This window comes from Erinaceus europaeus, chromosome 7 (assembly GCF_950295315.1).
Source record: "Erinaceus europaeus chromosome 7, mEriEur2.1, whole genome shotgun sequence".
NCBI classification, from domain to species: Eukaryota; Metazoa; Chordata; class Mammalia; order Eulipotyphla; family Erinaceidae; genus Erinaceus; species Erinaceus europaeus.
The window spans coordinates 12,147,155-12,288,812 of NC_080168.1; the positions used below are offsets into that span (position 1 = coordinate 12,147,155).

General features: G+C 42.8%; 3 protein-coding genes, 1 long non-coding RNA gene and 2 pseudogenes across 5 annotated transcripts; 4 read left to right on the forward strand and 2 right to left on the reverse strand.

Annotated features, from left to right (window-relative positions):
* The first annotated feature begins 12,528 nt into the window (after positions 1–12,528).
* C7H2orf72 (chromosome 7 C2orf72 homolog) lies at positions 12,529–24,813 on the forward strand. Its single transcript, XM_060193769.1, has 3 exons — positions 12,529–13,123; positions 16,284–16,394; positions 21,988–24,813. The coding sequence occupies exons 1-3, from the start codon at positions 12,541–12,543 to the stop codon at positions 22,119–22,121; spliced, it is 828 nt and encodes a 275-aa protein (XP_060049752.1). The 5' UTR covers positions 12,529–12,540; the 3' UTR covers positions 22,122–24,813.
* Positions 17,601–18,067, reverse strand: LOC103110857 (transmembrane protein 60-like; annotated as a pseudogene).
* Positions 24,814–27,958: 3,145 nt separating the features above from the next.
* Positions 27,959–29,808, forward strand: LOC103111020 (small ribosomal subunit protein eS8-like; annotated as a pseudogene).
* Positions 29,809–36,216: 6,408 nt separating this feature from the next.
* PSMD1 (proteasome 26S subunit, non-ATPase 1) lies at positions 36,217–121,501 on the forward strand. The gene is made up of 25 exons (XM_007519427.3): positions 36,217–36,605; positions 43,694–43,737; positions 44,501–44,574; positions 44,729–44,898; positions 46,697–46,902; positions 49,618–49,761; positions 53,598–53,836; positions 55,896–55,956; positions 57,152–57,280; positions 59,482–59,570; positions 59,972–60,050; positions 60,734–60,907; positions 63,298–63,409; positions 63,894–64,090; positions 66,774–66,869; positions 68,305–68,369; positions 94,195–94,309; positions 97,740–97,856; positions 105,641–105,743; positions 108,137–108,306; positions 112,117–112,209; positions 113,206–113,292; positions 114,057–114,203; positions 118,046–118,201; positions 121,283–121,501. Exons 1-24 carry the CDS (start codon positions 36,590–36,592, stop codon positions 118,190–118,192), a joined length of 2,874 nt encoding a protein of 957 aa, XP_007519489.1. The 5' UTR covers positions 36,217–36,589; the 3' UTR covers positions 118,193–118,201; positions 121,283–121,501.
* Positions 73,876–85,375, reverse strand: HTR2B (5-hydroxytryptamine receptor 2B). Of its 2 annotated transcripts, XM_060193770.1 has the most exons (4): positions 84,964–85,375; positions 83,599–84,192; positions 77,608–77,808; positions 73,876–75,287 (listed from the first exon to the last, which is right to left on the reverse strand). In XM_060193770.1, exons 2-4 carry the CDS (start codon positions 84,011–84,013, stop codon positions 74,395–74,397), a joined length of 1,509 nt encoding a protein of 502 aa, XP_060049753.1. In that variant the 5' UTR covers positions 84,014–84,192; positions 84,964–85,375; the 3' UTR covers positions 73,876–74,394. The 2 variants fall into 2 exon arrangements, with proteins under 2 accessions (XP_060049753.1, XP_007519478.1); XM_007519416.2 differs by lacking the exon at positions 84,964–85,375 and having other exon boundaries at positions 83,599–84,606.
* Positions 121,502–131,249: 9,748 nt separating the features above from the next.
* Positions 131,250–131,769, forward strand: LOC132539374 (uncharacterized). The gene is made up of 2 exons (XR_009550615.1): positions 131,250–131,388; positions 131,498–131,769. It is a non-coding gene; the product is annotated as an uncharacterized LOC132539374 (long non-coding RNA).
* Positions 131,770–141,658: the final 9,889 nt, after the last annotated feature.

A 141,658-nucleotide genomic window follows, 5' to 3' on the forward strand; every position in this document is an offset into this window, starting at 1 on the left:
CAACCATTATGCTATCTCTCCCTACATTAGCCTTTTTTTTCTACCACCCCCCTTTTTTTTAAACACAAGCCCAGCCACCCCTTGTGAACATCACCTTCCTGTGAACTTTCTGTCCCTACTCACAGTGTATCTCTGGCCTTGGTGTCTATTCGATTCCTACATTTATCTCTCATGGTCTCACTGGGAAGTGGGATGATGCACGCAGGGGGAGCATGTCCCAGTGAAAGCATGAACAGAGGGGAGTTTGTTCCTTCATCCCCGGGAAGGACCTGGCAGCGTGGGCATTAGCTATAAGGCCATGGTGACATACTGCTGTGACTATGGAAAGGATGAGAAGTGTCAAATACAGCCAGACACCCTCCCAGCCATGCCGCAACTAAGCCTGCCCAACAAGACCCAAAAGTGAGCTGAGCTTCCCACACAGAAAGATCGCCAGATACTGCTGAAATCACTGAGCCAGAAATGCCTGAGGTCAGGGACCATGTGGGGCCAGTTTCCCACCAGGGGGCATCTGAGGGTGCTTCCAAGAACATCTGGAGACATCAGGCCAGGGCATGGGTCTGTGTGCTCTGTTATGCACAAAAGCGCTCCTTATAATCACATGAAGTTCCCACCAGAAGGGCACTAATGAGAGTTAAAGCACAGTTAATCATATATACACATGTCAGCTAGCCCTCAACCACACACCAGCCAACAATGAAGCACTGTGCCAACAGGCAGTGCCAATAGGCTGTGCCATGGAGCCTAGCCTAGCAGGAGGCTATCCCATTCAGGCTGGTGTCATTCAACTCTGTGACATTTGCAAAAATAACAGAACTGCCTGACCACAGATTTCTCAGAACACAGTGCTATTGTCAAGAGATGCTTGACCGGGCTCCAGAAATGCTGATGTGCACCTGAAGGCACTGGCATGGGAAGGTCCTGATGGGAAAGGCGGGCGTTGGAGCACTGGGCAGTGGGTGATGCCACCTTTGGGATTGTGTCCGGGGCTGTGCCATCTGCAGCAGGCTGTGTAGCAGAGGGAGCCTCTGGCTGAACACGGCAGTGTCCCAGGAAGTAACATGGGATTTATATGCACTGGACTCTTAGTAAATAAGTGCTTACCATAACCAACACTTGGCTCAAAATCTGAAAGGTTAATCTTCTAGTTGCCAAGGTTGACAGTCTTTGTCTTTATTTTCGTCAAGAAAGGCTAAGAAGGTTGCAGCCACCACCTATAAAATCATACCAGAGTGAAGGGAAAGCACTTCTGCAAGCAGCCCCTGAGTTTCTCGCCCCATGGATAGAGACGGGCTGACGGATCCATGCCCAAAGAGGAAGTAATGCTTAAAATCTCACAATTCTTACAGCTGAAGAGATAGTTCACAGTGTAGGGTTCCTTCCTTCTCATGCAGGTGACTGATGTACGAACCCCTGAAGCCCTGGCACCACATAGGAGGTGCTACAGTTCCAGAGAAAACTCTGGTGCTATGGACTTTCCTTCTATCTCTCTCTCTCTCTCTCTCTCTCTCTCTCCTCTCTCCTCTCTCCCCTCTCTTCTCTCCCCTCTCCTCTCTCTCCCCTCTCCCCTCTCCCCCTCCCCTCTCTCACCTCTCTCTCTCTCTCTCTCTCTCTCTCTCTCTTTCTCTCCTCTCCTCTTGAAATAAAAAGTTTGACCCAAGATCAGTGAGACTGTGCATGCGTGAGATCCCCAGCTCTAAGGGAAAAAGATTTAAAAAAAAAAAAACAACTTAGAATGCTTCATAGGATTGTAAAACTGAGGGATCCAGGTGGTGGCGCACCTGGTTGAGAACACAGGTTACAATGCACAAGGACCTGGGTTCGAGCCTTTGGTTCCCCACCTGCAGAGGGAAAGCTTTGCAAGCAGTGAAATAGTGCTGCAGGTGTCTCCCTGTCTCTCTCCCTCTCTGGCAACTCCTTCTCTCACAATTTCTGGCTGTCTCTATCCAATAAATAAAGATAATTTTTAAAGAAATTAAAGAGGATTATGACAAGGATATGACTTTCTGAATTTGTCCACAGTCCAAGAATACTGTATCTTTATTTCTTTCAGGTGGAGAATTGGCACCAGACTTGGCATGTAGCTTTATATTCTGCTTTTTATTCACTTATTCTATGCATTATTTCACAACTCTATGGTAGATTTTTTCATTCTCTTTTAAGAGGAGGAGAGACAGAGAGATGGACAGGGACACCATGGTGCCCCTCTGCCATCAGTGCTGTCTGTGGTGCTCCCATGTAGTGCAGGACTGGAACCCAGGGCCTCATGCATGGTGAGCTTGAGTGCTACTAGATGCACTATCTCCTGCCCCACTTACTCTGTTCCTTACATTTAGTATGTCATGGAAGGTTTCTCTTAGCCTAGAAAGAAGTTCTTCAAGTAAATGTTACATATAGTAACGTGTGTGTGTTGCTTTTTTTTTTTTTTTTGAGGGGCGTAACAGCTGTAACTAATGTAATGTTAGCGTCAAATCTTTTTTAATAACTAACACGTGGTGGGAATGCAAACCAGTGTGGCCCCTTTGGAAGATTGTATGGACAATAAACAAATGGAATTACTTGTCCTTAAACAAATGGAATTGGGAGTCAGGCAGTAGCACAGTGGGTTAAGTGCAGGTGGTGCAAAGCGCAGGGACCAGAGTAAGGATCCTGATTCAAGTCCCCGGTCCCCCACCTGCAGGGGGGTCGCTTCACAAGCGGTGAAGCAGGTCTTCAGGTGTCTGTCTCTCTCTCCTCCTCTCTGTTTTCCCCTCCTCTCTCCATTTCTCTGTCCTATCCAACAATGACAACAATAATAACTACAACAATAAAAAAAGACAACAAAAGGAAATAAACAAAAAATGGAATTATCTTATGATACAGCAATACTGCTCTTGGGCAATTCTCCAAAGGACACTCAAACACTAATATGAAGAAACATATGCACCCCTATGTTCATAACTGCATTATTCATAATAGTCAAAGAGTGGAAGCAACCTAAACATCAACAGGTGACTGGCTTGAAGAAGCTATGGGATATATACTCTATGGAATACAACTCCCCAATGAAAAAAAAACTGATGTTATGTCCTTTGGGACAAAAATACAACTAGAGGTGATTATGCTAGTGAAATAAGAGATGAAAGACAACTACAAGATGGTTTCATTCATATGTGGAATCTAGACAAATGATACACATGAACTTGGAAAAAAAAACTGTTTCTAAGATTTGTGACAACTCTGGTGGTTATCTGGGAATTGGGAGAGTGGGGACACAGAATTTTGGTTGTGGGTGCAGTGTGGAACTATACCCTGTAACCTCACAATCTTGTAACCAACTATTAATCACAAATAAAAAAAATGTGCTGCATTGGGGGGAAGCTATCACGTAGGCCTCACAGACACTCTGAGATAATTAGTGTTTTCTTACAGAGTCTCATTTGTTTCTGCATTTCTGATGACAATTCTTTCAAACCCTTTACTCCTATGATTATTTCCTTAACTAGTGTTTGGATGTTGATTTCATTATTTTGTACTTCAACCTTTGGGGGGCTTTTAGCTGGACTCTTGTCCTGGTTCATTTCTCCAATATTTCTTCATGTTGGTTTAACCATTCTATATAGTATATTATGAGGTCCCTCTCTCAGTACTTTTCAAATTACTGATCACTCTTGGCTGGATTGATTTCTGTCTAAGTAAGGTAATTAAGGGTTCACATTTGTGGAAATTGACAGTTGTTTCAGTAGTATTTTAATCCCTGAGTTGGAGCTCAGTGGCTTAAAAGCCTCTTTTGTTCTTTTTTTTCCCCTGTAGGCTATGAGAGCCTGAGGGCTTTTAAACTCTAAGTAGGCTTCTTGGCTTAATCACTGACTCCTGACCAAGAGGAAGCAGGGTAGAGCAGAGATAATCCAGTGGTTATACAAAGAGACTCTCACAGCCCCACTGCTAGGCCACCAAGGTATAGATCTTCTCCTGAGTTTCCTGGTTAGTTCTCTGTCCCCTGGTGTCATCACGGGGCCTCCCCGCCGCTTCTCCAGATTCTGAGGGCAGTAACAATGGAGACAGTTGCATTTGGTGAGTCTTAGGGGAGTCCTCTTCTCCCTTCAGCCGTCTTTTTGTTGGGGAAACAGACTAGAGGTGGTGTCTCAACTGGTAAACTGCCAGACTGTTACCAGCCAGTTAACCTCTCCCTAGGCTCCTCTCTATCCATGAGCCACACGTATTTGCACTCACACTGATTTGGTGGGTTCCTGAAGTCATTCTAGTCCTGTCTTGTTGTGGTCCCAGGTGTTCTCCTTTGGTATTCCTGCTTTCTCAGCTTTAGAGACCACTTGAAGGAAGGGCATTCAGTCCCCACTGCTCCTGTATCTCCACAAAAAGCATGTTAGCCTCACAGACACTGAAAAATGCAACAAAAAACTTTTTAAAAATTAAAATTACTCTGATGTTAACTACCAGAGAACACTTATTTATGTGCAGTGTCTCCCAGTAGTTTTTTTTTTTTCTGTGCTTACCTAATCTTTAAATTTTATTGTATTTTAATGAGAGAGACACACAGAAAGAGACCAGAGCAGTACTCAGTTTTGGTTTATGGTGGTGGTGCTGGGATTGAACCTGTAAGACATGCAAGTCCTTTGCATAATCATCATGCTGTCTTTCTAGCCCCACTTTTTTGATTTAAATTTAGTTTGTTATATGTGAAAGAGAGAGATTTACAAAATACAGAGAAATGAGAGGGAGAGGCAGAGAGAGACCAGTCAGAGCACCACTCTGGTATGTGCTTTCTCTGACCCTCTGGGGAGGACAGGAGGAGAGCTGCTTCTTTTTTTTTTTAATTTCTTTACTGGGAAATTAATGTTTTACATTTTCAGTTTTCTATATAACAATATAACCCCCACTAGGTCCTCTGTCATCCTCCTTGGACCTGTATTCTCCCCACCCCTGAACCCACCCCAGAGTCTTTTACTTTGGTGTAATACTCCAATTCCAGTTCAGGTTCTACTTGTGTTTTCTCTTCTGATCTTGTTTTTCAACTTCTGCCTGAGAGTGAGATCATCCCATATTCATCCTTCTGTTTCTGACTTATTTCACTTAACAAAATTTTTCAAGGTCCATCCAAGATTGGCTGAAAACGGTGAAGTCACCATTTTTTATAGCTAAGTAGTATTTCATTGTGTATATATATATACCACAACTTGCTCAGCCACTCATCTGTTGTTGGACACCTGGGTTGCTTCCAGGTTTTGGCTATTACAAATTGTGTTGCCAAAAACATATCTGTACACAGATCTTTTTGGATGGGTGTGTTGGGTTCCTTAGGATATATCCCCAGGAGAGGAATTGCAGGGTCATAGGGTAGGTCCATTTCTAGCCTTCTGAGAGTTCTCCAGACTGCTCTCCACAGAGGTTGGACCCATTTACATTCCCACAAGCAGTACAGGAGGGTTCCTTTGACCCCACGCCCTCTCCAGCATTTGCTGCTGTTATCTTTTCTGATATATGACATTCTCACAGGAATGAAGTGGTATCTCATTGTTGTCTTGATTTGCATTTCTCTGATAATCAAAGACTTGGAGCACTTTTTCATGTGTTTCTCGGCCTTTTGGATCTCTTCTGTGATGAATATTCTGTCCATGTCTTCCCCCCGTTTTTGGATGGGGTTATCTGTTGTCTTGTTGTTGAGATTTGCAAGTTCTTTATACATTCTGGTTATTAGCCTCTTCTAAGAGCTGCTTCTTTGGTTTGTTGGCTGGCTTTGTTTTCATGGGATGCCTCTCTGATAAGCACCCTTTGATCCACTCACCTCCAGGGGCCCAATGGATAAGGCTGCTTGCTTCAGGGTGGGGTTGGCACCCCCATACCCAAAAAGTGTGCAGCCCCCCTCAGCTGTTAGACCCCGGGATGCTTCGGCCAAGTGTACAAGTAGGACTGAAACTCTGAGCTCTGTCCCCACTTGGCCACCCTGCTCTTCCTCACATTTCAGACCTGACTCCCCGCAAACCCATATAGTCTCCCCAGACCCTCTTTCCTCATAGCTCCCCAAAGAATTACCTTAAGGGAGGAAAGAATGTGGAGTGACAAGTGAGAGAGAAAAAAAGAGAATAAGGAGAAAGAAGGGTAAAGAGATCTTTAAGAAGAAGAAGGAGAGAGGGAGGAAAAGGCAGAAGGAAGAGAGAAGGGGGGCAGAAGGAACAAGGAGGCAGCAGCTGGTCCAGGATGTTCTGGCTTCAGGATCAGTGCACTGTCACTCTGCCAAACGTGCACCAAGAAGCAAAGGAACGTGGTTCTTGCCTGTCTCCACTGAAAGCCTGGGGCCTGAGAAAAGCCTTTTTGTTATTGCAGGGTGTGGCGTGGGCAGGGCAGAGAGGAGGAAGAAGGAGTCTTGGCATCTTGCCTCCTTTTTTATTTTAAAGGTCTTTGTTTTTTGGGTTTTTTTTTTTTCCGGTTAATGCCTGAACCTTTGCCATGTAAATAAAACAGGAAAGATAAACTTCACTGGCCCTGGACTCTGAGCTTTGTTTAGCGCCTTGGCCCCTCTCTGACCCCTCCTCCATGCCACCGCTGGATGGAGAAGGTTATCTAGAAACTCAGAGCCCAGAAAGAAACAGCTATGGAGGCAGAACCTAGGCAGAACCAAGCCTTTGTAGGAAAGTACTGGAATCTTGAGTCACTGGTTTCAAACTGTGATCCAGGGGCAGGGGGTGATTCCCTCTCTGATCACCTCGCTGGCCCCCCATGCCTCCACTACCCTCTCAGACCACATACACACACAGACACACGCAGGATGGAGAGGGTTCAATGGACTTACTGGAGGGATGTTGGTACTTTGGGAGCAGGGGTGGTGTGGTCATGTATATTGAAGAGGTGGTTGTCTTTGGGAGGGTAGGGCATGGGGATAGAGAACTTCAGTGGTGGATGTGGTGTGGAACTATACATTGTAATCTTATAAACTTGTAATAAACTATTAATAACAAATATAAATTATTTTTTAAAAATCTGCAGTCTTATAAACCAAAGTTACCGAAAAGAAATAAATTAAAATTTTAAATAAAAACCACACTAACTGCCACACCTAAAAAAATCCAAAACAAACACAACCCTTCTGATAATTCAGGTCAAAATCCAAATCTAGGTTCAAAGTTCTTTCTCTCTGATACTTTAAAAATAGTATTGAGGCGTGGGGGCTGGGAAGACAGCATAATAGTTGTGTAGAGACTGTCATGCCTGAGGCTCTAAGGCTCCATGTTCAACCCCAGCACCACCATAAGCCAGAGCTGAGCAGTGCTCTTGTCTGTCTCTCTTCCTCTGTATCTTTCTCTGTCTCTCATCAAAAATAAAATAATTTAGAAAAACAGTATTGAGGGTCAGGCAGTGCCACCTCCTATATAGCCCACATAAGGTCCTGGGTTCAAGCCCTCACTCCTCACCTGCACAGGAGAAGCTTCACAAGCAGTAAAGCAGTACTGTGGGTGTCTCTCCTTCCCTCTCCATTTCAAATTAAAAAAAAAAAAGCGGAAAAAGGGGAAGGGGAGAAAATGTGGCCACTGGGAGCCCTGGATTGGGGGTATGGGTATAGAGCCCCAAGAATAATCCTGGGAGCAGTAGAAATATACGTGCAAGACCCTGACTTTACAGAGAGAGAGAGAGAAACTAAAATAAATGAATAGATATTCCACTCTATCCTTTCATTCAGTATTGCTGATAAGAAATCTGAAGGCTGGGGGTTGGACGGTAGCGCAGCAGGTTAAGCGCACATGGCGCAAAGCTCAAGGACCGGGGTAAGGATCCCGGTTCGAGCCCCCAGCTCCCCTCCTGCAGGGGGTCACTTCACAGGCAGTGAAGCAGGTATGCAGGTGTATGTCTTTCTCTCCTCCTCTCTCTCTTCCCCTCTTCTCTCAATTTCTCTCTGTTCTATCCAACAACAGCAGCTATAACAGCAATAACAATAACAACCATAACAAGGACAACAAAATGGGCAAAATAACCCCCAGGAGCAGTGGATTCATACTGCTGGCACTGAGCCCTAGTGACAACCCTGGAGGAAAAAAAAAAGAAAAGAAAAGAAAGAAAGAAATCTGAAGGCTATTGAAAGCTACATGAGAAAAGAAAAATCTTTGATTAGCTTCACTTATGGTCAAAACTTTTTGTAACTCAGGGAATAACACTTTTGTTCTAAAAAAAAAAAGAAAAAAGAAAGAAATCTCATGTCTCTCTGGTTGTTATTGCTTCCTCAGCCCTCTGTCATCCAGCTGCCTGAGATACAGAGGCAATGGCTGGAGCTTTAGCTGCCAGCTTGGATCAAGAAGTTGAGATTGGGGAATAGTGGCCTGGCGTGAAACCCAAGTCTCCTAAGAGTTAGTGAAACACAGCAATTTTCATAAACCATGAGCGGTCCATCTCCATATTTCCACAGGAGAGAAAAAGAAACTTAAGATATGCTTATGCCACCGTCTCTTGGAGGCTGTTGTTAGCAGTGAGGCCTTAACCCATGCATTGATTGAATCTGCTTAGTCTCCTAGCTGTCAAAAGTGTCATTGATTTGTTTTTCCCGTTCCCCTGTGCAGCAGCTGCTCTGACTGGTTCTGGACATACCTAGGAGAGACTAAGTTTCTTTCCTGCCAGGCATCCCTGCTAGTGGGAATTACCTTGGGTCCTGCAGTATGGATTTGGTACTCCCCACCTGCCGCCACCCGTGCCAGGCAGCACTCTGGAGAAACTCCAGGTTCTGTCCTCTGGCCACTGCTCTTTATGAAGCTGGGTGGGGATCTGTGGAGGCCCAGGAGGGTAGAGAAAAGTGTCCAGGTGAAGGCTTCCAGACCTCTGCTTGTGTTGCTAAGTCCTCCGTGCACACCACCCAGGTCCCACCACCTGCTACCTCCAGGGACTGGTTTCCCTCCAACCTTCCTCTGACTTCTGTGGCATCTTTAGGGCTGTATTGGCACCAAAAGAGCCAGCAGTTTTTCACATCCCTTTCCATCTTGTCAACCTGCTCCCTTGCTTCCTCTTTTTTTTTCCCTCACATAGCCCTACTCACCACTTAAAATGTTACTTGTTGATTTGGTTTGCTGTCTGGCTCTCTCAGCCCCCACTATAATGTCAGCTCTGTGTGTATGTATGTGGGGGTCCTTTTCTGCTCCCCCTGTTCCTGGGCACAACACATAGCATAAATGTTAGATAAATGCAGGGTGAATGGCTATTGGGCAACAGCCTAAATGTGCCCTGGAACCAGCCCCGGGACATAAGAGGCAGAAAGAGGCAGGAGCACAAGGTCATACCAGACCCTGGGGCAGCCGGGGTGGGGGGGGGGAGTAACTCAAAGGTCAACCAGGGGGGGGGTGGCATGTTCTAGATCCCCAACAATGATGAGTCACTGAAGCTATGTTGGAACTCCAGTCAGATTCCAAGCCAGGGCTTCTTGCTCCAAATTTTGGACTTTTCCTGCAAAGGCAATGGCAGAGAAAAAGCAAACAACAACAAGCAACTAATAAAACAGTAGGCAAAATATCTGGATAGAGACTTGGCCAAAGAAGTCAAGCAGATGGCCCACAGATGTATGCAATAAAGAAATTAATTAATTAAAAAGTAAACATTTATTACTAGAGAAATGCAAATTAAAACCACAAAGATATAATTACTTCATAACTGGTAAGAATAGTTTATTTGGGGGAACTGGACAGTGGCACACCCAGTAGAGTGCACATGTTACAGTGTGCAAGGACCCAGGTCTGAGTCCTCGCTCCCCACCTGCAGGGGAAAAGCTTCACAAGCAATGAAGCAGGTCTGTAGGTTGTCTGTCTGTCTGTCTCTCTCTCCTCCTCCTCCCCTCTCAATTTTTCCCTGCCCTATCAAATATAAGAAAATTTTTAAAAAATAAAGCAAATTTTTAAAAATGGCTTATATCATGGCAAAGAATAGAGTAACCCCCTACCCTACCCATCCCCCACCCTGCAATTTTAACCAGAATAAGTTCTGGGTGATTATTCATTCTAGGCTGGCTGCTTGCAAACCTCTGAATGCCCTCTGCTTGGAGGCAAAGGGATTTCGTGAATAAACTCTCCAGGAGGTGCTGTGCCAGCATAATTACTGGGAGAGGGGGAGGAAATAGGGTAACTCTAAGAGCAAGACTGCAAAGGAGGACTGAATATTAGCATGTTCTTAGGGACCTTTGGTCTATCACATATAAGAGAGGGGAAGTTTAAAAAAAAAATTCACCATCTGGTTCAGTGCCAGAGCCACGTGGCTATGTGCATTTAATTAAAATTGGGTGAGGACTGGGGAGACAGCATAATGGATATATGAAAGATTTTCATGTCTGAGACTCTGAAGTTCCAGATTTAATCTCCAGTCCCACCATAAGCCATAACTAAATTCTGGTACAGTAAAATAAAATTGGGTGAAATAGAATCTTTGGTTCGTTCGTTGGTTGCACAAGTGAGATTCTAAGTGACCAAACAGCCCCATGTGGTTAGAGACCACTGCACTGGACAGTACAGATAAAGTGAAGCACAGTCCTCATGACGGAATGTTCTAAGAAACAAAGCTAACGTGTCCCTGAAAGTTAAAGGAAAGATGTCCAGGCCTCTTCCCTCATGCCCACCCTCCAACTGTAGAGCAGAGCACTATCAGGAGCCCACATCTGTCCCCCTCCTCTCTGCTCCCAAGGATTAGCTGTCTTCTTGGCTCCTACACCTCAAATGCTCACATGAGCCCCCCAATTCCTTTTCCTTAATTGCCAGAGGCCCAGAAGAAAAGTAAAAAGATGGGAGTTGAGCGGTAGCACAGCGGGTTAAACGCATGTAGTTCAAAGTGCAAGGACCAGAGTAAGGACCCCGGTTCGAGCCTCCGGCTCCCCACTTCAGGGGAATCGCTTCGTGGTGAAGCAGGTCTGCAGGTGTCTGTCTTTCTCTCCCCCTCTCTGTCTTCCCCTCCTCTCTCCATTTCTTTCTGTCCTATTCAACAACGACATCAGTAACAACAACAATAATAACTACAACAATAAAAAAAAAGGGCAACAAAAGGGAAAATAAATAAATCTTTAAAAAAGTAAAAAGACAAAAATAGCAGAAAGATCCAGGAAGATGGATCAGCTGGGCACAAGACTTGCATGCCTGAGGCTCCTGGCTTGATTCCCCAGCACTGCAGGTGCTAGAGTGGTGCTCGACCCCTTCCCTCTTCCTCGTATCTTTATTGAAATACATAACATGGTTTTTAAAATAAAGAAGTCGGGGCCAGGCAGTGGCACACCTGGTTAAGCACACACATTACAGTGAGCAAGGACCCAGGTTCAAGGCTCTGGTTCCCACCTGCAGGCAGCAAACTTCATGAGTGGTGAAGTAGGGCTGCAGGTGTCTCTCTGTCTCTTTATTTATCTCCCCCTATCAATTTCTGTCTCTATCCAACAATAAATAAATAAGAAGGAATAATAATAATAATAATAATAGAAGAAGAAGCTCCAGCCTCTACTATGCATACCCTCCTCTCACCTCCCAATGTCATTCCAAAACCACCAGGCTGGGGTCCCTGCCTCTAAGAGCCCCTGTACCCTTCTTCAGGTCTCAAAACTAACTTGGGGAGGTTTGTTCTCTTGTTTCTCTTCTCTCTCTCTCTCCCTCTCTCTTTTACACACACACACACACACACACACACACACACTGTGCCTAGGATCCAACCAAGGGCCTCACACATGAAGTATCTGAAGTATGCACTCTACTGCTGAGCTACAACCCCAAGTTTTGTCGGGGGGTTGTTTATTTGTTTTTGGTATGTGTGAAACCAAAATCGCATGAGCAATTTTGATGCTTTGGTCACTTTCTCATTTAAACAGAAGGGCAAGGGGTGTAGAAAGACATCAAAACACCACAGCACAAGAGTCATCATAGCACCTCCCAAGTGTAGCCAGGAACGACCTGGATGGAGTGACTCTGTTTCCATCCCATTTGAATTCTCTCTTCTTTCCACCTTTGGTTGCCCTTCACCTAGTAAGTTTCCAATTAAATGCTGGCTAGATGGCTGAATGGATGGATGAGAGGGTGGGTGGGTGGATGAATGGAAAGGTAAATGAGTGGATGGCTGGGTAGATGGATGAGTGAATGGGTGAATGGATGAAGATATGGGCGGGTGGGTGAGTGGATGGATAGATGGTTGAATGAGTGGGTGGATGGGTGGATAGTGTGGGTAGATGGGTGAATGGGTTAATAGAGAAAGGGGAGAGGGAGAGAGGGAGGGATGGGTGGGATGGATAAAAGGATGAATGGGTGGGTGGAGTGAGTGGATAGGTGGATGGAAGGGTAAGTGGGTGAATGAATGGATAGATGAATGAATGGGTGAGTGGGTGGGTGGATACAGGGAAGGACAGACCGACTGACTGATGGAATGGACAGATGAACCAGTGAACTCAGATGACCTCATTGCGGCAGACTGTAGCAGAGGTCCTTCCGGTCCCCTCCCGACTTGGGGGCGCTCGCGGGCAGCGGGGTCGAGCAGGCGGGGCAGGGGGCGTGTCCTGCGGGGAGGCGGGGAGGCGAGGAGGGCGCAGAGGCCGCAGAGGCGGGCGCTGCGGGCATGGAGAGCGAGCTGGAGGCGCTGGCTGCGGGGCAGCCGTTCCAGGCGCTCGTGGAGGCGGCGGGCGGCCGCGGACAGGTGCTGCTGGTGGGCGAGCTGTGGGAGCGCGAGCCGAGCCGGGCGCTGCTGCGGGACTTCGCGCGGGCGGTGTTCCCCGCCGAGCCGGGCGCGGGCAAGCCGGTTGGCGCGGCGGCCGAGGGCGCGGGCCCCGGGGCGCGGGGGGCTCCGGGCGTGCAGGGGGCCGCGCGCGCCATCCGCGCCCCGCTGGTCTTCGTGCTGTGCCGCGCCGCCTCGCTGGGCGCCCCGGGGCCGCGCCGCTGCCTGCGGGAGATGCTGCGGGACGTGCGCGGGCGGCGGCGGGCCGGCGCGGCGCTGGTTGGGGTGCTGGTGGCAGAGGCGGGCGCAGACGACGAGGTGACGGCCAGCTTGTGGTTGCTGGAGGCGCTGCTGCGCGCGGTGTTCGGCCGCCAGGCAGGTGGCCCGGTGCAGGCGGCCGCCTACCGCCCCGACCAGCCCGCCTCCAGCCTCGCGGTCCAGGCGGCCGCCTGCCGGGCCCTGCAAGCCGCGGAGCCTGCACGACCAGGTGAGAGCCGACGGGGCCGGAGGACAGGGCGGGGGGGGGGGGTGGTGACAAGTGACAGCTCTCGCGGTGGGTCCCCATCTTTGCATTCCGAGACCAACTGAGCCCCTGAGCGCGCAGGCGCCCAGAGCTAGGCTTCCCAGTTAGCAACACCACAAGGACCCTGGGTCAGGGGTCGAGGCTGACCCCGGAGAAGCCGTGGTGCTGGAGGCTTAGGGGAGACGAGGGAACTTGTAAAAGAAAAGGGACACGGGTGGAGAGAAGGTTCGCTTAACGGCGAAGATCTAGAAGCTGGGGCCGGTGGGGGGTGGAGGCCAGGAGCCCCTGGGGACAAATTAAGGACCTGTGAGTTTCTAGATGTGTCGGGCTCAGACCTGGCATTAGGGAGTTGGAGGTGCTTAAAGCTTCTAAGCCACTGCTCAGGTAGGGAGGGGTCCGGACACCCAGTAGAAAGCCCCAGAGGGCTAGTAGGAAGAAGCAATAAGTAGCTTGGGGGGCGGAGTGTGCGGGGGTGGGGAAGTGGTTTGCCCAGCCTGGGAGCCCTGCCAGCAGCAGCAGGTTCCCACCGTAGGCCACGGGGGTTTGCAGAAGTTTCCCGGGATTAAAACCAAAGGCATTCAGTCAAGCTGAGCCTGGCGAGACCGGGAGGTGGAGGCACGATCTTTGCATTGCCAGCTCCCCCTCTCCCCCCAAACCCTGCACACACAGTCACACACACACACACACACACACACACACACACACACACACACACTCACACACACACCTTCAGACTCCTTGTGAGTTAATGAATCTGCTCAGTGGTGTGATAACCAACCCCAGGAAGCCGGATTTGGTGTGGGGGGAGGGTCATCAAGGAAACCTAGAGTCTGTGGCATCACAAATGTCACAGACCCACCTGCCAGCATGGGCTGCAGCTCCCATTTCTGTTCAGTCTGTGAGGAGGCAGGCTGGAAGATTTGTGTGAGAGACTCACTTGGATTTTGTCTGAGAGCTGGTACCAGCTCCTGTGGTCTTACTTCCCCCCCCCCCCCCCCCCCCCCGTGGAACAACTACCTGAAATTCCGGAGCCCCTACCCCTACCCCCACCCCATCCCCAATCCCTAGGGAACAGCTTCCATGTCCTGAGCCAAATCTTGTCCTAGCTGGTTCAGAACTGGCTTTCCCTCCCCAGGAAGCCTGCCCTACCCAGACCTTCCCCACTCCCAAATGCAAGTTCAAAAATAAAACCCGGACCCCTATGTGCGTCTGCACCTCAAGCTCTGATCCGCCCCTGTATGACTGTGTCACTTTCCCTTGGGTGTCTGACCCCCCTAGCACCCTGTTTCCTGACAGCCTGGCTTGTAGCATGGGGAGTGAATCTTGTCTCCTTTTTTTGAACACAACCACTTAGGAAATGCTAAGGCTTTGCCAGGGAAACGTTCTTTGTTGTGTTAGCTCTTCTAGAAAAATACTGACCAGCACAAAACCTTGTGTTAATGAGGAAAGGTCCTGAAAGCAGTTATAAGTGAATTCTTTGCCCGCAGCTCTGGTTACCCAAGCACCAAGTGGAGTCATGTTCATGTTGCTAAGTGCTCCTAGAAGCTGCATCTGTTTGGTTAAAGTTTTCCTGTCTCCTTTCTCACCCCCTGATGACTGTTTATATATCGTTGGTTTTTTTTATGTTGTTTTGTTTTTGGTTCTTTTTTAATATTTATTTATGAATTAATGTGAGTGAGAACCAGAGCTCCACTTTGGCATGTGCAGTGCTAGGGTTTGAATCAGAGGTCTCACACTTGCAAATACTGCTCTGAACCACAGCACCACCTCCCTGGCCTCTGCTTAGACCTTTAAGCTTCCTGACCCTTGACAGTGCCCTCTTCCCCAACTTGTGCCTGATCTGGATTCTGTGGGTTTAAAAAAAAAAAAAAAACTAAGAACTAAGGTTCTAGTTTTGTAACAGTTGGGTGTAAAACGAGAGTAAACAGGGCCTAGGTAAAGATTTACTGTAGGGTTTTGTATTTGAGCTGCCTCAAGTCTTTCAGTTTTTAAATGTCATTCCTGTTAATCATAGTCTAGCTAGCTGGGGCTATCAGGTGAGTTTCAGATAACTTAGTGGCTCTAAGATTAGGAGACTAGAATCAACTGGCAGCAGCTCTGTGTGTGATTATCAAAAAAAAAAAAAAAACGATGACCTCTCTCTTTCTAGTTAAGAGTAGTTTAGGTGGCTGAGGTCCCAGGTTCAACTGCCAGCACCACCATATGCCAAAACTGAACAGTGCTTTGGAGGGTCTCTCTCTCTCTCTGTCTGTCTGTCTGTCTCACTCTCTTTCTCGAAAATAGGTACATATATCCTTTTTTTAAATTTAAAATAAAGCATTTGAGCTAAAAGTCAGGAGAAATTGCCACTTTTTGAATATTTTCTCTGGTGCTCTGTGATTGTAATTAATCCTTTTTAATATTTATTTACTGACTAGAGATAGGGGAAAAAACAGTTGGAAGGGTGAGACAGAGAAGAGAGACAAATCCCCACCTGCAGGAGGCAGACTCACAAGCAGTGAAGCAGTGCTGCAGGGGTCTCTCCCTTTCTGCCTCCCCTCCCCTTTCAACTTCTCTCTGTCTCAACCCAAAATTTCAAAAATAAATAAATAAATATTGAAAGAGAGAGAGAGAGATCTACAGCAGTAATTCACCACTTGTGAAGCTTCCCCTCTGCAGGTGGGGGTGGGGGGCTTGAGCCCATGTACTTGCATGTGGTAACTTGTGCGCTCCACCAGGTATGCACCACCCAGCTCCAATTACAACTAATCCTATGGCATGTTTGTTGCTTTTTCCCCCAGCATAGTACTTACTTTTTACTTTATGGGTTTTAACAGGGATAAAGATATAAAGTAATCACTTGGGGATTTTTTGTTTGTTTTCTTTTTTGGTATGCTGATTGAGCCCAGGATTCTGGGGAGGAAGAGTTGGGGTTTCGTTGTTGTTGTTTGTTTATTTGTTTTGTTGTTTGAACTGCAAACACTTCAGCCCATTTTGCAAATCAGATCCTTGTGTTCTGGTCAGATCATTGGAAGCAGAACAGGTGACAGTGGAAGCTCTTGGTTTGAGAAACAGGATGTCTGTCTCTCACCTGGCACCCCATGCCACCCCTGCCTGACCCTCTGCTTCTCTGTTCTTCCCACAGGAGGAGCCTGGGAAAGGCGGGGCTTGCCCACCCTGCTGGCCTGCTTCTCCTGGGGCTCATGGAGCCGGAGAAAGGATCAGGACACCACCTTGCCCCGTGGCCCAGCTCAGGGTGAGTGTGTCACCTCGCTGACCTCCCTAGGCCCTGAGTGCTGGGTGCTGGGGAATATGGGATGGTGATTCAGGAGCACACACCAATCTACACCCACCAGGCATGGGCCAGGTCTGGGCAGGGGCCACACGAGAGGCCTGCAGTCCCAGTCAGTTGGCACACAGGCAGGGCAGCCCCGAAAGGGGCACCTGGAGCCTGATGCATTCCTCTGTCCCAGTCCCCAGGGGTGTCACTTGAGCTGGGGATAGGAGGCTTAGTATGAGTGAGACCCAGCTGGGGGGAGAGGGGGATCTATGGATAGTGGAGCAGTACTGTAATGTCTGCATATGCAGAGTGATTTCTCTTTCTCCCTCCCACTCTCCACTCCATGTCTCTAAATTAAATGTACAAGGTCTACCTACAAAACCCTAAGTTCATTCCCTTAAGCCACATTAAAATAATAATAATAATAATAATAATAATAATAATAAAGCCTAGGAGGTGGCACATAAGGGTAGAGAACCATACTATCAAAGCCAAGAGGTTGTGCATCTAGTTAAGTGCACACACTACAGTGTGCAAGGACCCAGGTTTAAGCCCCTGGTCCCCGCCTTCAGGGGGAAAGTTTCACAAGTAGTGAAACAGGTCTGCAGGTGTCTCTCCATCTCTCTCCCTCTCTATCTCCCCCTCCCCTCTCAATTTCTCTCTGTCTCTATCCAATGATAAATTAATTAAATTTAAAATTTTTTCAAGATAGATTCAAAGTTATAAAATAGAGAATGAGAACCAGACTAGCAAGTGTGAGTCCCAAGTTCAGTTCCCAGAACTACATACACCAGAGCAATAGTTTGGTTGCATTTCTCTCTCTCTCTCTCCCTCTCTCCCTCTCTCTTTCTCGTTAATAAGTAAACAAAATTTTTAAAGACTGTCTGAGGCTACTGGGTGGTGGCATACCTAGCTGAGCGCACACATTACCTAATGTGCAAGGACCTGGATTCATGCCCCTGGTCCCCATCTGTAGTGATTTTTTTTTTACAGTCCAAAGCATGCTTTATTTACATAAGGATATTAAAGACAGTAATAACACAAACACTGAATAATTAAGCTTTGGATTGACTAAGTATCTGTGATTCACCAAGACTATATTTTATGGTAGCAAATAAAACTACACTTGGTATTTTTCTCAGTTCTCTGATATTCTTCAAGCTTGCAATGATTCAAAACATTTTAGTGATAGCTTGTTGAACAGCAATAAAATGAGATGATGTCCTGCAAAGCCAGTCTCTCACCAAAAAAGACGTTATATCCAAGCTCTATCAAAGCCCCAGCCAGTAAGGCCCATAACAGAATGAAGACATAGGACAGATTCATGGTAGTGAATTGTTCCAGCTTAGCACAGAGTGCAAGGCAGAAGGCTAATTTCAGTAACATTGCAATGAGGTACCAGGGCTTTTTTTTTTTTAATATTGTGGGATCCATGTTGAGGGTCAAAGCCAGACTTAGATCACCCAGCCATTTTCTAATCAGCATAACAAGAAGGATAGTATCAAATATCCAGACTGGAATAAATATGAGAAACCAGTTCCAAGGTGCCTTCTCGTCCAGTTTCAACACCAACATGATCAAAAATCGTAATGTGAAAAGCCAGGTGAGTAGCAGTCTCTGAGCCAAGGACATTCTCATTTAAACAGTTTAAAGAGGCTGTTGCGGAGTTGAAAAAGGGATATGTACCCTGGCAGCGCCGCAGGTCGGACAGCAAAGGGGCACAAAGAACCGGTAGCTCGTCAGTTAGGAACCTTGGCCTTTTCCACAGTTAAAATCAGACACTTAAAATCCACACATTAAAATCAGAATTCGTCAGATAGTCAAGAGCAAGATTTCAGTTCCACCTCTCCTGATGATCGCCGATTTTCTTTTCTTTTTTTTTTTTTTTTAATGTAAGGTGCCAAGGAGTGAAACCCAGGCAGCTCCTGACTCAGGCAATTCTGACCCAATTCTCCATTTCTCTTTGCTGCTTTTTTCCCCATTTTTTGAGAAAGAGAAGGGCAGGGTAGACAGCATAATGGTTCTGCAAAGAGACTCTTGTGCCTGAGGCTTCAGAGTCCCAGGTTTAGTCCCTCACACTTCCATGAACCAGAGCTGAGTAGTGCTCTGGTGGGGGCGGGGGGGAGAGATTGATGGAGAAAAGACATCACAGCTCCGCTCCATCTATCTTTCTCTTGGTGCTGTCATGTTCACGGTGCTCCTCTGAGGTTCCAGGGCTTGAGCCCAGGACTTCACACAGGGTAATGTGTACTCTCTGCTGTCACCCAGCTCCTGGGCCAAGATCTAAAATAAATTTTCTTTGTATCCTTCATTTAAAAAGGTATTTAGGGGGAGGGGTGGGGATGTTGCTGGTGTTGCTCTGTGGCAGAACATAGATTGTGTGAATAAGAATCTGCATTTGATCCCTGGCACTAGAAAAAAATATATTAAATTTAAGAAGTGTTAAAAACAAAGTTAAAGTATTCCTCTTCCATTGCCATATGCCATATTGAGCAAATTCTCACAGTGCCCTTACAGATTCCCATGTTCTTTGGGTCTGGAGTGTGGGTGCAGCTGAGCTGGGCCTGCTCCCCGGTTCCCAGGAAGGGGCATCACAGGGTCAGCGGGGCCGAATTCTGGGAGCACAAGGCCTGGACAGGCTCACATGCTTGTGGCAGGACCCATGGCATGGCTGCCTCAGGACTGAATGCCCCTCTTCTTTCTGGCTGTGGTCCAGAGCTACTCAGCTCCCAGTGGCCTTTGTCTCCCTCTGCTCTTGGCCAACTTGCCCCTTCAGTGGGTAGGAACTGCGTCCGTCCCTAGGTCCCCTAAAACTCAGTCCCTAATCCAGGAGTGAGCACTCAGTTGGCTGTAGGCCCCTAATGAAGGGGTCACTAACCTGTGTTGATAAGAAAGGGGCTTTACTGAGTGAATTCACCCAGGAGTGGGAATCTTCAGGGGACGGGGGTGAGTCCAGTTCAGAATTCTGCCTGTCACCGTTGAAAGCACAAGAAAGAGAAAACAGCATAGGGGTGGGGGAAGGCAGGGAGATAGTTAGTATAGCAGTTCTGCAGAGGGCTTTTGTGTCTGAAGTTCCAAGACCCCAGGTTTAAACCCTAGCACCACCATCAGACAGAACTGAGCAGTGCTCAGGAAGGAAAGAAGGAAGGGGCAGGGGAGGATACAAGGGATCATTCACTGAATTCCATCACTCCAATGGAACTACAATCTGTATTTTGAGGTTGGCCATTCTGTTTGTTTTGTTTCTATCCATCCATCCAGACAGCCATCTGTCTACCTAATTGTGTGCTATTGTAAGTTAAAGCAACTCAACTTTTAAATAATATGGAGAAAAGGGTCAGCAGAATAGTTCAAAGCAGTGCCCTGCTTTGCCTTGCATGAGACCCTGGTTCAAATCTAGCCCCCATCACACTGAAGGAAGCATTCATTGGTGCTGTGTTTTCTTTCTGTGTGTGTCTCTCTCTGCCTCTTTCTATCTGAAAAAAAAAAAAAAAAAAAAAGCCAGTCTGGAGTGGTGAATCCCTGAGGACAGCCAAAAAAGAATAAATAAATACATAATATGGAAACTACAAAATGCATCAGATTTTCAAAATAATTAATTGAAGAAATGTTCACTTCAGCCTGTCTATCATCTATTTGGATGTTTCTAGAAACTTGAAAAATTAAAGGGGCAGTGAGTGGAAGCAAAGGAATCACAAACAATTTTATTATGACAGCTTTGCTCTATAGTCTGTAACACTCTGTCTGCCATTAGGTACACATAAATACATGAAAATATAAGGCTGGGGAGACAGCATAATGGTTATTCAAAAGACTTTCATGCCTGATGCTCTGAAGTCCTAGGTTCAATTCCTAGCACTACCATAAGCCAGAAGTGAGTAGTGCTCTGGAGTCTGTCTCTCACTCTGTGTCTTTCTCTCAGTATCTCACTCATTAAAGTAAATAAGTTGAGTATTTCTTTAAATACATTAAAAATATAAACGGAGGATAAATAGGTAGCTCACCTGGTAGGGTGCCTGCACTGCCATGTAAATGACCCACATTCTGGCCCTGGCACCACATTGGAGGTGTTATGGAAATGGAGGGGGCTCCAGAACTGAAGTGTCTCTCCCTCTCTCTGTCTATCTAAAGGAACAAGTGGCCCAAAGCAATGAAATTGAGCATGTTTGAGACCCCAAGAATGCCAAAAATTTAACTAAATTAAATATAAAGGTGTATTTATGGGTGACATATATATTATAACCTATGTTATAATAAATAAGGAATTATAAATGTAGGCACTTCTATGTTTCTGCTCATTTGGAATTGACTTTGTCATCAGTAAGATTGTGACTAGTGATCATGCTCATCTATCAGTTCTACTAAGGACACAATAAATGCTAAGGTGATAGTAATATGGACTTGTGACATATGATAATTATGAATTGCATCACAATCTCATGAGTCAAAATCATTCATTTCAATTTAAACTAATCATTCCCTGTTCCTTCTAAGTCCTTTTGAGTTCCTTAATAGACCAGACTCATGGCTAACAGGACCCCTGCCCCCCCCCCCCCCCGCCAGCAGCACATGGAAGCTCTGTGGAAGCTGGAGTGGTTCTGTAATGTCCCTTCACTCTCTTCTTGTCTCTTGTCCTGTCTCGTTTTCTCTAAAATAGATGAGAAAACTTGCCCAGGGAAGGCTGCTAAAAGTGGTGCATGTACAAGACCCCACAGCCACAGAAATAGTAATAATTATAATAGTTATATGTCAATGCCTTTCATCATTTCTTAGGTAACTGTAGAGTCACAGGTAGTTGTAGAAAAAAAAATACACAGAGGTCCTATATACACACTGCCTGATTCATCCTAACAGTAGCATCTGCAAACACCACAGCCAGATGCTGGCAGCGAAACAGTCCACATATCTTATTCCTGTTTCCCCAGTGTGTGTATGTGTGTTGTATGTGTGTTGTGTGTGTTTCTGTGGGATTTTGTGCAGCATTTTTCTTGCCTGGATCCAACACTGTACATGGAACCAGTAAGGATACTTCAGCTGCAGGTAGAGAAACCATGACTCAGGCTGGCATGAACAGCAGGAGAATTTATGATCTTACCTGAAAAGAAGAGGAGCTGGCTTCAAGACTTGATTCGAGGGTCCAGGACCCAGTTCTTTTCTGTTCTCTGTGCAGCTGTCGTCCATGGAGTAGGTACTGGACAGCCCTCAGCAGAGTGGCTGCTGGACCATTTCTTAGGCTAGTGGCAGAATGGCTGCAATAGTCCCACTAATTATCTCTAATTATTTCCTTCGGATAAAATCTAAGAATTGTAATTGCTGGGTCAGTGGGTCTGCACATTTAGAGGGTTTTTAATATGTCTTTTGTGTTTTTAAGTGGCTATTCATAAGAGTCAGTGTCCTACCTACTGTTTATATATTTGTTTCTGACATAGATATACAGATCACCACACTGGAATGTGTGATGCTGGGAGATCAAACTCAGGCTGTGACCTCCCAGGCTGTCATCTCCTTCCCCAGCTTTCTCCTCCTCAGCTCCACCCACTGATCAAAGATGCCTTCCCTTGTGTTCCAGATAACTTCCAGGACCCCGAGGAGGAGCTGGCCCTCACAGCCATAATGCCCAATGGAGACTGTGAGGGTTCTGGAAAGCAAGCCTGTGATGGACTGGACTGTAGTTCCCCAGAGCCTGCTAGGGACTCAAGATGAAAGCCACCACCACCACCACCACCACCACCCCCCCCAGCTGTGCTGGCTCTACTACCCAGGAGGCTGGGGGCTGGCTCCTGCTCACTGAACCCCCAACTCTAAGGCCTTCACGTTGACTCTGGGTCCGTGATAAGGACACAGGCCCTGGCTTCCAGTGCAGGAAGCTGTCACATGGGCAAAGGACTTTGCTGAGTTCAACAGGACCCAAGCAATTATATCCCTGGGAGCCTGGCTGCCACCTTAAGTTTGCTCATTCTCAGATCCTGCGAAGTTGCTCTGTCTCAGTTTCCCCATGCAATCGACTCAGCTCACTGTCCACCCTGTGGATCTGCAGTGCTACAACATGACCAAGTGTGCTTGCACTAGCAGAGAGAACTCTGGGCCAGAAGTCAGCTGGTCTGGGTGGGCAGGTAACCTTAGACAAGCCACTCATCCTTTGGGGCAGCCAGGCCAGCAGCTGTCCAGCAGGGGCCCAGCTGACATCAGTGGGCATGTCACAGTGCATAGAACAGTCTCTAGCAAGCACAGAACCACACCACTCAGAATGACCATCCTGGGCTGTCTGGGCAACATGTATGAGCCAATCCCTTCCACCTCTGAAGTGCTGGGAAGAGACCTCCAGAGCAGAGAGGGTGGCTTCCCAGGGACTGTGGCCACCAGAAGAGAGACTGCACTGCCCAGGGGGCTTGCTGGGACAGGGCCAATGCAGGAGCTATAGGCCCAGGACAAAAGCGGCCTTGCACACCTCTTTGGGAAGCAAGACCCTTATGTTTGCGCTGAATTTCAGACACTGTGGATTTCAGACCTTCTGCCAAGGTCAAAGCAAGCCCCACCCAGAGATGCTAAGGCCCTGAAACCTTTCTTCTGTGTCTCTGAGCCATCCAGGGTCAGTGATGTCCCCTCACAAGCCAGCAAGGCCATCTTTCCAGGGAACTCTGCACCACCTCCCAGTGTCCCTGGTTGGTAGCTAGAGAAATGCAAAGTCTTTGGGAAGGTGAAGGGCAGTTCCCAGTGCCCTGGCAGGAAGCCTTCACTCACCTGTGCCTGGTCTGCTCGGCAGACATATGATGGTGTCTGGTCTCTACACTCTGCCAGCTGCTGTGAAATATGTGGTTCCTTCAGCTCTCTGATGGTGCCAACACATGGGCTGACACACCTGTGCCCAGGGGCTCTACATAGGACTCTGTCCTATGCCTCAGTCTCTACTCACCCATTCCCTTCCCAGGCAAACAGGGTTGGTGCGGGACAGGAAGGAGTCCATCTTACCGGGGGTTGGCTGGTGACAGCTGTCCTTTCAATAATGCAAGATGGCCTCACCCATAGCCATCACCTGCTGACTTGCACAAGAGCAGGCTTGGTAAATGACCTTTGATTTTACTTTCACATGGGAGAAGGCTGCTATTTTTGAAGCTGCTAGATATTTATATTGCCCTGTTACTTTCTTTGTAATAATTAGGTTTTAGCTCTGTCCTTTGGTGCAGGAAAGAAAGTCTTTTTAAGATAAGGACTTTGTCTAAGGCAATAGTCACAAGGCAAGAACCTGAGCCAAGTTTAAATATCTTTTAAGTTTGTTGCCAATACTTAAACCTTAGGAGATAGTACTTTAAAAAAAATCCAGGGGGGTCAGGCAGTGGCACAGTGGGTTAAGCGCATGTGGTGCAAAGCGCAGGGACCCATGTAAGGATCCCAGTTCGAGCCCCCCAGCTCCCCACCTGCAGGGGAGTCGCTTCACAGGTGATGAAGCAGGTCTGCAGGTGTCTATCTTTCTCTCCCCCCTCTGTCTTCCCTTCCTCTCTCCATTTCTCTTTGTCCTATCCAACAACAAACAACATCAACAATGGCAATAATAATAACCACAACGAGGCTACAACAACAAGGGCAACAAAAAGTGGGGGGGAGGGGGGGAATGGCCTCCAGGAGCGGTGGATTCATGGTGCAGGCACTGAGCCCAGCAATAACCCTGGAGGGGAAAAAAAAAATCCAGCGAGGCCAGAAGAGAGTTCACCCAGTGCGAGAACCTGGGTTTGAGTCCCCAGCACCACATAGTAATACCATGCACAGTACCAGAGGAAGCTCCATGAATGGTGGAGTGGTGCTGTGGTGTCTGTCTTTTCCTTCTCTCTCTGAAATTGAAAGAAAGAAAAAAAGCTGATTTTCTGAGCAGACGATGGAGCATACTGTCATCTCCAGTTTGTGAAATCCCTGTACCCCTAAGTACCTCTTCCTCCCCCCACACCCCACCTGCACTTGGGTTTGCACTCTCCCTCGTCAAGGGGTCTTACACACCTGAATTCAGTGTTCCTTGTGAGTTGTTGAAGAGAGAAGGTCTCCTTATTGAGAGTTGAGTTCTGACACCCAGCTGATAAACACAGGGTCGAGAACCTCCTGGATCCCTCTCAGCTTGCTTGAGCCTCGAGACAGAGCTAAGCTCCCTCCTGGGCACAGCCTTGTTGTTTTCCAGCATAAGGAAGAGTTAGGGCTGGGAAGGAGGCAGGTTTCTTCCCTAAGGGCTCCAATAAGAAATGAAGATGTGTGGGTCCCTGTCTGGGGTCAGTGGCCCCTGAGCCCTCAGTGAGGGGCTGCAGCAGGTGCAGGCTGGGCAGGGGGTCCTCATCTTTGCAGGAGGGCAGTGGTTGTGCTGCTTCTAACATAACTTGAATATCCTTCTGTCGAATAAAGCCAAACAACCTCGTTGGCTGTCTAATAAAAAAGGGGAAGGTGTCTCATTCCCCCCTTGATTTTCATCAGGTGCCCAGGGAAGCAGTTTGGGCCAGTGGCAGGGAGTTCCAGGGCCACCTGGCAGTCCCCAAGTCCTGTCTTGGGTGATGCCTCCACCAGCCTGGCACTCAGAATTGAATGCCAGTAGCTGGAAAGCATAGTAAGTAGTTAAAACGTGCATGTAAAAAGTGGCATTTAGCTTGGTATTTAATGGGGAAGGGGTGAAGGGATGTTGCTTACACTCCCATCCATATTTGATGATATAAAATGTCTACATGTGAGGCCCTGAGTTCAAACCCTGGCACCACATGGGAGAACCATGAGCCACACTGGGGGTGGGATGGGGGTGCATCCGTGGATGGTGAGCAATGCTGTGGTGTCTCCTCTCCCCCTGTCTCTCCCATAGCAAGAAAACACACACAAACCCTGGGTTCAATCCAAGATGCTGACCTGAAAAACAGAAACAGGAGCACTTAAAGCAAGCCTAGACAGGGACCCAGGGCTGAGGCCCCACAACGTTTACCTGAACAGGTCCAGGTCAGAGAAGCTGGGCGCCAGTCTCCTGGGGGGTGGGGAGGAGGGGGGCCTGTGGGAGCCAGCACTGTGGAGGGTGCCGGTGGGTTTGTGTGCCCAGAGTCTGCTTAACCCCCTCTGATCTTGCTGTGCATGTTAGGACATCATGGATTGGGACAGATACTGGACTTGTCCTGGGCAAGGGCCTGTGGTCCACTTTTTAATCTATGCATTCTAGGTGGAGGGGGCCAGGGCACGGCTCCTTGTCCCACACACACCCCTCAGGTGCTTTTAAGCCCCTGAGCTAGAACCCTCACATTGCCTCTAGGTGGGGCTGCCCAGTGGAGAGCAGGGACAGAGGCCACCCACCCCAGTTAACACCTTGGTCCACAAGGGTCCCTGAATCCCACCCCTCAGGCAGGGGTGTAGGGCATCTCAAGGCCCCAGCCAGTGGTCCTGAAGCCACTGTGGAGTTTTGGCAAGAAGAAACCCTGCCTGAGGTTCCCGCAGAGCCCCCCACACCCAGCCTGGACTCCCAGGTCGGGACTCAAGGCCCTGTTCCTCAGGGTGACCACCAGAGCCCTCTCCACCCCTACCCTCGGCTGGCAGCTGTTCTGTTCAGCTCTGACAGGGCAGCTAGGCCCTCACAGCTTCAGGTCTCTGTCTTGAGGCGCTGGGTTCTTCTCTGTCTGGGTGACTGAGGTGTCAAGACAGGGGTGGCCTCAGGTTGCTCCCCAGCCCTCGCTTCCTGACAGCTCATCATTTATCCCCACCCCTTAATGGCCCAAAACCAAAAGGGACTCTGACATCAGGCACTTCCTCCATGGCTTTCGATTTCCCAGTACTCATGTCAGGATAAATGAGTGAGCAGGAGATTCATTTTAATAATTTATTTGATTTGCCCCCCCACACACATACTCAAATGAGCATCATCTCAAATATAAACGTGTTAGGGGAAGTGGCTTGAATCTGTGTGATCTCACTACACCGGAGTCACTTTTTCATTCAGATAGAGAGACAAATATTGGGGGGGGGCAGGGTTGAGGGAAAGACCACATATCAGATCTTCCCCCAGTGCTGTGGTGTTCCATGTGATGGCTGGGACTCAAAATGTGGACCATAGGGAGTTGGGTGGTAGAGCAGTGGGTTAAGCACACATGGTGCAAAGCGCAAGGACCCGTGTAAGGATCCCGGTTCCAGCCCCCCGCTCCCCACCTGCAGGGGAGTCACTTCACAAGTGGTAAAGCAGGTCTGCAGGTGTCTACCTTTCTCTCACCCTCTCTGTCTTATCCTCTCTCTGTTTCTCTCTGACCTATCCAACAACGACGACATCAACAACAACTACAACAATAAAACAAGGGCAACAAAAGGGAATAAATAAGTATGTTTTTAAAAATGTGGACCATGTATTCAAAACGCATGTGCTATGGTCCAATTCAGATCTATATTCCTTCCAGGGTTATTGCTGGGGCTTGGTGCTGGCACGATGAATCCACTACTCCTAGCAGCTTTTTTTTCTATTTGATTTGATTTGATAGAAACTGAGAGGGGAGAGGGAGAGAGATGGGCAGCTGCAAACATGCTTTGCTGCTCCTGAATGGGGACCTGAACCTGAGTCTTTGCACACAGTCTGTGCACACTTAACAGGGTGTGACACTACCCAGCCCCCTTCAGATAGTATATGTTTATCCCAAATATTTATCTCTACCTAGATTTTGTTCCATTTAAAGTTGAAGATATGGACTCAGGGGGCCAGGAAGTAGCCCACCCAGCCCCAGTGTGTGAAGACCCAGGCTGAGCCCCACGCACCAGCTGGGTGCATCATGGACGGCGCCAGGGCAAGCTCAAAAGCAGTGGAGTTGTGCTAAGGTGTCTCTCCTCTCTTCTCTTTTTCTGGCCAAAAAAAGTTGGGTTCAAGGCAGGGTTAGAGCTTAGAAGTAGAGTGCATACCTCACAAGTATGGAGGAACTGGCTTCCATCCCTGCCACTAGAGGAAGGAAAGAAGGAACGAAAAGGACAAACTAAGGAGGGAGGAAAGGCAATAAAGAGGGAAGGAAGAAAAAGAGTCAGATACTCAATAAGCAAATATATATATTACCAGAGCACTGCTCAGCTCTGCTTTATGACGGTGCTGGAGATTGAAGCTGGGACGTTCAGTGCCTCAGGAATGAATGCCTTTTGGCAAAACCATTACACTTTCTCCCCAGCCCAAATTCACACCTTCAAGTTCAGAAGAAATTCACATCTTTAAATCATTCCAAATATACTTAAGCATGTCCCCATCGCTGAGTGGGCTGTGTCTTTAAGTCTCAATGAAATGCAATTTCACATCAGTGCCTGGGTGGCACCGGCACCATTTTAAGTGCTCGGTAGCACCTGCAGCTATTAAGTAAGACAGCCAAGGTCTAGAATGAGGGAGGACAGGGAGGCTCATCCTGGGGGTTCGCAGTGGTTCCTCCCACCCAACCTCCTGCCAGTGTGTGACAGTGACTCCCAAGGGAGATCCTCCCACGCAGCCTGGTGGCCACTCAAGACAGGAGCTGCCCTCCTGGACACTGGCCCATGCAAGCGTCTGTCCCCCCCTCAGCCTCAGTCCACCAGGGCTAATGCCAGTCCCCAAGACCAAGCACTCACTGTGGGGTCGTGTGGCATTTCTGCCCCCACCTCTGGCCAGTGCTTTAGCTCTGCCAGCTGACAGCTGCGTAGTGTACATGAAGCCACCACCAACCTCTTGGCTGAGTCCTGGTAACATCAGATCTGAGATTATGGAGCTGGGCTCCCAGCCAAGCCTTTGAGGGGACACATCCCCTCACAGGAGCCCTGCCAGGAAGGAAAGTCTACCCTTTCACCACAGGAATTGGGTGACAGAGCTGCCAAGTGACAGCACAAGGCTCTGATCCCAGCCCCACCCCCACACCCCCACACCCCCACCTGTCCTTTCTGACTCATCACCACAGCTGAGAAAGCAACCGAGTCCAGTTCTGAACAGAAGGACCAGGCCCTCCAAAGACCCACAGTGTCATCACCAGCAGGCTGGGGATTGGAAGACAAAGGGGTGTGACCCCAGGATTCTCTCCACTTCCAGAGTTCCCCACCATCCAGGGAGTACTGTGGCCACTAGATATTGTTGCTGAGCAGAACACAAAAGTGACCTGCGCCTGAGGGACGCTGGTCACCTCAAAGAAAGCGGCCTTCACCCCAATATGGGCGCTAGCCCAGTCCAGGCCTGTGTGAGTCCACAACTGCCTCCTTTGGGCTTTGGGACATTGTGTCGCTACTAATGTGGAGGAAGATAGTTATTTGTGAACACAGCATAGAGTTCTTTTCCTTCCATAGAATTATTTCTGGTGGGGGTATAGCATAATGGTTATGCAAAGAGACTTTCATGCCTGAGGCTCTCAAGTCCCAGGTTCAATCCCCCACACCGCCATAAGCCAGAGCTGAGCAGTGCTCTGGTAAAATATATATATATATTTCTAAGGGGATAGGAAGACATGCATTCATAGTGCACAGGAATTGTAAGTGAGAAATCCCAGGTTTGGGGGACCTGGTGGTGGCACACCTGGTTGAGTGCACATGTTACAGTGCACAAGGACCCAGGTTCAAGTCCCTGGTTCCCACCTACAGGGAGAAAGCTTCACAGGTGGTTGCAGATGTCTCTCTCCTTCTTTCCCTCTCTCTCTGTCTCCTTCCCTTCTAGCTGTCTCTAGCCAATAAATAAAGATAATTTAAAATTATAATTTTTTATGTGTCAAAAAAAAAGAAAGCAAAGCTCTTTCCAGCCAACACCAAGCGATGAGTATCTCAGGACAACTGGCACAAGCGCTGCAAGACCGGCGGAAAGAGGAAGCCCTACCACAAGAAGCAGAGTATGAGTTGGGGCGCCCGGCTGCCAACACGAAGATTGGCCCTCACCGCATACACACAATCCGTGTCCGGGGAGGTGACAAGAAGTACCGAGCCTTGAGGTTGGACGTGGAGAACTTCTACTGGGGCTCCGAGTGTTGCTCACGAAAAACAAGGATCATTGATGTTGTTTACAATGCGTCTAACAACGAGCTGGTCCGAACCAAGACCCTGGTGAAGAACTGCATTGTGCTTATTGACAGCACGCCGTACCGGCAGTGGTACGAGTCTCAGTATGCCCTGCCCCTGGGCTGCAAGAAGGGCACCACATTGGCTCCTGATGATGAAGAGATCCTAAACAAAAAGCGGTCAAAGAAGATTCTGAAGAAATACGATGAAAGGAAAAAGAGTGCCAAAATCAGCGGTCTTCTGGAAGAGCAGTTCCAGCAGGGCAAACTTCTTGCTTGCATCGCTTCAAGACCAGGCCATTGTGGCCGAGCAGATGGCTATGTGCTAGAGGGCGAGGAACTGGAGTTTTACCTGAGGAAAATCAAAGCTCAGAAAGGCAAATAAATTGCCTTTTGGCTCATATAGTAAAGGCTTTCACTGTTCTTTAAAAAAAAAAAAAAAAAAAAAGAAAGAAAGAAAAGAAAAGAAAACAAAGAAATCCCAGGTTTGATCCCCAGAACCACAGCTAGCTATAGATGAGAGGTGCTCTGGAGAGAGAGGGTGGGGAAATAAAGAACTGGTGTTGAAAGAGAATGGGAAAGGAAAAGAAAGGAAAAAAGGAAAGAATTGTCTGCTTTTCCCATGTCCTGGACCCCTGAAAATGGATAAAGCACACGTTTGAGTCTCAGAGAGGGCAAGTTTCAGAACCCTGACTCAGTTCTAACTCTGCCAACCTATCCATTCATCTGATGAGCCTTGGCTGAACGCCTACCATGCACCTACTATGTACCTGGCTCTGTCTGGTTATGCCAGCGGTCACCAACATGACTAAGTTCACCCCCTGATCACGCAGGACGTAGACAAGGGGGTATGATTACAGTGGCCTGGCATAAAGACCCTAAGGAGATATGTGATGGGTGGTCAGGGAAGGCTTCCTGATGGAGGTGCTGTTTGACTGGCAAGGGCCCTTAAAAACAGAAGGAAAAGTGGCCACTAAGCCCAGAGACCAAGCACAGGGCCAACCAGGAAGTCAGGATAAAAGACTGGGCAAGAAGAGGGGAAGGAAAGAACCTGTGGGAGAGGGTCCATCTCCCTTGGTTTTGAACTTGCTTCTGGCGGTATGAGAACAGAGGGAGAAGTGGGAGGTAGAAGCAAGAGATCAAAGCTGTAAATGGGGGTGGGGGGTGGGGCAGGGAGAAGAGAGAGGAGTGAAAGGAATAGGGGGGAAGGAAACAAGAAAGGGGAGGAGAGAAAGGGGGACAAGGGAGACTAACAGGTCTTGGGGTGCAGGGAGGCTAAGCTGTTGGGCCATGTTAGACCAGTTCTGGAACCAAACAGGGAGGACAGGCGGCAGTAAAGGGCGCCCTCTAGGGGTCTGCTTCAGTAGCTGGTGACTGCCTTTGGGAAACCTGGACTGGGATTTGGGGTGCAAAGTGGGATCTAATGTCCCCAAGTCTTCCTGTCTCTAAGACCTTGGTTCCTCAAACTACCTTCTAGAACCAAGTCCATTTGGATCTTAACGTTTCAGGAGGCCATGGCTTCATTTCTCCCTCATATTTAAATGATAATTTGCAGTATCCATTCATGGCTGGCAATTCTTTTAGCATCCCTCCTTCTCTCTCTCCCTCTCTCTCTCTCTCTCTCTCTCTCTCTCTCCCTCTCCCTCTCTCCCTCCCTTCCTCCCTCCCTCCCTCCTTCCCTCCCTCTCTCTTCTCTCTGTCTATATATCTGAATTAAAGAGAATGAAAAACTGAATGGTCTGGGAGTTGGCACAGTGGATAAAGCATCAGACTCTCAAGCATGAGGTCCTGAGTTCAATCCCTGGCAGCACATGTACCAGAGTGATGTCTGATTCTTTTTCTCTCTCCTTCCATCTTTCTCATTAATAAATAAATAAAATCTCTAAAAAAAAAAAAAAAAAAAGAAAGAAAGAAAATGTCTACTTGAGAGTGGTGAAATCTCACATGTGTGAAGCTCAGCTCCACAGAGACATAAGAAATAATACAATTTCGTTGTTTATGATAGAGAGGAGAGAGAAAACCAGAGTATCACTCTGGCACAGGCAATGGCAAGGGGTTGAATTCAGAACCTCACACATGAGAGTCCAGGGTTTTAACCACTGTGTCAGTTCCCAAGCTATAATAATAATAATACATTTTTAATTCATTGTCAGCATTTTTCTTTATTTATTGAGATATAGTTGATACTTAACATTGTATACATCTTAGATGCATAATATCATGATTTGCTATTTGTATGTATTGGGAAATGACCACCACAAGATCACTACACATAATTAAACTATTTTTTTTTTCTAGTGATGAGAACTCTTTCTTGGGGGCAAGGAGGTAGCTACACAGGTAGCATATATTCTTTGCATGTGTGGAGCCCTAGATTAGTTCTTCAGCGTCAAAGGGACCTCCATGTATGGTGGAGGGAACCTTGGTGTCTCTCCCTCTCCTACATCTCTCTCAAAAAAATACAGGATAGAAGTAAAGAAATAAGGGCCCACGCGGTGGTGCACCGGATTAAGCACAGAGGGTGTGAAGCACAAGGACAGGCGTAGGGGTCCCAGTTCAAGCTCCCAGCTCCCCACCTACAGGGGAGTCGCTACACAAATGGTAAAGCAGGTCTGCAGGCGTCTATCTCTCTCTCTCTCTCCCCCTCTGTCTTCCCCTTCTCTCTTGATTTCTCTCTGTCCTATCTAACAACAATAACAAACAACAACAACAACAAAATGGGGGAGTGACTGCCAGGAGCTGTGGATTTGTAGTACAGGCACTGAGCCCCAGCAATAACCCTGGAGATAAAAAAATAACAATAATAAAATAAAGAAATAATACACTCCAAAGGGCCAGGGAGGTGTTTCAGTGGAAAAGTGTATGCCTTAACCACTGAAGGCTTTGAGTTTAATCCCAGCACTTCTAAGAAAAAAGTAGGAGGAGGAAGAAAAGAAAGAGGAAGGGGAGGAAGAGGAAGAAAAAGACATTGTGAATATGGAAAAGAGCTTCAGTGTTTCTTCCTTTCTCATTAAAAAGGAAAATGACCCAGAAAGTGGTACCACATATGCCGGAGTGTTGCTTTGGTTCACTTTTATTAATAAAACAAATTTTGAAAAGAAAAAGAAAAGAAGCAATATACTCCAAATCAATCATAGGTCAATTAAACTATTGTTCCAGGCAAATGGAGTAATGAGAAAGTGAAGTCCAAATGGCATTGTCATGGAATATCCACTGAGTAGGTTTTCTCCACTGAAAGCTGGGTCCCAGTTGCTGGCTAACGGCCCTGAAGTCACCAGGCAGAGGCAGCTGTGATGGCAGGTGGCATGGGCATTCCAAAGGGGCACTTACTCTGCCTGTGCAACCAACCGCTCTGCCTACAAGTAACAGCCTGGAGGCAGGCGCACATACCCTACTCTGACCAAGACTGCCACATGCTCTGGCTCCTCTTCTGACCACAAATAGCCCATGGGGCAGCGGCTGGCATCTCAAGATCTTTGGAGAGTTATTCTAATCAGCAGAGTAGCCTTATCCAGACCCAGCCTTGCCCAGGGTTGCCCATCAAACCTCTTGGTTTGTAAAGTGTGACAGTCCATCACATGATGGTCTATGCAGTCGCCACAGGATGGATGCCGTTGCGATCCTCTCCACTACAGAGGCCAGAATTCTGGAAGGTTCTACATCCAACTTTAAAACTGTGTCATCTAATATGCTGCTCCAAGCAGGCTTAAACCACAAATAGCTCTGTCCATAGCAGACTTGCAAAATGAGGATTTGGAATCTTAACAATGTAGTATAATGGTTTTCTCTACACCAGTCAAGTAGATTAGCTGTTAATGCTTCAATGAGACTGTATACTTGAGGCCAGAAGATAACTCACTTTAACATGCTCAAAGGCCCAGGTTCAAGCCCTTGGCCACCATATGGGAGCACCTGCAAGGGAGGGAGGAAGCTTCATGAGCAGTGGGGAAGTGCTGTGGTGTCCCTCTGTTTCTCTCCCTCTCTGTGTCATCCTCTATCTTAAAAAAAAAATACTGCGGGGAGTCGGGCTGTAGCACAGCGGGTTAAGCACAGGTGGCGCTTAACCACATAAGGACCCACATAAGGATCCTGGTTCAAGCCCTGGCTCCCCACCTGCAGGGGTGTCGCTTCACAAGCAGTGAAGCAGGTCTGCAGGTGTCTATCTTTCTCTCCCTCTCTCTGTCTTCCCCTCCTCTCTCCATTTCTCTCTGTCCTATCCAACAACAATGACAACAATAATAACTACAACAATAAAACAACAAGGGCAACAAAAGGGAATAAATAAATAAAATAAATATTAAAAAAATACCGCAGGGTCTCTAAAATTGTGCAAGCATAGAGCTCCAGCAGTAACTATGGTGGCAAAATAAGTAAATAAATCCTGGAAGCCACCCAGGTGTCCAACAACAGATGAGTGGCTGAGCAAGTTGTGGTATGTATACACAATGGAATACTACTCAGCTGTAAAAAATGGTGACTTCACCGTTTTCAGCCCATCTTGGATGGACCTTGAAAAATTCATGTTAAGGGAGTCAGGCAGTAGCGCAGTGGGTTAAGCGCAGGTGGCACAAAGCTTAAGGACCGATGTAAGGATGCCGGTTCAAGCCCCTGGCTCCTCACCTGCAGGGGAGTCGCTTCACAAGCGGTGAAGCAGGTCTGCAGGTGTCTGTCTTTCTCTCTGTCTCCCCCCTCCCCTCTCCATTTCTCTCTGTCCTATCCAACAACGATGACATCAATAATAAATACAACAATAAAAAAAACAAGGGCAACAAAAGAGAATAAATAAGTAAATTTTTTAAAAAAGAAAAATTCATGTTAAGTGAAATAAGTCAGAAACAGAAGGATGAATGTGGGATGATCTCACTCTCAGGCAGAAGTTGAAAAACAAGATCAGAAGAGAAAACACAAGTAGAACCTGATCTGGAATTGGCGTATTGCACCAAAGTAAAAGACTCTGGGGTGGGTGAGTGGGTGGGTGGGGAGAATACAGATCCAAGAAGAGTGACAGAGGACCTAGTGGGGGTTGTATTGTTATATGGGAAACTGAGAAGTGTTATGCATGTACAAACTATTGCATTTACTGTTGACTGTAAAACATTAATTGCCCAATAGAGAAATTAAAAATAAATAAATAAGACTGTATATGGCAATCACAACTGCCACTGCACATCTCTAGAACTAATTTCTTCATGTTAAAATCCAATAACTGCATCTAACAGAGGGGAGAAAAACTGTCCAGATGGATGGCAAGAATGGAAGATTCATTTTCCCCATAGGATCATTTTTACTATCTTTTTATCTTTCTAGCATGTGGACTACTGTATCGAGCCCAGAGCCTTATACATGGCAAATATGTTCTCTTGCTGAGCCACATGCTGAGAGACACGCTCTCTAACCTTGAAACTATACAGATATGTACTGTTTACAAATATACGCCAATACACACTATTACTTATTTAAAGTTTACTTAAAAACCTTCTTGCTGGTAAACAATGTTTAAACAACAACTTTTACATATCCACAACCTATTTTTTTCTTTTCATACACAAGTTGGGCATAATCTGTCCCATGTAAAATGTCATAATGTATTTTAAATAATGTGCCTTATTATGCACTACACATACTTGAACTTCAGAGAACCAATTTATAGAACTGAATCAATTTTAGTGATTAAATACATTAATTTGGGGAGTAGCAAAGCGCAAGGACCAGCATAAGGATCCCGGTTCCAGTTCCAGGCTCCCCACCTGCAGGGGAGTCGCTTCACAGGCGGTGAAACAGGTCTGCAGGTGTCTATCTTTCTCTCCCCCTCTCTGTCTTCTCCTCCTCTCTCCATTTCTCTCTATCCTATCCAACAACGACGACATCAGTAACAACAACAATAATAAATACAACAACAATAAAAAAGGGCAACAAAAGGGAAAATAAATAAATAAATACATTAATTTGTAAGTTATATATTGAAGTGTGAACTCTAATGCAACTTGTTTTTTCTTTATCTTGTAGGCAATAAACTCAAGGAAAATGGTAAAAAAAAAAAAAAAAGAAAACCTTGCTCAACTTCGTAACAAGCCAATTATTATTTACAGATGTGCTTTATTATGAAGTGTACTGTGAGAATTTCTTTTTGAAAATGGGCTTAGTATTTTTAAAGGTATTATTCCTTTCTGAATTATTTATTTATTTATTTTAATGAGAGAGATACAGAGGGAAAGATATATAAACACCACAACACTGTTCAGTTCTGGATTATGGTGGTGCTGAGAATTGAACCTGGCACTTCAGAGCTTCAGGTGTGAAAGTCTTTTGCAGAAATATTATGCTGTCCCCATTCCAGATATTAATACTTTTAAAAAATATGTATGTATGCATGTATGTATGTATGGTGTGTGTGTATGCATGTATGCATGTGTGTATGTATGTATGTTGTTTGTATGCGTGTGTGTGTGTGTGTGTGTGTGTGTGTGTGTGTGTGTGTGTGTGTGTGTGTGTGTGTGTGTGTGTGTGTGTGTGTGTTTGTATGTATGAATGAGAGAGAAATGCTCAGCTTCAGGTTATGGTGGTGCCGAGGCGAAAACCTAGAAACTCTGAAGCCTCAGGCACGGAAGTTGTGCTCTAACACGTTGCGCAATCTGCCCCCGCCACTGGGGTTTTAAACGCGTTTAAATATCACTATTCGAGGAAAAGTCACTTTTAGGTCCCATTCCGGGCTTCCAAAGGCAGCGGTGCGGAGCGCTGAAGTGAGACTTCCCAGGCAGCAGGGGGCGCTGGACGACAGCCCGCGCTTTCCCCGAATATCCTTTCTCATAGCAATGGCGGGTCACGGGGAGGGTCCTTTCTCTAGAAGCGGCCACTGTAAAGCCTGAGCCCGGGAGCGGAGGAGTGGCCCTCATTCCCACGGAAGCTTGGAACTCGAGAGCGTTGGAGAAAACTCCAGGGGTTCTCCGTGCGCCTTCGTCTCGGACACGAGCGACAAGACCGGCGCGGAAGACGCAGGCCCGGGGGCGGTTTTTCGGGGGCTCAGGCGACGTGGCGGGCAGCTCCGCGGCGGGAGGGGTCCTGCGCAGAGAGCCGGCGGTCGAGGCGGCGACAGACTGAGCGGCGCAGCCGGAACGGGGAACGCGGCGGGGCGAGCGCGGCCGGGGTGACAGACGGACACACGGAGCGGCCGGGACGGCGGACTGGCGAGTGCTGGGCGCAGCCATGATCACCTCAGCGGGTGAGTGCGGCCGGAGCGGGCGCCGGCAGGGAGGAGCCGCCGCGCCGCCGGGCTTTTAGCTGAGTCAGGGCGGTGACTGGGCGCCTCCCGGCGCGGCCACCCGAGGCCCGTCCCGGGCTCACCCGGGGCCTGGAGGGTCAGGCCGGGCGCCTCCGGGGTCCCCTCCGAGTCGGGGGGCTGCTCCGGGCGGCCTCCTCCGGCTCCTCTCCGCCCGCGCCCCCGCCGTGCTCTCCTCTCCTGCCCGCCTTGCCGGGGCCCCGACCCCGTCCCTTCTCGCGGGGGGTCGGGGCGGGGAGGTGCCGGGCGCGGCCGGGCGTCTCCGGGGAGCTCCGCGCCGACCCCCACGCCCCTGGAGCAGCTTCAGAAGCGGGGTGCCGGCGGGTGTTCCCGGCCGGTGTTCCCGGCCGGCCTCCGAGGGCTCCGGGGAGCCTGTGCGCGGAGGGCAGCCGACGCCCCCCGAGAGCGCGCGGTCGCGGGAAGCCGCAGGCCGGGGACGGGGAAGGGGCCCCCGGGTCGCACACACCCCCGCCGCTGTCTAAAGGGACCTTGGAAACGGGACGGGCCCGTGAAGCTTCCGGGGGGACTTTTAATCCCCCCCCACACACACAGGTGCGTTTGCTCTGGGCCGACCGAAGCCCCTGGTGCGTGTTCTGCAAGCCTGGGAGCTGTCACCTGCTCCTGCAGTGCGGCCGCGGTGGTGGGGAGTTTGAGTTCGGGGAAAGGACTCTCCACCCACATCACCGGCCCGGGATGAAGGCTCTTGCTGCTGCTTGGATTTTCCCGCCACATCTCCGCTCTCCTGGAAGTCAGAGCGCTTTGCCTCCCGCCCCCCCAATACTAAGCCCTAACACTTGTGTTTTTAAAGGCCATTTGAGTGGCTGGCGCAGTGGATAAGGCATTGGACTCTCGGGCATGAGGTCCTGAGTTCAGTCCCCCGCAGCACATGTACCAGAGTGATGTCTGGTTCTTTCTCTCTCCTCCTATCATTTTTCATGAATCAATAAATTAAAATTTTTTTTGTTAATCCATTTGATTGGAAGAAGTAACCCACACGAGTACAGTTATCTCCCCATTTTAGGTGTCTGCACACCACTCCCACCACCGGGTCTCCTGTCACCACCACATGCTGGGAACCCAGCACCTTCTCGCCACCCCCTTGCCCCCCTCTTCTAGAGTGCTGTGCTCTCTGTACGCCTCGCTTCACCCTCGCTTGTCTTTCTTGTGCTTCTTAAGTACCACCTCTAAGCAAGATCACTCTCCCCCTTCTGGCTTATCTCACTTAATGCTTCAAGTTCCATCCAAGATGGAAAATGAGAAGATCTCACTGTGTCTTACAGCTGATACACAGCTATCCTGTTGTGTATATATACGCACCCCACAACTTTCCTAAGCACTCATCTGTCACCAGACATCTGGGTTGCTTCCAGGTTTGCACTTTTACAAGCTGTGTTGCTATGAACACGGGTGTGCCGGGTCTCTCTGGGTGGTGGTTTTGTGGGATGGTTCCAAGGAGAGGAACTGCTGGATCATAGGTGGTCCATTGCTAGTGTTCTGAGAACCAGCAGACTTTTCACAGGAGCTGGATGGATTTACATTCCCACCAGCAGTGTAAAAGTGTTCCCCTTTCCCCACATCCTCTCCAGCATTTGTTATCTCTGTCCTTTCTACTATAACACATCATTATCTATTTGCTTAAAAATCCTCCAGGACATCCCACTGTGTTTAGAATAAATTCCAGACCCTCACACATTTTGTTCCTGCCTTGTTTTGTGTGGCTGACTCTCTGCCTGGCTCCCGGTATCCTGATAACATTGTCCTCTCTGTTCTGTCTGGAGTTTATCAGCTTCTTCCCTCCTTCAGGGAGCCCACACAACCAGTCTGTCCCCCTTTTTTGGAGTCCTCGTCCTCAAGTTTTCCCTTGGCTTCTCTGTCTTCAGTCACAGAAGTTTTTCCTGATCATTCTCTAAAATGATGCCTCTCTCCCCTTAGCTGTCTCCTTGTGACCTTACCATCCTGAAAGTACTTGATTTACTTGCCAGATTCTGTTTTTCTCTGCTAGTGCTTTTGAGTAGGAAACTTAATCTTCGTGACTTTTGGACACACGTTCAAAATGTGTGTCCTAAACGAAGGAAGCTGTCAAGTAATGAATTGGATTGGTCCAGTGGATTGGTCTCTAGAGCATTTTCAGTAGAGGCAGAGGCACTTGGTGGAAGTAGGGTCTACACCTAAGGAAGGTAGGTGGAGTGAGGGTTTGTGAGGCTGTAGCTGAGACAAGATTCTGATGACAGTGCAGTGCTGCTGTGCTCATTGCTGTCCTTTCCTTGTGTTCACTACATTACGGTTTCGGCCCTGGACCTTTAGTCACAGTGTTCCTTGTCCTGTGGTTCAGGTTGGCTTAAGATTTGTTCCAAATGCTGAGCAGACTCCCACATGGATGAGCTCATTTATTTGCAAGCACAGTGGTGATTGGGTCAGTGGGTACTGTTAACTCTCTTAAGAAGTTTGACACTGAAAGGGAGTGTCAAGGTACCGAATGATGGCTGACAGAGGGAAATGTGAGCTTGGGAGTGTGTGTGTGTGTGTGTGTGTGTGTGTTTGTGTGTTTTAAGATTTGCTTATGGGGAGTCGGGAGGTAGCACAGTGGGTTAAGCGCACATGGCACAAAGTGTAAGAACCAGCCTAAGGATCCTGGTTCGAGCCCCCGGCTCCCCACCTGCAGGGGAGTCGCTTCACAAGCGGTGAAGCAGGTCTGCAGGTGTCTATCTTTCTCGCTCCCTCTCTGTCTTCCCCTCCTCTCTCCATTTCTCTCTGTCCTATCTAACAACAGTGACATCAAGAACAACAACAATAAAACAAGGGCAACAAAAGGAATAAATAAATAAATATTTAAAAATTTAATAAAAAAAAAAGATTTGTTTACACGAGAGAGAGCAAGAACCAGAGCATCACTCTGGCACATATGATGCTAGGAATCAAACTTGGGACTTGCCCGAGAATCTAGTGCTGTATCCAGTGTACCACCTCCTTAGCCACAAGTTTTGTTTTGTTTTGTTTGTCTGTTTAACACCATATAGACACTTAATGAAAAGTAATGTTAAAACTTTATATAACAGCAGTTGTCCACACTCCTTCCTCATCCAGAGACACAGCCATGTTCAGCTTTCAAGTTGTTTCTTCTGAACCTAACCTCCATATTTGCAAATTATGTCCAAATGTTGCTATGAAGTGGGTCAACAGTTTGAGCTATATCTGCTGATTTTCTGTTATGGCTTAAAAACAAATCTTGTCTCTTGTCATCCTTAAACCTTTCCCAGTCTTCCCCTCTTGCCCCCAATTCAAAGGAAAATTCTATTTTTTTTAATTGTTGTGGTTATTACTGTTGTTGTTATTGTTGTCATTGTTGTTGGATAGGACAGAGAGAAATAGAGAGAGGAGGGGGAGAGAAAGACAAACACCTGCAGACCTGCTTCGCCACTTGTGAAGTGACCCCACCCCCCCCGCAGGTGGGGAGCCACTTGAACTGTGATCCTTGCACCGGTCTTTGGGGTTTGCACCATGTGCGCTTAACCCGCTGCGCTACCACCCAACCCCGTTCTATTTATTTTTAAGTAGGGAAATATTCATGTGTATAGAGTATAGAATACTTGATTTAATTGTGAACTACAAAGGCTACATTTTCTGAGCCAAGACAGCCATGTGACAGATTTGTCATAAATGAGTAAAAGGGTAGAAATTTTAAAAGTGTATCACCTCTGTTGGTTAAAACAGTTTATCAGTGATTGATTCTAGGGAATGGGTGGCATTGTAGTATTTTGACCAGGCATTCTTGCCTGTCACCCCTCCCATAATTTACTTTTTCTCCATGCTGTCAACTCAGCCTCTCTGAATTTGATAAACCAAAGTCCCCAAGAAGTTCTTTTTCTGTGCTTTATCCTTTTAGAATAGTATATCCTAGTTAGAAGTAGCACAAAGTCTGTACTTTTTTTTAAAGAATTTATTTAGGGAGTCAGGCTGTAGCACAGCAGGTTAAGCGCATGTGGCGCAAAGTGCAAGGACTGGCGTAAGGATCCCAGTTCGAGCCCCCGGTTCCCCACCTGCAGGGGAGTCGCTTCACAGGCAGTGAAGCAGGTCTGCAGGTGTCTATCTTTCTCTCCTCCTCTCTGTCTTCCCCTCCTCTCTCCATTTCTCTCTGTCCTATTCAACAACGACAACAATAATAACTACAACAGTAAAACAACAAGGGCAACAAAAGGGAATAAATAAATAAAATAAATATTTTTTAAAAAAAAGAATTTATTCACGAGAAAGATGGAGAGAAAGAACCAGCCATCGCGATGCTCTGGTACATGTGCTGCTGGGGATCGAACTCGGGACCTCATGGTTGAGAAGCCAATGCTTTATCCACTGCGCCACCTCCCGGACCACAACTCCTGCACTTAGAATCTTTTCCTTTATGGTTTTCTAAAAACTGCTGGGGCTTTTTGGCAAACAGTTAACAGTTAAATACGGGTATCTGCAGAAGAAAAGGTTCCTTGATGTCTTTCGGTTTTTGTTTATTTTTGTTCTATTTTGGTTTATAAATGTATTTTATTTATTGCAGGGGGAGAGAGAGAACCAGAGCATCAATGTGACACATATGATGGGGGCCATGTGGTGGTGCACATGTTACAAGGACCTAAGTTTGAGCCCCTAGTCCCCACCTGCACGGGGAAAGCTCCATGAGTAAAGAAGCAGTGCTGAAGATCTCTCTCGCTCTATCGTTCGCTTGCTCTACCATCCCCTTTCCTTCTTGATTTCTAGCTGTCTCTAATAAATAAACAAAGATAATGAAACAACACATTAGGCGCAGGGTAGATAGCATAATGGTTATGCAAAGAGATTCTTGTGCCTGAGGCTCCAAAGTCCCAGGGTTCAATCCCCTGCACCACCATAAGCCAGAACTGAGCAGTGCTCTGGTAAAGAATAAAACAAACTTGAACTGGAATTGGCGTATTGCACCAAAGTAAAAGACAGGGGTGGGTGGGTGGGGAGAATACAGGTCCAAGAAGGATGACAGAGGACCTAGTGGGGGTTGTATTGTTATATGGAAAACTGGGAAATGTTATACATGTACAAACTATTGTATTTACTGTTGAATGTAAAACATTAATTCCCCAATAAAGAAATTAAAAAAAAAAAACAAGAATAAAACAAACTAATAACAATAGTATGGCACATGTGATCAACTCTGGACTTCATGCTTGAGACTCTTTTTATCTGCTGGCCACTTCAGGTCATGCCTTGATGATTTATGCATTTATTATTACCAGAGCACTGCTCAACTGGCTTATGGTGGTACTGGAAATTGAATTTGGGGCCTTTGGTGCCCCAGGTATGAAAATCTTTTTGTATAACCATTGTACTATCTCCTCAGCACAATAAATAGTTTACGTATTTTACTGAAAGAGAAAGATACAGAGAGAAAGACCAGAACACTGTTAAGTTCTGGTCTGTGGTGGTGCTGGGAATTGAACCTGGGACCTCAGAGCCTCAGTTACGAAAGTCTTTTGCAAAATCATTATGCTGTTTCACCAGCCCGCCCAGATTATTTTTAATTAAATTGACTTCAACTTAGTGTCCCCAATTTTTTTTTCAGGTCTACATAGAAAACATTGATCTGAGAAACAGTTGGTTTTCTCCTTGAGTTATGGACAGTACCTTCCCATACTTCTCTTCTAATAATCCCTTAGACAAATGGCTGTGTTTTAGGGTGCGGCCCTTTGGAGAGAACAGTGTTTCCTTTGATCTCTGTTGTATGTGATGTCCCCTCAAGTGGCATGGGGGCCACTGTGCTTGGGTAATTGGAATCAAACAAAAGTAAGGTTGCTCATTTAGCAAATCCTTCTGGGTATCTGGTGATAGAAGGATAGACTTTGAGAGGCATCTTGAAACACTTGAAAGATTCTGTTGAGTTGATGTCTACATCCTCATTTATTTACTAGTAATTTTCTAACTTGGTTTGTGTAAATAATTTTTCTTTAATTGGATAGGACAGAGAAATTGAGAGAGGAGGGGAAGTAGAAAGGGAGAGAAAGATAGACACCTGCAGACCTGCTTCACTGCTTGTGAAATGACCCCCCCCTCCCCCCCACACACACACACAGGTGGGGAGCCAGGGACTAGACCAGGATCCTTGTACTTTGTACTATGTGTGCGCCACCGCCTGGCCCCCTGAGTAAATAATTTTGCTCTCAGTTTGTATGAGAATGTTACTTTTGTTGGTCAGAAAGTTATTCCAGTGATTCTCAACCTGTAGCAAGCATCAGTCCCACCAGGAAGGCGTGTAGCCCCATTACTGATCCATCCCCACAATATCTTTTGTCAGTAGATCTGGACTGGAATCAAGAATGTGCATGTCTCACAAGTTCCCCTGTGATGTTTATGTTATTGGTTCAGACACCAAAATTTGAGAACAGTAGAATTGGGCAAAAAAGTGATATATGTGTTGTCAGGAGGGGGTGATGGGTAACACAGTTAATTCTTGAGCTTCAAAATATAATCCTTCATAGTTTTTTTTTTAATATTTATTTAATTTATTCCCATTTGTTGCCTTTGTTGTTTTATTGTTGTAGTTATTATTGTTGTCGTTGGATAGGACAGAGAGAAATGGAGAGAAGAGGGGGAGAGAAAGATAGACACCTGCAGACCTGCTTCACCGCCTGTGAAGCGACTCCCCTGCAGGTGGGGAGCCAGGGCTCGAACTGGGATCCTTACACTGGTCCTTGTGCTTTGAGCCACCTGCGCTTAAGCTACAGTCTGACTCCCCCTTCATAGTTTCTTATCTTTTTACCAATGCTGCTCAGCTCTGACTTATGATGCGAAGGGCTGAACCTGGGACCTTTGGTGCCTCAGGCATGAAAGCCTTTTTGTATAACCAATGTGCTATCACCCCAACTCCACCTTTACAGTTTTGAAGAAAGACAATCATTCTCCCAATGAAGTCACTTTCCAAAAAATACTTCTCCCAATTATCATATATTTTTTATTAAATGTTATCTATTCCATTAGCATATGTTTAACAATCACTGTATATTTTTTTTATTTTATAGCTGGAATCATATCTCTTCTGGATGAAGAGGAGCCACAGCTTAAGGTACGAGGTGAAGAACAGTTACTTAGGCTTACTGTGAATACTGTGAGGCTCTTGGAATTTAGTGATAGCTGTACATCTTCCACCATTTCAGTAACCATCCTCCCACGCCTAGACCCCAGTCCTTGAAATCTGGCCCCAGAGGACAGTATTCTGGCAGCAGCAGCTGGTTTCCCCTACAGTTTTGCAAAGCCATGGCAGATAAGCCTCACTATAGCATCTGAACCCCCAGCCCCGCTTGCTTATTGACAGAATTCTTTCCCTTTTTTTAATGTTGTTTTGACTTTTTTAAAATTTTTATTTATTTATTATTGGATAGAGACAGAGAGAAATTGAGGGGGGAGATAGAGACAGAGAGACACCTGCAGCCTTGCTACACCACTTGTGAAGCTTTCCCCCGCAGTTGGGGACCAGGGGTTTGAACCCGGGTACTTCTGCACTGTAGCATAAGTGCTTAACCAGGTGCACCACCACCTGGCCCCCAGAATTATTTCTTCATTGACACATAATTTTAAATTATTTTCATTTAAGTATACTTTAAGTAGCTCTAAATCCTAGTGTCAATCTTGAGTAGTCAAAGAAAAACCATTATAAGGAATGACGTTATGAGGCTATGTGTAAATTCTAGAAAAAAATTAATGAAATTTTTATATCTGACAGTTTCAGATTTTTAGTAAGTATGCCATATTTTGGCCACTGACTTGCTAGAAACTCTGAAGAAGTACAACAATGAATATATCTTGATTTTTGGTTTTATCTTCCACAGGAATTCGCACTACACAAACTGAATGCAGTTGTCAATGACTTCTGGGCAGAAATTTCAGAGTCTGTAGACAAGATGTAAGAAATATTTTATTTCTATAAGTTGGAATAAGGTAGATCAGCTTTATGGGTGTAGGTCATATGAGCCTGTTTATTTAGAAAATTACCACTGCTAAATTGTGGCTTAAATATTTACAATTTGAATTTGGCCTTGCTTCCTAATTTCTTTCAGAGAAGTTTTGTATGAAGATGAAGGTTTCAGAAGCCGACAGTTTGCAGCCTTGGTGGCATCTAAAGTATTTTATCACCTAGGAGCTTTTGAGGAGTCTCTGAATTATGCACTTGGAGCTGGTGATCTCTTCAATGTCAATGATAACTCTGAATATGTGGAAACTATTATAGGTAATTATTTTTCATTTGGTAAGGTTTCATCAACTTCTTTCTTATTCTAGTGCAAGGAGTATTTTTTTCTACTCAGGTTCTTTTTGATATTGCCAAATTTCATTTTAATTAGAATGTCAGGTGCCAGGCATATGCTGTGAAGTGCAAGTGTTACAATGTGCATGGACCTGGGTTCAAGCCCCCAGTCCTCAGCTTCACAAGGAGTAAAGCAGTGCTCTAGATGTCTTTATCCCTCCCGCCTCTTATATCCCCCTTCCCTCTTGCTTTCTGTCTTGTCCAAAATAAATAAAGAAAAGAAAAAAAAATCTTTAGAAAAGGAATTTCATTATCTTCTATAATAATTTTGTGAACTTATTAGAAGCCTTTTTTATTATTATCTTTATTGGGTAGAGAGAGACAAATATCGAGAGGGAAGGGAATGCTAGAGAGGGAGAGAGGCAGAGACACCTGAAGCCCTGCTTCACCACTCATGAATTTTTTCCCTACAGGTGGGGACTGGGGGCTCGAACCCAGGTCCTTGTGCATTGTAACGTGCACTCAACCAGGTGCATCACCATCCAGCCCCTATAAGCCTTTTTATAGATGTTAAAATCTTCTAGTTCTGTACATTACTTTTTTTTTTTCATAATGAACATTAACATCAGTAACAGTTTGCACTGAAGTTAAGGTGGAGGGGTTGGAATGTTATGTAGAAAACTGAGAAATGTTACACACGTACCAACTACTATAGTTTACTATCAACTATATGCCATTAATCCCCCAATAAAGAGAAAAAAATCATTAACAGTAATGACACTAGAAAACATTTTTAGAATGAATCTAAAAAGTTATAAATAACCAGCTTTCTCACTGATACTTTGGGCCCCCTTATCAAAGATTAGATGTCCATAGGTGTGGGAGTCAGCTCTCACTGATAATGGCTATCGCTAGCCCAATGACTACATACATAAAAAAAAATTAAATAAATACAAGAAATCATCGTTGACCCATTGTACTCAGTCCTGTGACACTCTTTATTGTCTGGAAAAGGTGCTAGTCATATTTTGAAAAGGCTTGGATTTTGAGATAATAATGACACATGGCTAATAGAAAGGTCAGAATATCTATTTATTTGTGAGACAGAACCAGAGTATTATTCAGGCACATGCAGTGCTGGGGATGGAACTCAGGACCTCATGCTTGAGAGTCACTGCACCACCTCCCAGTCTGTAACCACATCAGCCCATATAAGGAGAAAGTTGGTACTTTCCTTCAAAAATTGGGAAATACTATACAAAGTGCTTCAGGTAAGTACTTTCAGATGTCCCTGAAATTCTAAGCAGGATTCTGTATTCACATTTTCAAAGTGTTTGCCATCATGTTGTGGAAAATCTTGCAGAGTAACTTTACTGCTGTTGAGGTCCATTGAGCTGGACTTTTCATCTGTGAACCCTGTGGAAAGAACAGATGGTTTTAAGAAGTAGTTTATCACATGAAATCAGAGCATAAGTGCTATATGATAAATTAGAAATAGAGAGTTAAATACATTTACTCTCTTTTCTCAAAAATGTTGATAAATTTTTCAACAGTGGTCTGCAAGTGTTTGCATTGCTGCCACATCATACTTTTAAAAGAGCTATATTGGTTGATAATGGTGTATGGGGTAGTAGATGGCTTTCCCATCTGTAAAAACTGTGTGTTATCTCATGGAGGGTCATTGCTGATCAGTAGACCAATTCTTGCTTTTATTTGTGTGGAAATGGGTTCTAGTTTTATAGAAGTTGTAAGAATAGATTTCTTTACTTCATTTTCTCCATAGCAAAATGCATCGATCACTACACCAAACAGTGTGTGGAAAATGCAGACTTACCTGATGGAGAAAAGAAACCGATTGACCAGAGATTGGAAGGCATCGTGAACAAAATGTTCCAGCGCTGTCTAGATGACCACAAGTACAAGCAGGCAATTGGCATTGCTCTGGAGACTCGAAGACTAGACATCTTTGAAAAGACTATACTAGAGTCGGTAGGTAGAGGAGAATGACTTAGAATCTATTGATGGGAAGTCGGCAAAGCAATTAAAACTGAGAATCTCACAGAGTGAAAAAGATTCGGTTTTAAACTAATAGGTAGATGTCTATGTGAACCCTGTGGAAGAAACAGATGGCTTTAAGGAATAGTCCATATCCTCTGAAGGCAGAGATAAATGCTGTACGCTAGATTAGAAATAGGGAGTTAAATACACTTACTCTCTTTTATTTGGAATTACTTGGTTGAGCAAACATCTTACCATGTTCAAGTGGCCCACCCACCCAGCCCCCATCTGTAGGGGAAGCTTCATGAGCAGGGGTATCTTTCTTGTCTCACCCTCTTTACCTTCCCCTCTCAATTCCTATCTGTCCAATGGAGAGAGAGAAAGGGGAGAAGAAAGCTACCAGAAGCATGGGTTCATAGTGCTGGCACTGAGCCCCAGCAATAACCCTAGTGGCAATAAAAATAAGTGTTGTTTTGCCAGATGTTCTATTTTTTATTTTATATATATGAACCTTGGCTGAGTTTCATGCTCATCAAATGTCTGCTTTTATCTTACCACATATGTTCCTTTCAGGTCTTACATGGGCAAATTGTATTTGTTAACTCTGCTCTTTTTCAGAAGACTGTATTGATAAGCTACTACTTTAATGTGTTTATTATGACTCAGACTAAAAACTAGCTTCCTGATTGGGGGGCTGGGGGGAGAGGCAATAATGATTACCATAAATCACCAACTGTAGTGGTCAGTAGTGATCAGAAAGGCGTAAGACTGAGTTCAGTGACATTGATCTTTATGTGTAATTGACCTGCCTCACCAGCTCTGCCAGCTAGTAGCTCTGTCTAACCATATGGCCTTGTCTCAGCTCCTAGATGGACCCTTTCCTCATCTTGACCACACACACACACATCTTTCCTTTTTATTTATTTATTTGTTTATTTTACCAGAGTACTACTCACCTCTGGGTTATGATGGTGCAGGGCATTCGCCTCAGGCTTGAGAGTCTCTTTGCATAACCATTATGCTATCTACCCCCACCCCATTCTTTCTTTATCTGCTTTGTTTTTGTTGAAGAGTCAAAGCTCAGTTAGCATTTATCTTAAAGGTCCCTCCATCATTACTTACTCATATGTACCCTCTTCAGTGCCTATGGCAAAGATGAGATTCAACTATTAATTTCTTGAAACCTGTATTTTTTTATTCTTTTTATTTGTTATTGGATAGAGACAGAGAAATTGAGAGAGATGGGGGAGATAGAGAGGAAGAAAGACAGAGAGACACCTGCAGACCTGCTTCACCGCCTGTGAAGTGACTCCCCTGCAGGTGGGGAGCTGGCTTGAACCAGGATCCTAACCGGTCCTTGCACTTTGCGCCACCTGCGCTTAACCCCCTGCACTACCACCTGACTCCCTAAACCTGTATTCTTTTCAAAGTATTCATCGCCACAGTGATTAATTCATTGTATTATTAGGTAACTGAGATGTGAATGACCCACTGTCATAGATTTCTGTCTTTGATATTTGTATGATTGTAGCCTCTCCTATTCATGTGAAATGCCTATTTTTAATTGTAAAGTCTTGCTACTTTTTTTTTCTCTCTTTTTTTTTAAGATTTTATTTTTTTTATTAATGAGAAAGATAGGAGGAGAGAGAGAAAGAACCAGATAATCACTCTGGCACATGTGCTGCCGGGGATTGAACTGGGGACCTCATGCTTGAAAATCCAGTGCTTTATCCACTGCTCCACCTCCCGTACCACTTAAATTTTTTTTATTATCTTTATTTATTGGATAGAGACAGCCAGAAGTTGAGAGGAAGGGGAAGATAGAGGGAGAGAGACAGAGACACCTGCTTCACCACTTGCAAAGCTTTCCCCCTGCTGGTGGGTATTTTTCACATTTAATACTTCATTTTGAAAAAGCTCTAATCCCACTAAATTGATTTGATTATACACTGTTATATAACAGCCTCCCTTTCAAGAAATGCACCTGTAGCTTTTCGGTGTGCTTATTTATCTTTAAGGACATTTGTAGATTGCTATTTCAGATAGTGGATATGATTTGGAAAATACAAGGTATAACATAAGTGGTCTGGAGTTAGTTTCCCCAGGGAGACCAACGAGTTGTGACAGCTCTCAAGCTTAAGTCCCTAAAAGCTGAACAACAGTTTTATCTCAAGGTCTTCCTGTATTAGCAGTAAGTCAGCAGCAAGTTCAGTCATAAGACTGCAGAAAGATTTCAACAGACAGAATTGAAAAACAGCAACTTGACACATGAACAGTTGTTTATATCTTTACACAATGGTAGATTTTTCTGTTATCATATGCTGTGTTAACATGTGTGTGATGATCCTGTATGGTCATTAAATATTAAATTCAAGTCTTTTTTTTTTTCTCTTTTTTTATCAGAGCACTACTCGGCTCTGGTTTATGGTAGGATTGAATCTGTGACTTGCAAGCCTCGGGCATGAGAGTCTGTTTGCATAACCATTATGCTATCTACCCCCGCCCTCAAGTCTTTTTTTATGTAGATGGAAAATACTTATTTTTTAAAATTCTCAATGAAAATAATTGAGAAATGTTTTTATTGTTTAAGGGGTTTAAGTCACTGGCTTCCTCGAATGACTAAAGAATGTAAATTAAACTATTTCTAAGTCAATGTAGTGTTTCAGTAAGCAGATTATTTATGTGTCATTAAAATCTCTTTTTCAGAATGATGTCCCAGGAATGCTAGCTTACAGCCTCAAACTCTGCATGTCTCTAATGCAGAATAAACAGTTTCGGAATAAAGTACTAAGAGTTCTAGTTAAAATCTACATGAACTTGGAAAAGCCCGATTTCATCAATGTTTGTCAGGTAATCACTTATCCTGCATTTCTAGGCTGTGCCTCACTACGTAGACTATTGGGTTTTACCACCCAGATAAAGCAGAACATTTTTTTGTCTGTTTTCTTTCTCTATTTTCATATATAAATTTGCTTGTTCATTTTTTTTCTTTAATTCAGACAGTACAAAAATGTAAAATTAAAAGTGTATTTCCTTTTCCCTGAACCTTTTATCAAAAATAAAGTGCTTGGAGCACTGGTTGAGGGCACACATTACCCTGTGCGAGGACCCAGTCCCCACCTGCAGGGGAAGCTTCACAGATAGTGAAGTAGTGCCACAGTAGTTCTCTCCGTCCCTCCCTTTCTCTCCCAAATTTCTGTTTCTATCCTAAATAAATCTTTGAAAGAAAAAGAAAGAAAGAAAGAAAAGAAAAGAAAAGAAAAGTGCATGAGTCTCCTCTACTTAATAGCTACCTTATCCTTTGTTTTCTATTGACTGGAAGGTGATAAAGGTTTATTTTTTAATTTCTTATTTATTTATTAGATAGAGACAGTCAGAAATAGAGGGGAAGGGGGAAGCAGAGAGGGGGACAGAGAGACCTGCAGTACTGCTTCACCATTCATGAAGCTTTCCCCCTGCAAGTGGAGACTGGGGGCTTGAACCCGGGTCCTTGGGCATTATGACACATGCACTCAACCAGGTGCACCACCACCCAGCCCCAAAGGTTTATTTTTTTTTATTTTAAGTAGTGATTCCAGTTTACTTAAATTGTCACATGTGATCATAACTATATGGGTAAAAGTCGTGCGAAATACAGCTTACAAAGCCACCCGGTTTATAATGCCACAAGATAAAGCTAGCATACATTTTATTTTTCTATAACATTTTATTGATTTACCATTGGTTCACACAGGTTTGATGTTTAGCAGTTTTGCTATATACATTTTTGTACTCTGGTTCTTACATATCATTTGTTGTTTTTTCACTATAGATTTTATTTTCATTATACATTTAAGAAATTAATACATCTGGGCAAGGATAGATAGTATAGTGATTATGCAAAGAGACTCTCATGCCTGAGGCTCCAAAATCTCAGGTTCAGTCCCCTGCACCACCATGAGCCAGAGCTGAGCAGTGCTCTGCTAAAGGAAAAAGATAAAATAAACTTAAAAAAGAAAAAGGGAGGGGAGTTGGGCGGTAGCTTGTGGTGCAAAGCGAAAGGACCAGTGCAAGGATCCTGGTTCGAGCCCCCAGCTCCCCACCTGCAGGGGAGTCGCTTCACAGGCGGTGAAGCAGGTCTACAGGTGTCTGTCTTTCTGTCCTCCTCTCTGTTTTCCCCTCATCTCTCTATTTCCTTTTGTCCTATACAACAATGACCAATAAAAATAAGGGCAACAAAAAGGAAATAAATAAATATTTAAAAAAGAAATGAATATATCCCTATTTTTTTTCTTTTTCATAGCACCAGAGATAGAACTCAGGATCTCATGCATGCACTCTACTGCTGAGCCACCTCCCTGGCCTAGTTTTTTATATTTTTAAGTGAGAGAGAAAGAGCATAATGTACTGCTCTGCCATCCAGGGTTTTCTCTACTGCTCTGATGGAATGCGGAGAGTCACACCCAGGGCCTCTCACATGCATGGCACACCCTCTACTGCTAAGCCACCTTCCCAACCTTCTGTAATACCTTTTAGAACAAGCTTGAACTACTAAAAAACTGGAAGAAAAATACACATTTCTATTACCCAGAGTCAACATTTTAATGTATTTAATGTATTTCCTTTGTTTTCATTTTTATATTTTTTATTTTTCAGTTTTATTTGTAGAGTTTTGCTTCTGAATAATTGTTAATAAGTTTTTTAAAACTTTTATGAAAAATGGGGCCAGGTCATAGTATACACATTACAGTGATCAAGGACCCAGGTTCAAGCCCTGGTCCCCACCTTCAGGGGCAAAACTTCACAAGTGGTGAAGCAGGGTTGCAAGGGTCTCTCTATTTCTCTTCTCTATCTCCCCTTCCCCTCTCTATTTCTCTCTGTCTCTGTCCAATAATAAATTGATTAATTAATTAAAAAGGGAAAACAATATTAATCCTATGCCCTTTTCTGTGTATTTCAGTTTTATTTCTCAGAGATTAATTTATTAATTTATTTTAGAGAGAGCACAACCATACCACTCTCTGTTGTATGCTGGGCTCCAGATCAGACTATGCTGTCTGCTTGCTGAGCCACTCCCCCTCCCCCTTAAATTTGACTTTTAATTTTCCATTTTATACATATATAAACATATACATGCAAAAACACATATGAATAGGTGTAGGTAGTACATTCATGTGATTCTTTTTTTTTTTTTTAACAAATCTAAAATTTGCAAAGAACCTAGGGAGTTCTTAACAGTCCACTTCCCACTCTCTTCTGCTAAGTTCCCATCCTTAGTGGCAAACAGTAGTAATTATGTTCTTTAACTTAATATGTTTTTATATTCTGACTTTTTACACTCGTTTTGATTGTCTTGATTGCATAGTAGTTATTCACCTGATGTACTTTCATCTCTCCCATATTATCATTTATTTTTATGCCCATAATTTTCTGCTCTTGATTTAGGTTAACTTTAAGTTACTTGCTGTTGAGAATGGGACAATTTAAATTGAATTTTTTTTTTAGTTTTATTTATTTTCCCTTTTGTTGCCCTTGTTGTCTTTTTTATTGTTGTTGTAGTTATTATTGTTGTTATTGATGTGGTTGTTATTGGATAGGACAGAGAGAAATGGAGAGAGGAGGGGAAGACAGAGGGGGGAGAGAAAGATAGACACCTGCAGACCTGCTTCACCACCTGTGAAGCGACTCCCCTGCAGGTGGGGGGCCGGGGTTCGAACCGGGATCCTTACGCCGGTCCTTGGGCTTTGCACCACCTGCGCTTAACCCACTGCGCTACCACCCGACTCCCTTTTTTTTTTTTTTTAAAGATTTTATTTACTAATGAAAAGAGAAAGAACTAGAAAGTCACTCTGGTACCTGTGATGCCAGGGATTAAAAATGGGGTTTCATACTTTTTTAAGTCCAAAGCTCCAGCTACTATGCCAACTCCCAGGCCACTTAAATTATTTATATTCTTATGCTGGTCCCTGCACATTGTGCCACGTACGCTTAATCTGCTGTGCCTACTGCCTGACTCCCTATTTATATTCTTAAAAGAAAATTCCGGGCAAAGGGTAGATAGCATAATGGTTATGCAAACAGACTCTCGTGCCTGAGGCTTTGAAGTCACAGGTTCAATCCCCTGCACCACCATAAGCCAGAGCTGAACAGTGCTCTGGTAAAATAAATATAAATAAATAAATAATATACATAAAAATAAAATATTAAAAAATTACTTTTCTTATTGGATAATATTGTTAAAGCACATGGCTGATCATAAGACTAATGGAAGAAATGTGTCAGAATTGTGTTGCACTTGAGCATTTTGTCCTAGTCAGCATAATACAATATGTATTAAATGAATAAATGACTTATAAATTGTGGGAGTCCGAGAACATATATTTTATTGGTAATCAGACATAAAAATTGTGGGTAGGTCTTAAAGAAGTCTCAGTTCATTCACCAGCTATTGCATACTGTTAATTATCAGGCATAATATTAGAATCTGTAAATATAATTTATATAGATTTACTTCCAAAATACAGGTTCCATTTTCAGGAGAACTCAGCCTATAGCTAGAATCAGAAGTGGATTGCTAGCCTAGATAATAGTCTGCTCCGGTTTGCCTATGCTTATATTTTAAGATTTTTCTGCTTTGTTGTTTGTTTTTCTAAGTATCTTATAGAGAACACTTTTAGATAGATAACTATTTTCTCTCTGTATTCTAGTGCTTAATTTTCCTAGATGATCCTCAGGCTGTAAGTGATATCTTAGAGAAACTGGTAAAGGAAGACAACCTGCTGATGGCTTATCAGATTTGCTTTGATTTATATGAAAGTGCTAGCCAGCAGTTTTTGTCATCTGTAATCCAGAATCTTCGAACAGTTGGTACCCCTATTGCATCTGTACCTGGGTCCACCAATACAGGCACTGTTCCAGCTACCGTTCCAGGACCAGAGAAAGACAGGTATTACTCTTTTTCTGCATCAGAAGTACATGCACAGGTTTTATTTCATTCTGGCAAGAGATGGAATATTCACTAAATAAATTTCACCTTTAGTTCTAGTAGATTGTAAAGTTTTATTAAGGGTTTTATTTTGCACTGTGCTGGACATATTAAGGAAAACAAATTTGGAAATGGAATCTATTGATATCCAGATATATCAAACATGCTATTCAGAAAGATTTATCATTATCAAATATCAATTTGGGAAAGAATATCTTTTCTTCTAGAAAGAAATGAAAGTGTTTGGTAGGGACAGCCTACCTAGTCAGCATGCCGTCTAATCAAGTAAAATAAAAACCTCAAATGGGATAGGTGTGCTAAATCTTACATATTTGGAAAGTAAAAGCCATTCTTAGCTCTTTCTGCTTTTATTAAAACTTATTACATAAGCTTTAGGCTCATACAATGTTAGATTTCAGTTTTCTGTTTTGATCTGTACATTTAGACCTCTTGTTAAACATTTTAAAGTTGTCCAGTCAGCAGTGAGAGTTATCCTGACACCTGCATGTGTCTCAGCCTTCAATATTTTTCAAACACTTTTCACAGAAATTCTAAATGTTGAAAGTGACCTGTAGACATGTACCCATTCCTCCTCCTTTCCCTTTTCCTCATCTCATACTGCTTCCTTCCTCACTACCTTTACATCCCACTGGGGTCTTCAAAAATACCCCAAGTATTCCAGTCCCAGTAGGGATTTTTTTTCCTGTCACTTTTTTTTCTTTCTTTTTAATTATATTTATTTATTGGATAGAGATAGCCATAAATTGAGAGGGAAGGGAGTGCTAGGGAGAGAGAGACGCCTACCACACTGCTTTACCACTCAAAGATTTCCCCATGCAGTTCGGGACTGGAGGTTTGAACCTGGGTACTTGAGCATTACAACAAGCGCGCCCAGCCAGGTGCTCTACCACCTGGTCCCAAAGTAGGGTTTCTTGACATTTAGTTCTTAGTATTTGTTATATTTCCTTGTGCTTGTCTTCTGTGGAATTCCTTTTTATAGGTAAACTGGATTTTCTTTGCCCTCTGTACTTGTCACTTTTTTTAAGTTTCTTTATTAGGAGAATAATGGTTTACAGTTGACAGTACAATACAGTAGTTAGTACATGTGTAATATTTCTCAGTTTTCCACATAACAATTCAACCCCCACTAGGCCCTCCTTTGCCATCATGTTCCAGGACATGGACCCTCTCCCCGACCCCACCCCAGAGTCTGTACTTGTCACTTTCTTTTGAATACTTTTCAGCTCCCCAACTTCATTCTTTTAATTGGGTAATACTTCAAATACAATAAGATGCACACAATTACACATTTTGGTGAATATTGATGATATATGCACTTGTGTAGCAATCATCATTATTGCTCACCCTGCTGCTCCAAAAACAACAGTTGTTTTCATAGCTTTGCCAGTTCTTGTACTTCATAAAAATGGGGTCATACAGCATGGCCCTTTAGCTTTTGCTTTTTACACTCACCATAATTGTGTGATGCACATCTTGCATTTTGGGGTGAGTTAACTAGCAACTGATTATACTACTGCATAGTATAAGATATACCAATGGACACTTGATTCTGATTGCTATGTATTCTGCACAAGGCTGCTGTGAACATTGTTGTCTAAGTCTTTTTTGTGTACAGATGTCTTCAGTTCTTAGTTAAATGTGTTGGGTCATGGGGACTATGCTTAACTTGATCCATATCTGCCAAACTATTTGCTCATGTATTTGAATATTTTACTCTCCCAGCAGCAACGTAAGAATATTCCTGTTGTTCGCCATATTTGGCAGCATGAGGTCCTATCAGTCCTTGATAAACACTACTTATTCTAGTGGTGTAAAATATTATCTTGGGATGCAAGTACAAGTCATTTCTCAAAATTTTTTATGACTATTTTCTCCCAATTTTTGTCATGACTTTTTACCTGTAGTATCTTTCAGTGAGCAGTTTTCTTTTTGAAATCCAGTTTTTCGACATGCTATTCAGAAAGATTTATCAGATTAGTAACTGTTCTCTTTATTTCAGTGATTCAATGGAAACAGACGAAAAGTCAGGTAGTGTACCTGTAGGAAAGACACCAGAAGTGGTAAGTGTATTTTTTGAAATTGAAATTGCCATTTAGCATGTATTCCCATTATATATTGTATTATCTCAAGTGTTTAATATACCTACTTTTGTGGAGATTTATTATACTCCTTCATGCAAGATTTGTTACTATGAAAATGAATTTCCTGTGGTCCAGGAGGTGGCACAGTGTACAAAGTGTAAACTCTCAAGCGTGAGGTTCTGAGATCGATCACCAATAGTACATGTACCAGAGTGATGTCTAGTTTGTTTTCTCTCTATCTCTATCTCTCTATATCTCTGTCTTCTTATTCCTTTCATTAATAATAAAATACTTTAAAAAATGAATTTTCTGTAAGAAAAGTAGGATTTTAATTTAAAAAACACAGAAAATACTTCACTTAAAAGGAATGAAATTCACAGATCCTTACCAAAGTGTGAAGTGTCTAGAATAGCTCTAAGTTACCTGTCACAGGATGTGAAAGATGTGTGACCTCTAACAAATAGATGACAATTTATCATAAAGATGGCAGGGTTTTGTGTGTGTGTGTGTGTGTGTGTGTGTGTTTGCGTTTGCTACTATGAGAGCGAGAGCAAAGCACTCCACTGCCCATAGAGTTCTGGCTCCTATTGCCTTTGGTGCTCTCATGTGGTGTCAAGGTTCAAATCCAAGACAAGATTCTGTCCCTAAGCCACCTCCCTGACCATTGTCATTGTTGTTTTTAATATTATGGTCTGTGGAAGAAGTATCATAACTATGGTCTACTAAATACAAATATTTCCCCCATTAGAACATCTGGTTTCTGATGCTCAGTGTATAAGTTATTGTGTAAACTCTTCACCTGGATGGAGAGTTGTGTTAGTGGCTTGATATTCTATGAAATAATTTGGAGTAGAGTCTCTCACCTGAAGTATGAGTTAGCTCTGTGTATAATGTTAAAATATAGCTCTCTGTATAATATTAGATTTTTCATTGGACACAAGTTTCGAATGTACTGCATTTTCCCACTAAGCTGATATCAAATCTCTATGGTATTTAATAAAGAAATAATTACTATTGGAACTAAATGAAATCTTGATTTTCTAGATCCAACTGTTTTAAGTGAATTTTGTTGTGCATATGGATTGTAAATGTCATTATTTTAGGACTACTAAAATCTGACTTAGTTGTTGACTGTCTTCAGTGTTGCTTCATTTGTGTTTGTTTATTTTGACAGAGTCCAGAGCCTAAGGACCAGACTCTGAAAATGATTAAAATTTTAAGTGGTGAAATGGCTATTGAATTACATCTGCAATTTTTAATACGAAATAATAACACAGACCTTATGATTCTAAAAAATACAAAGGTAGGAAATTAGAATGGGGATATATATTTATTTCTCTATTGAATGTAAGTACAGTAAGTCCTCACTTAACTCGTCTATAAACTCTTGAAAACTGCAACTTTAAGTGAAATGACTTGTAAGAAAACCAATTTTACTATAGACTGGTCAAGTTTATTTTGGGCATTTTTCTGGCCACAAAAACATTGCCATACTTCAAATAAAGACCCAAATTTTCTTCTAGCGTTTGCCCTTCTTCCGTAGCCAGACAGCAACGTCAGGTTGAGCCTGATGTAAAGTTTCGAGACCTCCTTTGAATCTGGAGAGGTGGCAGTCGTTGACTATGTGGGTCCTCCTCAATCGCTATCGAACAGGCCATGGCCGGTGCTCCGCTATGTTCCATCGCTGGGGAGCCAGAGACGACCCGAACTGCCCCTGCGGCTACAGACAGACTATGACCCACATAGTCAAGACCCAAATACTTCTAGTCTTAAGCAGTTATTTATATCACTTAACTCATTTATTTTCCATCCTGCTTATTCTCGATAAGGGTTACCAGTGACCAGCAGCTTAGGGCACAAGACAGAAGTCAGGCCTTGACAAGACGCCTTTCTTCACACATACTCACACTCATCAGATGGGAAAGACTGAGGGAAGCCTTTGGACTTCATATGCACATCTTTTGGATGTGGACAGAAAGCAGAGTACTTAAGGAATGATCTACTAGACATGGGGAAAACATATAAACTCTACTTAGTTTTTTGTTTATTTTTTTATTTTTATTTTTTTATATTTTTTTTCTCTTTTGTTGCCCTTGTTGTTTTATTGTTGTCGTTGTTGTTGGATAGGACAGAGGGAAATGTGGAGGGAAGGGGAAGATGGGGGGGGGGGGAGAAAGATAGACACCTGCAGACCTGCCTCACCGCCTGTGAAGCAACTCCCCTGCAGGTGGGGAGCCAGGGGCTGGAACCAGGATCTGTAGGCGGATCCATGTGCTTTGCACAACGTGCACTTAACCCTCTGCACTACCTCCTGACTCCCTGTTTGTTTCTTTATAATAAACATATCATCCTAGGAGCTGCTCAGTTTACATCTATGATTTATTGAGTATTTTACTAAATCTTATTCCTGATTGAAGAAATAAGCTTTTATAAAAATAACAGTAGGAGAAACAAACTTGTTAGGAAAGGAAGGAAATTAATACTGAGTTTTTGTTTTTGTGTTAATCTTTACTGGAAATCTTAATGAATTTTTTTCTTAGTTAATTTCTTATTTTAAATCATGAAGCATTTGACAGCACAATTGTAACAATGTGTGTGTGTCTGTGTGTGTGTGTGTGTGTGTGTGTGTGTGTCTGTGTCAGTCACCACTAAACTACACAAAGCTTGAGAGCAGAAGTTCTTAACCTTGGAACCTTTGTCACTTATTAATCCTTATGATATTAGGTTTTGGTTTTGAACTGAAGTATTTATCTGATTCAAAATGTCTTAATATGAACAGATATACAGCATGAAAACCTACATCCTTTCCCTCGCACCCTTTCCCAAATTCATTTACTCTTTTTTTTTAATTTATTTATTTTCCCTTTTGTTGCCCTTGTTTTTTTGTTATTGTAATTACTATTGTTGTTATTGATGTTGTCATTGTTAGATAGGACAGAGAGAAGTGGAGAGAGGAGGGGAAAACAGAGAAGGGGAGAGAAAGACAGACACCTGCAGACCTGCTTCACCGCCTGTGAAGCGACTCCCCTGCGGGTGGGGAGCCGGGAGCTCAAACTGGGATCCTTACGCTAAGTGCTTGAAGCTATAATATAGCCTCATTTAAAATAAACCAGCACACTGACAATTTGGCCCAGTGGTTTACCATGCATTATGCGCTTTTTTTTTTTTTTTTAATGCTCTGACTTCTATCTTTGTACTACATGGGAAATGGGAGACAAGGAGAAAGGGAGAGCCAGGCAGAGAGGGGAATAAAGACAGACACCTTGAACTCTCATTTGGTGCCATGAACTCTCATACGGTGCCAGAGTCCAAACACAGAACCTTACACATGTTGAAACTCTCCACTAGGTGAGCAGTCTACCAGCCCCAAGATCCATACTTTAAAGTATCAATTTCGTTTGTTTTTAACACAAAACAGAAGCTCTCATTGTGTGCTCATGTGTCAACTTGTTAATATGTGTATGAATACTTTGCCAGTGATATGATGTGTATTTCTTTTTGTAGGATGCAGTACGGAATTCTGTATGTCACACAGCAACTGTTATAGCTAACTCTTTTATGCACTGTGGAACCACCAGTGACCAGTTTCTTAGGTAAATACAGTTGGACAATCCCACTTTTATTCAACCACATCCCTGACTTTAGAATCATTTTTTTTATTGTATTACCTTCTTATTTTGGGGTAAAATTAATTCCCTGTATTGACTTGAATGTAATTTTTAATGAAATATGCTAGCTTAGAAATTTAATATAATTTTGCTTTTGTTCATAGTGAAGTTAAATATGAATTTTTTTTAAATGTCTTAAAAATGTTAAGATGAACTTTGCAGGTAAAATAGAATCAGAAGCAACTTAAAATTCATGAAATGATTTTTTTAATGATTTCTAATAGTTCAAGATAACATGTTCAGTTCAATACTTCAGTGTTGGTGTTACAGTAAATTTTATAGATTTCACTTGTTTCAGGAATATCAACATTTTTTTTTTCTTACAGAGATAACTTGGAATGGTTGGCCAGAGCCACTAACTGGGCAAAATTTACAGCAACAGCCAGCTTGGGTGTGATTCATAAGGTAATGTATACTGATTACAGTGAGTATGTATCAGAACAGAAGTAACTTTTCTGGAGATGAGAAAAACAAATGTTTACCATAGTTCATTGACAAGTCCATTTTATTATTTGGATCAGTCCTCTTATAGGACAATAAAATAAACAGAGTATTGGTATAAGTGTATATATAACTTGTTTGTAATAAAAAGTACAAGTCTTTTCTGTAAACCACTCTTAGGGGATCAGTTGAATTATGCCAGTTGCTTAGTCTAACATGCATTGGGGACGACAATGTTATAGGCAAACTGGAGGAAATTAAAGCTCTTATTTCTAACCACAATGATGTGATTGGGTATTTGTTTGTTTTGTCTTGTCACTAGAGCTTTGCCACTCCAGGCTGACTTTTCAAATAGAAACAGAAAGACATCACTGCTTTGAAGCTTCCTTCAGTGGTTGATGTTAGGCTAGAACCTGAGTTTTGCCCATGACAAAGCAAACTATCCAAGTAAGCTAGCTTGCCGATCCTTTATTAGATCTCTTAAAGGCTTTCCTTGCACATGTAATAAGTTGTTTAGGAGAAAGAGCCCTACTTACTTATCTTTGACAAGTGAACATTTCTAGAGTATAGGCCATAATCATAGGAAGTACTAGCTCTTTTCCTCTTTCTTCCTTTCTTTTACCTTTTATTGTGGTTCATATTTACAGGGTCATGAGAAGGAAGCATTACAGTTAATGGCGACATATCTTCCCAAGGACACCTCTCCAGGCTCAGCCTATCAGGAAGGTGGAGGTCTTTATGCCTTAGGTCTCATTCATGCTAATCATGGTGGTGATATAATCGACTATCTGCTTAACCAGCTTAAGAATGCCAGCAATGATGTAAGTGTTAGAAAGGAAAATGAATTTCCATTACTTGAGAGTCTAAGAGATTGTTAAAAGTAGCCAAAACAGCTTAGTGAATAGAAATAGATTTTCTTTAAAGGTAATTTGTTTTCCTTTCTGAACTCTAAAATTGTGTTTGAATCTTTATATCCTGTGTGATGAGCAAAATAAAGCACTAGGTATTTGTAACTCGTTATAACCTCACATTTCAGTATCTTAGAAAGTGACCTTAGTGGTTATTTTAGATGAATCTTCTCATTAAAATAAATTGGGGGGGGTAACAATGTTTTACAAGATTATAAGACTTTAGGAGTATAATACCCATACATCTCACCCTCCACCGAAATTCTGTGCCACACCATAGTTCTCAAAGAATCTGAGATTTTTTTCCATGTATTTACTGGCTAGAGACAGAGAAATCAAGAGGGTTGGGGGAGATAGAAAGAGTTACCTATAGCACCACTTCACTGCTCATGAAACCTCCCCCCTGGTGGTAACGACCAGAGGTTTGAACTCGGGGCCTTGCACATTTTAACGCATGTACACTCTACCAGGTGTGCTGCCACCTGACCCCGTTTGCTTGCCTTTTGTTTTGGCAAGTTCTTATGGTTTATCCATCAGCGTTCCACATGTAAGTGCAGCAATCCAGGTGTTGTCCTCCACTTCTTTACTTACAGCATAATCATCTCCAATTTCAACCATTTTGTCCTAAACAATGTGAGCTCATTTTTTTTAAATTCATTTTATCAAATCCCCAAAATTGCATATATTTTCTTAGAAATCAAACTTTCTGCTTATTTTTATCTTTTATGATATTTTAATTAATTTTGAAATAAATGTAAGCAGTTTTGTTCTAATTTTAAGTACTTAGAAATAGGTACCTTAATTTTTGTTAGACTTTTAAAAGGCTACTAGGGGAGCAGTTAAATGAGCCAAAAAAATTTTGTCCGCCTACTTCAGTGAAAAGATTGAGAGTGGGGCTGGGTGGTGGCACTCCTGGTTAAGTGCATACCTTATAATGCGTAAGGACCCAGGTTCGAGTCCCTGGTCTCCCCCTGCAGGGAGAAAGCTTCATGAGTGGTGAAGCAGTGTTATAGGTGTCTCTCTGTCTCTTTCCCTCTTCCCTCCCTATCACCTCCTTCCCTCTCAAATTCTGGCTGTCTGTCAAATAATAAAGATAATTTTTAAAAATTGTTTTAAGGGAGTCAGGCGGTAGCGCAGCGGGTTAAGCGTACGTGGCAAAGTGCAAGGACCAGCGTAAGGATCCTGGTTCCAGTCCTGGGTTTCACACCTTCAAGGGAGTCACTTCACAGGCGGTGAAGCAGGTCTGCAGGTGTCTGTCTTTTTCTCCCCCTCTGTCTTCCCCTCCTCTCTCCATTTCTCTCTGTCCTGTCCAACAACGACAATATCAATAACAACTATAAAGCAACAGGGGCAACAAAAAGGAAAAAATTAAATAATTTTTTTTTTTTATTTTAAAAAAGGAAAGGAAGAAAAGATTGAGGGCAGTAGGAAGATTGGTCTCAACTAATACATGAATCTGAGGCACATTTACAGCTTTCTTTTCTTTTCTTTTTTTACCTGATTCACTCTGGTCACAGATAAACATTTTCTTAATTAAAGTTTTCTTTGGTTACTACCACCAGAAACCTCACTAACAAACAATGAGTTTATTGGAGAATATATATATGTAATCAAGGAAGAAACTATCAACTAAAGTAATTTTAGGGAACTAGATAACAAAAACTAATGGAATTATCTCTTCAGGGCCTGTCAGGATGAGTGAACTTGAAATATTTTGGTTTCTCCAATCATTCAACTTAAAATTAAAACTTCATAGATGGCACATCTAGTTGGTTTGTCTTGGGTCATAGGCCCACCATTGTGGTTGGTGGGGGTAGGGACCTTTTAAATGACGGTCCCATCAAGGCTGTCAGTGGCAGAGCAGTACTTCCCAAGCAAGATTGAGTTATTGCCATCAGCAACCCCATTTTCTTATGCTTTCTTCGCAGCCATGTTCAGTTTATATCCTTGTCTCCTGTCTTCACCATCTCTCAACACTGTCTCCTTTTCCTCAACTGAATCTCACCTATCCTTAAAAAAAAGTTTTTCTAAAGCTTTGCTTCTCTTATAACTGACGGAAAGAGAGCTATGCTTTCTCTGCATTTTCTCTTTATCCATTCACTTCTCACTGTGTATCAGCAAGCATCTTTTCCTTTTTGAAACTGAAAATGTTAAGGTTACCACTGTCCTTCCGATTATCAATTTTTTTGATTATCCTCACTATGTCACATGTTGCCATATTTAATAGAATAGATTGAAAATAGAAGAAAAGCCTGCATTGAGTAGAGTATACCAAAGCAAGGAACCCCATGCTTTTTCCCTAGATTGTTCGGCATGGTGGCAGTCTGGGTCTTGGTTTGGCTGCCATGGGGACCGCACGTCAGGATGTGTATGATTTACTAAAAACAAACCTTTATCAAGATGATGCTGTAACAGGTAAGTGTTTCTAAAGACAACAGGCTTTAGAATTAATTAATGTAAGTATAATATTTTGATTTTACCTCTATTTTGTAGTCTCAAATCTTATTTGAAACTCATCTAAAGACATTATATGATATATAGACTTTTAAAAATAACATATCCTATGAGCTGTCTATATAACTGACTTATGCAAATAGCACTTCACTAGTGTGATCTTATATCTTAAGGCTACCGTATACTCTTGCTGATAATGTAAAAAATTTCATGTCTCCTTTGAAGTTATAGAATTTAATGATGCATTCTATAAAGATTTAGAAGGAAACTACCTACACATATATACTTCCACATAAAATGGCCTCCCTGTTTTCAGATGGCTGTCAGAAACTAATAATTTTGATCATTGAAACTAGTAGTTAGCACTTACACAAGGGTATGTTTTACTAGTTTTGCTTACATAACTCTCATTCTTTCATTAATTTTTTGTTTGTTTCTTTGTCAGGAGAAGCAGCTGGCCTTGCCCTAGGCTTAGTTATGCTGGGCTCTAAGAATGCCCAGGCTATTGAGGACATGGTTGGCTATGCACAAGAAACTCAACACGAGAAGATTCTGCGTGGTCTTGCAGTTGGCATTGCATTAGTGATGTATGGAAGGATGGAAGAGGCTGATGCTCTCATTGAATCTCTCTGCCGTGACAAGGTGAGGTCACGCGGTGTTCTCTTTCCTCGTTACTCCGTAAGCCTCCAGTTATCTCCAGCCTTTACAGAAAGTCTTTATCATTGTCTCTGTTCTCATCAGTGCATCTAAGTATATCTGCTGATAAAACTACTGTAAGATAATATAAAGCCTAGTGGAACTTAGAAAGGAAAAACAACTGTATATGGAGGGGAGAAGGAGAGTTGAGGATTTTAAGATTTTTATTTATTTTATTCCCTTTTGTTGCCCTCGTTGCTTTATTGTTGTAGTTATTGTTGTCATCGTTGTTAGATAGGACAGAGAGAAATGGAGAGAGGATAGGAAGACGGGGAGAGAAAGATGGACAACTGCAGACCTGCTTCACCGCCTGAAGTGACACCCGCAGGTGGGGAGCCAGGAGCTTGAATTGGGATCCTTATGCCAGTCCTTGCACTTTGCGCCACGTGTGCTTAACTGCTGCTCTACCGTCCGACTCCTGAGTTGAGGATTTTTTTTTGTAACCATAGTACTATTTAGCTCTGGCTTATGGTGGTGCGGGGGATTGAACCTGGGACTTTGGAGCCTCAGGCATGAGAGTCTGTTTGCATAACCATTATGCTGTCTACCCTCCACCTGAGTTGAGGATTTTAAATGTAACCAAATCCTTAGCTCATTTTCAGATTAATAGATCCAGAAAAACCCTTTAGAAATATACAAGTTGATTTCTTTTTTGTGTTTTGCACTTTTTTTTTTCTTACAGGATTATCAGTGGGGCTCACTCAGTTCCTGCACTATGAATCCACTGCTCCTGGTGGCCATTTTTTCCATTTTTATTGGACAGGACAGAGAGAAATTGAGAGGGAAAGGGAAGATAGGGAGATAGAAAGAATAGACACCTGCAGACCTGCTTCACTGCTTATGAAGCTCCCACACACACACACAGGCTAAGATCCAGGGCTTGAACCTGGATCCTTATGCAGGTCCTTGTGCTTCGTACTATGTGCACTTAACCCAACGCACCACCACCTAGTCCCTGTTTAGTTTTGTTTTTTAACCAGAATACTACTTAGCTTTGACTTCTGATGGTGCTAGGGATTGAATTTGGGACTGAGGAACCTCAGGCATGAGTGTCTTTTTGCATAACTATTATGCTATCTCCCTGCCCCCAGATTTCTTTTTAAAATACTGGTTTTGGAGTGGTTTCACAACCATTTACCATGGTATAAAGTTTCCTTTGTTGCTTATTCACCAAGGGGGGATTAATGCCAGCTTCTTTATCTCTATGAAATTTTCTCCCATTGTCATTTATTAGTGCCATGGTATTGTATATGGTAGTGATATACTGTCCTCTATGATCTATTATAGTACTCACTGCTACTAATAAAACTACTGATTATTTTGATCAGCATTCGGGTTCCATCTATCTTCCTTGTGCTCAGTGCCCAAGAATTATAAAGTAAAAACAAGTTAAGATACGGAATTCTGAGCCAAGTTTCTTTCTGTTGATTTGGTAAATACAAGTTGAGTATCAAAGGGCATTGAGTGCTGGTATTAGACTTGAACTTACACTTCCTTAAAAGTGTGAGACAGGGAGTTGGGTGGTGGCGCAGCGGGTTAAGTGCACGTGGCACAAAGCACAAGGACTGGCTTAAAGATCCCTGTTTGAGCCCCCAGCTCCCCACCTGCAGGGGAGTCGCTTCACAAGTGGTGAAGCAGGTCTGCAGGTGTCTCTCTCTCCCCCTCTCTGTCTTTCCCTCCTCTCTCCTATTCAACAACCACGACATCAATAACCACAACAGGGGCCAGGTGATGGCACACCTGGTTGAGCACACCTTACAGTGTGCAAGGACCACGGTTCGAGCCCCTGGTCCCCACCTGTATGAGGAAAGCTTTGCGAGTGGTGAAGCAGTGCTGCAGGTGTCTTTCTGTCTCTCTCCCTATCACCCCCTTCCCTATTGATTTCTGGCCGTCTCTATACAATAAATAAATAAACATAATTTTTAAAAAAAATTTTTAAATAACCACAACAATGTTAAACAAGGGCAACAAAAAGGGAAAAGGGGAAAAAAAGCCTCCAGGAGCAGTGGATTCGTGATGAGCTCCAGCTATAACCCTGGAAGCAAAAAAAAGTGAGACAGAACTGGCACAAAATCATAGAGGACACAAGCATTCGTTTCCTCCTAAATTTGAATCTTTTATTTGCTCAATCAATTAAAACAGTACCAACTATAAGAGTTCTCCTTGAGGGGCTCGGGCGGTAGCGCAGTGGGTTAAGTTCACGTGGCGCAAAGCGCTGGGACGGAAGAAGGATCCTGGTTCAAGCCCCTGGCCCCCTACCTGTAGGGGAGTCGCTTCACAGGCAGTGAAGCAGGTCTACAGGTGTCTATCTTTCTCTCCCCCTCTGTCTTCCCCTCCTCTCTCCTTTTCTCTCTGTCCTATCCAACAACAATGACATCAGTAACAACGATAATAATAACCACAGCAATGATAAAACAACTAGGGTAACAAAAGGGAAAAAATGACCTCCAGGAGCAGTGGATTCAAGGTGCAGGCACTGAGCCCCGGCAGTAACCCTGGAGGCAAAAGAAAGAGTTCAATGCTTCCCTAAAACCAACTCTTCTGGCAGATGCTATTGTACTATTTAGATTGTAGAAGGAAATATTTGAAATGATAAGTTGATAATTGTTACTAAATTATTCTTTCTTAGGATCCAATTCTTCGAAGGTCTGGAATGTATACTGTAGCCATGGCTTATTGTGGCTCAGGTAACAACAAGGCTATTCGACGCCTACTGCATGTGGCCGTAAGTATTCTCACCTTTCTTGGGAATGTGGATGGAAAGGAGATTTTTCTAGTGGACATGAAGTGTCTTTAAGTGATTTCAACACCCACATCACATGACCTTCACTAATGGTCTAGGGTTCAGAGTCTCATTCCTTGATCATAATCAGCAATAACCTACTTTTCTTAATTTTTCAGAAGGATGTAGTCTAGAGTAAGGGTTAAATTAAGTATAAATAAAAGTGTGTTTGCTTTTAAGCTCATTATTTATTTACTACCAGAGCACTGCTTAGCTCTGATTTATGGTGGTATAGGGGATTGAACCTGGGACTTCAGAGCCTCAGGCATGATTTTTTGCATAACCAGTATGCTGTCTCCTCCACTCTAGATAGATTTTTTAAAATATTTTTATTTCTTTTATTGGATAGAGTCAGAGAAATTGAGAGGTGGGGGAGAGAAAGAGACAGAAAGACACCTTGCAGGTGGGGACCAGGGGCTTGAAGCCAGGACCTTGCACACTGTAAAGTGTGCTCTTAACCAGGTGCACAACCACCTGGCCCCTAGATAGACATTTTTAAAGTCATTCAGGTATAATCTTTGAACCCCACTCAAAGGGTGTCCAGAAAGAAAGAAAAAAGAAAAAAAAACTATGTGTGCAGCTACCCTAGGAAGGGAAATATAATGAAAATGGAAACTACTAAAAGCTTGTAAAGTTGGCTTTGAGGAAGTCCTAAGGGGCGTGCTCTATTACAAAAGATAGATTTCACAGAAAAGCCAGTGCCTCTGTTTCCTATCAGACTTTTCCCAACCTGAAAGAATCCTCCCCATCCAGATAAAAGTTTGTCAGTAGTAAATGATGGTGCCTGGTTAGCACAGTGAGCATTCCACCTAAGTCTTAACTCAATAGATTGCTGCCATCCTGTTCTGGGAGATGGTAAACTCAGTATCATTTTTTCCATGCAGAAAAGAACTTCCCAGAGACACTCACATCCCATGGTATTTATTAGTCATTTATCCTCCTTCAGTGCAATATGTTCTAAATGTTTGCATTTTGCTTGGACTTAATGCACACTTAAAAAAATAATAATCTTGGGGGTGGGATACCAAGTTCTGGTGGTGAGAATTGTGTGGAATTGTACTCTTCTTATCCTATGGTCTTCTCAATATTTCCATTTTATAAATAAAAATTTTAAAATAATAACCTTGGAGAAATGTTTAGATTTTTACTATAGCCTGGAAAAGCAATAATGCAACTAAAATAGTCTTTAGAAGGAACCCTGAAATAAAGAAATTGTCTTTTTTTTTTTTTTCCTCTCTAGATTGTAGCAAGATAGTCTAAGGAGGAAAGTCCTTAATAATGAGAGCAATTACATTTCAGTGATGTGGGCTTCTCTACAGCTCACTCGCATAGCTGAGAGTACGGCATTGTGTTAATCGCCCTTTAAATGTTTTCCTAGGTCAGTGATGTCAATGACGATGTCAGGAGGGCAGCAGTAGAGTCACTTGGGTTCATTCTGTTCAGGTAAAATGTCGAACTTCTGATTCTGCTTATTTCATTTATTTTTGTAATTATTAACAGAAATTGATTTTCTGGGTTTAGGTGAAGACCATTTAATAGTAGATTTTGTAAATGTACATATTTAGAGCTGTTTATCTGAAAAAGGAGCAAATTAATCTTGGGGATCTAACAACATGTTGGAGAAGTTATAAATACCTTATGTTTGTTTTGATTTTTTTTTTTTTTTTTCTACCAGAGCACTGCTCAGCTCTGGCTTAGCATGGTACAGGGGATTGAGCTGGGGACTACAGAGCTTCAAGCAGTAGTCTCTGCATAACCATTAACTATCGACCCCCGCCTAAAAACAACTTTTAAAAAATATACTTATTTTAAAGTTAGTACCTATAGTACTCATTTGTCCATGTTTATTAGTAATTCATATGGGATTCTATCTCTTACATAGGTTACATAGAGTTCTTGGCGCTTTTTATGAGTACACCATAATTGGCTTTATTTAAATGCTAAAGTGTGGGGGAAAAAATAGCAGTTAAGCAAATTAATCTTGGACTTGAAGATTTGGCGATGTCCTTGGCAGTATCATATAATACTGACATAATACTAATATAATTTGATTAAGGAGATGTCAGTCTGTCAAAATTGAACAGGGAACTCCACTACTTACTATAGCAGCTGAGTGACTTTGGGCTTATTTCTTAGTTTCCTTGAGCCTCAGAATCATCATCTGTAAAATAGGTGTAATAATAATATCTGTCTGAGAAGGATGTTGTTTTGATTGTTGTGACATAATGTATGGCACTTCTAAGGGTGATTTAACAGTGTGTTAGTAGTGGTAGCTGAATTGGTGAATGCACTAGTTCATCTTCCAATGCTTATTCTTACTGTCTGCTTAGATCTAATCTCAAATAGGCTTTTTTTTTTTAACTAAGGTATTTTATCTTAAAATGCAACTAAGAGAATTTTAAAGTAGTTCTTTTAGTTAGTTTTTTGTTGTTTTTGCTTGTTTACTTTTGGAAACTACATGTTACGGCTTGTTTATTTTGCTTCTTTATTGCTGCTGTGAATTCTTCCTGCTAGTGGCTGTTAATTCTTCCTGCTGGTGGCTATGTACTTCTTACATAGATCATGTCCCGGTGTATATATTCAGCCACATAGAAGATTGCTGGGCTTAAAAATGAAAACTTTTCTTCCTTTTATTCTGACAGATTTTATTAGTACACAATAAAGTCCATGTAATATTTGATATAAATTTCAGCCTCAAATTCCTAGAAGTGAATATTATTTAGCATGTTTTTATTCAACATCCTCTGAACTGGTTGAGTGCCTTCTCCATAACATCTAGTTAGGAAGTTACCCATTTGTTTCATACTGTAGAATATTTTCTTTCTATCTGGATGGAATTGTTGATTAAAGCAACAAAGCATAGACCCATTTGGCATACTAATTGGTTTCATCCTTCACCAGCCAAGTATACTGAATGAGGCTGTTGAAGTTGTTGTCCACTAGCCCACATTCATCCACCATGTGATCTGAAACTGAGCTCCTTCCCTAATCCTAACAGCATAGTGTCTACACAGGTGTACTGCGCTGGTGCCTTCAAGACAGGGTTTGTGATTAATGGGTTGCTCCCATTTCCCAGACCATAGAAGTGGCAGGTGTTCATTGGTCCCTTTGCTGAGGATGCCAAAGCCTGTGTGTATTTAGCATCAGCATTCTTTTTAAAACATTATTAGCAATCGACTCCACACTTAAGATTTCTTAAGTTCTGTTTACTCTTTCTGAGTATTGGAATATTAGCCACATACAGTATTTCTGTACCTTTTCCACTTTATGTTTTCTCTCAGATTTGGCTGTTGTGGTCTTATAATTTTGTTTACAAATTCTATTTCAGGGTGTGATCCATTTAGCTTAAAGACTCGATCTTATTTAAGGTAGTCAGTGCCTGTACCTGTTTTGCAGTTTGATTGGTTTTAAAAACATTGCATTTTTGTCTTTCTGGCCTAAAAACTGTTTCTTGAAAGAGAAAAATGGGGGGAAATAGTAATTGAAAGGACTAGGAGATAACTTACCTAGAAGATCACATGCTTTACTGTGTGTGAGAACCCAGGTGGGAGTCCAGGCACCCACCGTATGGGAGACTATCTACAACACTGAGGAGGCTCCATACGTGATAGAGTGGAGTTGTAGTGTCTGTCTGCCTCCCGCCTCCATCGGAAATTAAGGGCATAAAAAGAACAACCCATAAACATTGAAGTGTGTGTGTGTGTGTGTGTGTGTGTGTGTGTGTGTTAAGTGCACGTGGCACAAAGCACAAGGACCGGTGTAAGGATTCCGACTCCCCACCTGCTTCACAGGCAGTGAAGCAGGTCTGCAGGTGTCTGTCCTTCTTTCCCCCTCTCTGTCTTCCCCTCCTCTCTACATTTCTCTCTGTCCTTTCCAACAATGGTGACATCAATAATAACTACAACAATAAAACAACAAGGGCAACAAAAGGGGATAAAATAAATAAATAAATAATTTTTTTTTTAAATGTTTAATGGGGTCAGGCGGCGTGCACCTGATTAAGTGCACAAGGACCCAGGTTCAAGCTCCTGCTTCCTCCTACAGGGGACAGCTTCACGAATGGAGTAGGACTGCAAGTGTCTCTCTCTCTTCCTCCCCTCAACTTCTCTAAGTATCTATCTAATAATAAATAACTATTTTTTTAATTTTTAAAAAATATTTATGTATTCTCTTTTGTTGCCCTTGTTTTATTGTTGTAGTTATTATTGTTATTGGTGTCATTGTTGTTGGCTAGGACAGAGAGGGGAAAGAAAGAAACCTGCAGACCTGCTTCACCACCTGTGAAGCTACTCCCCTGAGGTGGAGAGCCGGGGGCTCAAACCGGATCCTTGTGCTTTGTGCCACGTGCGCTTAACCTGCTGCGCTACTGCCTGACTCCCATCATTGTAGCCAAACTTATCTCCCTTCCCTAACCTTCTCCTATTTCTACTCTAGAGTTTAGGTGTTGTTTTTTTAAAATGGTTTATTGCCATGCAGAGAAATTGATAATATATTGTTTAAATTCTTTTTTTTAATTTCTAATTTTTATATTTATTTTCCCTTTTGTTGCCCTTGTTTTTCATTGTTGTAGTTATTACTGTTGATGTCGTCATTGCTAGATAGGACAGAGAGAAATGGAGAGAGGAAGGGAAGACAAAGACAGACACCTGCAGACCTGCTTCACCGCCTGTGAGGCAACTCCCCTGCAGGTGGGGAGCCAGGGGCTCGAACCAAGGTCCTTATGCCGGTTCTTGCACTTTGCGCCACGTGCGCTTAACCCACTGCGCTACCGCCCAACTCCCATTGTTTAAATTCTTGTCAGGAAGCTACATCATTTTAGCTTTGAGGATTATATTCAAGGTATATCCACAGAAACTGTTAGCCTATGTGATGTCACCATTGTTGGAAAGGACAGAGAGAAATGGAGAGAGGAGGGGAAGACAGAGGGGGAAAGAAGGACAGACACCTGCAGACCTGCTTCACCGCCTGTGAAGCAGGTGGGGAGTCGGAATCCTTACACCGGTCCTTGTGCTTTGTGCCACGTGCTCTTAACACACACACACACACACACACACACACACACACACACACACACACACACACACACACACGAGATTTAAGGTAAGAGCGATACGGATAATACTTACTTTATTTGGCTTTTTTTCCCCCCCACCCCCTCTTTTGCTTCTTTATTGCTGCTGTGAATTCTTCCTGCTAGTGGCTGTTAATTCTTCCTGCTAGTGGCTATGTACTTGTTACATAGATCGTGTCCTGTTATATATATTCAGCCACATAGGAGATAAAATGAAAATTCTTCTTCCTTTTATTCTGACAGGGTTTTGCTCTCTTACTAATAAAATCTGCTCTTACCTTAAATCTCCTGTGTTCCATGCATGCTAAGCTGCCAGTTTTCAACAGCAGATGTCTCCCATGAGCTGTTCTTAGACTTTGCTAAGATCTCTACTGTTTAGAGTGGTCAAAACTAATGAGTTGTTTTTTTTTATTTAATTTCTTTATTGGGGAATTAATGTTTTACATTCAACAGTAAATACAATAGTTTGTACATGCATAACATTCCCCAGTTTCCCATATAACAATACAACCCCCACTAGGTCCTCTGTCATCCTTCTTGGACCTGTATTCTCCCCACCCACCCCCACCCCAGAGTCTTTTACTTTGGTGCGATACGCCAGTTTGAGTTGGTTTTTTTTCTCGTTATTTCAGGTCCTTACATTGTAGTATGTGTGCTTAACCAGGTGTTCCACCACTCAGCCCCATGTTTGGTTTTCTTAAACCATGTTTTCAAGGATTATTTCTTTTTAATTTTTTTAAAAATATTTATTTAATTTATTTATTCCCTTTTGTTGCCCTTGTTGTTTTATTGTTGTAGTTATTATTGTTGTTGTCGTTGTTGGATAGGACAGAGAGAAATGGAGAGAGGAGGGGAAGACAGAGAGGAGGAGAGAAAGACAGACACCTGCAGACCTGCTTCACCGCCTGTGAAGTGACTCCCTTGCAGGTGAGGAGCCAGGGTTCGAACCGGGATCCTTATGCCGGTCCTTGTTCTTTGCACCACCTGCGCTTAACCCGCTGCGCTACAGCCCGACTCCCTATTTCTTTTTAATTTTTAAAAAGTTCTTGAAAATACTTTTTGGGCATAAATACTGAAGACATGTTACTAAACACATATTTTTACTTGAGCAACTGAAATGAAATTGTAGTGCCAGGGAGATGACAATGGTTCTGCAAAATACTTTCATGCCTAAAACTCTTAAGTCCTGGGTTCAATTCCGTGTAGCACCACCAGAAGCCAGCACTTTAAATAAAAAAATTAAAAAATAATAATAAAATGAAATTGCTTTTGTAAGAAACTAAAATTTTCATGTATGTTATCTGAGTGTTAGAATAGTCTAGAGAACTGTAGATTTCACTACTTCTATATGGTTTTTCTCCTCTCTGCTAATAAGAAATATAGAGTATTTTAAAGTTTTTACTTCCTGATCATTTTTTAAAGAGTACAGTCAAACTAATACAGTTTAGCCCTTTTGAGTAGAGTCCATTTGTTGTCTTAGGGATGGTAACATCTCGGGTTGCTTTAAAATGAGATTCCTAACATTATGAAATAGAAATGTCTGTTATGTGTCACAAAGTGGTAGAAACTTGCTATACTGTATTTTTTCAGAGATGTTTATTTTGGAGTTGTATATATATTTTTTTGAACCTTCTAGAAATCCTACCTTTCACTGAAGAAAGATATTAACTAACTAAAAGTGTATTTAAAAAAAATCTTTCAGGGGCCAGGCAGTAAGTAGCATACACTGGGTTATGGGCACATAGTGCGAAGCGCGTAAGGATTCCCCAGAACCTGGTTTGAGCTTCCGGCTCCCTACCTGCGGGGTGGGAGGTGGGTGTTGCTTTGCAAGCGGTGAAGCAGGTCTGCAGGTGTCTGTCTGTCTTTCTCTCCCCTCTGTCTTCCCCCTTTCTCAATTTTTCTCTGTCCTATCCAGCAGCAACAACTGGGGGTGGCGGAGTAGAGATGGCCGCCAGGAGCAATGGATTCATAGTGCAGGCACCGAGCCCCAATGATAACCCTGGAGGCAAATCAGATTTAGAGGTGGAGGTGGAGAAAGATACCGCTGCACTGCTTTACTGCTCATGTAGATTTCTCTTTACGTGGTGCTCCCATGGAATGAGTGACAACTTGAACCTAACTCTGGCCCCATCACATTTTTTAAACCTGGAATTTATTGAATAGTTTTAGTTCATTTGAATGTTTTTACATTGAACCTGAGTGTTGACTACTCTCCTTGGCAGCTGTACAAAGTTATTTTTTTCATGGGGTAATTTTGCCCAAATCAAGAACACTGGATAAACTTAATATACAATTCTTAAAGACATTATCTGATACATAATAAAAAGTTCTTTTTTTGGCACATTGATCTACCTCATCACCTTATTCATGTTAGTCAGGTGAAAACAGCCATTTCTGCTATACATAACTAACCTGCTCTTCAGTTTTATCACCTTCGTTTTCAGTTAGAAGAAGTGTATCTAGTAGAATGATTGATGAAGACTGAATGGTTGGACTTCGGAGCCTCATTGGACTCTGGTACACAGTAGAATTAATCCCATTCCGCACTCCATGCTTCTTTAAAAAATTGGAGTTTTCTGCTATTGAATTCCTAAAGTACATACTGCTGGAGCATCTCCTGAGAGTTTTTGCTGATTTTGTAGCCTGGTAATTACAGGTGATATACCGACCAAATGCATCCCGAAATGTCTTGTTGAAGAGAGTATAAACCAAAGGATTTACCCCTGAGGAAACATAACCTATCCATACAAATATCTCTAGTAGCTTTTCAAGTGTATTCTGATTGCAGGAATCACATAAAACTGAAGTTAGGTTTGTAATAAAAAAGGGGCACCACATAAGCAAAAAGAGGAAAAATACAATCCCTAGAACTTTTGAGGCTCTTTGTTCATTGGAGATGGTCTGCACTGACTTTTTCCCAACTGTGGACATTCTTCGCATAAGTATGTCATCACTGGAGTTGGGCAGAGTTCTGTCCTTTCGAGAACCATCCAGCATTGCCACCCTTTCGGGTGATGAAAAATACGTTTCATCCCTTTGGAAAACTGTGGACACGGTCAGCCATGTTAGCTGTTGAGGTGGCTTGTTTTTGACCAAGTATGCTTTTTTCTGTAAAGCACGGGTTGTGAGGAAGTAGGTGACAATCATGATAGCCAGAGGTGTAAAGAAGGAAGCCAGTGAGCCAAAAAGCATGAAGTTGCCAAAACGATCCTTTGTAATTATGCAGGTGATGTTTGGGTTACCCAGATCAGTCATATCTGTCCCTCTAATAGGGACCGGAATGGCAATGCCTGTAGAAGAGGACACAATATACAGAGTTAATTTTATGGCTTTGACTCTTAGATTAGAACCTTCTAGTGTTATTTTTAGTGAAATTATGCTGGTAGTAAAATTCCCCTTACCCAAAATGCAGTTTGTCAATGCAGTTACTCCATGCAAGATTGACAACTAGAACCTACATGTGCAGTCCTACTTTTAGACAGATTTAAGGTGATTTCAAATACACAGCCTCCCTGGAGCTGTAGTATATCCAGGAAATAGTAAGGAATGAGCTGTTGAAATAGCTCACTTGCATAATCAACTGCTTTGCCATGTGTGCAACCCAGGTTTGAGCCTGGCCCCCACTACACTGAAGAAGCTTGGGTGTTGTCTCTGCCTTTTCTGTCAAGAGACAGGGAGGAAAGATACTAAAGAAAAGAAGAGTAGAGAATGTTTTGCTTGGGAGTCAGGCGGTGGCACAGAGGGTTAAGTGCACGTGGCGCAAAGCGCAAGGACCAGTAAGGATCCTAGTTCCAGCCCCTGGGTCCCCACCTGCAGGGGAGTTGCTTCACAGGCAGTGAAGTAGGTCTGCAGGTGTCTATCTTTCTCTCCTCCTCTCTATCTTCCCCTCCTCTCCATTTCTTTCTGTCCTATCCAACAGTGACAACAGCAGTAACAACAATAATTACAACCACCATAAAAACAACAAGGGCAACAAAAGGGAAAATAAATATAATATTTTAAAAGTCTTTGTAAAAAAAGAGAATGTTTTGCTTATTTTCCATTTCACATAATCTATTTTTGTTTGATCTATCCCTTGTTAAAAAGGAATCATAGATATCTTTATCTTAATATACAGTGTAATTTAAAGAGACTTCAGAGTACAGTGTTTCTTAATTTTGAAGAGATACTTATTTTACTATCTTTCAGGTTTCAGTTTCACTTAAAAGACAGTCTTTTGATATTTCTGAATATCTTTTACTTGTTCTTTCTGACTTTGGAAAGAGCAAGTTTTTTTTTAACTTTTATTTGAATATTTTATTTATTTATTAGAAAAATAGGAGGAAAGAACCAGACATTACTCTGGTACATGTGCTGCTGGGAATTTAAAAGTTTAGAGAATGTGAATTACAAATTTCAATTTCAAGATTGAGAATTCCTGTAATAGGAACTGTGCCTTGTACTGTTTTCTAATAATTTAAATACTACGAAATAGCCGCTTAAATAAGATCTTGCTTAGTAAAGTAGTTTTTGTATTAGGAAGCCTGACTTCTTTGAAACAGTGGTTGCATAAAAAGCCTGAATTAAGTGATCTTTAGAAAACTCTAGAGTATTTGTGGCATTTCATGAATCTAAAATTAATCTATCACCTGTTTAGTCTTCTGATGGTATCTGGAAAGAAAAAGTACTTTCCTTAAGCACTAGAGTGGTTAAGGTGCCTTTTTTACTTTTTCTTAGACCACCAACAGAAAGAGGATCCTGTATAATCCTTTTACATTAGGAGTCACCACACAGCAGCTTGTGGGCCAAATGTGGAGGTCTCCTAGTTTTGTAAATTAAATTTTATTGGAAGATAGCAATACTTACCCATCAACTTATACTCTGTGGTTGCTTTTGTTCTGCTACTGCAGAATTCAGTGGTGGTATCCCGGCCCAAAATATTTAATATCTTGTCTTTTACTGGAAAAGGTGAGTAGTCTTTTCTCAAGGTTTGCATGTGTCTCTGTTCTAATTTGACCTTACTTTCTTCCCAAGCCAGAAGAGTGACACTCCTTAGTTTTACCCCCAAACTTCTCTTCTTTATATAGCTTTTTGTTGATAGAAACAGAAATTGAGAGGGGAGGGGTGGTATGGAGAGACAGAGGAAGCACTGCTTTACTGCTCATAAAGCTTCCTATTTACAGTTCAGAGCCAGGGGCTTGAACCCTGCTCATTGAGTGTTGTGACATGTGTACTCGACTGCTTGTGCCACCATACAACCCCCACACTTTATTGTTACCACCTTAGTATAACTTGGGTTCTGTGTGCTATCTAGGCCTTACTAATCTGTTGACAGATCAAAAAGCTTTTCAGAATTAGCCTCTCTGTATATTAAAATCAAAGTGGGGAGACATTTCAGTATAAAGTTGGTTCTTAGACTTGAACATTTCTGCACTTTTTTTAAATACATGTTTTGCTGATAGTGTTGTTTAGAAGCCACCCAATGAATGCAAAAGCAAACGAAGCTTCTTTTATTGGCAGGTTGCCTGACCTGTGTTTGAGTTTCACTGAGTAACAGACATGGCATTCTGCTAGCCAAAAGGAACATGGGGCTGTAAACACCTCCCCACACCCAGTCTGTCCCCCTCATACCTATGGAAATTAGCCACACCGCTGTAATCTTGATGAATGCTGTAGCTCGGGAGTTATATTGACTGGCCTGGATTGGCTTTTTGATGGCTATGTAACGATCCACTGAAATGGCACAGAGATGCATGATGGATGCGGTGGAAAAAAGGACATCAAGAAATAACCAGGCAGGGCACAGAACAAGTGGGAGGGGCCACCTAGCTTCTGAAAGAAAGAAAAACAAAAACAGTCTGCAAAATGACAACCTTCAGTCTGCGGTTTCTTTTTAAAGCAGCACGTGTTTTTTAACCTTTTAAAGCATTTACCTGAAAATTTTTTACTTGACTTTCACATCAGATTTTTAAATATGTTTTATACGTGGTACATTTTCTGTTTTTAATTATAGCCCCTGTTCTAAATCACAGTACTGTGTGAGGTTTGAGTGATGAAGTACAGGGCCTGAGCCTTAGTAGCACTACTTTGACTTTTGATTATGACACTTTCCTTCTGTGGCCTTTTTTTTTTTAATTTATTTATTTTTATTTTAATGAGAGAAAGACACAGAGAAAACAGCCAGAGCACTGCTCAGCTCTGGCTTATGATCATGCTGGGGATTGAACCTGGGAGTTTGCAGCCTTGGTCATGAAAGTCTTTTGCCATAACCATGATGCTGTTTCCACAGCTCCTTTTGTGGGCTTTTAAGATTTGCCACACAGTATTGAAACTGGAACTTTACTGTTAAAATGTAGTTTTAAATTTCTACTGTATGAAAAGAAATATTTTACCATATAGAGGAAGTATAATGTGGCAAAAAAACAAGAATATTAGAATAGGAGTCTTGGTGAGGCCTGGCATTTGGGCTTACTTCAAGCAATGACTCCTAGTCTGACCCCTTTTTATAGCAGACTCTCACTTGGTGAAATAATAGATGGGATGATTCTAGGGTTTTTGTTGATTCATTTTGACAGAAATAACTCTTATGTAAAGTTAGCAAAAAGAAATGGCTTCAGGTTGTCCTGAAGATAGACTGTTGTCCTTCCATTTTGGACCATTACCTCTAAGAATTGAGGATGTAATAAGCAGTGCAAAGCTTCTTGGTTTAAGATGATAGCAGAATAAGACATAGCGCTTACTTTGTTACTCTGTATTTCTTAAAAAGCACTTACTGTGTCACTAATATAATCTGGAACACTTTAGAAATACTTTTTCCTTTTCCTCTATTATAGCTCAATCTACAGTTAAAATGAAGACTTGCTAATTTTTTAAATACAAGAGAGAGACTAGAGCACTGCTCAGCGCTAGCATACAGTTGTGCTGGGGGTTGGTTGAACCTGAGGTCTCAGTTTCTAAGTGACACATATTTTTTTCTTTTTCTTCTTTTTTTTTTTTCTTAGTAGCCACCAGACTTATTGAATCCACTGCTCCTGGTATCATTTTTTTTCTTTTTTCCCCTTTCTATTTTATTTGATAGGACAGAGAGAAATTGAGAAGGAAAGGATAGGAAAAAAGATAGTTACATGCAGACTTGCATCACCACTCATGAAGCTTCCCCCCTGCAAGTGGAGAGCCGTGACTCAAACCCAGGTCCTTGTGCATGGTAACATGCATTCAATCAGGTATGCTACTACCCAGCTCCCTTGAAACATCTCTTCAGCCCAAGACTGTGCTTTAAATACTATTGATATGGCGGTTGGGCAGTGGTGCACCAGGTTAAGCACAAGGATTCCAATTTGAGCCCCTGGCTCCCCACCTGCAGGGCAGAAGCTTCACAAGCAGTGAAGTAGGTCTTCAGGTGCCTGTCTTTCTCTCTCCCTCTCTATATTCCCTCTCTTCTCAATTTCTCTCTCCTATCCAATAAAGGGGAGGGAGGCCACCAGGAGCAGTGGATTTGTAGTGCAATAACCCTGGAGGTAATAATAATAATAAATACTATTCATACAATGCATAAATGATGGTAAAATTCCTGTTCAGCTACCTAAGTTTCTGTAAGTCTTCCAGAAGGTTCAGCAACTTCATAGGGAAGGACCCATGTCCAAAATCTTTCTTAGAAAAGAGTTCTGGCAATCATCTCAAGGGTTCATGCAAATATTAAGACCCAAGTGTTCTGTATCATGTAATGTGAAATACAACTTTTTAAGATTTGGAGGAGGGAAGAGGTTACCTACTGCTACACATGTGGTGCTTATGTTAAACTCAGGGCTTGTGCAAATCCTGTTCTCTACCTGCTGAGCCACTTCCATGGCCACAGTGAAATAGAAACATTGAGTCTTCCATGTCCCTAGAGAATCTTCAGGCTTTCTTGATTGAAGGTTGAGTTATTTGCAATATAAAGATTGGCTTTATATACCAAATATAGCCCTTTTAGTTGTTAGACTTTTTCACTTGCATTCACAAAAAGTGATGTATGCCTTGTATCTTGGGCTTCCATTCTCTAAATTCATGTTCTTTGTTATATTTTTTAAATGAGTTAATTGTGTTCATTCTAGTGTTCATTCTGCTTGGTTCAGATCACATCTCTGCCATTATTCATTATTTTCCCCCCCATTTTATTTTATTTGGCTAGAGACAAATACAGAGAGGGATGTGGTGGGAGAAAAAGGGGACAGCACCGCCATAGCACTGCTCCCTCCATGATACCCACTTGTGGTGCTGGAAGGACAGGGGCTTCGTGTTTGCTAAGGCATAGGCCTTACTTAAGCCAGTTACTTCCTGGCCCCTTTACTTACCCCTATGTATTTGCTTATAAAATGAGAATGATAATACTAACTTTATAGGACTGCTCTGGGAATTAAATGTACTAATGCATATAAAGTGTTTAGAATAATGTCTGACATAGAGAACACGCTCAATAAATATTCTTATTACAGTTGTTTGACAGAAACTAGCCAACAAGCCTAGCTATTAAAACACTAATTATATTTGTCATAAAATTTACAAAAGTTCAGAGAGAGTGTGTGTATATGTGAGAGAAAAGTCAGCATAAAACAACTAAATCATTTGTTATTTCAGTTATCAAAATCTTGGTAAAATAGAAAATCATACAATATATTATCAGATAGTATACAAATCATTGTTTAAATAAAATATTACAGTTTAATCCCCTGCACCACCATAAGCCAGAGCTGAACAGTGCTCTGGTTAAAAAAATTTTTTTAATTTAAAATAAATAAATAAAATATTACTCAGCATGAGGGCCACGGTTGATATTTCCTTGCTCTTTCTTTCTTAAACTTCATTTCATTAAGGTGTTAGCTATTACAAAGTTCTTTGTTACATGCAATGGTATATACCATTTGTGGTGGTGGTGGTGGTAGTTTGCAGAGACTTGAAAAGACTGCCGTAGTTCTGAAAGCTATCCCTAAAGTAAGGAAGATATAGGAAATCTATTCCTGCTTCTTAAAATAATCAAAAGTTCTTAAGTCTTACTATATGCCGACATGTGAAAGACTATCAAAAAAGAAAGCCTTAGAATTTGGCACTACTCCCGATCTGTAACATAGACGACCAGTCCCAGTGTGTGAGTGCGTCCGTTCACATGCTGGACGACAGCGTGTATTTTCCCATGTGCTACTTCCCATAAATAGACCTGTTTTAAAAGTGAATTAACCCACCTGCAGGGTGAAAGCTTTGCAAGTGGTGAAGCAGAGCTGCAGGTATCTCTGTCTCTTTTCCTCTCTTCCTCCCCCTTCCCTCTCAATTTCTGGCTGTCTCTATCCAATAAATAAAGTTAATAATAATAAATGAATTAATACAGTAATCTGTTAAATATCATGGACCTCAAAAATTGAAATATAAACATGATTTTCAGCTACTGGGTAGCTGTAGTTCTGTTACCTTTTGTCTATTTCATCACACTGGAATGTTACAGAACTTCATTTAAAATTCCTTATCATGGTCCCTGAGGTGGTGCAGTGGCTAAGGCACTAGATTCTCAAACATGAGGTCCTGAGTTCAGTCCCCGGCAACACATGTACCAGAGTGATATCTGGTTCTTTCTCTCCTCCAATCTTTCTCATTAATAAATAAATAAATAAATAAAATCTCTTTTAAAGAATTCCTTATCTATTTAACTGATAATTTAAGGTTCTATCATATTTTTCTTATAGTAGATGCTTGAAATTTATAGATTATAAGATTAAAATCAAGATCTGTGAAGCTAAGGAGACGCCTGAAACTCTTATGCCCCAGCTTCAATCCCCAGCACCACCGTAAGCGAGAACTGAACTGTGCTCTGATCTTCCTCTGTATCTTGGCTTTCTTTCTGATTAAAATAAAATAAAAATATTCTTTAAAAATTAAATTCTATAAAGCTCATTCAGCATCATTTATCCAACATAGCAGTTAGATTTTATAGCACGTAAGATGAACATTTTCTATATGCTTAGCAATTTAACGTATTAAGTCACTATTAATGACTAGGGAATTTGTTAAAAAACTAGAACCTCATTTATTGCTGCTTGTGCAATCACAGAATTTAAGTCGTGTATAAATATTGATGTAGAATGGGATGTCTCATCCATCACCACCCAATTATATATGGGAGAAGTATCTAATTTTAGATACCTTTCTATAATTACTTTTAAAATGTAACATTTAAACATGAGCTTAAGTTTAAATGACAATTTTTCTTTGCTTTCTAATATTCATTGTAACTTAACATTTTTTACTTGTGGAAGTCGGGCTATAGCGCAGCGGATTAAGCGCAGGTGGCACAAAGCACAAGGATCCCGGTTCAAGCCCCCAGCTTTTACCTGCAGGGGTGTCGCTTCACAAGTGGTGAAGCAGGTCTGCAGGTGTCTATCTTTCTCTCCATTTCTCTCTGTCCTATCCAACAACAACTACAGCAAGGGCAATGAATAAATAAATATTTATTCAAAAGGGAATGAATAAATAAATAAATATTTTTAAATTTTTTTACTTGTATGATCTGAAATATTTTAATTTTCATGCCATAAATATAAGTTCAAGAAACCATGTATGATACAAATAACACTTCTGTTTAGGCTGGGCATTTAAATATGATAAATATTCTCTTACTACTGATTCCTCTTATTGCTTGATTATAAACCCTCATTATTCATCAACAAAATTATGCTTACCCAAAATCTGTAACTATAGGTAATATATCGGATACACATATAATTTATATGTCATCTGTTGATTATGATAAAATTATTTATGAGTAATAAATATGTTTAAGTGTAATGAAATATATTAATATTTCAACATCAAAACATTTTTCATTGTTGTAATAACTCAGATTTGGTTTAGTTATTTTATTAAGCTTGGAATCTAATTTCTCTTACACATGAAGAACACAGATGGTCAGAATTACTAATGAATAAACAGGAATTATTTCTTGGGATACTCTTGAGATAGACTATTTCCTTCAGCAGTGGAACATAATTTTTTTTCTTAACATGACATGTCTAGGAATTGTGTATAAGTCTGACATATAAAACTATAAAGAAATAAGACTTTTTAGAATAACTCCATTCTTAATTGAGGCTTTGTGATTTTAAATATAATTTTTACTCAAAAGCATTATTAATAATAACCCAGCATATAATAGTACAGGCATGTTCTCGCTGTTGCTCCATCCAGAAAACACACGCGTGTGGCCAGGTGGTGGGCTCAGTAGATAGTGCGCACAATACAGTATGTGTAGGGCTCTCTGCTCAGCCCTTGATACTGCTTGTGCGGAGAGCAGTGCCTTGTTGTCTGTCTCATTAAATGGATTTTTTAAAGATATGGATATTGAGAAAATTAAAGTACAAGGTTATCTTTGACTATGATTTTTAGATAGCATGCAGACTCTGTGAATGCTACTAACTCTTTTTTAAATGATGTTTTAGGTAACTTAGGAGGGAGTAGAATTGCTCTGTAAAAATGAGAACTGAGGGACTTTACTATGTTTTAAGTAGTCTTGTCTTTGAAAATTAAATGAATGTCCTTTTCTCTATCAGTAAATCATTGTTCAATGGCTTGATGGCAGGCACAAAGTAAAATACTTACCAAACATGATTGTCAAGAGAGCAATCGGCATCACAAACAATCCAACCAGCAGGTCAGCCACTGCCAAGGACATTAGAAAATAATTGGTAGCATACTGCAGCTTTTTCTCCAGGGAAACAGCCAGAATAACAAGGATATTTCCACCAATTGTGGGTATTATCACCATAAGTATCAGGAGAGCTGCCCAGCGTGGTTTACTTCCCTGTTCTTCAATCTGTTTCATTTCCTCTGGAATCAGTTCTGTCTGTGATACAGACCAGTTAGAAGAGACTAAGTGATCAAATGAACTCAGCAAAAGATTCTCAGGAATAGTTCTCTGTTCAGACATTCTACAAGAGAAAGCCATTCGCTGTTTTTCAGTGATTTGATCTGATTCTGTACAATGGTCAGCATGATCAGTAGTTGAGCTGGTCATCTGCTTATTTTAAGGCATTGTACCCTTGCCAAATGCTCAAAGCCAAATTGACTCTTTTAAAAAAAAAAAATTGAAGTTCTCCAAAATGAGAGCATCTGTCCATGTTCGTAGGTGAAGCCCACGTATTTATTATTTAGCAGAGGCTCAGATTTCAGAAAGCCTGGGAAAGAAACCAGTATCTGTGGGAGGAAAGAAGAATATTAGTTTTTCTTTTATTGGTTTTGGTTTTTGCTGTATTAACACAACACACAGAGGCATGTTTTTATTTTGAGTGCCAGAATCTATGGCCTAGGTCTGAAGTAAAGTAGAAGTATCGTATTGTTTCTTTTATTTCCAAAAAAGCAGTTTTTAAATCTCTTGGGCTTTGTAACCCCTCCCTTCTCGGTAGTCTCTTGTGCATTAGTGATAATAAACCAGTTCCCACAAACAATCCAGATATGCCTCAATTGATGAAACGGGAAATCATTGACTTTTTTTCCCCCCATGGTTATAATAAAATGTTTACTTTCCTGTAGACTATATTAAAAAAAAAATAGAAACATGCAGGCACTAAGTAGTTTCATATAAAACATTTTAGTACACACTGACCTCCCATGTAGAAACTGTCCAAGCCCATGTAAGGTTTAAATAAATGATTAAATAAATAGAAATCCTACTTGTAATTGAATTTTGTATGAGCAGGTATTTCTTAATACTGAAAAATAGATATTACTAGGTCTAAACGTTCTCAGTTTGCTTGGGAAGGGGAAGAATCTAATATTTACTTATAAAATACACAAGTCTCGTATTAAAATCTCCCCTTTAGTATTGATAAGTTTTTTTTGTTGTTGTTTTTGTTTTTCTTTCTTTTTCATATAAATCACTGAATAGAAATGAACAATTATGGTAGCACAGTTTCTGAAGAGAGAAAAAAGAAAGCTTTTAGATTAAGATATTTGTGAAATACCTACCTCTTATTTGCTTGTTGTTCTCCAAGGAATCATTTTATCTGAGCAGTAGACCTTGCTGCTGTGACTGAAATCCTCCTCCCATTGACTTATTCTAAGCCTCCAGCGTTGGTGCATGCAAGCAATGAAACAAATGTGTTCTATAGCTGTAAGCATGCCAGGGAAGTTATTTCCTCTTTGATAGATTCACTTTGAGAGGGTAGCAGCGTTCGTTATTATTCATAATATTCATAAAGCCAGCAGTTTAGTGTATGAGCCAGTTCATGGCCCTAATTCAAATTATAATCTTAAGAACTCTCTTTGAAAAAAAAAAAAAAGAACTCTCTTTGACATTTGGGAGTCTAATAAAACTGATTTTAGCTTAAGATAGTTTTGTTTTGGATTAACCCAACTGTTTATTCCCCATCTGAAAAAAATAAAAAGATATAATCTAGAGATTCTAGAGCTTTTATTCTATGAATATTCTGCTCTGTGAGCTGTATAGTGCTTTTCCAGAGTTGTACTTTCTAGTGACAAAACAGTTGTATCTAGTTTTATGCCTTTGCTATAGAACACAATTAATTTGCTCTGCCTGCAGCCTTATATAGAAGAGTACAGAAAGATCCTATCTACTTGTATACATAGGTTTTAGCAGAAACCTTTCATTGCTCAATTTTAAACACATGGCCTCAGGATTTGGGGGTGCCTCATTGCTAGGTTCCTTCTCCCTCAGTAGATTTTATATTGAGGGAAGTACACATGAAATTAAAATGCGGGAGTCAGGAGGTAGCGCAGCAGGTTAAACCCACGTTGCACAAAGCACAAGAACCAGCGGAAGGATCCAGGCTTGAGCCCCCGGCTCCCTACCTGCAGGGGAGTCGCTTCACAGGCAGTGAAACAGGTCTGCAGGTGTCTGTCTTTCTCTCCTCTCTGTCTTTCCCTCTTCTCTCCATTTCTCTCTGTTCTAACCAACAACAGTAAAGCAACAAGGGCAACAAAATTTATTTATTTATTTATTTTAATTTCCTTATTGGGGAATTAATGTTTTACAATAAATTTTTTTTTAACTTTTAAAAATTTTTAAAAAGAGAAAATGCATCTATGCCTTACTTCAGAAAATAGGTGTAAAAAAATCTTACCAGCAATGCTGACTTTTCTCTAAATTATCAAACCATTAGAAAATATTCTCTGGGGGTCGGGTGGTAGCACAGTGGTTTAAGCGCACATGGTGCAAAGCACAAGGACCAGCGTGAGGATCCCAATTCAAGGCCCCCTGCTGCCCACCTGCTGGACGGTCGCTTCACCAGCAGTCTGCTGATGTATGTCTTTCTCTCCCTCTTTCTGTCTCCCCCACTCTCGATTTCTCTCTGTCCTATTTAACAACAAGGGCAACAAAAGGGGAAAATGGCCTCCAGGAGCAGTGGATTTGTAGTGCAGGCACTGAGGTCCAGCGATAACCCTGGAGGAAAAAAAAAAGCATTCTCAAGGTTTCCTTTATAAGGCTCATCATAGGGCACTCATACTTCTTAATCAGTTACTCTGAGATCTGCAACAGCGTCAGTCCCCCTTTTTTGATTCATGTTTATATTTCTAAGCTTATATGAATGTTATTGAGAAACATTGTACTCTCCTAAGTTCTAAGCACTTCTGACTTGTTCAACATTTGCTGCCTTTTTGCACTCAAAATTCAGCATTTTAGAAAAATATTTGCTAATAATTTGGGCAAAATAAATTTAATAACACTGAAGAGTAATCAAATGGGTTTTAATGGACCAGAATTGATTTATGGGTTTGAAAATACTTTGAAGATAGTGCTTGAGCTGCCAAGGAGGTGGCAGAATGGCTAGAATGTGAACCCTGTGTTCAGTGCCCATCACATCATAAGGTTTTAGATTCTGCTTTATTCTTTTTTTTTTTATTTATTTTATTTATTTATTCCCTTTTGTTGCCCTTGTTGTTTTATTGTTGTAGTTATTATTGTTGTTGTCATTGTTGAATAGGACAGAGAGAAATGGAGAGAGGAGGAGAGAAAGACACCTGCAGACCTGTTTCACCACCTGTGAAGCGACTCCCCTGCAGGTGGGGAGCCGGGGTTTGAACCGGGATCCTTATGCCGGTCCTTGTGCTTTGCGCCACCTGCGCTTAACCCGCTGCGCTACAGCCCGACTCCCGATTCTGCTTTATTCTAAATCGCAGCTTAGCATCTGGGCTCATCCAGGCAGACAGGTCTACAAAGCAGTGTCAAATTTACAGTAGCTCCACTGTATTCCATGAGAAGACTTGAATGGAAATCATTGATTTGTGTTTACAAGATTAAAATGGGTTTAGTTTTTTATTTGAGTACATTATAAAAATGCCAACCATTATTATTACACATGCCAGTACTAACTGCTCACCCATGTTCACTCACTCTAAAAAAACAAAAAAAAAAACATAATTGTTAAAATTGGTACTTGCGTTATTTTCTATGTATATATACACACATTGATTTGTTGGTTAGGGAGTATAACTAGTTAGAACAAAGGACCTTGTTTACCTCTCTGATAATATCTATCAACCATTACCCATTAGTGAATTTTAACATTATATGAATTGTGTTCATCACTTTGTAAAACATACACTGAGATCCATTTCTTCATAGAGATACAGTGATAAACCAAATAAATATTTTCTGCTCAGGATCAGGTGGTGGAGCACCTCTTTGAGTGTAAAGGTTACAGCGTGCAGGAACCTGGGTGCAAATCCTGTCCCCACCTGCAGAGGGAAAGATTAACGAGCTGTGAAGCAAGCAGTACTGCATGCAGGTGTCTCTGTCTCCTCATCCCCTCTGTCTCTATCCAAAGGTCTGTCTCTATCCAAAAAACATGAGTAGTATTTTTTAAAGCAGACTTTTTAAAAATAGGTTTTTTTCCTGCCCTTTTTGTAATTTATAATCTTAGGAGGGGTACAAGCAAGAGTATCAGTAATTTTGTTTGAGTTTTCAACTTTTTACTTTTTTAGGGGGATTAATGGCTTACAGTTGACAGTAAAATGCAGTAGTTGGTACATGTGTAACATTTCTCAGTTTCCCACATAACAATCTAACCCCCTCTAGGTCCTCCTCTGCCCTCATGTTCCAGGACTGGAACCCTCCAAGAGTATCAGTAATTATAATGCAGACACGGGAAAGCTAAGACTAGCTGGCCACTTCCAGAGGGCCTACAGAGCTGAGTTTTTACTGACTTTTTCTGATTTCTGTGCAAGTTTTGAGTGAGATCATTCAGTATTTATCTTCTGGCTTGTTTGGTGGTTTTCCTCTTTAGGTTTTTATCACTTTCCTCACATGTCCCCTCCCCCCACTGGCAGTTTATTTGCTGAATAAACCAAGCCATTATTCCTATCGGGCTTGCCACAGTATGGATTTTGTTGATGTGTATCATAATGTGTAATAGTCTTGTTAACTAATAGTTCTATCCAGAGACTTGGTCTTACTCAAGTTCAGTTTCTCTCATCAGGGTGTCAGCCATGGTTGGTGATTATGCTGAGGTCCGTTAATTCACTCCACATGGCAAAATGGTGGTGATACAAGTTCATCATTTGTTAGCTGTTACTTTTACTCTCTATATATACATTGTGTGTGTGTGTGTGTGTGTGTGTGTGTGTGTGTGTGTGTGTGTGTGTGTGTGTGTGTGTGTGTGTGTGTGTGTAAACCAACAGACATTTTACCTTCAGTGTGTGTTTGCATTCCGAACATAACTTAGAAAGATTCCTTTGTCCTTTTAGAACTGTCTGCCAAAACATTGTACTAAACATAGCATATTAAAGTTTGGTTGTATTCTTGCAGAGATGTAATGTCTAAACTAATTTGTTAAGGAATTTACCATTCCTTGTCTTTCTTAAGACTTTTTTTTTTTTCTGAAGTTTGTGTCTGAGTTGGAATTGTTATAAGACTGAAAAACTTACAAGAACTGTGCGCTTTGGAGTTCATAGCCTTCATAACCCATTTTAGTTGTTATGGTAATAAGCTGGGTAATGCCCTGCACTAAGATACCTTTTCTAAACTTTGAGAACAGTTGTTAATGCCCTATCTCAGGCGTAATAATTTTTAACAAGCAGGGATCGTAAAATAAATGAAGTTTTCAGAATCAGAGTTGATTTTTTGCTGTATGTAAGTTCTCGCTGAGTTGTGCTGTCCTTGGCTGCATCTGAGGAGCAAGTAGGTAATTGTTTTGTGTCCTATTAACTTTATTTCCTTTTGTTGCCCTTGTTGCTTTGATGTATGTAATTATTATTGTTGTCACACCTGCAGAACTTCACCACCTGTGAAGCAACTCCCCTACAGGCGGGGGGGGGGGGGGGGGGCTCAAACCGGGATCCTTCCACCAGTCCTTGTGCTTTGCGCCACCTGTGCTTAACCTATAACTCTCTTAAGAAGTTGAGGAGGAAATCTGGTGCTGAGAACTCTGATTTTAACCAATTTTCTAGGTTTGATACCCACCGAGATTTCTATTGTTTTGAAGGAATATTTGGGTGTGAGTTTCTGTACCTTTTTTAGAACAAGGACCCAAACTACAGCTTACAAAGCAGCCAGATTCCTGGTTCTAATCCAAAGGCAATTTTTAGCTATGTCTGCAGACTTATTATTATTGTATAATATTCCAACTTGCCACACTACTAACTTTCCTGCATGAATATCGTAGAGCATAGAGCAGGTAGCATAGTGATATTTGCAGGGGTGGTTAAGATGGAAGGTAAGGGGTGGGGGAGAGACAACATGGCACTGCCCTGCCACTGATAAATTTCCCCTGCATGGTTCTATGTGGTGACTGGTGCCTCAAACCCAGGTCTTGATAAAGTGTGCACTCTCCTGTGTGAGCTGTCTCCTAGCCCAGGTACTGTTTTTCACATGTAGAGCAACTAAAGCTCTCTAGGTCGCTGCTCTGTTAGTAAATGGCTACACCGGATTTGAGATCTCATTCTTTCTGATTCCACGCTCTGCATCCTGCCTCACAACCTGCAGGTGAGAGGGAAATGAGGCAGAGAGGTTAATTAAGAATCACTGAATTGGGAGTCTGGCAGTAGTGCAGCGGGTTAAGCGCATATGGCGCAAAGCGCAAGGACCAGCATAAAGATCCCGGTTTGAGCCCCCAACTCCCCACCTGCAGGGGGTTCACTTCACAGCTGGTGAAGCAGGTCTGCAGGTGTCTGTCTTTCCTCTCTCCATTTCTCTCTGTCCTATCTAACAATGACAACTTCAGTAACAACAATAATAACTACAACAGGAATGAAAAAAGGGCAACAAAAGGGAAAATAAATAAATAAATAATTTTTTAAATTAAAAAAAAGAATTGCTGAATTATCTCCAAGAAGAGAAGATGGAGCCTACAACCGGCACATGGAAGCAGAAACAAGATTTTAAAATTTCATTTGACTCGGTGGTATGTTAGATGTAGGGCATGAAGAAGCAGAATGATTAAAGATGTGAGTTTCCTGGGTGTGTAGAGGATGGTCACAGCAGGAGGAAAAGCAGTTAGGGTAGAAGCGTCCTCTGTTCTTTTTCTGTATGGACCCTGTCAGCTGATTGCACTATTTCTTATATATTTAAAGATAGCAGACAGGTTGCAATTTAGGATGATAGTCAAGTTAATTGAAGTCTACTGATAGTGCAAGTGAGTAAAACAGTGTATTCTTAATTCCTGTGTTACAGTTATGTCTGTGACGTTTACCTCATGTGAACTTTAAGTTTATATTTCTACCAAGGCACTATAAGTTTATGGCTTCACCAGGCTTCTACGGCATTAGATTCTGTGAGCCTTGAGCAGCATTTTGTGCACCAATCTTAACTTTTCCAGAATTTTACTCCCGTACTGAAAATAGATTAGGAAAAAGACCATATTCCTGCAAGCATTTTGACTTATGATTTAATGTTGAGGTTACATAGAATACTCAATACAGAAACAGTGCTTATTTGCCAGTGAGTTGGAAGAAAGCAACTCAAATGTGCAGTTACGGCAGGCTGATAATAGCTTTGACTCTGTGTTTGCCCTTGGACAAATCCTGCTCTGTGAAAGGTTTGTACAAATACTAAGGTTGTCAAGAATAACTACAAAGCTAAGTTTTATTGAAACAGTAAATCAGTACTTAATTTACCTATGCAGTGTGTCTCATTTTTAAAAGAAGGTCGTTTCTTTGTCTTCTATGAGGTCCCCAACTTTGAATTTCAAAGGACTTAAAATTAATTAGCTCTCCCAGAGTGGTACTCCCTGTTTTTGATAGCTAACTCAATGATAAGATTAGAGAGAAGCAGGGTGAGGACTGGAATTATTCCCATTATTTAAAGATGTTTAACCTAGTAATAAATAAGTATCTTAAATATAGGTTTAGTTTGGCTTCCTTTGTCTTCTAAGAAGTAAAAATTATTTTAATCTTTATTTTACCTAGCTTTGTACTAGTAATTTGTAGGAAATAAAAATATAGAAGAAACTGTCTCCACCCTTGACCCTTGAAACTTGTGCCATCTTTCAAATGTTATTAATTGACAATTAGGTAACAGTGCACAGGTTTGCCAGAGAATTTAGGTGTCAGAATATGTGTTGAGATGTAAGTTCTTAGTCTGACAGGAGTGAAAGTAAAAGGAATGATAGTACAGTTGACTATAAGTTGGAAAGTAATTTTCAATAACCTCTTGAGGTAATGTCACTTTAAATTTTTTAAATATTTATTTATGTATTTATTCCCTTTTGTTGCCCTTGTTGTTTTTATTGTTATAGCTATTATTGATGTCGTCGTTGTTGGAATGGAGAGAGGAGGGGAAGACAGAGAGGGGGAGAGAAAGACAGACACCTGCAGATCTGCTTCACCGCCTGTGAAGCGACTCCCCTGCAGGTGGGGAGCCGGGGGCTCGAACCGGGATCCTTAAGCGGGTCCTTGTGTTTGGCGCCACATGCGCTTGATCCTCTGAGCTACCGCCTGACTCCCGACTTTAAATTTTATAGAAATATTTCTTAATGGAAAAGGTGTGGAAAAAAAAAAAAAAGAAAAGGTGTCATCCTGCAATAGGAGCTTTGGTTTAAACTCTTTGATGGTTCATTCATTTTTTCTTATTTAAAGTCACAGAATTGTGTAAAATAAAATATAAAGAGCAAATTCTAGTGTCAACTCTTTTTCAGATATGGAAAGGGTCCCTCAACATCTTTTTGGTTAGTTGACCTGGTCTTATTTATTCATCCTGGGCCAGGAAGATAGCATAGTGGTAGAAAACCAGACTTCCATACCTGAGACCACAGGATCAGTCCAAACCACCACTATATGCAAGAGCTGAGCAGTGCTCTGATATCCCTCCCTCTCACGCACACAGGAAAATAATTAAATCTATAAAAATAAAGTATCATTGCTATTCAGATTGAAACAGGAACTGGAGCGTGGTTTTGGGTGTGTGTGTCTGTGTTTTTTTGTTTTGTTTATCTTTTGCTTTGTCATATTACTATTATCTCAATACAATGTTTTTTTTTTTAAAAAAAAAAGCTTATAGGGAGTTGGGCAGGTAGCACAGCAGGCTAAGTGCAGGTGGCGCAAAGCGCAAGGACCGGCTTAAGGATCCCGGCTCCCCACCTGCAAGGGAGTCACTTCATAGGCGGTGAAGCAAATCTGCAGGTGTCTATCTTTCTCTCCCCCAGTCTTCCCCTCCTCTCTCCATTTCTCTCTGTCTTATCCAGCAACAATGACATCAATAACAACTACAACAATAAAAAAGGGCAACAAAAGTGAATGAATAAATAAACTATATATATATATATATATATACCCAAAAAAGGTTATAATATTACTATACATCTGGTAATTTGTTCCCTTGCTTTCATGTTATTCCTATAAATTCATCAAGAAGGGGCTGGGTGGTGGCACACCTGGTTGAGTGCACATGTTAACAGTGCTCAAAAACCCGGGTTCGAACCCCCAGTCCCCACCTGCAAGGGGAAAGCTTTGCAAGTGGTAAAGCAGTGCTGCAGGTGTCTTTCTGTCTCTCTTTCTATCTCCCCATTCCCTCTCGATTTCTAGCTGTGTCTATCCAATAAATAAAGATAGTACCAAAATAATTTTTTAAAATTCATCAAGAAAAGTTCTCGTTATAGAAAATAAAAGCGACTTGCCTAGTGTCACATAGTAACAAATTATCAAAGCTTGGACTAAGAACCCAAATCTTCCAATTCCTAATACAGTGCTTTTTACATAACACCATCTTTTTTCATACTGTTGCCCTGATATTACTTCCATGTTTTCCATACTGGAAAACTAGACTGAAGACATTTTCAAGAAATTGATGGAATCCGTTGTAAGGGAAATAATCCAACCTTTCCTTGTAGCAAAGGTTCACTTTTATAGACAGTTTTCATGAACTTGACTGTCCCATTTGAAATTTAAATTTACCATTCACTGGAGTTTGAGACTAGCGTACAGGAAGTGTAGATTAGTTGTCTAGAGGTAATAACAACGGCTTTTATTCACAACTACTGTACACCTAGAATCAGGCACATAATTATTACTCTACAAAGCTTGATGCATTTTTATAGCTGAGTGTAACTGTAACCAGGACCCATTCAAGAGTATGACATCACCAGTCTGCCAGAAAGACCCCTTATACCCCCTACCCAACTGCCCCCTCAGGGGTAACTGCTATCACTGGTTAATCTCTTAAAGCTGAGGTCAGGCACTCCACTTGTAAAGGTTGTCCTATGTTTTTGTTTTTGCTGTAAACATGAAGAGGATGAGAACAGAATGATTCCTCTATTACTTCTTATCAGTACAAAAACAATAAAGACCAAAAAATCAAAACTTTCTCATTGCCAAGGCTCATTTGTCAATTTAACACTCAACCAGAGTAATGCTAGGAGATTTTAATCTTCTACAACTTTGGACACATCCAGGAGACAAATGACTTGTCTTCTGAACCAAAATGCAGAGTCAGCAGGAAGTATAAGAGTGGATATAAAATAAGAAAACACACACACAGTAATCCCCACAGTGGAAGAGGCAGGTAGAATGGCTATAATACTATGATGCAGTGCTGCGGTTAGCGACCACTGATACATTCCTTTAGTTTCTGTGTATTCTCTGAATTTTGAAGGTAGATTTCTAATACCCCTTGTTAGAATTCCATGGAGGATTATTAGTTTTGCAATTTTTTTTTGCAATATATATGTTAACTTTCCCATAACTGGGCAGGGATGGGGGGCTGGTTAAAATACCTCTAGCTTCACTGTCTTCACTGTTTCTTCTCAGGACCCCTGAACAGTGCCCCAGTGTGGTGTCGTTGTTGTCCGAGAGTTACAACCCCCACGTGCGCTATGGAGCTGCAATGGCCCTGGGCATCTGCTGTGCTGGTACAGGAAACAAGGTAAAGCTCAGCCAGTGGGGTCATGGCTTTCCTGGCGCCAGACTGTTATTCTGCAGAAAAGTTTATTTAACAGCTGTAAAAGTACAAGTGTGGTATGACCCGTAAGATTTAACTTGCCTCACAACACTTCCCAGAACTTCCTTGCTTTGCTATGCTGGATTATCCAAAGCAGTTTAAGAAGAAACCACCACATTACATGAGTGAATGTAATGGAAACAGTGCTGTTGAATTTCATTTTGAAAGCAGTGATTTCTTTTCTAAAAATAGAAGATAAAAATCTTTTTTTTTCTTTGAAGAACTATGCTAGTCATTTTCATCTTATTTTATATGTTACATTTACATAACTGGTACCATAAGGAATGGAGCCACTAAAATCAACTGAGTTGGATTCTCTTTTTTTTTTTTAAGCAAACACTGAACTGTCACTTGCCTGTTTTCATCTTATGAATGCATGGGTAGACTAAATGTGTCAAGTCCCTAAGAGGGGAGACAGGGCAGGAGATACTTCACCGGCTAGAGTGCACACTTTACATGCTCAAGGGCCCAGGCCTAAGTCTCCAGCACCACATGGAAACTTTATAAATGGTGGAGCTGTGTTGTGGTTCTTCCTCTCTTTCCCATTATCTCAGTGAGTGTCCAGCCCACAGGCTGTATACAACCCTCAAAATCATTTGGTCTTCCTGCCAGGACAGCTGCAAGTGGGACTTAAAATTCATTAAATCTAGGAAGCTTTTTCTCATAGCAACATTAAGTACTAATTTTTAAGTTGGTAACTTACTATGGCCTAGGAATGATGTTATAAATATCCAAATGGATCAGGGCAGAAGAAATGGTTCCCCACCCTACTCTGTCTGAAATTAAAAGGAAAAAGGGGGCCAGGCAGTGGTGCACACACATTACAGTACAAAAGGACCTGGACCTGGCTTCAAGCCTCTGGTTCTCATTGGCAGGGAAGAAGCTTCATGGGTGGTGAAGCAGGGCTGTAGGTGTCTGGCTCTTTCCGTCTCTTTCTGTTTCCCCTTACTTTTCAATTTCTCTCTGTCTTTATCTAGTAATAAATAAATTAGCAGATATATATTAAAAAGAATCTACCAGGAATGGTGGATTTGTCTCTGTCCTATCCAACAACAACAATAATAACTACACCAATAAAACAATAAGGGCAACAAAAGGGAATAAATAAATATTTAAAAAGAAAAGAAATCTATAGATATCCTCTTCTATACATTTTTTTATTTTCTTTCCCTTTTTTTTAATAAAATGTTTTATTTACTTATTTTAAGAGATACAGAGATAGGGAAGATAGACCAGAGAGAGCACTGCTCAGCTCTGGCTTACGGTAGTGCTGGAGGTTGAACCTGGGACCTTGGAGCCTCAGGCATGAAAATCTCTTTGCATAACCATTATGCTGTCTCCCCAGTCTTCTTCTTCTTCTTTTTAACTACTGTGCTTTGTTTTCAGTCTGCTGGAGAAGACTGACATAATTTTACACCAGTTTATTTTTATTGTCTGACATCTAAAGTCCATATGAGCAGAATGTTCACTGCTAGAACATTTATAAATAAAGTCATACCCAGCATATAGTAGACATTGAAGTTAGTATTATCAGGTGAACAATGGAAGATCAATTAAGGATGTGGTGGTGAACAAATTGGACATGGTCTCTACCCTCAGAATTTTGTTTTCATTTCTTTCGTGCATGAATTTCTTAAATATATCTTAAGTTTCATAAGCAGTGTCAGTGGTCATATAAGAAGTATTTTATGAAAGTTGGCCCTTTTTTTTTTTTCTGGGACTCATCTCTCCTATAAACAAAGGAAAAATATAGTTGGACTTACTATTAACCCCCTTAGGTCTTCAGAAGATTTTTATGTCAGGACTCAGAAATTGAATGTAAATTAGATTTTTTTTCTTTCCAGATTATTCTAAACTTAATGTAATATCTAGGAGCAAATGTTCTTTGAGACACAGCATCTTACAAGTTAATTCAATAAAAAAATTATTTCTCATACTAAACAAGTCTGCTTTATTTCTCTTTTTTAATCTGTGTATCAATACCTATCCATTGTTCAATGCTTTATTTTTCTTAAAATCTGAAACATTTGTTTATTCTAAAATATCTTTGAGGTTATAGCACATCTTAAAATACATGCTGGTGTCTTTTTAGTCTATAAGTTAGAATTTTTATCTCAACTACTTCAGAAACGATGTTGACATCTGGAAAATCGATGCCTTATGATATCACTGTTCAGGGAAGAAGAGAGAAAGGATACACTTCTTTGATATGTGTATTATCTGTTAATTTTAAAATAAATAAATCCCCACATAAAGAAATTTAATTTCACCTCCTAGTCTTTGATACATTATATACATTTTGAATCTGCCTAATATATATAAATATATAGTAGGCAAAAGCTATATTCTTATTTAACTATGGAATGCCCTTTTTATAAAAACGATCATCTAAAAATATGATACTGGAAAACCTTGGTAAAACATTTTGGAAAATTGCATCACCTGTGGCCTTGTAAAGTGTAAACAAAAATCAATTCTAGGCAGTCAGCTGAGGTAAAGAACAAACACCTCATCACAGACCCCTGCAAGCGTCAACCCGGCTTTGACCTAGCACGTTATGATTGGACCCTCCTCAATCGCTATTGAACAGGCCATGGCCGGTGCGCCGCTATGTTCCATCACTGGGGAGCCAGAGACGACCTGAACTGCCCCTGCGGCTCCAGACAGACTATGACCCACATAGTCAATGACTGCCACCTCTCCAGATTCAAAGGAGGTCTCGAAACTTGACATCAGGCTCAACCTGACGCTGTTGACTGGCTACAGAAGAAGGGCAAACGCTAGAAGAAGAATTCTAGCCTAATTGCTTTAATTTTGTTTATCCATTCTACTAGCAAATAAAATCATTTTTGTTTCTTTGTTTCAATTTTTATTTTCTAGGACATTCCCTTACCCTGTTAGTTGAAGGAAGTTGGATATTTATTGCAGATTTTTGAGTCACACTGACCTGAGTTTGCTATTTATGTGACTTCAGGCAAATTACATAGTGTTTTCTAACTGTTTTTGTTTATCACATTATTTTGTGTTTTTGCTTTTAGGGACAAGAGTACGTAACATTTTTAAATGCCTGTGACTCGCATATCTAGAAAACAAGTTCTCATCAAGCCTTAATTTCACTTTCTCATACTTTCTTTTGACATAGTTTACCTCAAGACTGGAGCACTGGTGTTCTGCAAGCTACTTTTCACTTATGATCAGTTACATTCAAACTTGCTCATTTCTGAACTGTTGCAAGCAAGCAGTCTTAAATTAACTTGAATTTTATAATGTTGGTTGAAAATAATTGGATTAGTATGATAATAACTAATTTGAAAGTCTAACTGTATAACTTAAAGGATTCTTTTAATGCTTTCAGGAAGCAATTAATTTGTTAGAACCCATGACGAATGACCCTGTGAACTATGTGAGGCAAGGTGCTCTCATAGCTTCAGCTCTCATCATGATCCAGCAGACTGAAATCACTTGTCCAAAGGTGAGCAAACAAAAATAAAAATCCTCTAGGAGAGAGTTGGCTTGGGATTTTTTTTTTTTCCTTTGTGATCCATCTCCTTTTGCAGACATGTTGACTCAAAGTATGATGAACACTAGACTCAGAGGAAATAAAGAGATGGGAGAATGAGAGTGCTTGAATTAAATATATGATACTTTTTGCACTATTTATAGATTTATGGTCACTTTTGTTTTATTGCCACCAGGGTTATTGCTAGGAATCAGTGCCAGCGCTGCAAATCCTCTGCTACCCATGTCCTATTTTTCCCCCCCTCTTACTAATTTTTATTAGATAGGACAGAGAGAAACTGAGAGTGGATAGGAATATAGAAAGAAAGGCCTGCAGACCTGCTTCACCGCTTGTGAAGTGGACCCCTGCAGATTCAAGTAGGGGCTCAAATCTAGTTCCTTGCACTTGGCAATATGTGCACTTAACCAGTTGCACCAGTACCTGGCCCTCATCATTTTGTTTTTAAGATTATTTATTAAGGGAGAGAACTACAGCATCTGTAGCACATTTGATGCCAGAGATTGAACTTGGAAGAGAGAGAGAAACTGAACTCGGGGCCTCAAGCTTGAGAGTTCAGCACTTCATCCACTGCTCTATACCTGGTCACGATGGTCACTTTGTTAACTATATAAACTCTAAATTTTGTCACTATATAAACATACTTGAAAAATTAGAACTCCTATTTTTGCCTCCTACTATCCTTTTTAAAATTGATTCAGTTGAATAGCATGTTTCTGTGATAACGGGATGCAAACTCGGGCATTACATGACCGAACTCATCCTTCTGAAATTATAAAACTCAGCTTAGCAGTGAGTCCATTGTGCACAGCAAGGCAGGTGGCTCCACATGGAGAGCAGAGGACTTGAGTGTGTGAGACCCTGGCTTCAGTCCCTGGCACCTGTAGGTGCCAGATGGAAAGGAGGCTATCCAGGCGTCCGATTAGACTGGCACTGCCCTCTTGAGCAGGTTTATAAATGGCTCTTGGGCTGCTTTCATTGCCCTTGACTGACATCTGTCCACAAACACTGGTGCCTGTTTTGCTGGTGGTGTCAGAAAGACTGCAATCAATTCTATGGGTAGCTTTGCCTTTCCCTCTTACCCTCTCACCTCCTCACCTTCTCTTCCCACTGTGCTAGTCACCTGATACCTTATTTTACTGTCAGTTAATCAGTGCACAGTGACCAGCAGCCATACCATGACCTCCAAGTGGTCTCTCTGCAGCTTACAGTGAGGAAGGAAGGGACTTACAACCCAACTTGCCCTATAGAAATCCTCTGCACGTATATTCCTAGAACACAGTTCTCATACATGCTCTGTGGGTGATCATACAAATTTTTTTTATTTTTTTTTATTTTTCCTCCTCCAGGGTTATTGCTGGGCTCGGTGCCTGCACCATGAATCCACCGCTCCTGGAGGCCATTTTTGTTGCCCTTGTTATAGCTTCATTGTGGCCATTATTATTGCCCTTGTTGACGCAATTCGTTGTTAGATAGGACAGAGAGAAATGGAGAGAGGAGGGGAAGACAGAGAAGGGGAGAGAAAGATAGACACCTGCAGACCTGCTTCACCGCCTGTGAAGCGACTCCCCTGCAGGTGGGGAGCCGGGGGCTCGAATCAGGGTCCTTACACCGGTCCCTGTGCTTTGTGCCACATGCGCTTAACCCACTGTGCCACCACCCGACCCCCCCCATACAAATTTTAATACAGTTTATTTCAAAATTTCCCCCAGGATACTCTCACCTCGTGCTCAAGTTTGCTATCTGATGTATCTTGACCACTCAGCACAAGTTTCTCTTTTTGTTAAGAATTAGAAAATGCATAGGCTATTAATTCTTAAAAGTTAGAGCATCTCATGTTTTCTGTTAATTTTATTCTTTTTTTTTTTTTACTACTTTGTGAGGTACAGCCCCCAAAATTGACAAAAGTAAAAAACATTGCTATACTGGCTTCTTGAGCAGATGATGTAGAACACCCTTGTTTTCAGCAATGTAGATGGGAAGTAGAAAAAAGAAAACTGTCCAGAACTTGTTGGTTACTCATTCTCATTTTATGAAACTTTGCTTGGTTTAAATTTCTAAGCAGTTGCTGTCATTTTTGTTTCCTTTATCTGGTGCTTCTCTCTTGTCAGAATCATTTTTTAAGACTTCAAAAACTTGAGTTAATGCAAAGATAGAATCATACTTCAAACTCTGCTTTAATAACACATTACTTAATATGTTAATATCTCCCAGAACATAAACATCTTTTCAGACAGGCCACATTTCTCTTTTTTTTTTTTAAGTGTAGCAATTATAACACAAGTAACTTCTTTCATTTCTGCTTTTGATCTTCTGCTGAATTTTATCAGCTGGAAGTTATCCAACAGAGTAATGTCATTAAAGAAGGAAGCTTAGGTTATGGAATGTGCATCCACTAATAGCATTATAAGTATATTTATTAATTTTGGCTTCACGTGTTGCTTTCATGTTACTTGTATCATTAACAAGACAAATGTTTTACCATCTTCCCATCCGCTGCTGCAGGACTTCACTAGTTTAACAATGATAGCTCTGCAGCAGAATGCTAGAATACTTCAGAATGGGAGTGAGGCGTATAGTCTGTATAGGCTGAAAAATAATTTAACTGTAGTAAATCTCATACTTGGACAAAGTGAAAGAGCACACCAGTTTGTTTGTTTGTTTAATTATTCCCCAGAAATGTTGTTGAACTAAATCTGAAGAAATGATGTATCAGCATGTTGGGTACTGGCCAAGCGTGTTGAAACACAGTATAGCTCATGGTCTGTACCATTATATATAATTGGTAGAGAATGTTAAATTCCCTGCCCCCACTGACTACTAAAACAAAACTGCATATGGCAGTATAAAATTCAAGGGTTCCTTCCAGAAACACTGCCTCCTATAATGAACTTGAGTTCTTGAAATTTAAGTTCTCTGTTGTGTTGTTTTCTGCTGCTAAGCATAAAGAACCCCAGTCCCCACCTGAAGAGGGAAGCTTCACAAGCAGTGGAACAGGCTCCAGGTGTCTCCATTTCTCTCGTTCCTCTCTCCATATCTCTGCCCTTATTTTCTCTGTTAACAAGCTCAGGGAGAAGTAATTCTCAAGCCTGTGGTATCCTAGTCACAAGTTTGCAAACTAAAACATAATAAAAATAAAACAGAAATGACTCCAAAGTGAAAGAGCTAATATTAAGATGAGAAACCCTCCTCAGAGGAATCCAACAGGAATGTTTCTCACATATTTTGTGAGACTCCAGTGGAAATTTCCAAAGGAAATGTTTTCTATAATTGTGGTGTACATCATACCATTTTACAGAATGCCATCTCAACAGAATGCCATGCAGTGTGGTCTATTTCTTTATTTTGGATAGAGATGGAAATCGAAAGTGGAGGAAAAGAGACACCTACAGCACTGCTTCACTAGTGAACCTTTCTCCTTGTCGATAGGGACCAGGGTCTTGAACCTGGGTCCTTGCACACCGTAATGTGTGTGCACTACCACCCAGCCCCACTAACCTAATATAGAAAGCCTGTAGCCCAGAGGTTAAAGTAATGTCTTTTGTGTATCCTTGAAGCTTTTTCCTCCTAAAAGCCCCATTATACCCTTTGCGAAGGGTCTAGCTATGCTTTTTTATTACATGATATTTGCCTTTTGCAATTATTTGAACATATTCACAATTAGTAAACACTCCTTTAGCTGTAAAACCTAGTCCCAGTATGAGTTCACTTAAATCTTTATCCCACTTAGTATAAGTAGTCTTATTTTGCTGCTTGAGAAATATTAGTTTGATCATGGCATGTTGCTTCCACATTCCACTGAAATTATGCACAATATTATATGGTGTGTATACCATGTTAACTTTCTGAAATTCTGAACTCCAAAATTTGTCTCACCCTAAGGATTTTATTTATTTATTAATATTTTATTTATTTATGAGAAAGATAGGAGAGAAAGAACCAGACATCACTCTGGTTGGTACATGTGCTGCCAGGGATTGAACTCAGGACCTCATGCTTGAGAGTCCAATGCTTTATCTACTGTGCCACCTGCCAGACCACACCCTAAGGATTTTATGGCAGGAGTTATAGTTGAAGTTGTAGCTGATGTTATATGAACGGGTGTCTTAGTAATGAAGGCTGAGCAGTTACATACACAGTGCTATGTGCAAGAACCGCAGTTCAAGGCCCCACTCCCCATCTGCAGGAGGGACACTTCATGAGCAGTGAAGCAGGTCTTAAGTTTATCTTTCTCCCTCTCTTATTTCCTCCTCCCCTCTCAGTTTCTCTCTGTCCTATCAAATAAAATAGAAAGAGGAAGGGAAGAAGGAAGGAAAAAATGCTTGCCAGGAGCGGTGGAACTGCAAAGTACTGACACTGAGCCCCAGCGAAGAAGAAGAAAGTAATGTAATGTCATAGAAAGTAAGGAACTTTAAAATTGATATATAGCTGTATCTATATCCAGGAAGATAGGAGGAAAAAATGACAGAAGTAAAGAGACATACATAAGTATTGATAGAAATTATTCTAAGGAACTTTATTCCCTCCGCCTATCCTGTATTTTTCTCTCTGCCATCTAAGAGTGGTTGTTTGTTTTTTTTGGGGGGGGGGTTGGACATGAATCTTAGTATTATAAGGTATGCAATTCACAATATGATGAGTTCAAGAAAGTAGATTTTTGTATGATTATGCATAGTAGAATTTGTGGGTAATAGTTGTCTGAAATATTGTAGTTATTGCGAGATTATTATAATGTTAAATGATATTAATGCAGTTTTCTTGTACAAATTCTATTTTGAGGGTCATATCACTCATAATGAAGATGTTAGGTCAGAAAAATCTTAGCTCTGGTTTATGGTGGTGCTGGGGTTTGAACCTAGGACTTTGGAGCCTCAGGCATGAAAGTCTTGCAGAACCATTATGTTGTCTCCCCAGCCCTGTGTTTTTTCTGTGCAAAAATGCGTCCTGACTTTTCAACAACCCAGTAGTTGTTTGTGATTGCAAAGAAACCAATCCTTTTACCTATCTTACTTCAGTTTTCATATTCTTAAAATCTGTCAGATGATCTCAAAATTGTTTCAAGCTGAAGATAATATCCTAACCTACCAAAATAGTGAATCATAATGAAAATTAGTTACTCACAGGTAACTATTAAATGTTTGGGAGAATTTAAATGGTAAATAAAAACTATCTTTTTCAAATTGTCTACTTAACATTAGTAACTAGATAGACTCATTATATATTTGCATTGATTTTTCCCCCATCTCTTTCACTGAATTTGAAGCTATTGTTTTGGATGCGGTTTTATATTTAAATTCTTCCTTATAACATTATAAGCATCATTCAGTGCTGTATCTAGTGTTTCCTTTTATAACTTCATGAAATATTTCATAAACCTCTAGCACATAAAATTCCCATCCTATTAAGGTAATGTAAGGGTTCATCCATTAAAAAAAGAAAGTTTAGCGTCAAAGGAATTTGACCCGTCAAACCAGAGCAAAAGCATCTTAGACCTTAGGATTTTTATAACTAAGTGGGTTTTTGATGATCCCATCAATGCTGGGCTTTATAGTTAGAGAAAGGAGATCCAGAGAAGTAAGTTGCTTTCAGATGGTCACATGTGGATAGGGGCAGAGTTTGTTCATTATTTTCCCTAGCAACAGACAATGAGAACTATGTTTTAGCAGTATCATTTTGCTAGCAGACATAACAGTCAAGGAAGACTGATGGGATTCTGCTTCAGACAGTCATGTTTACTGAGCTGTGCTATCCCTTTGAACAGCCTGCATCAATATTACCTTACATAATTCTTGAAATTCTTCTGTGAGATGGGTGTTGTAATCCCTGTTACAATAAAGACACTGAGACTTGGAAAATTTAAGTAACTTGCCCAACAACTTCTTAAAACACAAGTATTTATAAAGCAGATTTGTCTGGTTCTATATTACTCTGCTCAGCATCACAGAATAGTCTTCCTAACCATAGTGAAAGGAAGAAACAACTCTGAGAAAATATGTACTGGAGAACAAGCCATCATGTTAGGAAACTCAACTTGATACTTTCCACTTTGGGCTGACGTGGGGAGCTCCATGGTCCAGCTTCTTGAACAAGCAGCCCTCTTTCTGGGGGCCTACCATTTGAAAAGCACTGGTGGGAAAACACAAGTGTAAGACACAGAAGAAGTATAAAATAGTTCCCTTATTGTCACAGTTTAAAGAAATCACAGATATATTGATAAGACCCTATTATCTTATAAGTATTTCTAATTCTAATGGCAATACATAACTTTAAGTAATGCAAGGGAGAGGAGAAACAAACAAAAATACGTGTAATCTCACCCCTCTGTGAAATCAACTTGTATTCCATTGTGTGTGTGTTCCGTTTGATAAGAATATTTACTCTGACATCCTTAAAAAAGTAATGGTTGTGGTGTGCTCCCAATGGAGCTCACACACTGTCATGCACACAGATGACACCCTGAGAAGGTGTTTGAGCAGGGCCTGGGTCTGCTGGCCAGATGGAGATGGAGAACACAGAAATAATACCAGGCCAGAAGCAAAAGACAGGCTGCTACAAGAAGCTGCTTGGGGGACCACGCAGTGGTGCATCTGGTTAAGTGCATACATTATCATGTACAGGGACCTGGGTTCAAGCCCATACAGTCCCTGCATGGGGGGGAGCTTCAAGAGCTGTGAAGCTAGTACTGCAAATGTCTCTCTGTCTCTCTCTACCTCTCCGCCCTCAATTTCTCTGTGTCCTATCAAATAAAATAGAAAGGGGAAAATGGCTGCCAGGAGTAGTGGATTTGTAGTGCTGGCACTGAGCCCCAGCGATGATCCTGATGACAATTAAAAAAAAAAAAAACTGGGAAGGGTGGTGGCTTCAGGTCCTCAAGACTGGTAACTGTTTTGTAAACCATTATTTCCCCCCCCCCAATAAATGGGTGGGGGGGAGCAGGGGAGGGAGAACTAATGTGGCAGTGACTAAGAAGGTGGGACAAATAGATAAAGCACTGGATTCACTGTTATAGGGTCCCAAGTTCAATACCCAGCACTGCATATACTGGAATGACCCTCTGCTTCTCTACTGTCACATTCTAAGGGAGACCAATGTGGAAACCTGGGAGGCAGCATAGTAGATAAGGCATTGGAATGTAAGCATGAGTTCCAGGTTTAGTCCCTTGCATTGCATGTCCCAGAGTCATGCTTGGTTCTCTCCACTTATTAATAGACATTTAAAAATGAATAGGTCTGCATAATGAAACTCTTTATTGTATATGTGCAGCCTAGTCCACAGTATGCTTCACACAACTAGAGTGAAGGGTGGTTTACTTTAGACAGAATTGAAGGACTCTTTTAGGAAATCTGTAAGGTTGATGGTAAGCAGAACAGCTGTAACTCACAGTGCAGTGAAAGCCTTTGTGTTCACTTGAATTGCTGACCTCCTAACAGTGATATAGTATGAAATCACATTCAACATTCCCTTGTGCCTGAATCATCCTCTGTGGAATGAGGACTGAAAACAGAGCTAATGTTCCCACACCAGAGAAGTCAGAACACCCATGGATGGTTTCAACCATCAAACCCTTCTGCCTTCAAATATGGTCCATATCCCTCTTCTTGAATGTTTGGAAATTCAGGTGTAGGTTTATTACCATTTGAATTGTATTTCCTGTTCTAAAATTAAGCAATCATTCTTTCCTCTAAAATGGCACTGCAAATGAGTAGAACCAAACTAATTCTTTCTTCTTATTTCTTCAGGTGAATCAGTTCAGACAGCTGTATTCCAAAGTCATCAATGATAAGCATGATGATGTCATGGCCAAGTTTGGCGCTATTCTGGCCCAGGGCATTCTGGACGCAGGTAACTATTTTTTTATGTCTTCCAGATTTATTTATGTATCTAACAATCTAATAAAGTATCTTTCTGCTAACTATACGATGTAGTAGAAACTGAGTCTGGACAAATTATTCCTGGAGATAATTTGGATCCTGTAATCCATAGAAATAATTTTGTGGAGTTGTTAAGCCTGTAGACTGTTCGGGTTTGTATCCCAACCCCTCTACAGTGGTAACTAGAGAACCTGGAGAAGTTATCTTCGCCTCTCACTCTTACCCCCACCCTATGAAATTATTTTGGTATTGTGAGGTCTATTTCTTGATTTTGGGGAAGATTAAAACACATGTAGAGCAATTAGAACAGTGTTTTTGCACTTTATTAAAATATTCCATGATGGGGGCCAGTGGTGGCACACCTGGTTGAGTGCACATGTCGCAAAGCACCCAGGTTTGAGCCCCCAGTCCCTACCCACCTGCAAGGGGAAAGCTCTGTAAGTGGTGAAGCAGAGTGGTAGGTGTCTCTCTGTCTCTCTCCCTTCTCTGCCACACCCTTCCCTCTCAATCTCTGGCTGTCTCTATCCAGTAAATGTCGTTTAAAAAAATGTTTTTCTTAAATTCCATGACTATTGGTTGGTGTTTGCCTAATGCATAGCACGCTGCCATGAGGCTTCTGAATTCATACTCTTCACCACTCCACTGTGGTTTATTTCAAAAGACAAGCTGCCCTTCTGGTAGAATGGTGTTTTTCCTGGCTAGCAAAATTTCTGCAAGGTTTCAACATGATCCATTTTATGAGAATAGTATTTTTCCAACTAGAATTGCCTAATAACTCTGGACCTAAGCCCATGGTAGCATACCCTCCTTGAAACATGATGCATACTTTCATCGTAATCCCCACAGTTCCCAGTCCAAGATTTCTCATTCTTTTACCTGACTGGTTTCTAAAGGCATTCAAGTACGCAACTTCTGTCAGCCTCTAAGATTTCAGCTTATATTGTTGCTTATTTTTGGTCGTCACTGGGACTTCACTGATCTGAGATGACTTTTTTTTTCCTGAGAAAGAAGGTGAAAGGGACCACAGCACCAAAGCTCCCGTCAGTGCAATCAGGGCCGGGTTTGAACCTAGGCTGCACACATGGCAAAGCAGTGTGCTATCCAAGTGAGCTATTTTGCTGCCCTGGTGACTTGGATCTTCACTCTTATTTGATGGTGCTTCTTTACACTCCTGCAAGGGCTAATCTAGGAGATAGGGCAAGAAGTAAATATCAGTGGGTCATATTCCAGGTCATACACCCTCTTAGCAGCCCAAATTTCTGGTTAAATAGAATTAGTTCTGGGCCTGTGAAATAGCTCACTTGCCTAGTGGGGCGGTTTTAACCTTGTGCACCACCCAGGTTCAACCCAAGCCCCCACTACATTGAAGGAGGCTTGGTGCTGTGGTCTTTTTCTCCTTTTTTTTTTTTTTTTTTCTTTCAGGGTTATTGCTGGGGTTTGGTGTCTACACTACAAATCCACTGCTCCTAGTGGCCATCTTTTTTTTTTTAATCCATTATTGTTATTGTTGCTGTTGCTACTATTGTTGGATAAAACAGAGAGAAATTGAGATGGGAGGAGAGGAAGATAGACACCTGCAGACCTGCTTCACTACTTGTGAAGCGACCCCCCTGCAAGTGGGAAACAAACTAGAAGCCTTGCATATATCCTTGCAGTTTGCACCATGTGTGCTTAACCCAATGTGCTACCACCTGGCCCTCTCTTTCTCTCTTTCTCCTTTTCTCTCTCTCTCCCCCTGTTCTGCACCTCTGTCTATATCTAAAAAACTAAAATTAGATCTGATTTTATGTACTTTACTTCCTAAAAATATTTTCAATTGAATCAAAAATTAGCATTCTTGTGTTTGTTTTTTTATTTTATTATCAGTATTGCTGAAGTGCAGGTGCTCTTTCTGCCAATGGGGTTAAAGGGCTTTTAGAGTTAAAGTTATTTATCTGAGGTTGCAGAGCTAGTTACTGTTGGAGCTGTTTTTAATGTTAGAAGTGGCTGAAGTAGAAAGAGTATGGATGAACAGTATCTCCTGCCTCTCTGCTGTTGTTTGAGAGCATGCTGTGTACGAAGGCTTCACTTTTATTAGCACATTAAAAGCTAGTGCGTGATATAGATTCTTTGTCACCCAACTTTGATCCTTCAGACTTAATTTTTGAAAAATACCTACTGAGATCAAATGAAGATCTCAGTTTACCTGAGTCCAGTTAAAACATAGCACTTCCAGTTTAGGAAGCCTTAGGTAGATTGCTGACTAATTCTGATTATTATATTTTATGAACTGTAATAATCATTGGCTTCTTTCCTTGTGCAGTACTTGGAAATCGTTATGATTGCCTAACTGGATTCATACCCGTGGGTTCTCTTTTTCTACAGGTGGCCATAATGTCACAATCTCCTTGCAGTCCAGGACGGGGCACACCCACATGCCATCTGTGGTTGGTGTCCTTGTCTTTACTCAGTTCTGGTTCTGGTTCCCTCTCTCACACTTCCTGTCCTTGGCTTATACCCCTACCTGTGTTATTGGCCTTAACAAGGACTTAAAGGTATGTTTGTAAGACCTCAATTTTCTAATGTATTTTCTTTACCTCATCAGCTTTTTACCCACTCAAAAATATTTTCATGATTTTTTGTTAAGTATTTTATTTACTTATTAATGAGAGAGAGAATACCAGAGATCACTCTGAAACATGCAGGGTCAGAGATCAAATTCAGGACCTCATATTTTAGAGTCCGATGCTTTATCGACTGTATCACATCCTGGACCACTTTCATGAAATTTAAAATAAAAGCTAGCATTTCATGTATAAAGTATTTCCCCTTAGGCTAAGTCATCGCTTTGTTGAGTGGTATGTGTCAGTAGAAGTGTTGAAAATCCAGTTGCCTTATTAACTTTAACCTGAAATAAATCAATTGAGAAGGAATAGCGTAGACTGATAGGATTACATAATGGTTATCTAAAGAAAGACTTGCCTGAGACAAAAGTCATAGGTTCAATCCCTAGCACCTTCATAAGCCAGAGCTGAGTACTGCTGGGGGAGAGGGGGGTGGCCAGAGAAGGAGCTAAATATAATAAAAGGATTTGTAGAATAATCTAGTGAATTTGATACTAAAAACTGTGGATGTTACTGAAGAATTTTAAGTAGATAAATGGCATAAGAGATGGCGTTTTAGAAAGTGCTGTTCTGATATCCATGGAAATCCATTGATTACTATTATGCAGGCAAAGGTGAAGAACTAAGCTAATCTTTTTTAATTTTTAAATTATCTTTATTTATTGAATGGAGAGAGCTAGAAATTGAGGGGAAAGGGGTTGATAGAGAGGGAGAGAGAGACACCTACAGTGCTGCTTCACTACTCGCAAAGTTTCCCTTTGCAGGTGGGGAATGGAGACTTGAACCTGGGTCCTTACGCACTGTAACATGTGCACTCAACCAGGTGTACCACCACCCAGCCCGAGAACTAAGCTAATTTTAGTGGGAATGAAAATTTGAAACAAGGACATGGTTTAGATTAATTAAAGCTAAGGTATTTGGTGAAAGATTATTGCTAAATAATAACAGTAGGAGAACATTATTTTGGTAGAAGCAAAGGAGCAGTGAGGAGCAAGGGCTTTTGTTTTAAGAGAGTGAAACCAGAGCATTGAAGCTTCCTTCAGTGCACTGGGGGGCCGGACTAAAAACTGGGCCATGCAAGTGAAACAGCAGCCTATCCCGGTGAGCTATTTTGCAGGCTCATAGAGGGACTCTTACAGAAAGAGTGACAACTCTTGAGTCTTTTACAGTGAGTGATGTGGTGATACGACCCCTGTCATCACACCAGCCACACCATCATTTTGTTTTGGCTTGTTGGCTTTGTTTGGTTTTTCACTGGGGCCTCACTCCACTCTACTGGTTTGGTTTTGTTTTTTAAGAGGATGAGAAGCAGAAAGGTGGCACTGTGTCACCATTCATGAAGTTTCCCCTTCCCCCTTCTCATGGTGCTTCTCTGGTCTGGTGGCCAGTTGCTCAAACATGCCCTCATGCATGATAAAGTGTGCCTTTTGCTTGTTGGGCTATCTCTCAGCCCCTATCCTTTTGTTTTTGTTTTGTTTTGTTTTTTAATTGGATTTTGGCTTGGTTTTTCTCGGCCCTCTGACCTAATGGTTGATCTTCTTGTTTTTTCAAGAAGACATCTTCCAGAAGTTTTTTTCATCTCTGATAGCACTTACATGTGATTAAATTTTCCAAGTAAATAAGCCTTAGACCAAAAGCGCTTAATAATACTGAGTATTTTGGTTTTTTTTCCCCTATAATTATTCAGCTAACTACCCTTTGAGTGTTTTAGTAGTTACATTACTCACATGAGTTACATTGAGCTATTTTATCTCTCAAAACAAGAGTCCTTTGGCTTCGTAGTTCTTGACCAATAACACTGGCTCTTTCAGGGATTAGTTTTTGTTTGTTTTGTTTTGAGTGATTTGATAACGATCAACAAGGGGGCCAGGCGGTAGCGCAGCGGGTTAAACGCACGTGGTGCAAAGCGCAAGGACCTGTGTAAAGACCCCAGTTCAAGCCCCCAGCTCCCCACCTGCAGGGGAGTCGCTTCACAGGTGGTGAAGCAGGTCTACAGGTGTCTATCTTTCTCTCCCCCTCTCTGTCTTCCCCTCCTCTCCTCTCTCCATTTTTCTCTGTCCTATCCAACAACAATGACAACAATAATATTAACAACAACAATAGACAACAAGGGCAACAAAAGGGAAAAGGTGGCCTCCAGTAGCAGTGAGTTCGTGATGCAGGCACTGAACCCCAGCAATAACCCTGAAGGCAAAAATAATGATGATGATGATCAACAAGATTGTGGGATAAGAAGGGTACAATTCCCACCACCAGAGTTCCACATCCCATCCCCTCCATTGGGAGCTTCCCTATTCTTTATCCCTCTGGGAGCATGGATCTAAATTCTGTATGGGGTACAGAAGATGAAAGGTCTGGCTTCTGTAATTGCTTCGCCACTGGGCATGGGTATTGACAGGTAGCTCCATACCCCCAGATTGTTTCTATCTTTCCATAGTGGGGTAGGACCCTGAGGAGGTATGGTTCCATGACTCATTGGTTAGGTCATCTGCCCAGGGAAGTCAGGGTGGCATCATGGTAGCGTATGCAACTTAGTGGCTGAAGAACATTAAGATATAAAGCAAAGGACTGGGGAGACAGCATAGTGGTTATGCAAAAGACTTTCATGCCTGAGGCTCTTAAGTTCCCAGGTTCAGTCCCCAGCACCACAATAAGCCAGAGCTGAGCAGTGCTCTGGTGTTTCTCTCTTTCTTCTATATCTCTCTGATTAATATATATTAACACACACATATCTTTTTTAAAAAGTATTTATAAAGCAGAAAACTTGTTTAGTAAGCAGGAACTTATAGGTAAGACTATAGAAGATGAGATTTGGGGTCTTCATGTTAGAAGAAGCTAGGAAGTCTATTTTAGATATATTTCAAGGAACCCATGACTTCACTAATTTTTGCCTGAGCCCAACAGATAACATGCAGATGGGCTGAAAGTATTGTCTGGGAAGATGGTGTCAGAGTTGGAAATAAGACTAGAAAGCTGGATCAAGGCAGAGAGTAGTTCTCAAATATGGGAAAAGTATACAAATACCATTAACTGTAAACCCCATCTATATGACCTGCGACCTGTGTCTATCCATTATCTGTAATATCATATACAGTTGTAGTATCTGTCCCAATGTGTTAGTGTATAAATGAAATGGATGAGATTCCTCTTCCAAACAAATAGGGTGCTTATTACCGGTCCTTTCCCATGCAAACTGAATAAACTGAGGAAAATTCAGACTAGAAAACTTTGATCCTAGTCTTTAAGTAATATAAAGCTTGAGCTTTCTATTTAGTTTATTTAATTGTACCTTCTGTAAGGTACAACTTTATGGTGTGAAATTAAATCAACCTTGTGGAAGTAGTATGTTGTAGGAAAAGGCATGGAAGTTACATATAAAGCTAGATAATTAGAACACTTTACAGAGGAGGTGACAGTTGCTCTGCTTTAACTGTGAGGGGACTGAGCCCAAGGAAGCAGGATTAATGATCAGTAAAGATAGTTTAATAGACTGCCTACTGAAAGAGAGATCTTCAGGACATTGCAGGGGCTGCCCCTAAAAAGTTCAATGAAAGAAGTGCCTTTAAAAGAGGAGAGAGAACGTAACTGAACGGCGAACCTCTAGCCAGGATTGAAACTTGAGGCTTCTTTGCATCTGCTTGCTTGTTAAACATTTAGAGTACTTAAATATTGGATTTGGTGATTGTAATAGAGGGGGCAACTCTCTCTCACTCTCTTCCTCTCTCTGTCTTTTTGTTCCAGATGCCAAAAGTTCAGTATAAGTCAAACTGTAAGCCATCCACATTTGCATATCCTGCTCCTCTGGAGGTACCAAAAGAAAAAGAAAAGGAAAAGGTGGGTTCGTTGCTTCTTGGAGCAGCGTCTAATATCCAGGAGCTGCTTAGTATTTTGCTTGTGCTTGCTTTAACTCCTATTAGGCTTTAAATGCGATTTTAAAGTAATGCTTTTCATGGTGAAATCTAACAACACAAGAATATAAAGCAAAAGCCCCTTTTTCCTCCTGGTTTTCCATGCTCCGTACCACAGGAGGTGAGATTTATGAATCCCTCCAAATTTTTTCTCTGCACATTAAATCTTGGGTTGCTACAAAAGTCATAACACATTTTTGCTTTGAAAAATACATCACAGTGGGGCCAGGCAGTGGCACACCTGGTTAAGAGCATACATTATAGTGCGCAAGGACCCGGGTTCAAGCCCCTGGTGCCCACCTGCAGGGTGAAAGCTTCACAAGTGGTGAAGCAGGACTGCAGGTGTCTCTGTCTCTTTCCCTCTCTGCCGCCTCCTGCTCCCACCTCAATTTCTCTATCTCTAGCCAACAATAAAGAATAACTTTTTTTTTTTTTATTAATGAGAAACATAGGAGGAGAAAGACAGAATCTTATTTCATCAGCTGTCTTTCAGATCCCCACCTACTGGGGCCTAAAGCATCATCAGCTTTACTATAATGCAGCTCTACATTTCAGAGTCCCTGTTTTACCTTTGATTTCAGTGATTTCCCATCAAGGAAGATTATTCTAAGCTAGTCATTCATACCACTGTGTTACCATTGTTGCATTGCGTTACCATCATAGATAGGGTCAATCTTACTGCAACCCGGTGAGGGTATCTTTACAACCAAATTAGTAATAAATTAGAATTATGTTAAACACAAATATGCAGAAACTGAAGGCTCACCTGATGACAGTAGTAAATTATGCAAATAAATTTCTTACTTGCTTTTCCCATTTACTCCCTCAGTGATTTGTTCTTTATGATTTGTCCTGGAACTAAGCTTATACATTTATGCATTGGGAAGGGATTACTGTGATTTGCTCTATTCACTTCCTCTAGGTTTCTACTGCTGTGTTGTCCATTACTGCCAAGGCTAAAAAGAAGGAAAAGGAGAAAGAAAAAAAGGAGGAAGAAAAGATGGAAGTGGTAGGTATAACTTGGTGGTTTATCTAACTGTTATATCCAGATTCTTCCTTAATTGAACATTGTTACATATGCTCTTGACTCAACTTTTGAGTAAATAGCGTATTTCATACTCAGAGGCCTATACTATTTCAATTAAAAGAGATTTTAGAAATTAAATTTATTTGTGGTAAGAAAAAAAAGGTGCAAATCAGTATTGAGTTCCAGGATCCTCATTTTCTGATCTCTGCTCATCCTTTATAAAGAAAATCATTACCATTCTCATCTCAAGCAGAGCTACCTTCCCTTCCAGCAAGTCTAGTATCACATGAATTGTGCTAGTTACTTCTAACTGCCTTTTGTACTTACTAGACGCATATTAGATTGTTAAATATTAGTAACTTTTTTTAAGTATTTATTTATTCCCTTTTGTTGCCCTTGTTGTTTTATTGTTGTAGTTATTCTTGTTGTCATCATTGTTGGATAGAAGAGAAAGAAATGGAGAGAGATGGGGAAGACAGAGAGGGAGAGAGAAAGATAAACACCTGCATATCTGCTTCACCACTTAGGAAGTGACCCCTGTAGGTGGGGAGATGAGGGCTCGAACCGGGATCCTTACACCGGCCCATGCGCTTTGCGCCACGTGCGCTTAACCCACTGCACTACCACCCGATTCCCTAAACATTAGTAACTTTATCAGGCTACATTAAACCTCAGTGAACATATCAGATATTATTTAGTGGTGTAGAACATAACTAAATTTCCATTGGGTTTTTGTTTACCCCTAGGATGAGGCAGAAAAGAAAGAGGAAAAAGAGAAGAAAAAAGAACCTGAACCAAACTTCCAGTTGTTGGATAACCCTGCCCGAGTTATGCCTGCCCAGCTCAGAGTCCTGACCATGCCTGAGACCTGTAGATACCAACCTTTTAAACCAGTAAGTTGCTCATGGCCTCTAGCTGTACAAGTTGCTTATTATTCTGTAGGACAAGACATACTGATAAAGACATCTACAAGACCTTGGAGAAAACTCTCTTATAGTAAGATGGTGAAAGAAAAAGGAAAAAGGGAGAGTGATCCTTTTCATTTCATGTAAGTTTAGGGAAAGAAAGGGAGGGAGAGAGGAGGGAAGAAAAAAATGTGTATAATCAATGTCTTTGATCTGCCAGAGCGTTGTAGCACACCATTTAATATCTAACTCAGTGTTGACTGGTACTGCACATCCTGAGTTAGAATCCTGACCTGACTCTACAGTTTACAGAGATGTGAAACCTCTCTCCACTGCAAAACGTGTTATTCCTATCTCAGAGGAACAGAAAAAAAGTTTACATAAGCACTAAGCATTCAGTTTTATAATTAGAAAAGGCTCTTCATGTCCTGAGCCCTGGCAGTATATTTCATGTTAGAAACAAATGCTGATCAAAAGTTTGACCGTGATAATGTCTTTGCTTCCAAGTTATTATATCTAGAAAGTTAGAGACCCTGAACCTGTCTAACTATCATAGGGCAGGTTTCTAGATCTTCACATTAAAATTAGCCCTGTCACTTCCAACTTAAAGGTAATCCCTGGTAGTAGTTAAGTGGAAGGCAGCTCTTACCAGCAGCTGTGAGCCAGAGTCTTACGTGGCTATATGATCAGCCAGAGGAGACAGGGACTGGAAGGAAGATCACTATTCAGTGGTGAAGAACTTTATATTCCATCTCTACCACTTCTTACCTGACAGGTCATTTACTCTCTTCATATTTCAGTTTTCTTATCTGTTGGAGTGTTAACAGCTAGGCAGTGCTGCCATGATTAAATGGGTTGTTGACTGTAAAACACTTGAAGCAATGTCTGGTGCATGGTAAATAATAACTGGAAATCTAACAAATGTAATGAGTACTGCTATATATCCAAGAAGCTCAGTAAATCCAAGTACCATAAATTTTTAAAGAGTTCCACACCTAAACTTAATCAAACTTGAAAGACAAAGAAGGAGGGACAGGAAATAGCATAATGGTTCTGCAAACAGACTGATTCATGCTTGTGGCTCCCAGGTCCCAGGTTCAATCCCTTGCACCACCATAAGCCAGACCTGAGTAGTGCTCTGGCAGAAAAGAAAGACAAATTTTGAGGACAGCAAGAGGTAGTAGCATTTCATCTTGTACCAGGATCCTCAGTGCATACACCAACTGATCCATAATAAGAAGCAGAAATACAAAATTCAAAGAGATATACAGAAAAGAAAAAAGGTGGGTGGTAGTAGTTGATGTGGGGACGTAATTTGCCAGGGAATGAACCAGGTTTATTACACTCGTGTGTGTAATAAAGTGGCATGTATGTTACCATCTCCCAGGTCTGAAAAAGACATTCAGCCAAGAACACTATCCAGAGATGGGGAGATAGCATAATGTCTGAGTTACAGTACTCCAGTTTCTCTTCAGATCACATGAATCTTTCACCTTCTACCAAGGGTCTCAGGTTCAGGTCCATTCCCCAGCATCATTACCCAGAGCTGAGTAGTGTTTTGGCAAAATGATCCTTCAAAGAGTGAAGGCATTCTCAGGTTTAAATTAAGAATTTGCTATACACTGTACTTTGCAATAATTCATATAGTGGTGTTTTGTTTGTCTTCTCCTGATTTAAAACACGGCTATATAAAGCAGTTATAAATTTGTGTTAATTTCTGTGCACTGTATAAAAAATGTAATTTGCATTACAGTCTTAGTTCTGGCTGCTACATAAAATGTGTTGGCCACTGTTTACTTAAGATGAGGTAGCTTAGAAACCAAACATTTATTTCTGACAGGCTAGAAGTTAAACATGAAGTAGTACCATTAAAACTAGTACTTCTGAAAATGGGAAGTTATTTTGTGAACGTGGTTATTTTCTTCTATTTGGTAGAACCAACTTCAGTTGGTCCTTTAAGAGGTTCGAGTAAACTTTTAGGTCAGGGAGGATTGGGACTCTGATTTATTTGGAGTGGGATAGTCCATTCATAAAATGACTCCTCTTCAAGAAAAGTTTGGGGCTGGGGGCTGGGAAATAACTCACTCGGTAGAATATGTCTCACCGTGTGGGAGTGAAAGGCCCTACGTTCAGCTCCAGGCTGTACTTGGGAGTATCGCGAACAGTATTTAGGAACATTTCATAGGTGGTTGGAGTACTGCTATGGTATCTCCTCTGTGTGTTTATGCCTGTCTGTCTTTCTGTTTCTCTCTGTGTGTATCTGAAATTAAAAGAATGAAGGAAAAGAAAATCAATCTGGTAGCAGTGGAATCACACTGGGATTTCCTTCCCAGTGCCACAAAGAAAGAGAAAGAAAAAAAGAAAACCTCTGGGGAGTGGCAGGATAGCTCATCTGGTAGGGTTCCTGACTTGCCATGCTCATGACCCAGGTTCAAGCCCCTGGAACACCACATGGGAGCACTGTGGCACTGGGAAAAGCTTCAGTGATGTGGTGTCTCTCCCTTTAAATAAAATAAAAAGGTTTTAAGGGAAAGGCTATTGATGATTAATGTGTATGGTTATGTGTGTTGGGAGGAGGGAAATGGTTTAGAAATTCATGAGGGCACACACCAGCTTTATAACCTGGCAGAGCCGAACTCTGACGAGTAAAAATCAGATTAGGCTGAACTGCTGAGACGCTTATGCATATGTGAATCATTCCACTAATGTACTTGTGCTTCTTTTCCTTCCCAGTAATGTACTTTGGTAGAAATGTGCTTTTTCCAGATGTGTCCTGCCACTGCTGACTGACTTAATTACAAGCAGCAGCTTTCCATTTCCTCTGACACAGGCAAGCAAGCAGAATAAGATTAGCACCCAGAGACAAGAGCATAGTTTGGTGCTTGCATTTACCTTCTGCTAATATGTTTGGGAGAGGCCTTGATAGAATTGCTTATTTCTTCATTGTCTCGCCTCACAAAGACTATAGATTAATGTGAAAAACAAGCATCTTGGTATTTATTTTGTGTGCCCTAAAATTGTGGGAGAAATTTTGCTTTACATTTGTGCATTGTCTGTCCAAAATTAAGATTTCCTTGCAGGTAATAAAGTACCCATTAGACTAGTGCACATCTCAGTTTCTTATGTCCCTACAAAGCAGGTGGAGGTCTCATTAAATTGCAGGTTTTGCACAGATGCATCTGCATGATAGTGGAGGAGGACCGAGTCTGGGGGGGAGAGCGTTTTGCAGAAAACTGAGAGCTTTACACATATACCAACAACTGTATCTACTGTGAACCACTAATCCCCCAATAAGAGATAAAAATAAAATTTTAAATGCTGATTCTGCAGGCTGAATGGATATTTCTGACAAGTTCTCCAATGATAGTGATGCTTCTAGTCCATTGAGTAGAAAGATATGTCTATTAGAATATGGCGCTTATGTGGCCGACCTTTCCCATGGGAACTGATTGGGATGCACCATCCACAAAGAGCAGCGCCACATGTTCAACCATCCAGAAGCACTGGGAAAATCCGCAGATACTCCTTAGGGACTCCTGTCCTCTCCGTTATTTGTAATGCACATTGCCAGTGTTTTCCTCACTCAGTCCTTAGACTGCCCTGATGGACTTGATTAGGAAGCTCTCATCTTGTGCTAAGCCAAACAGTCTGCTTAAGTCTCTACTATAGCATCACGCAGCAAAGTGCAGTTCTCTTTATGGTTCTTTGCTTCCAATCGTTCAAGCTGTCTTAAGGTTGGCAGCTTCTAACAGGATTGAACTCTAGATTCTGGAACCATCTGGAAGTTTGAGTGGTACCCCATTACTTCACCCCTCACCCTGTGTTTACAGCTCTCCATTGGAGGCATCATCATTCTAAAAGATACCAGTGAAGACGTTGAAGAGCTGGTGGAACCTGTGGCCGCCCATGGCCCGAAGATTGAGGAGGAAGAGCAAGAGCCAGAACCCCCGGAACCATTTGAGTATATTGATGATTAAGGACCAGAGGTGTGTGTGGAATACAGTGTATATCCACAGAGGCTCATTAGCTCCTTTCTCCCCTCCTTATATGCTTAATTCCTGTTTACCCAAGTTCTGTTTGAGCCCTCTCCCGCTTTTTTTAATCTGTACCTGCATATTCCTTTTCTTCTTTCATTATCTGCCCTCTCATATTCTACCACTGCTGTTCATATTGGCTATTCTGCACGCTGTTTTCCTGGTTTGTGAGGAGATACGGAGCCTACTTCAGTATATAAAGCTCCTCCATACTTCTTCGATTAAAAAATAAGTCTAGCTGCTCCTTTCCCCTGAATGTCAGCTAGATTAGTGGTTTGTTCTGTGATTGATTTACATCTGATGTAAACTTCTAGTTATGGACCAGTTACAGCTTGTGGATCACACTTTGAATAGCAGAGATCTCTCTGGACTCTTATCTCACAGATCCTTCTCTCTCTTCCTTTCCTTTGCCATTATAATTGGCCATAACAGCCATAAAATCGGGGCCGGGTGGTAGCACAGCATCTTTTTTTTATTTTTTTATTCCCTTTTGTTGCCCTTGTTGTTTTATTGTTGTAGTTATTATTGTTGTCGTCGTTGTTGGATAGGACAGAGAGAAATGGAGAGGGGAGGGGGAAGACAGAGAAGGGGAGAGAAAGATAGACACCTGCAGACCTGTTTCACCGCTTGTGAAGCGACACCCCTGCAGGTGGGGAGCCAGGGCTTGAACCAGGATCCTTATGCGGGTCCTTGTGCTTAGAGCCACCTGCGCTTAACCCGTTGCGGGTAGCACAGCATCTTAAGCGCACATGTCGCAAAGCGCTAGGCCGGCGTAGGGATCCTGCTTCGACCCCCCAGCTCCCCACCTGCAGGGGAGTCTCTTCACAGGCAGTGAAGCAGGTCTGCAGGTGTCTGTCTTTCTCTCCCCCTCTGTCTTCCCCTCCTCTCTCCATTTCTCTCTGTCCTATCCAACAACAACAGCAGTGACAACAATAATAATAACAACAATAAACAATAAGGGCAACAAAAATGGCTTCCAGGAACAGTGGATTCATAGTGCAGGCACCAAGCCCCAGCAATAACACTGGAGGCCAAAAAAAAGCTATAAAATCATGTATTTGATAAAGGTACTGAACACCCCACCATAGTTACAGATACTTTAAAGTCAGACTAGAACACAAAGCTTTGTCCAGCTGGAAAAGATTACTGTTATAGTGCTATAGAAATGTTCAGGAGTGGTCCGGGAGGTGGCACAGTGGATAAAGCATTGGCCTCTTAAGCATGAGGTCCTGAGTTCAATCCCCAACACCACATTTACCAGGGTGATGCCAGGTTCTTTCCCCTCCTGTGTTTCTCATTAATAAATCCTAAAAAAGAAAGGAAGGAAGGAAATGTTCAGAAATGGGAAGATAGCATAATTATTATGTATCGGGGAGTCAGGCGGTAGCACAGCGGATTAAGCGCACGTGGCACAAAGCACAAGGAACGGTGGAAGGATCCTGGATCTAAAAAATCCTTTTGGGAGTCAGGCGTTAGTGCAGCAGATTAAGCACGGGGCTCAAAGTGCAAGGACTGGCATAAGGATCCCGGTTCAAGCCCCCGGCTCCCCACTTGCAGGGGGTCACTTCACAGGCGATGAAGCAGGTCTGCAGGTGTCTGTCTTTCTCTCCCCCTCTGTCTTCCCCTCCTCTCCGTTTCTCTGTCCTATCCAACAACGACGACATCAACAATAATGACTAAAACAATAAAACAAGGCAACAAAAGAGAATAAATAAATTTTTTCTTTAATTTTTTTTAGCCAGAGAACTGTTCAGCTCTGGCTTATGGTGGTGCAGGGGATTGAACCTGGGACTTTGGAGCCTCAGTCATGAGAGTCTGTTTGCATAACCATTATGCTATCTACCCTCCGCCCAAATAATTTTTTTTTTAAAGCCTTTTATGCCTGAAACTCGGGTCCCAGGTTCAATTCCCAGCACCACCATAAGACAGAGCTAAGTGGTGCTGTGCTAAGTAATACTAACAGTAACAATAATAAAATTAAAAAGTGATCCTGGAGATGGCCCAGTGGATAAAGCACTGGATTCTCAAGCATGAAGTCCTGAATTCAGTTCCCGGCAGCACATGTACCAAATTGATGCCTGGTTCTTTCTGTCTCTCCTATCTTTCTCATTAGTGAATAATAAAATATTTTTTAAATAAAATAGGGGGTAGCGCAGCGGGACAACAACAATAATAATAACTACAACAATAAAAAAAAACAAGGGCAACAAAAAGGAAAATAAATATTTTTAAAAAGAAATGTTGGAACCAGGTGGTGGCACACCTGGTTAAACACATTACAGCATGCAAGGACCCTTCAAGGGTTCAAACCCCTAGTCCCCACTTGCAGGAGAACTTCACAAGCATTGAAGCAGGGCTATAGGTGTCTCTGTCTCCCCCTTCCTCTCAATTTCTGGCTGTTTGTATCAAATAAATAAATAAGAGGAAAAAATAACTGTTAAAGAGGGATCTCTAGATTGAAAAGATAAGATTATCTTGCAAGTGATGCCAAGGATAGAACTCGAGACCTTGTGTGTGAAACACCTCATCCATCTTCAGGGCCACTAATTTTAACACCCTCCCTTTTATATATATATACTTTTATTTTATGTTAAAGAGAGGAAGACCAGAGTATTTCTTAGCTCTTGCTTTTGAAAATTCTCTTTCAGCCCTTAATGGTTTCAGAAGCTTTGCCCAGTCAGCACAGACAAGATTCCTGTCTGAATGCTCAGTCTCTACAAGCCTGAGCTGACTCACACAGTCCCCCTCAAACTTTTCACAAGGCCTTCCCGAAAACCCCCTGATTGAGGCTTTCAAAGCAGCTAGACGCATGGTAACTTAATAGTTATAGCAGTTGGAAACTGGATTCTTAACCATTTTCAAAAGAGTAAAGCATTCAGTCCACTAGGAGCTTGGAAACTAGTTTTTCTTGGTACCAGCCAGTATATTAGGACTACCTACACCAGGCTGGGTCTGGTTTTAGACTTCAGCCAATAAAAAGACTTTTTTTGAATGATAAATGGTACCAGCTTCTCCTCTCTTCCCCCTTGCCAGAATCCCACTGCTCATTCGAGGAAAATCATCTGGGCTCATGCTGGACAAGCCTGTGAGGAAATCCACACTGCGCCCTGCCACCTACTGCATGTACCATTGCTTCTGCGCTCACCTGGGAAACCTTGTGTGCAAGTCTTTGGTTGAAAGAAGACCTGGGACTCTTCAGTGTGCTGTTTTCACAGAAGTTCATTTTCAAATAAATTTATTAAAACCTCCAGAGTCGGACTTTGTGTTTACTTATATGACTGGATGTAGAGAAGTCTATCTGACACCCCTCTCCCCACCGTAAACCTCTACTCCCAGAGAGCTAAATCCTTGACACCTAGCCTTAGTGAGTATACTTTTCACATCCATGGAAACCCAAACTAGTTTTGAAAATGGGGGTGGGGAGGGTCTCAAGACTTGTTCCTCATTTCAAGAACTCTCTAATTTGTGACTGATATGTAGGGTGTTGTTGTTAAAATTTCGGAGGCTCTTGCCGGGCCGGCTAGCTTCACGGTGGTGAACAGAGACGCGGAGACAACGGCTGGGCAGGGCAGCTGTATTTCTTTGTTCAGGAACAACGATTCACAAACTAAGACAAACTAATCACCAAACAGAACTCTGCTGTCTCTTTGCGGAACTCTGTCACTCTCGAACTCTGGCTAACTCTCTCTCTTACTCTCGAACTCAGAAACTCTCGCACCCTCGCACTCTCGAACTCCGGAACTCAGGAACTCTGTCACTGGGGAACTTAGGAACTCTCGGACTCAGGAACCCTCTCCCAGGGTCCCTTGGGGCGGGGCCAAGCAGGCCCGCGAAATTAACAGGACTCATCCAATTCTCTTGGAGGGGGAGGGCTAGAACAAGCCAATGTAAAGCATACGACAGGGTGTCATTTATTTTTCAGTTGCTTGATTAGAGAAGTAATGATTCTCAGGACCGTTGTCACAGGGTACAGTCTCCCTTCCGTGATGTGTCTGCACACACATCCCCCCACATTCCCCTACATAACTGATCACCTTAATCTAAGATAACTATGGTCTGTTTAGGCCGCTCAGAAGCATTACATGAGCTTTGCTTATTCTTGCTTTTTTTTTTTTTTAAGATTTTATTTATTTATTAATGAGAAAGTTAGGAGGGGAGAGAAAGAACCAGACATCATTCTGTCACATGTACTACCAGGGATCGAACTCAGGACTTCATGCTTGAGAGTCCAAAGCTTTTATCACTGCACCACCTCCCGGACCACCTTGCTGGATTTTTTTTCCCTTTATTTACTGTTGGATAGAGACAGACAAATTGAGAGGTATGGAGGAGGGAGAGAGACACCTGCAGCCCTGCTTCACTACTTGTGAAGCTTTCTCCCTGCAGGTGGAGACCAGGGATGTATGAGCCTGCATCCTTGCAAGCTGTAATGTGAGCGCTTAACCAGCTGCATACCACCTGGTCCCCTCTTGCTGGCTTTGAATCCCACTAAGGACAGTAGATTTAAATTAATTGGTTTCATTTAGTCACAGGGTCTGATAATGTACCTTTTCCCTTTCTTTCCATTATTCACTTGCGGTATCATTCAAATGTGACAATTGTTCATTTTAATTAATGGATAAGTTAGACTTGAGGGGAGTTTGTGGGACTCATATGTCTTGGTCTTCAGGCATGTAAATTAAGAATTGTTTTGGGGGGGTCGGGCAGTGGCGCAGTGGGTTAAGCGCATGTGGTGCAAAGCACAAGGACCGGCGTAAGGATCCCGGTTCGAGCCCCCGGCTCCCCACCTACAGGGGAGTCGCTTCACAGGTGGTGGAGCAGGTCTGCAGGTGTCTGTCTTTCTCTCCCCCTCTCTGTCTTCCCCTCCTCTCTCCATTTCTCTGTCCTATCCAACAATGAACACCATCAACAATGGCAATAATAACCACAACGAGGTTACAACAACAAGGGCAACAAAAGGGGGAAAAATGGCTTCCAGGAGTGATGGAGAGAGCACGTGGCGCAAAGCTCAAGGACCAGCATAAGGATCCCAGTTCGAGACCCCGGCTCCCCACCCACAAGATGGTCACTTCATAAGTGGTGAAGCAGGTCTGCAGGTGTCTTTCTCTTTCCCTCTCTGTCTTCCCCTCCTCTCTTGATTTCTCTACTATCCAACAACAATAGCAATGACAATAACAAGGACAACAAAAATGGAAAAAATAGCCTCCAGGAGCAGTGGATCCTGGTGCAAGCACCAAGCCCCAGCAATAACCCTGGATGCAAATAAAAAAAAAAGTGTTTCTGGCATGTGTGCATGGTGGCTCTTTCATCCTGCTTTGATTCTTCCACTGCATGTAGTATTAACTTTAAGAATCTGTAGTGTGTGTTTACCTGTGTCTTTCTGTCCTTAGAGGAAACAGACTCCTGACTATGTCAGCCCTGAAACATACATCTGTCACAGCTTTGTAATTTCATTGTATCCCCTCCTTTGTAAATGTCTTATTTCCTCGATCTCATGATGCTATAACAGAGATTATCTCATTTCCTAGCCTCATTAGCTATGTCCTTCCTGTTTAAGCTCTTAACATAGCTTGTATTTCAGACAGTTAGCTCTAACATTTCCCTTAATATGTGAAGTGCTTTAAAAAAAAAAAAAGTCTCTCCATAATGTCACTGTCTAAAATTGAGCAGTCTGGGAGAGGTGACATATTCACTGGCCTGCCAGGGTTACCAGATTCTTTCTGAAGTAGGTTAACCGAAGGGCAGAGTCACCATGGTAAGCTAGCAGTGCAACTGAGAATTTGTATCTTGGTTTTAAACCTTGAGCTCACAGCTTGAAAATCACAAACTAGAAAGTAAATATAGCCACTTGGATCAGATTCTGATGAGACTGCATCTGTTTTTGTGATGGCTTTTCCCTCTAGATTTCTTAGGACTGTGAATAGAGATGGTGGCCACGGAGCGGCAGCCTGGGAGTGGGTGCACAGTGGCCAAGTGCAGGACTGGGAAACACAAATTCATCCCCAGCACCACACAGACCAGAGTGATATGCAAGCAAAGCGCAAGGACCGGCATAAGGATCCCGGTTCAAGTCCCCGACTCCCCACCTGCAGGGGGGTCGCTTTACAAGTGGTGAAGCAGGTCTGCAAATGTCTGTCATTATCTCCCCCTCTGTCTTTCCCTCCTCTCTCCATTTCTCTCTGTCCTATCCCAACAACAAAGGCAACAAAAATGGGAAAGGATGGCCTCCAGGAGCAATGGATTTGTTGTGCATGCACTGAGCCCCAGTGATAACCCTGGAGGCAAAATTTAAAAAAGACACCGCAATAAATAATCTTTGAAAGATGCACCAAAGGGCCAGCAAACTAGCTCACTTAGCTAATTAGTGCTGCATTACCATGTGTGTAGCCCAGGCTCAAGCCCAGCCCCACCCACTACATTGGAAGAAGCTTCAGTGCTGTTGTCTTCATTTCTGTCTCTAAAAAGTGGTGAAAAAACATTGAAGACAGAGGTAAGGGGAAAAAAGGATAAGAGAAAATGGAAGGAAGGAAGGAAGAGACAGTCAGCAAGTAGCTTTGGACACAAGCATGAGGTCCTGCGTTTGATTCCGGCATCACATACGTTAGACTGATGTTCTGGCTCTCTTTCATTAGCAAATCTTGGTACCTGGGTGGTGGCACACCCAGGTGCAAGGATCAAGGTTCAAGCCCACAGTCCCCATCTGCAAGGAGCAAATTTCACAAGTAGTAAAGCTGTGTTGTGTTTCTCTTTATCTCTTCCTATGTCCCCCTTTCCTATCAATTTCTCTGTCTCTATCCAATAAATGAAACATTTTTAACAAAACGCAAGGATTGGCATAAGGATCCCGGCTTGAGCCCCCGGCTCCCCACCTGCAGGGGAGTCACTTCACAGGTGGTGAAGCAGGTCTGCAGGTGTCTTTCTCTCCCCCTCTCTGTCTTCCCTTCTCTCCATTTCTGTCCTACCCAACAATAACGATATCAATAACAACAATGAAAAACAACTAGGGCAACAAAAAGGGAAAATATAAAAAAAATTTAAAAAGAAAATATTTTTAAAAGTCTTTAAATGGTGCATAAATGGGGAGTTGGGCGGTAGCACAGCGGGTTAAGCACATGTGGTGCAAAGCACAAAGACTGGCTTAAGGATCCCTGTTCAAGGCCCCCAGCTCCCCACCTGCAGGGGAGGCGCTTCACAAGCGGTGAAGCAGGTCTGCAGGTGTCTTATCTTTCCCCCTCTGTCTTCCCCTCCTCTCTCCATCTCTCTCCTACCAGTGATGACATCAATAACAACAACTACAATAATGAAAAACAACAGGACAACCAAAGAGAAAATAAATAAATATAAAACTTTCATACCTGAGGTTCTGAGGTCCTGGGTTCAGTCCCTAGCACCACCAAAAGCCAGAGCTGAGTAGTGCTCTGGTCTCGGATTCTCTCTCTAAAATAAATAAAATGATTATTTGAGAATTTCTCTCTATCCTATCAAATAAAGGGGAAAACCTGGAAGAAAAGGCTGCTGGGGAGGGGGGATAGTCGGGCGCTAGTGCAGCGGGTTAAGTGCACGTGGTGCAAAGCGCAAGGACCGGCATAAGGATCCTGGTTCGAGCCCCCGGCTCCCCACCTGCAGGGGAGTCGCTTCACAAGTGGTGAAGCAGGTCTGGAAGTGTCTATCTTTCCCCCTCTCTGTCTTCCCCTCCTCTCCCCATTTCTCTCTGTCCTATCCAACAACAATGACATCAATAACTACAACAATAAAACAACAAGGGCAACAAAAGGGAATAAACAAAAGGTATAATTAATAAAAAAAATAAAAAATTAAAGGCTGCTGGAGGCCAGGTGTGGTACAGCTAGTTAGACACTCACATTACAGTGCACAAGGAGCCAGGTTCAAGCCCCTGGCCCCACCTGCAGGGGGAAAGCTTCATAAGGGCTGTGTGAAAGGTTCTCTGTCCCTTTCGCTCTCTGCCTCCCCCGCCCCTCTCAATTTCTGTCTCTATCCATGAATAAATAAAAAGGAAAAAATAATTATATATGTATATGTTTTTGTCTTTTTATTGGATAGGACAGAGAAATTGAGAGGAGGGGGAGGTAGGGAGAGAGACACCTTCACTGCTTGTGAAGCAACTCCCCAACCCGCAGGTGGAGAGCCGGGGGCTTGAACCAGGATCCTTACATGGGTCCTTGTGCTTTGTACTATGTGTGTTTAACCCAGTGCACCACCACCCAGCCCCCAAGAAAAAAACTATTTAAAAATAAAAGGCCACCGGGAGTGGCAGACTCAGTGCAGACAGCGAGCCCCAGCAGCAACCCTGATGGCAAAAAAGCAAAAGGAGAGAATGGTGGTGTTTATGCCCAGGGGTGCTGTCACCATTGCAAGGTGAAGGTAAGCGGGCGCACAGTCAGGTCGATGGAAGTGGCGTGATTGCAAAGACTGGACTTCATCTGGGACAGCCAGTCTTCTACCTCTCAGTGGCTGAGGGCTCTGCATTTTGAAAATACGCTCTCCGTGGCTTCATTGGCACTCTTACTTTCCTGTCTCACCTCACCTATATGTGTTGTTTGTTTATTTGGTGTTTTACCAGAGCACTCCTCAGCTCTGGCTTATGGTGGTTTGAGGGATTGAACCTGGAACTGCAGAGCCTCAGACGTGAGAACTCTGACTGGCCTTTTCAGAACTGGGTCTCTGGCCTTCCCAGTCTGCCACTCTCCAAGCAACCTCATCCATCCCTCACCTTTATCCACTCTCTGTGCTGTTAACTCCCAGTCCAGGGTCTGTGCGAGCTGCTAACATGCTTGTACACTGGGCTCCCCCGTTGAGGCTGCCTTCCAGACTCTTTACTGCACATCTGGCTACTTGCTTCTCCTGAGGAATAAGACGACCCTCCATCAGGCCAGGCTTCACCCTGGATTCCATACTGAACTTCTCAGAGACCTCTCTCTAATTTACTCCCTTCCCCAGTGTTCACTTACCCGCATTCAGACACATAACAGCATCTACCTTTAAACTTGACTCTATCCGATGTTCTCTCTAAAACGCGAATCCTGTTACTAGTCTCCCGATGTCGGTGGTTCTGCAGACCTGGAAATGGTGCAGTATTGGATAAAGCACTGGACACTCAAACATGAAGTTCCAAGTTCAGTATTCTGGTTCTCTCTCTCTCTCTCTCTCTCCCTCTCTCTCTCTCTCTCTCGGTTTTTGTTTTTGTTTTGTTTTTTGGCTTCCAGGCTGGGGCTGAGTGCCTGCACTAAGAACTCATTGCTCGGGAGTCCGGCAGTAGTGCAGCGGGTTAAGCGCACGTGGTGCAAAGCGCAAGGACCGGCATAAGGATCCAGGTTCCAGCCCCCAGCTCCCCACCAGCAGGGGAGTCGCTTCACAGGTGGTGAAGCAGGTCTGCAGGTGTCTGTCTTTCTCTCCCCCTCTCTGTCTTCCCCTCCTCTCTCCATTTCTCTCTGTCCTAACAACTACAACATCCGTAACAACAAGGGCAACAAAAGGGAAAATAAATAAAATATTTAAAAAATGAAAAGCTGTGTGGTCCAGGAGGTGGCGCAGTAGATAAAGCACTGACTCTCAAGCATGAAGTCCTGAGTTCAATCCCTGGCAGCACATGTACCAGAGTGATGTCTGGTTCTTTCTCTCTTCCTATCTTTCTCATGAATAAATAAAATACTTTGAAAGGGAAAAGAAAACTGGGAAATATTATGCATGTACAAACTATTGTATTTACTGTCAACTGTAAAACTAATCCCCCAATAAAGAAATTTAAAAAAAAATGAAAAGCAACTGCTCTTGGAGGGCTCCCCCCCCCATTTTGTTGCCTTTGTTATTGCTGTTGTTGTTGGATAGGCCAGGGAGAAATGGAGAGAGGAGGGGAAGACAGAGAGGGTAAAGACAGACACCTGCAGACCTGCTTCACTGCCTGTGAAGCGACTCCCCTGCAGGTGGGGAGCCGGGGGCTCGAACCGGGGATCCTTATGCCGGTCCTTGAGCTTTGCGCCATGTGTGCTTAACCTGTTGCGCGACCGCCCAACCCCCTCATAATCTTTTTTAAAATCAGTGGTACAGGGAGCCAGGAGGTGGCGCACCAGGTAAAGCTTACATAGTACATAGCACAAGACCCACACAAGGATCCTGTTGGAGCTCCCAACTCCCCACCTGCAGGGGGGTAGGATGGGGTGGGGGGGTGTAGCTTCACAAGTAGTGAAGCGGGTCTGCAGATGTCTTTCTCTCTCTCTGTCTGCCCCTCCCCTCTCAATTTCTCTCTGTTCAACTGGCCCTCCAAAAAAAATATATAAGAGTTTCCATGTTCTGGGAGTTGGGCGGTAGCGCAGCAGGTTAAGTGCACGTGGCGCAAAGCGCAAGGACCAGCTTAAGAATCCCTGTTCGAGCCCCTGGCTCCCCACCTGCAGAGGAGTCGCTTCACAAGCGGTGAAGCAGATCTGCAGGTGTCTTTCTCTCCCCCTCTCTGTCTTCCTCTCCCCTCTTTCCCTTTCTCTCTGTCCTATCCAATAACGACATCAATAACAATAATAACTACAATAATAAATAACAAGGGCAACAAAAGGGAATAAATAAATATTTTTAAAAGAGTTTACATGTTCTAAAGTGGATTGTTTTAAATTCAAAGACTTAAAATGATTAACTTCAGGAAACATAAGAAGTGAAGTGAGGGCTTGGGAGACCACAGCATAATGGTTGTTCAAAAAAAAAAAATGTGTCGGGGGGGGCAGTGGTAGCACAGAAAGTCAAACACACATGGCATGAAGTACAAGAACCAGAGTAAGAATCCCAGTTTGAGCCCCAGCTCCCCACCTGCAGGGGGGTCGCTTCACAGGCAATGAATCAGGTCTGCAGCACTGAACCCCAATGATAATCCTGGAGACAAAAGAAAATTGCTACAAAGCTGCACAAGACATTAGCTACTTGCTCACCTCTCTTCTCTCCCACCGCACATTCAGAACCACTTTCCCTTCGTCCAAAGATCTCAACTTTCTATCACCTGGCCTTTGCACGTGCCATTCCCTTGTACCTGAAATACTCTGCTCTCTTCACTCTTTCTCCCTCTAGGTCGGCTGAATCTACTAGTTAGTTCTCTAGGTCTCTGCTTATTAGACTTCCTCCACTGAATGCTCCCGTTACTCCCACCAGAACTGAACTGGTGAGTCTCTTCTGCTTTTTCAGCACCTGTGACTGCCCCTGAGATCCTGACTGAGGCCCGGGTGTAGCTGACTCGTCCACCTCCCCATCAGGTGTCATGCCTGCTATTACAGCCCAGCACATAACGTAGCATCACAGATTTCTTCATGACCTGGAATACTGAGGGAGACGAGACTTACCACAGGGCACTAACAGAATGCCTACCTACTTTAGGGGCAGAGTCCTCGAGAGAAGACAACTACTTCTCTCTTGGAGCTTCCTTCCAGGGACCTGCCAGAAATGCCTTTCCGTCAGTGTCATTCCTAGGGAACCTGGCTTTTCCTTTTATGTAGGCACAGATCATGTCTCTGAATCTATAACCACTATGAGAAGAAATGAGTGTTGGGAACAAAGCCTTTTGTGGTTTTGTCCCGGGTCACTCCCCAACCTCACTGTCAGAAATGAAAGCCAACATACTCATCCTTAGTTTCTGTAAAATGGGGAGAATTCTTTATGTCCCTGCAGAAGTGAGGGCCAGAGATGATCCCTGGGGGAGTGCCCAATATACAGGACCGAAATTTATTTAAAATTTTTGTGTATTTATTAATGAGAAAGGGGCAGAGGCAGGAGAGAGAACAGAGCATCATTCTGGCACATGTGATGCTGGAGATTGACCTCAGGACCTCATGCTTTTAAATCCAATGCTCCAGCCACTGTACCACCTCCCAGGTTCCCCTCATCTGTGACCATCATCTGTCCATCTAATAATCAGCCTATGGGGTCGGCAGCTGTGTCCTCTAGTAAAGTACACACCTTACCATGTGTGAGGACTTGGGTTTGAGCCCCAGGCAACCAGATGGGACTGCCTGAAGGTGGAGGTTTGAGCAGGGCAAGAGTGTTGCAAGTGTCTCTCCTCTCCATCTCTCTCCCTCTGTATCCCTCTCTGCCTCTCACCCTGTATCAAGAAGAAAAAGAAATAGCTACTGAGAGAGATGAAGCCCCAGCAATAACCCTGCTGGCAAAAAAATAAATAAATAAATAGGTGGAGGACAGATAGCATAATGGCTATGCAAACAGACTCTCATGCTTGAGACTCCAAAGTCCCAGGTTCAATCCCCCACACCACCACAAACTATAACAGTGTTCTGGTAAAAATAAATAAATAACAGCTTGCAATGAGCCATGGACTGTCCTAGGCACCAGAGATACAGCAGTCATCAGAAGCAAGCCCCCACCCCCTTTTTATAATTACATATTGTAATATATATATATTAAAATTTTCCATTTTATTGGATAGGACAGAGAGAAATTGAGAGAGAAGGGGGAGAGAAAGATAGATATTTCAATTTTTATTAACTTTATTAGATAGAGACAGGCAGAAATTAAGATGAAAAGGGGGATAGGAAGAGAGACAGAAATACCTGTAGCACTGCTTTACCACTTGTGAAGTTTTCCCCCTTCAGGTGGGGGCTGGGGGCTTGAACCTGGGTCCTTGCATATTAAAACATCTACACTCAGCCAGGCGCACCACCACCCAGCCCCCTATTTATTTCATATGAGAGAAGAAGAGAAAAGCTAGAGTCTGGAACATGGAGAGTTAGGGATCAAACTGAGAGCCTCTGGCATGCATGCCCTATACTCCACCAACTGAGCCATTTCCTCAGCATACAAGTGCCCTGTTTTTATGAAGCCCATGAGCTAGCTAGCTGATGGCAAGACAGGCAATTAAACATGGTACACGTATCACATCTGTGCACAGTGTGGTGCCCTGTGTGTGGAGGAGAAAAGTCAGTCAGGTCCCACAGTCCTGTCAGACTCTGTGAGGGGAACTGAAACCAATAGGCTTTATTTTCCAAACAAGGAGCTGGGGACTTGGGGGATTGCCTTGAAAGGGGGTTATTTTTAGGGTGGCTGGAAAGCAAAGAATCTGGACACACAGGAACCCACCAAAGACAAAGAGTCAGCCATGTATGTGCCTGACAGACTTGGAGCTGCTCAGAGAGGTGGGTGACCAGGCCCAGTGTCATGTCCCTCCATCACCTTGTAGCGGGTGAACTCCCCCACCAGGAACCCGGGGTGAATTAACTTTGTTTTACTACCCTTGCTTTGCAGAAGCCAGCTCAGACCCAGCGGACACGGCAAGTCCTGAGGGATCATAAATCTTCAGACATGAATCAGGACTTCTGAGAAAAGATCTTGACAAGAGACTCAGAGACTGCCCACACAGGTCATGGGAACAGAGCACAAGGGGAAGCTCTATCTCTGGCCAGCCGTTTGCCAAGTCCCTGCTCTGTGCAGTGCCCAAGCCCTTTGAAGGTAATTATCTCCCGGATGCAAGTTACTGATATTAATAAACAACCCCCTCAGTGGTTTGGAAAACTGAATACACGGTCCAAAGGAACCGTCTGGATCCCAGCAGGCAGATGGGGGGTGCCCACCACCAGCAGACTGGGAGACCCAGGCTGTGTGTGAGCATTGGGAATTGTTAATGTGCCGGCAGTTCCTGTGAAGGCATGCTAAGCCTGTGGAGGAGTACACGAAGTTGGGGTGGAGAGAAGGCAGGAAATGGCTGTTTGGAAATTGGCTGCCCCTTTGAACCAGACAAGTCCAGAGAGGTCAGAAGGAAGCTCGCCTGGTAGGGTTTGTGCCCTGTCATGTGCATGGTTTGGGCTTAAGCACTGGTACCACACAGCACTAGGGGAAGCTCTGGGCCCGTGGTATCTCTGCTCCTCTATCTGAAATGGAGAGAATGAAAAACCAGGCCTGGGAATGGTGAAATTGTGCATGCACCACAAAACATAAACGAACAAACAAACAAACAACAACCCTAGAAAGTTAATAGGCCAGAGACTAGCATGACAGAAAGACGAAGTACAAGAAGTCAGGGAAATAACATAGTGGTTAGACAAACTGGCTTTCATGACTGAGGCACTGAGGTCCCATGTTCAACCCCCAGCAACACCATAAGCCAGAGTTGATTGGTGTTATTTTATTTTATTTACTTATTTTTATTTTTAATATTTATTTATTCCCTTTTGTTGCCCTTGTAATTATTATTGTTGTTGTTATTGATGTTGTTGTTGTTGGATAGGACAGAGAGAAATGGAGAGAGGAGAGGAAGACAGAGAGGAGGGAGAGAAAGATAGACACCTGCAGACCTGCTTCACTGCTTATGAAGCGACCCCCCCTGCAGGTGGGGAGCCAGGGACTCAAACTGGGATCCTTATGCCAGTCCTTGCGCTTTGTACCACGTGCACTTAACCCACTACACTACCACCCAACTCCCAATTGGTGTTATTTTAATAACTGAATAAGAAGGAAGGAAGATAGAAAGAGAAAGGAAGGAAGGAAGAAAAGAAAAAGGTGAAGTAGAAAGGCAAGTGTGATGGGGCCAGGTGGTAGCACAGTAGGTTAAGCGCACATGGCGCGATGTGCAAGGAGGACTGGTGTAAGGATCCCGGTTCAATCCCCCAGCTCCCCACCTGAGGGTGGTCACTTCACAACCAGTGAAGCAGGTGTCTTTCTTTTCTCCCCCTCTCTGTCTTTCCCTCCTCTCTCAATTTCTCTCTGTCCTATCCAATAACAGCAGCAATAATAACAAGGGCAACAAAAATGGGGGCGGGGGGGAAACATGGCCTCCAGGAGCAGTGGATTCATAATGCAGGCAGGCACTGAGCCCCAGCAAGAACTCTGGATGCAAAAAAAAAAAAAAAAAAAAAGGCAAGTGTGAGAATGGTTCTCGATGTTCCACAAGTCACTTCACTCTTCTAAGCCTCCTCATGTGTATACAGGGGTTTAGGTCATGCCCATTCTGGTTCAGTTAATGCTCAGTGAATGCCTGCTTAAGTGTTAGGTTCTTTAGCGTACATTATCTCAAGATACTAGCGCTGACTTCAGAGGACGGCTGTGAGAAATGAGTATGTCAGTTCCCATGACTCTAAGAGCATCTAACACTGAGTAAGCACCCACAGAATGTCACTGACTGGCCATAGGCAACAGTGCAGTAAGTGCCACACCCACACCACAGCTCTTGCCGGCCCCATGTGGCCTGACACAGATGCCCCCTCAATCTTCAGGGATCCTGAGGAGATTAGGGATGGGTTTCTCACTCTAGGATCACAGGAGGATGGCAGGATCAGCATCCCATCCTCAGGCCAAGCCTGGGCTGGAGCCGACAAAGCAGAGGCCCCAGTAACATAATTTCATCTTTAGTAAAATAATTTGATCTACATATATTTGTGCTTGAAAAAGTCTTTATTAGAAAAAACATTATCAGACTTTGTTCAGCACCATTTTTTTATTTCTTAATTTTTTATTTGATTGGAGGGGTTAATGTATCATACATTTATTTTGTTTCCTATAAATTTTTTTTGTAATTTTATCTGAATATTTGACTTAAGTTTCTGTTATCTCAAGGAAGGCCAGGGGGAAAGAGTTTCTGCTAGTTCTAAGAATTTTTAAAATATTAAAAATATTTTTATTAAATATTATTATTTTGGATAGAAACAAAGATAAATTAAGAGGGAATAGAGGAAATATAGAGGGAGAAAGATAGGGTGGGGTAGATATCATAGTAGTTATGCAAAGAGACTGCCATGCCTAAGGCTCTGAGGTCCCAGGTTCAATCCTCCACTCCACCATAAACCAGAACTGAGCATATTCTGGTGAAAAAAAAAAAGGTGGGAGAGGCAGGCAGGTAGTGCACCAGGATAAGCACACAGTGCAAAGCTCAGGGACTGATGCAAGGATTCCAGTTCAAGCCCCTGGCTTCCCACCTGCAGGGGGGTCACTTCACAAGCGGTGAAACAGGTCCGCAGGTGTCTATCTTTCTCTCCCCCCTTTGTCTTCCCTTCTTCTCTCAATTTCTCTCTGTCCTATTCAACAACAGCAGCAGCCAAAACAACAATGGATTAAAAAAAAAAAAAAGATGGCCTCCAGGAACAGTGGATTCATAATGCAGGCACTGAGCCCCAGCGATAACTCTGGAGGGGAAAGAAAAGCAAAAAAGAGAGCTACAAATGCAGCACTGATTCACCACTCATGAATCCCCCCAAAGGTTAGAACCAGGGACTTGAACCAGGTCCTATGCACTATAATGTGTGTGCTCAACCAGGTGTGCCACTACCTAGCCCCAGCAATGTTTATTTTTTTTAAATCTTCTTTTTAATATATTTCCCCTTTTGTTGCCCTTGTTGTTGTTGTTGTTATTGATGTTGTTGGATAGGACAGAGAGAAATGGAGAGAGGAGGGGAAGACAGAGAGGGGAAGAGAAAGATGGACACCTGCAGACCTGCTTCACCGCCTGTGAAGCGACTCCCCTCTGGTGGGGAACAGGGGCCTTGAACCAAGATCCTTACACTGGTCTTTGTGCTTCGCGCCATGTGTGCTTAACCCGCTGCGTTACTGCCTGACTCCCATGCTTATGTTTTTTTTTTTTTTATGAATCCAAGGAGGTGGTGCCATAATCTTTTTGGCATGTATAATGTTTTTAAATTTATTTTATATAGTATTTTTTAAATATTCATTTTATACAAGATACAACAAGCAAAACTGTCACGTGAGAGAAAGAAGCTCACCACGCCAGCACTTGTGGTGGCAGAAGTGGAACCAAGGGGGTCGGGCTATAGCGCAGCAGGTTAAGTACACATGGCATGGAACTTGAGGACCGGCAAAGGATCCCAGTTCGAGCCCCCGGTTCTCCGCCTGCAGGGGAGTCACTTCACAAGTGGTGAAGCAACTCTGCCGGTGTCTGTCTTTCTCTCCCCCTCTCTGTCTTCCCCTCCTCTCTCCATTTCTCTCTGTCCTATCCAGCAACAACAACATCAATAACAACAATAATAATAACCACAACCATAATAAAAAAGGAAAATAAATAAATAAAATATTTTGAAGAAACGAAAATGGACGGTCGCACAGCAGGTCAAGCGCACGTGGCGCAGAGTGCAAGGACCGGCGGAAGGATCCCGGTTCGAGCCCCCAGCTCCCCACCTGCAGGGGAGTCGCTTCATAAGTGGTGAAGCAGGTCTGCAGCTGTCTGTCTCTCTCTCCCCATCTCTGTCTTCCCCTCCTCTCTCCATTTCTCTCTGTCAATATCCAACAACAACGACATCAATAACAACTAAAACAATAAAACAACAAGGGCAACAAAAGGGAATAAATATTTTTTTAAAAAATGGAACCAAGAGCCTCAGGCATATAAGTCTTATGCTCTACCAGCTGAGCTACTTTCCCAGTCATGAATTTAGTCCTAATCCAGGGGGGCCAGGCAGTAGCACAAGGGGTTAAGAGCATATGGCATGAAGTGCAAAGATCAAGGATCTATGTAAGGATCCTGGTTTGAGCCTTCTGCTCCCCACCTACATGAGGGGGTCGCTTCATAAGTGGTGAAGCAGGTCTGCAGGTGTCTTTCTTTCCCCCACCTCTGTCTTCCCCTCTTCTCTTGATTTCTCTCTGTCCTATCCAATAACAACAACAATGGCAACAAAAATGGGAAAAATGGTCTCCAGGAGCAGTGGATTCATAGTGCACGCAATGAGCCCAGTGATGACACTGGAGGCAAAATAAAGTCCTAATCCAGGGACCAGAAGATTTCTTAGCATGTAGATTATATGCCTTACTCAGCATGAAACCCTGGGTTTGAGTCCCAGGGTCATATGAGAGCCCTACGGATGGCACAAGAAGCTCCATGGATAGTGGCTTTTCTCCTTCCTTTCACTCTCTGTCTAAAAAATATATATATATAGAATAGCAAATTGGTCTGGAGAGGTGGCTCAGTGGTATCTCACATGCACAGCCCTGGGTTCTTTACCCTGTGTTGCACTGAAAAAAGAGAAGGGGTCCCATGGTGGTGAGCCCAGTAGGTTGCACACTTTACCTACACGAAGACCCAGGGTCAAGCCTCTAGTCCCCATCTGCAGGGGGTAAGCTTCACAAGTGGTGGAGCAGAGTTTCAGGTGCCTCTCCTCTCGGTCTCTTCCCCTCTATAGCTCTCTCTTTGTCTGTCACCCTTAATCAAAGAAAAAGTGGTCCCGGAAGCAGCAGAGTTGTATAGGCACAGAGCCCCCATGACAACACCGGTGTCAGAATAAAGGAGGAGGAGAGGGAGAGGGAGAAACAGATGCATAGATTTAAAAGCATGTTGGTCAGGGCTGGGCCGTGGTTCACCTGCTTGAGCATACATGTTCCCACGTGCAAAGAGCTGGACTCAAGTCCCCAGCCCCCCACCTGCAGAGGGAAAGCTTTGGTGAAGCAGGTCTACAGGCATCTCTCCCCCCAACCCCATAGCAGCTGTACTGTAAATTGTTAACCTCCCAATAAAGTGGAGAAAAAAGAGAGAGAAGTTTGGGTGGCAGCCAGGAGGTGGCACAGTAGAGGTCCTGAGTTTGCTCCTGGCATCACGTGCCCGGAGTGATACCTTGTGTGTGTGTCCTCTCTCTCACCCTCTCACCGTCTCCCTCTCTGTTTTCCTCCTTCCCTTTCATTAATAAAGACAGACTCATGCCTGAAGCTCTGAGGTCACAGGTTCAGTCCCCAGCTCCCCATAAGCCAGAGCTGAACTTTCTCTCTCTCTCTCTCTCTCTGTGTATCTTCATCTCTGTATCTCTATCATAAAAAATGAAATAAAAAAATTTAATGAAATAAATAATATATTTTTTTTTGTGGTCTGGGAGGTGGCGCAGTGATAAAGCTTTGGACTCTCAGGCATGAGGTCCTGAGTTCGAACCCCAGAAGCACATGTGCCAAAGTGATGACTGGTTCTTTCTCTCTCTTCCTATCTTTCTCATAAATAAATAAATAAATAAATAAATAAATAAAATAATTTTAAAAATAGAAATAAATAATATATATTTAAAGTTTTTTAAAATATTTATTTATTTATTGCCTTTTGTTGCCCTTGTTTTATTGTTGTAATTATTATTGTTGTTGTTACTGATATTGTTGTTTTTGGATAGGACAGAGAGAAATGGAGAGAGGAGGAGAGAAAGATAGACACCTGCAGTCCTACTTCACCACTTGTGGAGTGACCCCCTGCAGGTGGGGAGCCAGGGGCTTGAACTGGGATCCTTATGCTGGTCCTTGCACTTTGCACCATGTGTGCTTAACAGAAATAATCTATTTTTAAATGAATGACTTTGGGAGTCGGGCGGTAGCACAGCAGATTAAGCGCACATGGTCTGAAGTGCAAGAACTGGTGTAAGGATCCTGGTTTGAGCCCCCAGCTCCCTATCTGCAGGGGGGTCGCTTCACAGGCGATGAAGCAGGTCTGCAGGTGTCTATCTTTCTCTCCCCCATCCGTCTTCCCCTCCTCTCTCCATTTCTATCTGTCCTATCCAACAACACCACTAATAACAACTATAATAATAATAATAACCACAACAACGATAAAACAACAAGGGCAACAAAAGGGGAAAAAGTAGCCTCCAGGAGCAGTGGATTTGTGGTGCAGGCACTGAGTCCCAGCAATAACCCTGAAGGCAAGAAAAAAAAAAAAAAAAAAAAAACAGCTTTCCTTGTATTCTCCTGATTACAGTTAGGACCATAGCATGATTACTTTAAAAGGCCAGAGCACAGGACTTGCATGTGTGAGGCCCCAGGTTTAACCCTAGTACTAGGTGCCTGAGCAGTGACCTGGCCCTCACTCTCTCTGTCATAAAATAAATGAGTGAAAAGACACCTTGCAGTTGGCAGCTGAGGAGATGGCCCAGCGGGTAGGACAATGGACTTGTAAGCATAAGGTCCTGAGTTTGTTTTAGGATGAACTTCTTTTTTTAGGACACAGAAATGGTGAGAGGAGGGGAAGACAGAGGGAAAGAGAAAGGCAGACACATGCAGACCTGCTTCACCGCCTGATAGACACCTGCAGACCTGCTTCACCGCCTGATAGACACCTGCCGACCTGCTTCACCGCCTGATAGACACCTGCAGACCTGCTTCACCGCCTGATAGACACCTGCAGACCTGCTTCACCGCCTGATAGACACCTGCCGACCTGCTTCACCGCCTGATAGACACCTGCCGACCTGCTTCACCGCCTGATAGACACCTGCAGACCTGCTTCACCGCCTGATAGACACCTGCCGACCTGCTTCACCGCCTGATAGACACCTGCAGACCTGCTTCACCGCCTGATAGACACCTGCAGACCTGCTTCACCGCCTGATAGACACCTGCAGACCTGCTTCACCGCCTGATAGACACCTGCAGACCTGCTTCACCGCCTGATAGACACCTGCAGACCTGCTTCACCGCCTGTGAAGCAACTCCCCTGCAGGTGGGGAGCCGGGGGGCTCAAACCAGGATCCTTATGCCGGTCCTTGTGCTTGGTGCCACCTGCGCTTAACCTGCTGCACTACTGCCCGACTCCCATAAGGTCCTGAGTTTGATACCCAGCACTGCATGTGCCAGAGTGATGCTCTGGTGTTCTCTCTCTCTCTCTCTCTCTCTGTCTGTCTTTCCCTCTCTCTCGTGCATAGTCATGCAAGTAGGGAGGTTCTGTTTCTGGGAGGCTGGGAAAGAGCACAACAGACATGGGGGTACTAACAGGGAGTCTGGGGGCGGTAAATCACCCCCAGGGAGCTGGGCAGCCACCTTGGGGAGCCCCCAGGCCTCCCCCTGTCCTCCCCAGCAAGCCTGTCCTCCTCCTCTGCCCTATAAGGCCATGGGGCTGAGCAGGCAGGAAAATGAATGAGTGCCCCTGGCTGGTGCCTCCAGCCTCAAAGCTTCACCCAGGGGAGCAGAAGTGGGGTAACCAAGCCTGGGCCCCTCCAGAGCTTGGGGGTCCATTGAGCCCCTATCCCTGGGAGGGTCCTGGGACCAGAAGCCATGTCTTCCTTACTATGAGCAAGGATCACTGCCTGCCCCCTGTCACTTCCCTCCAGCCAAATGCACACTCATTTATCTCCCTGGGACAGAGGGTTCTAGAAAATGTGGGTCATATCAGAGCATGAGGATTCTTGGGGCTAGGGTGTCAGGCAAGAGGGAAGTCTGTGCTTGGCCCTGGCTCCCTCCCTACCCATGTTCTGGGCTGGACAGGGCTGGCAGAGATGGCAGGGGGCCCGCTTGGATGGAGGTGGTGTGGCCCCAGCTACCTGAGACCTGGCCTTCCACAGAAAAGTGGCTTAGATGTGAGGTCTGTGGGGTCCAGGTGGCATCCAGACAACCCAAGGACAGAACCTCCAATGAGCAGCACCCCTGCCATCATTTCCAGACCCTGCTCCTCCTCCAGCACTTCTGGCCCAGCCCCTCCTCCCTCCGGGAGTCAGTGCTGTCTGTCTCCTAGCCTTCTGGAGGGGTAGGCAGAGGGGGCTGGGGTGCTGCCCCCTGTCCCTGAATGCTGCCCGGGGGCCCATCCTGGGTTTCTTGGTCGGACCACCAAGGAGCATGGCCTGACCAAACTGATGCTGACACCTGCTCTGAACAGTGACAACAACATGCACAGCTAGACAAGCTGTACAAGTTGCTGCTCGCTGTGCCACAGAGAGCCACGAGTCAGAACTAAGAGGAGTCTCCAGGGCCACCAGCAACTCACCGGGTCCTCCTGCAGTGCCTGCCCTCCGCTGCTCCAGCACTTCCCCCCACCCTGCAGGCATCACCCACAGGCCCACACCCTGGGTGCTTGCCGCCCTTTTCCAGTCCTCCCCAAGCCAGAGCAGGCGGGGTGAAGGGCGCTGCAGGTCCTCAGCTGCCTCCTCCCCCCATCCGGGGAAAGAACCAGCTCCCATCCAGACACCCCCACCAACCCTCCCTGCCACTGAGTGCACAGTGGCCCAGCCTGCGTGAAGCCATCTGATCTCAGGACTCTAAGCAGCCACAGGAGAGCAGCTTGACTCGGACTTGGGCTGCCCAAGGTCCAGCAATTCTGTGGGGACAGAGGGCAGAGCTGGCTGGTGTTTTGGTCGCGCCCTTCCGTGTCCCCCTATGCTGTGCTAGTGTCCCCTCCTCCCAATGCATCTATCCAGAGCCTCCTTGAGAATGTGACCTTATTTGGAAGCAGGGTCTTCACAGAAGTCATTCATCAAGATGAGGTCACTCCGAGCAGGGTGGCCTTGATGGCAAGGGTGTCCTTATAAGAAGAAGAGAGGACATGCAGAGACACAGGCAGGGGTGGGAGGTGGGAAGGGCTGGCTGTGGGGGTCCCACCCAAAGGAAGCAGGGGAGAGGCTGGGGGCAGATTCCTCCATCCTGCCAGCCTCTTCTGAGAGGAAAGAGGCATCAACCCAGTTTGCTGCTGTGAGGAGGTGACATTTCTGGTCATTTGAGCCCCACTCAGCTCTGGCTGTGGGTGGAGCCAGGGATGAAACCCCAGGACCTGTGCCTTCCAACTGTACTATCGCATTTGCTAAGTGGCCCCCGCAAACCAAACCAAGCCATCTTTCCCAAGGTCCCCTCCTGTGGAGTCAGGGCTTCAGGAAAAGCATGTGCACCCCAGCTTCAAGACAGAGAGAGGAGCTAGGTGCAGGGACAGCCCTCCACAGCCCAGAGGTCCCAGCATCATTCTGCACCCAGCTGGGAGGGACTGTGGGGGTAACAGGAGCCCAGTTACCCACTTCCCACATTGCACAACATGCTCCCCAAGTTCCCTTGCAGGAACCCACTGCCTCCCCCTTCCCTCCAGCAATACACCCCCAGTGGGTCCCCACTTCCTCACCATCAAATTCCACTCTGTTGGGAGTCCGGTGGTAGCGCAGCAGGTTAAGTGTACATAGTGCGAAGTGCAAGGACCGGCGTAAGGATCTGGTTCGAGCCCCCAGCTCCCCACCTTCAGGGGAGTCCCTTCACAGGCGGTGAAGCAGGTCTGCAGGTGTCTGTCTTTCTCTCCCCCTCTCTGTCTTCCCCTCCCCTCTCCATTTCTCTCTGTCCTATCTAACAACAACAATAATAATTACAATAACAATAAAAAACAACAAAAGGGAAAATAAATAAATAAATATTAAAAAGAAAATTAAAAAAAAAAAACCACTCTGTTCCAGAGTCCAGCTCTCCCCCTTGAACCCTGAAGCCTACCCCTCCCTCCCCATAGTCTAAGTCTGAGTCTGGCTGTCATCCACCCTCACTCCACTCTTAGCCCAGAGGACGGGTCATGTATTTCTTTTATTTTTCCCCAGAGATTTATTTATTCATTTATGAAAAAGAGAGAGGAGACAGCATAATAGTGATGGCAAAAACTTTCATGCCTGAGCTTCTGAGGCCCCAGGTTCAATCCCCAGCACCACCATAAGACAGAGTTGAGCAGGACACAGGTGTGTGTGTGTGTGTGTGTGTGTGTGTGTGTGT

Excerpts from the sequence above, each read along its gene's own strand:
- HTR2B (XM_060193770.1), bottom strand. The coding sequence starts at position 84,013 with ATGACCAGCTCAACTACTGATCATGCTGACCATTGTACAGAATCAGAT. Across the intron at positions 77,809-83,598 it reads TCTCTTGACAATCATGTTTG|AAGCTAGGTGGCCCCTCCCA; the intron begins GTAAGTATTTTA and ends TCTTTCTTTCAG. Across the intron at positions 75,288-77,607 it reads GGTGTGGCTAATTTCCATAG|GCATTGCCATTCCGGTCCCT; the intron begins GTATGAGGGGGA and ends CCTCTTCTACAG.
- PSMD1 (XM_007519427.3), top strand. Across the intron at positions 68,370-94,194 it reads CTTGGGTTCATTCTGTTCAG|GACCCCTGAACAGTGCCCCA; the intron begins GTAAAATGTCGA and ends GTTTCTTCTCAG. Across the intron at positions 114,204-118,045 it reads GATACCAACCTTTTAAACCA|CTCTCCATTGGAGGCATCAT; the intron begins GTAAGTTGCTCA and ends CTGTGTTTACAG.
- C7H2orf72 (XM_060193769.1), top strand. The coding sequence starts at position 12,541 with ATGGAGAGCGAGCTGGAGGCGCTGGCTGCGGGGCAGCCGTTCCAGGCG. Across the intron at positions 13,124-16,283 it reads CGCGGAGCCTGCACGACCAG|GAGGAGCCTGGGAAAGGCGG; the intron begins GTGAGAGCCGAC and ends TTCTTCCCACAG. Across the intron at positions 16,395-21,987 it reads GCCCCGTGGCCCAGCTCAGG|ATAACTTCCAGGACCCCGAG; the intron begins GTGAGTGTGTCA and ends CTTGTGTTCCAG.